The sequence below is a fragment of the Notolabrus celidotus genome, chromosome 21 (genome assembly GCF_009762535.1).
Source record: "Notolabrus celidotus isolate fNotCel1 chromosome 21, fNotCel1.pri, whole genome shotgun sequence".
Classification (NCBI taxonomy): Eukaryota; Metazoa; Chordata; class Actinopteri; order Labriformes; family Labridae; genus Notolabrus; species Notolabrus celidotus.
The window spans coordinates 2,187,573-2,300,385 of NC_048292.1; the positions used below are offsets into that span (position 1 = coordinate 2,187,573).

At 39.0% G+C, this 112,813-nt stretch overlaps 1 protein-coding gene across 4 annotated transcripts; it reads left to right on the forward strand.

Moving 5' to 3' along the window:
* The first annotated feature begins 8,195 nt into the window (after positions 1 to 8,195).
* sfmbt2 (Scm like with four mbt domains 2) lies at positions 8,196 to 81,812 on the forward strand. Of its 4 annotated transcripts, none has more exons than XM_034673969.1 (21): positions 8,196 to 8,469; positions 20,920 to 21,099; positions 23,983 to 24,077; positions 35,882 to 36,122; positions 41,611 to 41,631; positions 55,761 to 55,849; positions 57,379 to 57,628; positions 60,686 to 60,783; positions 63,096 to 63,197; positions 64,587 to 64,817; positions 65,045 to 65,171; positions 65,452 to 65,565; positions 65,685 to 65,727; positions 68,038 to 68,105; positions 74,216 to 74,355; positions 74,812 to 74,921; positions 77,436 to 77,611; positions 77,767 to 77,936; positions 79,199 to 79,468; positions 79,567 to 79,689; positions 80,838 to 81,812. In XM_034673969.1, the coding sequence occupies exons 2-21, from the start codon at positions 21,009 to 21,011 to the stop codon at positions 80,976 to 80,978; spliced, it is 2,700 nt and encodes an 899-aa protein (XP_034529860.1). In that variant the 5' UTR covers positions 8,196 to 8,469; positions 20,920 to 21,008; the 3' UTR covers positions 80,979 to 81,812. The 4 variants fall into 4 exon arrangements, with proteins under 4 accessions (XP_034529860.1, XP_034529863.1, XP_034529862.1 ...); XM_034673971.1 differs by having other exon boundaries at positions 8,322 to 8,478; XM_034673970.1 differs by lacking the exon at positions 8,196 to 8,469 and adding an exon at positions 8,652 to 8,729.
* Positions 81,813 to 112,813: the final 31,001 nt, after the last annotated feature.

A 112,813-nucleotide genomic window follows, 5' to 3' on the forward strand; every position in this document is an offset into this window, starting at 1 on the left:
TTTAAATATCTAAAATATATCATATCTTTGTCTCCATTTTTTTTTACTATTAAGGCTCATTTGTGGATGTGGACAAAATGTTGCACCACTACATGGGGGCAGTGTGGAGCAGTGCAACAGTTAAAGCAAAATCAGAACTGTCATATCATGTCCTTATGTAGCTTTTAGTCATTCTTAATCGTACGGTGCTATTTGTACTTTTCTTTTCTTTTTTATTTGTTTGTTTGTTTGTGTTTTGGTTTCTCCTCTACCTTCTTATTTTGATTTTATTTTACTCTATTTTATCTTTGTTTAATCTTGATCTTTTTAGGGAGCCTTTTTAAAATCTGGCAAGGGACTACGGATGTAAACTAGCCTTTTGGCTAACTCTGGCATATTTACAGAAGTGTTAATTAATATGCATGGTCCTTTTAAGTAATAATTAATAGTAAATAATAGAAGTCGTCAGTTTCTCTAATTGGTATTAACTGGGAGAACACTTCCCTGTTCATATGTCATGATATGTACTAAAGGCCTCACAGTCCACCGCCATGGCAACAAACAATGATTTATTCCTCCTCCACTGTTGCCAGAAACTTTTCTCCTCTTCTGTCTTGCAACGTTTGACCCTGAGTGACCCTGAGTTTATTTTTGTTAAACATAGAATGAGCATTTTATATCTACCTTCCACAGAGGCTGCCATCTTGCACTGCCATCTTTTCTACGGGAGCACAGAATGGACAAACTAGTAACATATGTGTTTATGTATTTAATGAGTGGCTTAGTGAAATGCATTGGTTTGAAGATGAAGAAGAAGAGAGTGGTTGTTGTTGTGTGCTAAATAATTAGTTTAGTAGATGTTTTTGATGGTGAAAAACTGGACAAATGGAGGATCACTGGAGTTTATGTCCACCAGTCGGAGGGGTGAGCAGGGGAGCGAGGTTCAATCTTGAATCTGACTGCTTATATTCCCATTTCTAAACCTTTAAATAAGAGTAGGATTGCCCTATATTCAGGGTTCAGTGATTAGATGTCAGTATTTATTACAATAGACTCACCACTCATCTGTAAAGCGAGTGTGGCTCTCATGAGTGGGGCCGTCACTCACTGCTGCATTGCCAGAGGGTGATAGATGGAGAGGCAGGCACTAAAGTAGGACAAGTTAACAAGCAACTGAGACGGAGTTATGATGCCTTTTTTTTAAAAAGAAAATGGTTATAAATGCAGCAGACACATTAAACGTCTGTCAAACAAACAAGAAAACTGTGTCACAGAGTTAAATATCCAAAGATAGCAAGCCCAAAAAGAATGTCTTAAAATGCTCTTGTGCCTATGTTACTGAAAAACAGACTAATTATGAAACAGGTCACCCATCCAACAGACTGCAGGTTATCTTATTTATAATGGTATTTAAACACTGATACCATAAGTGCTCTATTTAGATCACATTTTATTCAGTAATAAAAAGAAAGATTGGGATTTAAAAAGTCTTATTTTGGAGGGAATTAGTCTTGAAAAGTAGGAGTCGTCTTACAATCAGGGTCTTATATTCTAGCAAATACAGGATGTAGGAAGTTATATTTATATTATACTCATAAATATCTATTTTCATACTGAAAGAAATCATAAACAAGCCTTGAAAAGTAACAAACAGAGTGGAAACATGTTCGTCTTCAAGGTTTTATTTTTTTAGGGACTCAAAAAGAAGGTGTTCGTTTGTCCACAAGTCTTAATTTTAAGAACCAACAAAAGAAACGTTACAGTTCAAATCCATTATGTGTTTCAGTTTTTCTGCCTCTGTTAGGTCAAATAGCCAATTATAGTTAAAGGGTCAGGGGTGGCCTTTGTAAGTTCAGGACCAAGCCACCCCTGGTCACTGCTCTGGATCCACCTCTGGTAATCAAACATGCTCTGTTTGTAAAAATGACCAAATTCTGAACTAAGTTTGGTTTGAAATGTCACAAAGAGCCTACTTGATGAAATTTAGAAGGAAATATCAGGATTTATTACATTAGCTGATGACATTAAAACCCTCTGAAGGTCTCACATTCAACAAAAAGTATTTGATTATTGTCTGAAATAGAAATATTCTATCAAAACTAAGACTGATGAGTGTGATTCAGTTCTGAGGATTTCATTGATAATTTAAGGGTTCATTGAATCTTCAACAGATGCTTCTATTTTTGAAGCCTGCCGAATCTAAAACCGTTTACTTGTGTTGCCAAAACAAAATCACTGTCCTCTGCCTCGTGCAGGGAGGCTGCAGGCTCATGCACAGGTCGAGAGTGTGTGTGTGTGTGTGTGTGTGTGCACATTATAAAAGGGGGTGGAGAGGGAAGGGGGGGGGCCTAATCCCTTCTCCCGCACTCGGAAAGCCTCTTCTCTGGCAGATTAATGGGGCACAGCGCACGCTCCAACCATCTGTTCCTCCAGCGGTATCACACCGGCACGAGCGCCTCTTCATCTCCCGTCTACAGGAGTCCTTTGTGTCTTCATGAATCAGATCCGCCTCCGTAAAGACAACATGGAGCTCAACTTCCCGTTACAAGCTTCAGAATAAAACACTGCTCGCCGTTAACAAGCCAATAACTGTCACTTTGTCTTATTCATCGCCCGAGCTGATCCAGCAGACTCTTCACTTTTTGCGTGTGGAGCCCCAAATCTTCCTGATGTGAAGCCCCTCGAAGTAAATCAACTGTCCCAACAAAATAAAGCCTGGTTTATACTTCAGAGTTTGATTTAAAGGCTCTACTAGAGGCCTGAAGAGGGGACTGTTAGCATCCAGTTTTTTGGGGGTGGGGCTTATATTTTTGGGACTTCCTCAGACTGTGACTGTAGGCATCAAGTTTGGTCTTTTGGGGGTGGGGCTTATATTTTTGGGACTTCCTCGGGCTGTGACTGTTAGCATCCAGTTTTGGAAATTTCATTGGTTTGATTTTTGGGGGGTGGAGCTTATATTTTTGGGACTTCCTCAGACTGTGACTCTGGGCATCAAGTGTGGTCTTTTGGGGGTGGGGCTTATATTTTTGGGGCTTCCTTGGGCTGTGACTGTTAGCATCCAGTTTTGGAAATTTCATTGGTTTCGATTTTTGGGGGTGGGGCTTATATTTTTGGGACTTTCATTGGACTGTGACTGAGGGCATCAAGTGTGTTTTTTTTGGGGGTGGAGCTTATATTTTTGGGACTTCCTCGGGCTGTGACAGTTAGCATCCAAATGGTGATATTAGTTGGTTGTTTTTTTGTGGGTGGGGCTTATATTTTTGGGACTTTCATTGGACCGTGACTGTGGGCATCAGGTTTGTTTTTTTGGGGGGGTGGGGCTTATATTTTTGGGACTTCCTCAGACTAACAGTTGGCATCCAGTTTGTGATATTGTTTGGTCGTTTTTTGGGGGTGGAGCTTATATTTTTGGGACTTCCTGGGAAACATGATACTTTAACAACAATTGAATCAAAAATAAGTTACAGGGATCTATTTTTTTAATCTTCAGTTACTTTTTTAAAAGTCTCTATTTATTGTTTTTCTAGCAGACGTTGCAAGCTTTCCTTTTGTATGGATTTAGGGGAGACCAGGTATGGATGTAACATAGAGAGTTGTAACAGTTATTTATGTAGTTATATAATATTTGTTATGGGTATAAACTATTGAGAAAGTGTGTTCTTGTTGACTAATTTACATATACCTAACTGTTACTATGTATCCCAGCATGTGTTACAACCTTTCGCCAGGTATGAGGTAAGTTAAAGTGACATCATCATAAAGGTCGAATATTTTCAGAGGGTTGAATTGGTTTAATTTGCAGTAAACATATGTGGGTACTTTGTTTAAAAATTTGAGAACTCAAGTTAAAAAAATCTGCATGTTACAGGCGCTGCTAGTCTCCCCTACTTTGTCAAGAATCCTGTCATTGATTTTTACCACATATGACTAATGTAGCAAGGGGAAGCTATTGAGCATGTTTTATTTATTTTAAGCCACATTAGAGCCGAAATGAGCCATGCACCATTTTATTCAGATTATCAATATTTAGGTTAAGCTATTTAGACCGAGCAATGAGGGTTAGTTTCATAAATTTGGATTACAGAAGGGGGAACTTTCAGGGGATTTCCACCAGAATGTGCAACGCAACCAAGCATGTTCCAAAGTCCAACAGACAAACAGGGCTTTAAATTGTATTCCTTTTTTTTTTTTATGAGGGTGAACTTCCAGTAAGAGGCCACTTCAGTTTCTCTCCAGTCCCAGAAATTACACCAACAGACCTCGTGTTAGAGCGAGGGAGGTCACAGAGCAGTTTCACTTTCTGTCTAGGAGAAACAATTCTTCACACCCGGAGAGTTCAGTTTGGTTTAACGCCAAGACAGAGAAAACCACAGCTGAAAATACAATGCCTCTTTTTAAAGATGGGGTGTGAATAAAGGTCTTTATATATGCAGTATAAACCAACCTTTGAGCTGCATCTGCCTGCTTATTAAGAGTGGTGGAATACTCTGCGGCCACTAGAGGATACTGTTGACTTTAATAAGACAGGCCCGCTTCAGAACAACAGTCTCAGGCGGTTTCTCAAGAGCAATCTGAGGGGAGAGATTGCCAGAACTTGCCAAATAAAATTGCCCAATGTTGCAGAATGAGCTGCTCAAAGGGCAAATGCTTGGAAGAGTCATAAATTATTGACTTTTAGAGGAAAATTCATGCATGGAGAAGTGTAAGGACACAGTGTGGCTGTTTTTAATGTTATTTACACATGAAGTTTTAAATATTTACTCACTTTAATTGTTTTATTTGTGTTTATGAAAGTGATATTTTTAGTTTAGGTGATTAATTCAAATGTACATGTAACCGGTGGGACTCTGAGTTGTGTTTTTTTATGACTGACACCAGGATCTTGCTTTCTCTGCGTTTATTCTGCACTGATAAAAGCACATATCAGCTAGCTTAAACCTCAGTGCACGCAAACCAGCACCAAGCATGTGCACGTTCAGCTAGCCTGCTTAAACACGTCCAAAAATAACATTTTGGACATGACTTACAAAAGAAATAAAAGTAAAATCTGTTATATAAACACATTAAAACACAATACAGACAAAAGCACACTTCAAATAAATAAACAGATGGAAAAAGAAAAGTTAAGCAACAGACACAACCTCTCCCCCAGGGATAACATACAAAAGGGGAGAAGGAGGGGGGCAAACCAAACATAAAGGTCAAGAAACCAACGAAGAAGAAATTGACCGGAAGAAGAGGCTGCACATAAAAATGCTTAAAAAGGACAAAGAGATCTTCAATGTTATTCCTCATGAAAGGTTAAGTGCAGTACTTAGGACTAATGAAGGCTCATTCCTTAAGATCTGGGATCCTGTCCTGGATTATTTACCTTCAGATCTCAAACACACACCTAATGAAAGGCCAGGACCCTTCAGAGGGGGAGGAAACGGTGCCTAGAACATCAGAGATAACAAATCCAACTTCACTTTTCATGCATTCTTCATGGACGACTTATTATGTGCTACCACTGATTTTTGTCTGTTTGTTTGTTTGTTTTGTCTTTGCTAATCTTACTATCTGACATGTGTCATGTCTTTTTGAGTCAAAGGTCTGTTATTATTAGTTTAGGGGTGACAGTGCATATCATTATCTGAAAATCTTTGTACGCAACATGAGCCGTGAATTTTGTTGTTTTGTTCTGAGAATGATAAAATAATAAAAACATAATTTTTCCAACATTGTTTTTGTTGATTTTCAACAACTTTAGACATACATTTATAAACATTCATACACATATCCTCACATATATGTGCAGGAATACAATACAGAACACACACAAACATCTCAGGTGGACATAGAGGACTAAGCACATCTTACATCCACATATTTAAATAATAATAATAACAAAATGTATACATATTAAGTTGTGCTCATAAGTTTACATACCCTGGCATAATTTGTGATTTTTTTTGGCAATTTTTCAGAGAATATGAATGATAAGAGAATTTTTTTTTCCACTCATGGTTAGTGGTTGAGTGAAGCCATTTATGGTCAAACACCTGTGTTTACTCTTATTAAATTACAACAGAAACTACAGAAGAAACCATACATTTTGCCAGGGTATGTAAACTTATGAGCACAACTGTATATGTATACACACACGCGCACATATTATATACACACACATGTACACACAAACATAAATAAATACAAAGAGGCTCTACAACACACACAGGTATACTTTGTGTAATTATAAAATAATAATAATTAATAGTGTGTTTTTAACCCTGTTATATACAAAAAGGGAAATGATGTCCAATGTGTATAACTGTGTTAACTTTAAAAAAGGAGAAGAAGTCATTTTCTAAATTATATTCCCTCTCTTGAGGACTACTCTTGACCGACCTCCTCAAACGCCACTCCCCATCTCGCTGCCTCAGATCATCAGATGCCAACCTCCTGTCCCCCTATCACCAAGTCCAAGCACCACACTTTGGGGGACAGAGCCTTTGCAATCACTGCCCCCACTCTCTGGAACTCTCTCCCTCCACACATCAGCAATTCTGACTCACTTCAATCATTTTAAAACCACCACAAGACCTTACCTGTTCCAAAAAGACTACAACACATGACCTCTAACCCCTGCCCCACCTCTGTCCCTGGTTTGTTTTATTTATATGTTCTATTTTTACTCTTACCTTATGTAGAGCGACTTTGAGTACTTAGAAAAGCGCTTTATCAATTCTATTAATTATTATTATTATTACTAATTTAATATATGTCATTTTATGTATCATATCTTCTTTCTAATTCATGAGTCCTTCCTGTTTTCTTATGTTTAAGATAACTTATTTGAACACACCTTGGATTGGACTCTAGTGGTTGTCATTGTACGATGTGTTCTTGTTTGTGTGTAAAAATATAAAACTGGGTAACTGATGCACCTACAATCGGTGCTTGGATTAGAAATATGGCACAATGTATGTCAATGGAGAGAATAACATATACCTTAAAGAACAAATGAACAGTTTATGAGGGAATCTGGAAACCATTTACTGATTCTATTAAGAGTGGAGATATAGGAGGCTGAAAACTAAGACTGAGGTACTCATATGGACTTGTGGTAGATCCCAGAAAAAAAGACAAAGACACAGAGAACCGGTGTAACTTACATTTTTTGTATATGTGGATGTATTTTTTACTTTATTCAAGATACCTTTTAAAGGTAGTAGAGATTCTGTCTTGTGCGTTTAACAGACTTTGAGAGAGAGATGAATGTGGGTGGGACCGGGTGTTTTGTTTGTTTGTTTTTTTTGTTTGGGAGATGAGAGGAGGATGTTAGCCAAGCTGACATCCATCATGGACAATCACTCTCCCCCCCTGCATGAGACTGTGGGGTCCCTGAGCAGCTCCTTCAGCAGCAGACTGAGACTCCCACCCTGCAGGACGGAGCTCTACCGCAGGTCCTTCATCCCATCTGCAATCAGACTGTTTAACAGCAGCACTGCTGTGTCCCGTTAATCAGCTGCTCTCATCTTTCATTACACTACATGGAAGTTACTGTGTGACTTGGCACATTCACAAATAACTACTGTATCCATCTGAATCGCACTGTTCTTCATACTGTGTATGTTTGTTTTTAAATAACCTGGTGCCATTTTTATCATGCAATAACTTACCTTATCTATTTATCAGATAGAAGTGTACATAGTGTGTATATATCTGTAATAGTTGCCATATTTTATTTTAATTTTACTTTATTTAATTCTATTTTACCCTTGTCATTGTTATTATTACTGTTATTATATTTTTTAACTATGTTAGTACATTGTTGTATTCCTCTGTCCTGTGTTGTAAGCTGCTGTAACAAAAGAAATTTCCTCCAACAGTGGACAAATAAAGTATATCTTATCTTATCTTATAACAAAAAATGACTTTTGTATTGTACAAAATGTTTATGTAATATTTATGTCTGTGTAATGTACACTGTACATGGAAAAGTCAATAAAGATATTGTTAAAAAAGAAAAAAACATGCACTTTTTGATTGATGTGTACAGCAGAAAACCCTAATAAAAATATGTTATTATTAATAATCATGTGTAATATTTATATATATTGGTGTCAGAGAGCTGATTTTGGGGGTTTTACAGGATCTGAAATGTTAAAAAAACAATGTGTGGTTATGTAATCTGTATTTTTCAGTGTGGTGTGTTTGGTTTGGTAGGCGTCTTCAGTTCCCTATTTGTACCAGGCTGAAGGAAACACTTTTCTCTGCTGCACTAAAAGCTCCACTGAAGGAGTTGGCTCGACAAATATCTGTAGATGTTTTTTGGACATGCGCAGAAGCGAGATGCCATATTGGAACGGGGGCAGCAGCAGCAGCTGAAAGACGTCGCTCGGGCTCACGCGAACGAGGAGAAGAGAGAGAGAGGGAGAGAGAGCGCGAGGGAGAGAGAGAAAAACAGAGGGGGTCTCGTGAAGGAGAGGAGACCGAAAACTTGGACAGGTAAGACAGGTGAGGGGATCCGGCACGCTCGTGGGAGGCTTTTCCGGAGGTTGCTGCGTTTTGTCATTTTGGTTATGTCGACGGAATAAACACGGGGAGAGTTATCTCTCCGTCCTTTCCTCCCTCCTTTCCTCCCTCCTTTCCTCCCGAGGCGGTTTCTGTAGAAACGAGAAAATAGTCCAAGTTGTCCAAAGTGTCTCTGACGCTGCGTAATGACCAGCTCTCACCGGCGGAGGGGACGCTGGCTCATGGCACTCCTGGTAAATCGGTTATTTGTGTTGTTTTTCTCACTAATTCTGAATATTTTAATTGACATTCTTTATTTGTGTTATTGGATAGCAGTTTGTTAAACAGAGTAAGGACATATAAAAGAGAGAAAATGTTAATTCCTCTGTTTTTAAGAGTATTAGAATCTGGGGGAGACAGTATGTTTACATTAGGGTGAGTTCAGGGAGAGACAAGTGACAGGAATTTAAAAAAAAATATGAAATTAACTAAGAAAAATATCATCCATTAAATCTGTCTGTAAGGGTTTTCATAGTTAGTCCACTTGCTCCAGACTTTAATCATAAATCCATCCTTCTGGAGTCACTAATCCTCTCCATGGCATAAATATAATAACATTAAAGCTGCTGTGAGGAACTTTTGATTTATATTCATTTTGGCACCCCATTGTGGACAAAGTGACACCTCTTATCTCTTGTTCTGTACATGCAAAAGTAGTGTTTTCAACAAAAACCTCACCCTGCTGTCTTTTAACAGACAGATTTATCACTTAATGTGATTATTCGTCATGAAAACAGCAGAAAAAGGATGTTTCTAAAGCCAAATGTCAATCCTGTGGTCTGACACCTACCCCCTCTGAGTGCTTTAAGGCATTTAAAATGACAACAGAGAAGGTATGAGTGTTATTGTTTATGGGTGTGTTTGCTTTTGAAGATCATAAAGAGGCATCAGTGTTGGTTTCAGTGTGTTTCTCAGCTGGTGAAAAACTCCTTATAGTGCCTTTAAAAACAAATATCATCCATTGAATCTGTGTGTTGGGTTTTTCATAGTTTGTCCACTTGCTTCAGAGTTTAATAATGAACCCATCCTTCTGGAGTCAGTAATCCTCTCCATGACATATATATATATAATTACTATATTAAAGCACTCCTGTATGCTGGGAGGTTTTCAGGAAGCAACCAGCGCCTCGTAATGGATTTTTTTTTTTACAAGCACAACTCAAAATGGCGAACAGGTATTTATCAAGAGCGTGTAAATCTACATCCACTACAGCAGTGTGTGTTTTTAATTGTTCCATAATGAGGTTAATTGTATAAACAGGCACGCGGTGGTGTGAGCGGTATTTTAAAGGTGGTTAAATATTCAGTGTGACGCATTAGTTTGGATGTAAACTTGTCCCCCCTGCGCGAGCGCGTAAATCACTTGTTAGTGTGTGAGGCAGGAATGAGTCAAACCCTCTGTTTCACTCTGTTCCACTGTGTTCCACTCATGTCACACACTTTCAACATGGCGGGTTTCTGCTGCTCGAGGGGAGAAACTGCGCCTTCAAATCTTTGAGGGAGGAAAAAATAAAACGCGGGTCGGTCCCGGTCCCGGTCCGGTCTCTTTGGGTGCTGCGGGTCCAGGTTTACTGAATCAAATTAAGAGTCTGGGTTTAGCGGATCCGGGGGAGTTTTTTTCCGCTGCAGTTCTGAGTGTGCAAAGTACACGAGCGGAGTGCCAGCCTGCTGCCTGTCTGCCTGTCTGCCTGCTGCTCGGCTACACCCTCCTCCTCCTCCTCCTCTTCTTCTTCCTCCTCCTCCTCCTCCTCCTCCTCTTCCTCCTCACGCGCACTCTGCGTTTCCTCTTTCACTTTTATACAAAAAACGCACGCGCTCTCAGTGTGCGTTTATTTCACATTTAAAGGATCTCTCTCTCTGTGTCTTTCCACCTCTCTCTCTATCTCTTACCATCTTTCCATCTCTTTACTCTTTCTTTCTTTTCTCTCTCTCTCTCTCTCTCTCCATATCTGTCTCTATTGTCTCTTATTTTTTCTGTTTTTCCTCTTCTCTTTCTGTCCTTCCTCTCTTGTTTTCCATCTTTCTTTTTTGTCTATTTCTCTCTCTCTCTCTGTCTTTCTTTCTTTCCACCTCGCTCTCTCTTACCATCTTTCCATCTCTTTACTCTTTCTTTCTTTTCTCTCTCTCTCTCTTCTATCCATTCTTCGCTTGTCTCTTTTTTTGTTTTTCTCTCTCTTTCTTCTTCGTCTCTTGTTTTCCATTTTCTTTTTTGCTATTTCTCTCTTCTATATCTGTCTTTCTTTCTTTACTCTATCTCTATCTATCTATATCTATATCTATCTTTTTACATCTCTACTCTAACAATCTTCAAATCTCTTTCCCATCTCTTTCTTTTGTCTTTCACTTTCTCAGTCTCTATTTCTTCTTCTCTTTGTTTTCTCTTCTCTCTTCCCTTTGTTCTTGTTTCCATTTTCTTTTTTGTCTGTATTTCTCTCTTTTCTCTCACTTAGCATCTTTCCATCTCTTCCCCCTCTCTGTCTTTTTTGTCTTTCACTCTTTCTCTCTGTCTCTATTGTCTTTCTTATTCTTGTTTTTCTCTTCTCTTTCTTCCCTTCTGTCGCTTGGTTTCGATCTTTCTTTTTTCTTCCTCTGTTTTTTATAATAATCCCCTGGTTTTTGTCTTTCTTCTTTCTTCTTTCTTTCTTCTTTCTTTCTTTCTTCTTTCTTTCCTTACATTCATTTATTCTTTCTATTTTTCCATTTCTTCCCTCTTTACGTTCCATCTTTACTTACATTCCTTCCTTCTATTTTTCTCTTTGTTCCCTTCTTTCTTTCTTCACTTCATTCACTCCTTTTTATCTTTCTTTCTTTCCTTACATTTATTTATTCTTTCCGTCTATTTGTCTTCCCTTCTTTCTTTCTTTACTTCCTTACATTCCTTTCCTTCTGTCTCCTGGTTTCCATCTTTCTTTTTCTTCCTGTTTTTATTATAATCCCCTGTTTTTTGTCTTTCTTTCTTTCCTTACATTCATTTATTCTTTCTATTTTTCCATTTCTTCCCTCTTTATGTTCCACCTTTCCTAACATTCCTTCCCTTCTATTTTTCTCTCTTTGTTCCATTCTTTCTTTCTTCACTTCATTCACTCCTTTTTATCTTTCTTCCCTGCTTTCTTTCTTTCTTTCCTTACATTCCTTCATTCTATTTTCTCTCTTTGTTCCCTTCTTTCTTTCTTTATTTCTATCTTTCTTTCTTTCCTGACATTCATATTTTTCTTCCCTTCTTTCTTTCTTTACTTCCTTCATTCCTATCTTCTACTTTTCTCTCCTTCTTCCCTTCTTTCCGTAAATTCATTTTTCTATCCTTCTCTATTTTTTCCCTTCTCTCTTTCTTCAATTCCTTCACTCCTTCTTTCCTTACAATCCTTCTTTCTCTCTGTCTTCCCTTCTTTCTTTCTTTCCTTCTTTCCTTACATTCATTTTTTCTATCCTGCTCTATTTCTTCCCTTCTTCCTATCTTTCTTTAATTCCTTCACTCCTCTCTATCCTTTTTCCCTTCTTTCCTTACATTCCTTCTTTCTCTCTTTCTTCCGTTTCTGTCTTTCTTTACTTCCTTCTTTCTATCTTTCCTGTCAGCCTGCTGCTTGTCTTCACCCCTCTTCCTCGTGTGCACTCTTCTCTCTCTCTCTCTCTCTCTCTCTCTCTCTCTCTCTCTCTCTCTGTTTGTCCATTCTTGATCAGGTGTATTAAATGAACTCTCCATCTTCACCTCCACGGTTTGAAAGAGGGATGACTTCCCCCTCGGACTGGATGTGACTCTGGTGTATTGAGTCTCTCAGGGTGAATTCTGGATGATGGAGCAGATAATTGGATTAAAACACGCGTATCTCTTTAATTATTCCTCTTTCTGTGAGCGGACAGTAAATCCGGATTCTTCCTCCAGATTAAATTCGTCATCATAAAGAAATAATAAAGACGAATCGTTCCGCTGGCTCAGATAATAAATCCTGCTCTTGTTGCTCTGGAGAGATTTTTAGACGATGTGTTTGAATGATTCCAGTTCTTCTTCTTTCTGCTCCTTCTTCATGTTTGTTTCTCTTTGGAGGCGGCCATGTTTGTTTGTATCATTTAGCAGTTTGTGATAAGACGCTGTGAGTTAATCAATCAGAGAGACACACAGAGGAGGGATAATCAAATCAGGACTCTTTCCTTTCACTCTCTTTCTTTCTCTCTTTTCTGCTTTCTGTCCTTTCAAAGTTTGTCCATCTTTCCGTCCTTGTATCTCTTCCATCTTTTCTTTTTATGTCTTTTTTTCAGCTTTGACTTTCTTTCCATTTATCCATCTTTCTTTTAGTTTCTCTTTCTTTTTGTTTGTCTTTCTTTTGGTTTTTGTTTCTTTCTGGTGTTTTATCTTGTTCTCTCTCTCTTCTTCACTCAATCTTCATTCTTGTCATTCCATCTTTCAAACTATTTCGTCTCTATCTTTCTCTTCTATCTTTTAATTTAATTCTTTCCATATCTCTCTCCATCTTTCTCTCTTGTGTTTTTTGTCTTTCACTTTCTCTCCACCCTTCTGTCTGTCTCTTCTTTCTTTCTTATTCTTTCTGTATTTATCCTCTCTTTCTGTCCTTATGAATCTTGTTTTCTATCTTTCTTTTCTCTTCCTCGTTTTTTTGTCTTTTTCTTTCTTTATTGCCCTCCTTCCTTCCTTCTTTTCTTTTATTCTTTCTTTTTATCTTTTTTCCTTCTTTCCTGTCATTTATTCTTTCCTTCTCTCTCTCTTTCCATCCTTCATCCCTTCTTTCTATCTATCTTTATTTTTCCCTTCCTCCTTTATTTCATTCCTTACATTATTTTTATATCTTTATTTGCTTCTTTCCTTTCAAAATGTCTTTCTTTCTCTCTTTCTATCTTTCTTGCCTTCCTTCATTCCTTTTCTTTCATTCCTTCCTTGTATCTTTTTTCCTTCTTTCCTTTTATATCTTCCTTCCTCATCTCTATCTTTCTTTCCATCCTTCATTCTTTCTTTCAACCTTTCTCTCCTGTCTTTCTTTTTCCCTTTTTTATTTCCTTCCTTAATTATATCTTTCTCTCTTTCTTCCCTTCTTTCCCTCTCCCCTTCTTTATTTCTATTTCCCTTATTTCTTTCTTTCATTCCATACATTCTTTTTCTCTCTCTTTATTTGCTTTCTTTCATTCATTCATTCTCTCCTCTCTTTCTCTATTTCTCTCATTCCTTCTCTCCTCTTTCTTTCATTCCTTACATTCCTTTTTTCTATCTTTATTTCCTTCTTTTCTTTCAAACTTTCGGTCTGTCTTTCCCTCTCTCTTTCCTTACATCCTTCTTTCAGTCTCCTTTTCTCCCTTAATTTCTTTTTCTCTTTCTTTCCTTCCTTCTCTTTCTCTCTCTCTCTTTAGACAAAGTAACTCTCGGCCTGTATTTGAATGAGAGGAGGACTTAGTCAAATATCAGATTCGACCTCCTGTTTTCATAGAGGTGTGTGTGTGTGTCTCTCTCTCTCTCTCTGTGTGTTTTAAATGTGGTTTCCAGTCATTGATGTTGAAATAAGAAAACACAGTGCTGTGGGAGTTTCCCTCTCTCTCTCTCTCTCTCTCTCTCTCTCTCTCTCTCTCTCTCTCTCTCTCTCTCTCTCTCTCTCTCTGGCTGCTGCTGCTGCTGCTCTGTTTTCTTCTTCTGCTGTTTTTTTTTCTGCGGTCCTCTCGGGGCGTTCGCTGCTTGTGCTCCATCATTTGATAGTTAGCTGATTTCTGTTAGCATCACAAGCCGTCCTAATGGGGCGTGAAACACACAGGCGGCATTGTGTCCACATGTCAGAACGCTCTGCAGAGAAACAGAGGACAAATTGTCGGCTCGGCCGCCGCGTCGCCGGGAGGAAACAAACTCTTGGATGGGGCTAAAAGAGGAGAACCTAATAGGCAGTAATGCAATAAAACCCGAGCCCATGCAGTGGTAGTTAATCTCCTAAATCCCCCATTAAATCTTTGGCATGGATGGGTTTAGGGAAAGGCAGGGGGACAACATGTGGATGCTCAGCGCCCTACTCGGGGCTAATCAATAAAAAAACACTGCTCTCAATCCGCAGGGGCACAAATGTCCCGCGTCTGAGATTAACTCTCCCAGACCGCTTTAATCCCCGAGTGCCCAATCTGGGGCTGTTTCCTCAGCAAGCACGAAACTCCATCAGAGACATCGGGAGTCACCTACTGAACAAAGACTGGGAATGTTATTCGTCCCTGAGGGTTCAAAACTTGTTAAACCAGCGAGGGGGGCGATAAAGACACGACTCAAGATGATAAATTTAACTGTTTTGGTGTCAGAGTTGTTGAGAGATTAGTCCTCATAAAACCTGCTGAATACAAGTTTAAACCTCTCCCACCCACAGAGGATCTATTTAACAGACCCAACAACGTGACACACTCTCTTTATTTTAATGCCTTTGAAATGAGAGCATTCTCTGGGATCTCCGGGAGCTGCATTAACTTGATAAGAAGTGTAAAAATGTGTGACCTTTACTCTGGAAGTTTGCAAAGACAATAAATATGTTTCTGGGCAGTGACACACTTCCCGTTTTTTGTCTGCGGCCAGTCGGACTCAATAAATTTAAGGTTTTGTGTTGCGTAACAAACGCAGGACAAGAAGTCTCTTTTACTGCCTCCGATTTCTGCACAATGAGAGGGCTGCAGATTCTGTGTTTTGCATTTGATGTGGTTGTTAAAACCTTCAAATTAAAGGTCAAAGTCGACACTTTAAACATGGAAACAATGAGCTGCAGCGTAAAGCTGAAGCAGGGACTGAGAGTGTTTGGACTTTGGCACCAATTTGGCAGATTTATTGTTGGATTTTTGGGTCCAATATGCAATCATATAGTGTGTTAAATGTATTAAAATGTTAGATTCATGCAATTAAATGTGCAAAAAAATAATAATAATACATTTTATTTATATAGCGCTTTTCACAGAACTCAAAGACACCTCACAAATAGCACACAATAAAAGAAACACAGTGGATATAAATCATTAACAGGTAAAGCAGTTCTGAAGAGGGGAGTTTTGAGCCGGGGTTTGAATGTTTGGAGGTCAGTGGAGTTGCGTATGTGTTTGGGGAGGGAGTTCCAGAGGGTGGGGGCAGCAATGGAGTAAGCCCTGTGGCCCCAGGTTTGGTGCTTGGTCCTACAGGGTGGGGAGAGGAGGTTTTCATTGGAGGAGCGGAGAGCATGGGAGGGGTTGTGAGGGTGAAGCAGGTCAGTGAGATAGGATGGGGGCCAGGTGATGGAGGGCTTTGTAGGTCAGGAGGAGGAGTTTGAAGTGAATGCGTTGGGGGACAGGAAGCCAGTGGAAGTTTTGGAGGACAGGGGTGATGTGATCATGGGAACGGGAGTGACTGAGTAGACGGGCAGCTGAGTTCTGGATGTACTGGAGTTAATTGAGGACTTTGGATGATGAGCTGAAGAGGATGCTGTTACAGTATCAATTCTGGAGGTGATGAAAGCATGGATCAGGAGGAGAGTCTGCTGAGTCAGTGAGCTCTTTTAAATCTTCTTAAAACGTACTTTTATCGCAGAGCCTTCCCGGATTTTATCTGAATTTTATTTGACTTTATTTTATTTTAACCATCTTAAGAAATATATTTTGAAAGAATTTTATTCCTTTAGAGTTCTTTTAAGGGAATTTTATGTCTTTTAAAATATGTTTTATTTCTTTATCTTGACTTTTGTGTTTTTATGATCTGCCTGTTTTATTTTGCTGACAATGTAAAGCACTTTGTAACCTGGTTTTGAAAGGTGCTCTACAAATAAATTATTATTATTATTATTATTATTATTATTATTATAGAGTAGTGGGCGGAGTTGGGCGATGTTTTTTAGGTGAAAGAAGGCGGTTTTGTTGATGTGGGTGTTTTTCAAAGGTGAGGTTGGTGTCAAAAATTATACCAAGGTTTTGAATATGGGTTGATGGAGTCAGAGTGTTGTCAAATGTGAGGGAGAAGTTTTGGGTGGTTGTGGTGAGGGATTTGGAGCCGATGATGATGATATCTGATTTGTCGCAGTTTAGTTGAAGAAAGGTTTTTTTGCATCCAGGTTTTAATTTGGGTAAGACACTCAGTGAGTGTGCTGAGGGTTGCAGAGGTGATGGATTTGGTGGAGATGTAAATTTGGACGTCGTCGGCATAACTGTGAAAATGGAAACCGTGTTTGCGTGTGATCAAAGCTGCAAAAGCACAATTTAAAGTGCAATAAGACGTGCAATTTGTCACATTTTTAAAGCTGGCTGCAGCCACTCTTCTGCAGATTAAATCCAGATCTTGCATCTCTCTGCTCTCACATGCATTTGCGTGCAGAATCTTCATCTCCAACGCGGTGCTTTATCTTCAAACAGCTTCATAAAGTGTTGGAAAGAGCAGCAGCAGTGCATCTAAATGAGAAGTGAGAGAAAAAGAAGCCGCCTCTCAAAGGGACTCTAAAAACTGAAAAAACCAGCCCCCCCGATTGCTCCTGTGCGAACTCCTCCCTGCACTATTTGATACGGGGCGTTCAAGTGCACTTTAATGAGTTTTAATGAGCGCTGTAAGAGGGGCTGCATGCTGACGACAGCGATGTGTCAGTGCTGCTGCAGTCTGTGGGGCACTTAGGAGAGAAAACGCTGAGGAGCAAGGGGCGAGCGAGTGAAGAGCCGAGAGAGCGTCATGTGAGCCAAATTAGCTCAGCTTGTTGTTTACGCAATGGATGTTTGCCGGAGCCACTGTGGGACGTCAGGGGTCTGTGTGTGAGTGTGTTTGTGTGTGCATGGAGGAGGTGGGAGGTGGCACACACACTCACACACCCACATGCTGCCTCTGAAGACTCAGTTCTGTAAATACACTCGGCTCATGCAGCAGCTCCAGCGTTGTCCTCCTCCTGCTGTATTTTTCTGAAGCTGGAGTCGATCTCTCTCTCCTCACTGGATCGTCGGATTCTCACATTTTGATACCTCTTCCTTTTCCTCGGATCATCTCAGGATGCCGAATCACACTTTAAGGATATTTTCTTCTCTCTGGGATGTCAGAGTTGGAAGCGAGAAGCTGATCCTGGAGTTGTTTTCAGCTTGATCGAGGATCGATGTGTGACAGCGGCGTGCCTCCGTGTTAATTGCCGGGTTGATGGAAGTGGGTGGAAGTCGTGGAGTGAGTCAGTGGTGATGTGACTGGATGACCCACTGTGGGACGACCGCCAGGCGAGTGACACACGGGGCTGTTGTTGTTGTTGTTGTTGTGAGGGTGATTGTTTTCATGTGTAGTTGAGCTGCTCGTCTCCAGAAATAGATCTGTGATTGGTGAGTGATGAGTAGTGGCACATTAATATTTAAAATCAGTCGTTTATTTACCTTTTCAGAAAGCTACTTTTGAGTGTCAGGATCAGGATCAATCCTAAGAAACCTGCTCTAAGATATTCCTTCTTTATCATTTGATGTTATTATAAAGCTTGAATGTTGCAGCATTTGAAGTGTGTTGGGAATATACATGCGCCAGGTTACACAATGAGCTTAAAATGATAAATTGACCAACTATGATATCATGGATTTGCTTTTAAATTTGCAAATATTTAATGGTTGCTCCTGCAATGTGAGCGTTTTTTCAGTTTTCTGTGTTTCAGACGTTTAATATTTAGGTTTTGGAGGTGAGAACTGTACAAAAACAGCATTTGTCATCTTTTAAAAATGATAAATAAGGTATTTGGTGAATTAGTTTGCAGATTAATAGATGCATGTTTTGTTACTAGCCTTCATTCCCCTTCTCTTGGCTTTCTCAGCTGCACCTTAAATCCTCCACTGGATGTTCATTATGTCACTTAAATATCTGCGCTTTCATTTTGGGGATGCATCCCTAGATCTGTGCAGAAGAACTGTCTGTAACTGAACTGAACTAGTCTTAAAGTGACCGTCTAGAGGGTCCAGATCCTCCACAAACGTCTCCTCCTCTCCTAAAGAAACAGACGTGGTTTAAGGCTGTAAGGATAGTGGAGTAAACACTTTCAGTTTAAAAACCGTGTTTCTGAACGCTCAGTGGAGGAGCTGAGAGATGATTTTGCTCCGGATTGATTCTCTCATAACCTAACCTCAAGAAATCAGATGACTAAAATCCTCTGTCTAGTTAAATGGCGTTAAAATAAGTAGATTTATTTAGTGATGTGAAACAGCAGGAGAGTATGTTTTTTTAAAGCTTGCTGCAAAACTGTGACGATCATGCATCTCACATGTAAATATTAAATCATGCAGGCTTCAAATCTTTCTTCAAACATCCAAATCAGTTCAAGCGACAGAATTCAGACACCCGGATCTCTACGGTCCAGTTTTAGTTTAATAAAAAATACAGTTTGGTCCCTAAAGAGTTAAAACAAAATAACTACCTGTAGGGAAGCAGAGGAATATAAAGACAACATTTTCATCTTCACGTGACAGAGAAAACCATCTCAAAAATGTATTTCAGTTTGGATTTTATTCCCTGGCTTTCTTACTCATTACTCGGCTGTGTTAAATACCCTGAGTAAATACTGAACTAGGTCGATCAGCATTTTCCATTGATGCCCCTAAATCCTGGAATACCCTCCAACAGACTTTAAAGCTGACATCCATTCCATCTTTTGCAGAGTTTAAGACTTTGATCTCCGACCACTGTGTTTCAAACTGTATCTGTTTTAATTAATCTATTATTTTGTGTATGTTTGTTTGTTTGTTTGTTTGTTGTTTCTAATGTGCCTGTGATCTCGACGACATTGGAAATGAGGGAAACCTCAATGTCTTTTTGAGATTAAATAAAGGTTTTGAATTGAATTGAAAATACTTGATTCTGATTGGTCCAAACCATTCAACGATAGGGTTTAATTCTTAGCAACAAAGGCAATCTGATCACACATTGTATCAAATCAATGCACAGGAAAGCCGGATGTCGGAGCACGACGCATCAATCGATGGGATCTGATCGGTTTCTATTCTAGTCAATGTGTTAACTTCCACTGGATCCACTCCGACCTGCCGGCTACGTCTCTGATCCGGCAGGTCGGAGTCCTCCGGAACAGATACACAAGACTTCTATTTCTGCCGGATGTCGGAGCACGACGCATCAATCGATGGGATCTGATAGATTTCTATTCTAGTCAATGTGTTAACTTCCACTGGATCCACTCCGTTGCATGTTCGGCTGTGTCTCTGATCCGGTAGGTCTGAGTCCTCCGGATCAGATACACAAGACTTCTATTTGTTGCCGGATGCCGGAGCACGACGCATCAATCTCAACAGAGCAGATGGAGCGGGACAGGAAGTCAGGTTTCACCAAAACAAAATGAAAACATCCGGTTAATTTTCAGAATAAAACACTCTGTGTTATCACCAGATCGTATTTCAACTTAATTACAACAACAAACCAAAGTCATGATGAACGGAGCCAGGCCTGGAGTCAACAGGTCAGAGGTTTTCAGAGGACCAGAAAGACAACATGGATGAGGAGAGGAGGAGGAGGAGGAGAATCCTTGATTCAGTGATCGGATCAGAGACGGATCTGGTTGAAGTCCGATGTAATGAAACTGCCTGCATTGTCTGCAGACGTTCTTTATTTATTTACCTAATCGGCTTTGTTTGGCAGGAATTGTCTGTTAGTATTTCATAATTGGCGCTCTTCTAATTAGCATAACCACCCACTCACTATACATCATCACTTCCCTGTTGCTTCAAACCCAATTTGACAAAGATAAACGGACTAATCGTCACATTAATTAGCGTCACTAATGAACTCATTAGTGAAACAGCTTGTGTTTCATTCATCACGGTGTAACAGCTCCTGTATGAACACACTGTGGTCGTATTTCCTCTTTCACTCTCCGTGTTTAAGCTACATTACTCTCACACCTCCGTCCATCAACCCGTCCAGTTTTTCCTCTCTGTTTGGCTCTGTTTGGTTATCTGATGGAGTTTTGCTGTGGTATGCAAATACACGCAGCCTGCAGACAATATGCATAACCTGATATTACAGAGCGCAGCCTGAATGGGCAGAGAGGCTGGTCTGCAATTACACACAATAACAGGCTTTCTGCTGGTCTGTAATGAGGCTGAAAATTAGTTTGAGGGTTGAAAACTGAAGATTTGATTCTCTTACCCTGTGCTTTCTGCAGATCTCTGGAGTTGGTATTCTTCTGTTGTTTTGTGTTCAGCCTTTGATGACCGTCTCATTTCATGCAAACCGCCCACTTCCTCTGCTAATTCTAAAGAAGCTGAAATGGCAAAAGGCAGTATTTCCTGTCTGTGAGATTAATTTTCCTGGGAAGTTCTCTCTGAATAGCGGGGACTTTTTTTTTTTAAAGCCGAAACCTTTTACTTTAAATCTGAAAGTCAACAATTCCTCCTAAGAAAGGAGACGTTTCATGACCCTGAATAACTCTGTTTGTCGTTTGTGTCCCAGGGCTGTGGAGGAAAGTGAAAGATGCAGTGAAGGAGAGCTGACTCACCTGAGGTCAAAGGTTAACGCTGAGCTGGACGTGGAGGCGCAGGATGCAGACTCAGAGTCAGGATCAGCCGCTGGCCTTCACCGCCATGAAGCCTCACTACTCGACCAACGGGAAGGAAGAGGAGGTGAACACAGGTGAGGGGGACATGTTTCAGTGACACAACATTACACCTATGAGTACAGGTCAGTGAGTCAGCTGTGTGTGCTTCAACTTCAGAGTTCATTTAAATATGGGTGAGAGGAAATGTTGGAAAGTCTGAAGAAAAGGTCAAATTTATTTTCCTCCCCCAAGATATAAAAAAAATAAAAAAATGTATATATAAATTTCTCATTTATTATTATTATTATTGTTATTATTATTAATAATATATATGTTTTTTCCTTTCTGACCTTTAGTTACTTTCCTGTCTTGTTTTTTTTCACAGATATGTTTTTGACATTTTGTTAAATGTGACCAACACAAAGCCATGACAGCACACAGACAGTGACACACATAAACAACAACAACAACAACAACAACAACAACAACAACAATAGTACAGATTATATTAAAAATTAAATGATATAGAGAAGTGTTTACAAATTAATAAATGTATAAATAAATAGCAAAATAAATAAGTAAATAAATAATTTAGTAAATAAATAAATACAAAAATTAAATCAAATAGATAAAATTAAAATTAAAACTAATTAAAAATAAATAAATAAATAGTTATTGGTCAGTCTGCTGCCCTCAACATCCCTTTTGAAAATTGCCAAAATAGGTAATCACCTAATCAGGGATCTAAGCAGTCCCTCCAGGAAGTTGCGATTTCGCGATCGCAACTATCAACGCAAATTCAACCAATCAGCGCGATTTTTTCACGGCCCTGCAAATTTTTTACAATCACCACAACTTTCCCGCAAATTTGAACAATTACCTTAATCTCAGCCCCTGTACGTCATCGGTTTTGTCATCGATTTGACTTCCTTGGAACATAACCATAAGTCCTCACTTGATGAAAAAAGAATGGACAGCAGGCGGGACAAGTTACCACGACAACGTTGTTATTTATAGATTGAGGGGCTCAGTGTTAGCTTGGTCTCTACCTGCAGCAGGTGTGCTTTATGAACCAGCTCTCCTCACCTCCACGCATCTGTCTCATCTTCATTGAGGATTTTTACCCCCCGGTGTTCGTTAGTGACAAAAACACGTGTTCGACGTTGTTGCCGTGGTTACCGTAAAAAGCTCTGCATCTACAGCTTGATTTAATCCAGTTTGGTGAAACATCAGACACATTCAGTAAGTTTTGATCAACTCCTCGTCATCAAAAAATGCAGATTAATTTCAGAGTGCACTGCGAGGTGCATTCAGGGACCGTCGTAAATGTGCAATACAGTCCTTTCATGGCATTTTTCTGTGAATCAAGAGAATCAAAATACAGTCAGTGGCCACATCCAGAATGTTTTCTAAAAACAACTGTAATTTAGCATATTTACTTGCCCCTGAGATGTTATTGGGGGACAAAAATCCCCCCCAAAAATTGCAACTTTCACCGCAATTTTTTCAAAAAGCTGTCGCAAAATCAGGCTTTTTGGGGCCGCAACAATCACAAAAAAACCCAGCGAAATCCTGGAGGGAATGTCTAAGAGAGGTCCAGCTCCTGCAGATATTCAAAGAACGAGTCCCACATCCTATGAAACTCCCTCAGGGAGCCTCTATTCCGGTCTTGTTTTGTAGCCTTTCCAGGTGTTAGGTGGTTCGGGGGATTTTAAAATGATGAATAAGATATTTTGATGAGCTAGTTTGCAGATTAATCGATCCATGTTTTGATACCAGTCTTCATCGGACGTCATCCCCTCTTCCACCAACTAAAACACAGAGGTGGTGCTAGATCTGCTACCTCTAGATACACTCCTGCAGACTCTGTGATCTGGTGTTCAGATGTGTTGAATAAAATGTGCTCAATTCAAAGTTTTAAGTGTTTTCTAACCTTTAGATTAATTGGTTAGTCTAGATTTCAAAGTCAAAGTTCAAAGTCTTCTTTATTGTCAAATAAACTGCAGTATGCTCCAGACATACTGAGGATTTGATATTACGTTTCTCTCTCAGACCCTAGCAACGACAACGACAGATAAACAGGAAAGCTAGAAAAAGATAAGAAGCTAATAAAAATAATAAATACAGTTTGAAATGGTGCAAAAACTTTGCTATAGTGCAATTTAAAAATCAAAGTGAGTGTGCGTTTCAGTCCTGAGGATGACAGACCTCAGCGTTGATTGGAGGGGGGGTCAGTGACTGGGTTAAGTCTGTGAAGGGGGCACTATGGGAAGAGGGGGCAAAACAGGGAGAGAGTTCAGTTCAATTCCTGTTCAAACAAATAAAGAGTCGCCTTTTTCTGCATGTCACCTTCCTTCTCTATCTGCTGTTCTATCTTCTTAAAAATGACTTTAAAAGCACCAAAAATAAGCGTTAAAAACAAAGAAACTTGCATTTAACTCCTTTTGTAAATTCTCCAAGTACTGTCTGACAATCTTTGCATGCAGGAAGCTGTTAGATCTTTGTTTCTGTGGAGCTCTGTGTACATGTTTCACGCTCACTTTGCATGCACCAGAGTTTGAATCGAGCGCACAAACAAGTCATTTTAGAAAACACAATTGTGTGATTTTTGGCACTAAATGTGACAGTTAAGTGTGAAGGGTTAAGCTCTGTTTGTTCACAAGTGGGTTGGTATTGTGTGAAGAAATCAGCCTCCTCCTGCCCCCTCTCATTCAGACTTCATGCACTCGAACTGAAATAGTGACATGAACCAGTTTTCTAAAGTCATCAGTCCTCACCTTTGGAAACAAAACTGGCATCACATGAAACAACACAACCTGCTCGTTCTGCACATCAGCATCCCTCACATCGCTTTGACACTGACGACTTAATTGCCGCCTGCATCACATCCCATAAATTTAATCCTCCTGTTGGCGTGAAGACAAGGCGGCTCTATTAATTGCAGATGATTGACGTGCGATATTTTCTGCTGAATTCAGACGCAGGTTCAATGGAAGAGGAGGCGGAGTTTAACTGGGAGGAGTACATGGAGGAGACGGGGGCCGCCGCCGCCCCTCACACCACCTTCAAACACGTGAGTGACTGCGTGTGATCTCTTTCATCCTTTAAATACAGCCTCCAGATAAACAGCATCTGCAGAAATCCTTTAAAGACACGTCCCAGAGAGCGGTTATGCTGCTCGCTTTGGCTTCGCTCCCGTCTGACGCACGTCGTCAGGCTGGTTTTTAAATTTCAATTGAAGGTAATAACTGAAGCATGAGAGAAGTGAAAGACGGGATAATGAAGGACTTTAATGTGATTACTGCTTCTAGGAGGATAGTAGAAATATGTTCACCAAACAAACAGAAGCAGAAATATAAACACTGACTTTAATATTTCAGGTAATGCATCTTTTCTTTCATCGCTCTCTAACAGGGCGGGGTGATGTGGTTTAATTCATCGTTATAGTAACAAGATTATCCAGTTGTGTTACTCAGACTGAAGAGTAATTCTGTAATACAACATTTCTGATGAACTTCAGACTCTCACTCTTCATGCCCTCATTGTTGGATTATTATGTGAGCTTTGTAAATCACAGGCTAAATACAAAAGACAGACGTTGTGATTAGAGATGTCAACAATTAATCAAGTATAGATTAGTTGATTAAGAACTTACTTCAACACATTTCTTTGTTTCAGTTTTCTATCACATGGAACAAACATCATGTGGTCTCATATGTGGTTCAGCTATCAGGGAGGTGTTTGAAGTTTAAAGCATGTTTGGATGTGAATCAGCTGACTGAAGGTGTTGACGCTCAGCTGGGGGCTGCAGCTGAGTGACAGGTCTCCACGAGCGCTTTTTTTCCTCCGCCGCCGAACTGATTCTGACCCGGTTGCGCTCCCGGCTGACACCTGACCGCGTTCACATGATTATTGTTCTCAATAAGAACGAGTGGACAGAAAACTGGACTCCGAGAGTCTGAAACATGTTTCTGTTCAGTTCTCTTGTTGAAGTCTGAGCCTTCACTTTTATGACTGTGTGTTCGCAGAGATTATGAGCCTGCTCCACACGTTGATATTCAGCATGTTTAACATTTTGTACACCTCAATACGATCTGTAGATATTCAATACTGTCAGTTATATATAATGTGCCGTGAAGGAAAATTTGATTCAGGGGAAAGAACCAAGCAGCAACCTCCGGCCTAGAAATATGAGTTCAATGCAGAAGTGTTAAAAGCTGCAGTTCATCAAGGATCCGCTTGAGTCTGGCTCTGGAAGTACCGGAAACCACATACACATGAATGGGAAAAAGACGATCTTTGCAGCAGAAATAAACATGTTTACAGCCTGGTACAAAAGACCAGTGTAGTCTGGATAGCTCATTTCTTGATGTGCTCTCACTGTGAGGGGGGTGGATTTATTCATAACGTGGTCATTTCCAAGATATTGAGATTACCAGTCTTCCAATGAGAGACACAGCTGCCTGTGGGAACACTGCAGCTGTTGGCTAGGAGGCTCAAAGCCCGCCTCTTTACGTCACACTGGCTCGACAGAAGCAATATGGCTGCTGCTGCCGATTGGTCTCAAAACAGCATTCTGAAACAGATGGGTGACGTCACGGATACTACGTCCATATTTTTTACAGTCTATGGTAGGGATGTACATTTTAAGTATTTTCCATGATCGATTTTTGGAAATGTTAACGATCAATTATCGATTAATTGATAAGAAAAAACATTATTATTCTTACGTCAAAAACAATGCCAAATACGTTGTTTTCCCCCTAAATTTTATTTTTTACAGCAACAAAATGCAAATAACTGACGGGATTTAAACGAACAGGCTCATTAAAATATTCTCCGCGGACATAGTCTTATAAAGTGAAGGCTCATAATACTAACAGAAAAGTACTTCAGACTCACAGTGTCCAGTTTTCTGTCTACTCGTTCTTATTGAGAAAAATAATCATGTGTATTCGGTCAGGTGTCAGCCAGGAGCGCAACCGGGTCATTATCAGGAGAAAGCTCAGACGGCTCTGATGTTGCTGATCTGCAAACGTAGCGTACCTGAATTTCCCACCTGTCTGTTGCCTTCGTATCCAAAGGTGGGAAATCTCCTGTTTAAAGCTGTCAACCTTTGTATCTGTGTCGTTGTTGGCAGCAGTTTTGGATTGATCCTCTTTGAAAAAGCGTGCATGGAGACCTGACGCACAGCCGCAGCCGCCAGCTGAGCGTCTCCGCTGTGCGCAACATCTTTAACAGCTGATTCACATCCAAACATGCTTTAAACTTAAAACCCCTCCCTGATAGATGAGTGTAATATGAGACCACATGATGTTTGTTCCACGTGACGGAAAATTGAAAACAAAAATGTGTGTTTCGAGTAATTTCTTAACATTAATCGATAATCGATTAATTGTGGTCATCCCTAATCCATGGAAAAAACACATTTGGCATCGTTTTTGACACGGAAGACGTTTAAGTTTTTTTAAAAATGATTAATTGATAATTAATCGTTAACATTTCCAAAGATGGGGGCGCTGGTGGCCTAGCGGTCTAAGCGCCCCACGTACAGAGGCTACAGTCCTCACTGCAGGGGTCGCCGGTTTGATTCCCGGCCGGTCGACCACTTCCTGCATGTCTTCCCCCGCTCTCTACTCCCCACATTTCCTGTCTCCCTTCAGCTGTTCTATCAAATAAAGGCAAAAAAGCCAAAAAAATATAACTTCAAATAAATAAATAAATAAATAAAAAAACATTTCCAAAGGTCTATCATGGAAAATACTTCAAATTTACATCCCTAGTTGTGACTTTCTCCCCAAAAGTAAAGCCGAAAGGCCAGTGAGGCTCCTGCAGCAACATGTGCACCAGATTATCAGAGTAGGAGAGGAACAAGGAGAGGAAACTAAACGAACTCTAACAGAAGAGTCACGGAAATTATCATAACTGTGAGTGTCTGCTTCAAACCGACACAGGAGTCTGCTCTGGACTCACGAAACATGGGCGTAGTCTACGTTTTGAAACGTAGCGCTAGCAGCCGCCATATTGGAAATGCTGACTCAACCTAGAGGGGTAGGATTAGATAAGTTTTAACTTCTTCCTACTCCTTTTCGCACATGTAAAGTAAATTGTTTCACTGCTTGCTAATGTTAATTTTGTTTCTTTTGTATAACTGTTTCTTTTTTTTTCTTGTATGTTTGTATAACTCTTTCTTCTTTTCTACTTGTATGCTTTTGTTTTGTATTTTTACTTTTACATGTTCGAAATAAAGTCATCAAATCAAATCAAACCTAACTTTCGGTCGGCAAAGAGGACGAGTTGAGGCGAGCCCTTAAAGTCAGCCATGCTCCTCCACCACCAACAACAACAAGGTCAACTTTACAGTGACACCATGCTGTCCTGATAATCATCTCTACCTCACACTTTAAATCCATCAGTCTGACACAGAGGAGGAGACTGTCTGGTTGTTTGCAGACGCCTGTGTGCATGAAGCATCATTGATTTAGAATTTGTTGCATCTTGAACATCAAGAACTAATTTGAGTGACTGGCCTACAACCACACACTCTGATAATTTACGGCTCTGAAGGAATAGTTTGTGTGGTCGTGATGGAATCTACTCCTCGCTGCCTAATTGTTGGAAAAACCAAAAGTGATTAAAATCAGCAGTTTTTATGCCGACTCACAGAAAGTCTTTGTTCCTTTCTGCAGAGTGTGAGATGTGTTCGCTTATTCTGATCTGTATCTCGTTCTCAGGAAGCAGCTTCGACTCTCTGGAAATCTGACTCATCAGATTTGAGATTCGCTCTAACTTGTCTGAAAGTGATCCGCGGTTGTTGCAGCATCGTTTTTTGGGACTCCCCTCAAGGAGAGTGGGGATTTGTCCTGGAAGGTTAAGGTACATTTTTGGCAGTGGCTCTCTGCAGGCCGGCCGTGCTCTGCTCTGATTGGCTCAGACTTGTATCTGATACTGCAGTGAAGTGAAGCGCAGCCGGCTGAGTTATTTCGGACAGACAATCATAGTCCAGGTCAGCTGAGAGGTCACCTGAGCCGCATGTCGCCATCAGCGACTGAGCGGCCTGTTTAACATGTCAGACTCACCTGCTTAATCTGCTGCTGTGAGCGGGGGAGCGAAAACATCAGAGGGAGAGACTCTCTGCTTCTCCTCTTTTTAAGAATCAGAGAGCGGCTGCTGTGTTTTAAAAACACACACGGGTTCAGAGAAGCTAAATGATGCGTGTTTTTCATGAATCAGCTTTTGTTTTCCCGCTCAAAGTCGTTGCTCTTTATGCTAATGCTAAGCTCAGCAGAACAGCTGTGGTGCCACAACGATGATGAATCATCTTCAAAAGCAAAACTGAAGTGGATTGGATTTATTCAGAACGCCCGGATGTGACTTTGACTCTTCTTTATTGTACCACACACACGGAAAACAACAATAAAAAGAGATATCATCGGTCAGAGACGGTGTTATTTTGGTTTCGTTTTAAAGGTGACATATCATGCAAAATGGACTCTTTAATGGTTCTCTCCCTGAAATATGTGTCCCTGTCTACAAACCCCCTGAAAAGTAAAAGAATCCATCCTGCTCCTGTTCTGATTTCTCCACCTTTCTGTAAATGTGTGTGAAACGAGCCGTTTCAGTTTTCAGTGTTTTTCATACGTCACAACGCCATCCGGTCTGTAACAGGAAGTCAGAGCTTGGAGCTTGTTCAGCCCATAGACTGTATAAAATACAACTCAACCCCTCCTCCGTTTTTCATTCCCTGCACACGTGTGTGCTAACAAGGAGCTTAGGAGGGAGGCATGCTAGTTGTAGGCTGTCTTAATAAACACAAAGGTCGGTTTTACTCCCCACGTCTGCAGATTTGAAGATCTAGTGGATGATTTTTATTTTCCATGGAAAAGTGCTAGCGCTAGTTAGCATAGCCACATAGCCACATGTTGGTAGCTGTGCACCAAGACACACGTCGACATACTGACAAATAAAACAACAAGAAACACTAAATCTGTGACCAATGGTTCAGAAAGGTCCTGCTGCAGGCGCCTCTCCGTCAGGATCAGATTCTGGATCAGATTCAGAGGGTTGAAGTAACGCGGGTCTGTGAGCAGCCGTGTATATTCAGCCAACATGTAAACATTAGATCAACGTGCTGGACAGCCGAGGACACGCCCACTTCCGGAGGGGGCGTGGTCAGAGAGCTCATTCTCATTTAAAGGCACAGACACAGAAAACAGCCTGTTCTGAGCAGGGCTGAACAAGAGGGGTTTACAGGCAGACCAGAATCTGATTTCAAAGTGTTTTTATGAACAATAAACTTTAAAGACATGTTTTGGGGACCTCTTAGACCAATATATGTTAATAAAAAAAAAGCGGAATATGTCACCTTTAAAGGAACTTCCTGGTAAGCACCAAAATGTGAATTTTATGTCAAAGTAAGGCAGCACAAAATGTTAAATATCAACTAAAACTTCAATTTCAGTCTAAACTTAGAGGACCAGTGGATCTAGTTGCTCCAATGCCAAGTGAAGACATTGTAACGTAGTTGAAAACACGCGTACACAAACACAAACGTAGAAAAGATTTGTCTTTTTTTAAGTCATGTTTGGGGAGCATTTTGGGTTTAATTGGAGAGGACAGCTGAAGAGAGACAGGAAACATGGGGAGCAGAGAGCGGGGAAGACACACAGCAAGGGAATCAAAGCAGTGGCGCATTTTCTAACCTCTAAGCTACACTCGCATCCTCTAACTTACAAACTTCATGTGAAAGTCAGGAGGCATGAAAAACTGTATATCATCCTGAGTTTGGTGAGCCAGAGGGAGGGATGTTGTTTTTACACCAGGTGAAATATAGAAGAAGAGACGATGCACTCAGGTAGAGAAAAACATCCTGAAATACTTGAACACATAAATAAACCAACAGATAACAGAAACCTGGAGGAGTTTCAGAGATTCATTCCCTTTCTTTTAAAACCACTATCATCTCTCTCTCTTCATCTCCCTCTATCCCTCTCTCCAACACGGTCTCAGCAGATGTGTGTCTAACATGAGTCTGGTCCTGCTGGAGGTTTCTGCCTGTTAAAGGAAGTTTGTCCTTGCCACTGTAACTTGCTAAATGCTGCGAAATGCTCTGCTCATATTATCCCTCTAAAACGCTACACTCCCAGCATGCAGACCCCTCTCCTTTGGAATCATCTACCACTCAGGGTCCGGGAGGTAGAAACCCTCTCCACTTTAAAGAGTAGGCTTCAAACTTTCCTTTTTGATAAAGCTTATAGTTAGGGCTTGGACCAGCTTTTAGTTATGCTGCTATGGGCTTAGACTACAGAGGAACTGACACACTGGTATCCCCTCTCTTACTTTAACTCTTCCTGTCCCATTAAAGTTACTAACCATCAACCTTTCTGGAGTCCCTGAGCTCCCTTGTCTCGTAGGTTCCTCTGGATCTCTGCTGCTGTGGACGTGCCAGACTCCAGCTGCTACAACTACTACTATCCGTCTCTCCACTATCATCTCTCTCTCTCTCTTCATCTCCCTCTATCCCTCTCTCCAACACGTTCTCAGCAGATGTGTGTCTAACATGAGTCTGGTCCTGCTGGAGGTTTCTGCCTGTTAAAGGAAGTTTGTCCTTGCCACTGTAACTTGCTAAATGCTGCAAAGTGCTCTGCTCATGGTGGATTAAGATGAGATCAGACTGAGTCCTGTCTGTAAGATGGGACTGGATCTGATCCGGTCTTGATGTTGGGTCTTTGTTAATAATAGAACATAGAGGACGGTCTAGACCTGCTCTGTTTGGAAAGAGTCTGAGGAGAGTGTTTGTTGGGATTTGGTGCTTTATAAATATGATGGCACACAGTTAGTCCATTACAACAAGACTCCACAATCATTTTATGTTGTGCAACAGATGCATTGTTGGTCTACCGCTCACCCAAAGTGACTGACTTCTGTGTTATTTTGTTACATAAATATCATGCTGGATTTTTAGTCAGCATTTTGGACACCAAAGTCACCAAAAAGACTAAAACCTAACCAGTTAAAAAGCAGCTCTGTTAGATAAAATTGCTGTTTTTGTCAATGGAGTCCGATCTCTTTGATGCAGGCAACAACATCAGTGTTTGGGATTAAACTTTTTTTTGCATACTTAAAATTTTGGCTCTAAAATGTGTAAAGAAATGTCCTTAAAGTCGTGTTTTTCTTTAAATTTCTTTCAAGGGGTGAGTATTGGCAAGAACCTCACGATATGATACGCATCACGATATTTGGGTCACGATACGATATATCACGATATATCACGATATCATAATATTGTGATATATTGTGATATTCCTCACAGTTAATGAAGAAGAAATAGAGATGGTGTAAATGTAAATCACACAATATTACTCAAAATTGAAAGAACAAATTAAGTCCAAACTATTTCATTGAAAACAACTTTTCCACTTTATTGCTTTTGAAATACTGAAGTCATATTTTAGTACCAAGTCGGCTAAAATATGAATTTTTATTTTTATTTTTACAAAAAATCAATATTAAGAGTTAAAATATCAATATTATATCGGAGGTGAAAGTATCACGATATATTGCCGTATCGATATTTTTGCACACCTCTATTTCCTGCATGTGTTTCCAAAATTTTGCACTTTTAATCCCCAAATTTAGATATTTTAAAAGCTCAATACTCTCCCTGCGTCACATGTTACATCACAGCACAGGGCCAGATGGGTGTGCGTGGTGATCCTGGATGTGAGGTCTTTATCCATCACAGCTGACAGGGCGGCTGAGTCTCACAGCGCTCAGCTGCCGCGCTGCAAAGTTGGAGACGTGTCCGATTTAAGATTTAAAGAAGTGCATCGGCCTTTCAGTTTCTTACATCACCCGCTGCCATGAATCTAGATTAGAATATGTGTGGAGGGGGGTTTTCTGATGTTGGACAAACTGCGTGTGTGTGCTTGTTTGAGCGTCTGCGGTCTCTTGGGAGGCTAAATTGCCTTGTTGGTAAGTGGATTGAGTCGCCGGGAATCAGACCATGAATTCCCCAGAAAAATGTGATTCAGTAAAGAGCAGCCCTCATCTCTGCCTCTGTGTGTGCCTGGACAAATTGAAACAGTGATTTCTCTTGGGCCTACACACACACACACACACACACACTCACACACACACACACACACAGAGTCAGTGTTTGCCTGTAGCTCTCCGTTACGTAAGCTGAACAGAGTGATACAGCACGTTTGCATTGTTGTAGCAGGAAGTCACGGGGCCTTTGCATTGTGTTTGTTTCTAAGATGTTGGCTTTTTCCATTCACCCGTGAGTGTGTGCGTTTGTGCGACTGTTGAATGTGAACATCCTGTTGGGCTTGTAGTGTTCTCAAGGATTGTAAGGCAGCCTGTGGCTATTGGTGGAAATGCATTATGCTGTGCTGCATTCACTGCTGTGCAGATTTATCGCTCCTCTCTGCACAAGGACAGACGGAGGGGCTGTTGTTCAGAGCAGAGTCTCTGTTTGAAGCAGTTCTTTTTATTTAACATGGATGTGACCGAGCCTTGTCTGTTTTTTATCTTCTCTTTGCTTTTATTATTTAATTTAATGTCATTTCCAGGACGTTTGTTCCATGTGAAAGGAGATAATAATGCAGGAGTTTGGTCTTAGAATCTCACAGAAAATTGGGACTCTGCATCAAAAACTTCCAAATACAGTCTTTAAATTCCACCTGACTTTAAATATGGGACTACATCTTCCTGTTGAAGAAAGTAAAGCTAAGATATATCTCTATGACCCCACAGGGAAAGATTTAACGTACATTAGTCGGGGCACTTTAAGTTGAAATGTTGAGCAGTGTTTGATGACACAGACGTATTGCACCTCTTCATGTTCATCACGTGTTGTGATAAAATATTCGTCTTTTATTCACAACCGACACACAGAGTGAGACAGCAAGTGTTAGGCGAGAGAACAGTTTCATTCAAAGGTGTGACATCACCACTCAGAACCTGACGACAACATTCGAGAATCTTAATTTCATGGAATTGTTTTTTCAACTTTGTTCTTAAAATTTCAACTTTTTTCTCAGCATGTTAACTTTAAATTGTGAATCATTTTCAGCTTGATTCAAAATTTGGACTTTATATTCGACACTTCAGCTTTAGTCATGAAATGTTTGTTAAAAATATCAACTGTAATCTATACATTTTTTATTCTCAAAAAGCTGACTTTTCAACCTTATTCTTAAAATTTAAACTTTTTTCAACTTTTCAACCTTATTCTTAAAATTTAAACTTTTTTCAACTTTTCAACCTTATTCTTAAAATTTAAACTTTTTTCAACTTTTCAACTTTATTCTTAAAATTTTAACTTTTTTCAACTTTTCAACCTTATTCTTAAAATTTTAACTTTTTTCAACTTTTCAACCTTATCCTTAAAATTTTAACTTTTTTCAACTTTTCAACCTTATTCTTAAAATTTTAACTTTTTTCAACTTTTCAACCTTATTCTTAAAATTTTAACTTTTTTCAACTTTTCAACCTTATTCTTAAAATTTTAACTTTTTTCAACTTTTCAACCTTATTCTTAAAATTTTAACTTTTTTCAACTTTTCAACTTTATTCTTAAAATTTTAACTTTTTTCAAAATTTCAACCTTATTCTTAAAATTTTAACTTTTTTCAACATTTCAACCTTATTCTTAAGATTTAAACTTTTTTCAAAATTTCAACCTTATTCTTAAAATTTAAACTTTTCAGCCTTATTCTTAAAATTTTAACTTTTTTCAACTTTTCAACCTTATTCTTAAAATTTAAACTTTTTTCAAAATTTCAACCTTATTCTTAAAATTTAAACTTTTTTCAACTTTTCAACCTTATTCTTAAAATTTAAACTTTTTTCAACTTTTCAACTTTATTCTTAAAATTTAAACTTTTTTCAAAATTTCAACCTTATTCTTAAAATTTAAACTTTTTTCAACATTTCAACCTTATTCTTAAGATTTAAACTTTTTTCAAAATTTCAACCTTATTCTTAAAATTTAAACTTTTCAGCCTTATTCTTAAAATTTTAACTTTTTTCAACTTTTCAACCTTATTCTTAAATTTTAAACTTTTTTCAAAATTTCAACCTTATTCTTAAAATTTAAACTTTTTTCAAAATTTCAACCTTATTCTGAAAATTTAAACTTTTTTCAACTTTTCAGCCTTATTCTTAAAATTTTAACTTTTTTCAACTTTTCAACCTTATTCCTAAAATGTAAACGTTTTTCAACTTTTCAACCTTATTCTTAAAATTTAAACTTTTTTCAACATTTCAACTTTTGCTTCAATTCAATACTTTAGATTTTTTCTCAAAACCTCAACTTAAGTAAAAAAAATTGTTTTTCATATTTATTCCTAAAATTTTCACCACATTTACTTGGTAACACTTCAATTCTAACTTTATTCTCAACCTTTCAACTCAAATCTTAAATTCAACTTCATTCTTAAAATTTCAACTTTTATACAAATATTTTGACTTTTTTTCACATTGTTAACTTAAGACATAAAAAATGTTTTTCATATCTATTTCTAAAATGTCAACCATACTCTTAAATTTTAACTTTATTCTTAGAGTTTAAACTTTTTTTAACATTTCCACTTTATTTTGAAAATTATCATTCCTGGCTCTAAAACGATCCCAGAGTATTATAATGTTAAATTATAGTAAATCTACTTTATTTGGTTTGAATATTAAGTTTTCGCACTTTGAATTTTTAAGGATGTTGACAGTTGATCGCTTTGTATAATGCATTTAAATGGCACAATTTATAAGACTTTATCATACAACTTTAATTTTTTAAACTAAGACTTAATCCTCAAAATGTCTTGATTTTTCTTCCTCAATGTGGTCCTGTTTCTCTGTCATTAGAATGAGTGCATAAATAGTAAAATAAAGTTTATTATGTTGGAAGACTGGCTATCTTTAGTTTGTTTGTTTTTCAGTAAAAGGAGAAACGGTTCAGACTCTGAGAATCAATGATTGGATCTATGAATAGATTTTAACAGAACAGTCAGGCTGGAAAATAAAGAGAGAAAGAGAGTTACAGTATTTTACCCAAAGTCAGCGACGCCTGGCCACACACAAATGAGCATGCTCCGAGCTTAATGGACATCTCATTTGTGGAAAGCTTTTCAGAGGATTTCCCTAAAACCACCAGCATTAAAATGGAGTACGACCCCCCTTTGCAGAGTACCAGCAGCCACTCTTCTTGGAAGGCTTCGCAGACTTCAGAGTGAGTCTGTGGGAATTTGTGCTCATTGAGCCAAAAGAGCTTTAGTGAGATTGGTGATCTAATTCCTCCCAAAGGTGTTGGGCGTAGTGGAGGTCAGAGTTTGTATGGGCTGTTGACATAAAATTTAAACCCTGAAATGCTTCAAGTGTCTTTATATCCTGTGACATTTAGACAGGAATCTAGAAGGACTAAACCAGACCCTTAAAGACCAGCTGAGACCACGATCCTTTCTCTTTAAACTCGAGCAGAGTCACAGAGTCACCGAACTTTGACCCACTCTTAATCCTTGTTTTGGATTTTAGCACCTGTTAGCATCGACTGCGCCTGAGACAACAGCTGAGCTCAGTAATTAGAGGAAGTCTGCACTGACTTTGGGTTGAAACATTGGATCCAAGAGTTCCCACAATGCCCCAGAGTTTCCTCCATGCCTTTATTTTGAAAGTCAGACTTCCTGTTAATACAAAGCTCAGATTGCACAAAATTCCTCACTTTTCTAGCATGAAGACGTTTAACGAAAGCGCTGATAGCATCTTAAAGGTTTAGTTCCTGTATTGTGTTCCCTGAAGGAAGAACCACAGCTGATCCAGAGCTTTTAAAAAAAACTGCAGAATATTCCTTTAAATGTTGTGCTGTTTCCCCCTCAGGTGGAGATCAGTCTTCAGAGCAGCTTCCAGCCCGGTATGAAGCTGGAGGTGGCCAATAAAAACAGCCCGGACACGTACTGGGTGGCGACCATCATCACCACGTGCGGGCAGCTGCTGCTGCTGCGCTTCAGTGGATACGGGGACGACCGCAAGGCCGACTTCTGGTGTGATGTCATGACCGCCGAGCTGCACCCGGTGGGCTGGTGCACGCAGAATAACAAGACCCTCATGCCCCCTGAAGGTAGGACCAAACACTCGGATACATGCTCTCAATCTGTTGTTCACACATGCCAGGGTTAGATTCATATCAGGGAAGTCAGATATCAGAGAGGCGTGTCCGATCAGCAGCGGATTCTTCTACAATGTCAGGTGTGAACAAAGGCTGAAGCACTAAATTATACTTTTCTTCATGTTTGAAAAAAAATAAAGATGAACTATTGCTCCAAAATGATAAACTTATGATTGATTTTGCAAAAACTGCACGCTCAGTTGCAGTTTTCTTTCATAAAGGCTCATTATTTTCAGTTTTCTGGGGAATTAATCAGTTTATATTTACTTTTATATTCACCCTGGAAGCTGGTGAGGTTTATTAACACCTGTTGGCGTCATGTGAGAGAAGAACTCAAAGGTTGCAAGCAGAGAGAGTCAGGCTTCTATGCTGGAAGTTGCCTTAAGATTTGACTTTACGCTGATGACTTCAATGTATTCGTTTTAGCTGCAAAATATACTGGATGCAAGTTGAAAACCAGCGTATCAGTGGGATGCATCTTGAGATAATTGCAGATTTCCAAGAATCTAGTCTAAACATTGACGCTTAACCAATATCTTTAAATATAAGCTGAGAAAAGGTTCTCCTTCAAACCAGTTTTGGCGACTAACGGTGTCCCTAAGAGGAAAAATGGTCCCTGGGTAGGGTTGCAAAATTCCAGGAATTTTCAAAGTTGGAAACGTTCCATGGGAATAAACCAGGAATTTACTAAATTGAAGGTTGGCTCTTAATAGGGAACTTAAATATAGTTGGGGAAAATATATTTGAGCATAATCCTGACTAAAAAAATAAGATTTCATGCAAGTACAGTTGAATATCTATGCTATTCCTCAATCACATGCAGTGTTGCCAACTCCTCAGTGAGGAAAGTAGCTATTGGCTGACCTAAAAGTCGCTAGAAGTCGCTAAATGACGTCATTGCCTAATTTGCATAATCTGAATTGTAATAGACACTGTCAGAGAGACGTGAATAGATCCTAAATATGTTTATAACTACACTTAAGAGCCTAGGAAAATCTAAGTAAAACATTACATTTTTCAACAATATCATTTTCAAGATATTTATTGGATACAATCTACATTAACTATCTAAATGGATCAGCCAGCGGTGTCTTCGTACATGCGCGATTCATTTGCAGTCTGGACGCGGAGGGGTTAACATCTCTGCTCTGACTGCAGGTACGAGGGTCTGCTGCGCGACTCGGACTGAGCCGTCTGACATTTAGAACGATACATGCTTTCAATTCAGAGTCTCCAAAAGTCTCCAATAACACCAGAGAAAGTCGCTAGATTTGTTGCTAGTCGCTTTTTTGAAAAAGAGTCCCTTGAGGGGTCTGAAAAATCACTAAAAATAGCGACAAAGTCGATAAGTTGGCAACACTGATCACATGCACATAGCACACTGCTTACTGCAGGGCTGTTGAGACCACGCCCCCTACATGCACTGTGCATTCCTCCATCACATGCACACGTGATTTCTAGAATCCTGCGGAAGCTTCAGAAGTTTGAGGGAAGATGCTTTTTAATTTAACATTTTGAATGGGACTTTGTTGGGATTGTATTTTTGTTAATTTTTGAATGGGATGGGTCAGGGGGATGAGTAATATTTTACTCTGGGGTGCTGGTGGCCTAGCGGTCTAAGCGCCCCACATACAGAGGCTACAGTCCTCATCGCAGGGGTCGCCGGTTCGATTCCCGGCCGGTCGACCATTTCCTGCATGTCTTCCCTCGCTCTCTACTCCCCACATTTCCTGTCTGTCTTCAGCTGTCCTATAAAATAAAGGCAGAAAGGCCAAAAAATATAACATTCAAAAATATATATTTCACTCTACATTCATGTTTTTGTTCTTCAATTAAATAATTGATTGTTCAATAAAATATTTAACACTTGATAAAGTTCTACTTACAAGTAAATGTGTTTTAATTGTATTATTTGGGACGGATGTCTGCTTATAACAAAACATATTTATGCTTGATATGATACCTTTCCATTAAATTCCCATTCATTCTCATGGAAAGTTTCCAATTTTAATATTTCCAAAATTCCCCAGCTGAACTTCCCATGGAAATTTACCGGAAATGTTCCACTCCTTTGTAACCCTGTCACTGGGTTCCAGTTTACAGTTACTAAAACCTACAAAGAGCAGATTACAACAGACATGCACTGTGACTAGTTATTTTTAGGGAAACAATGGTGACTGCAAGAAAGAGGTCAAAGTTCTGTCAGTGTTGTAGTTGTAGTTCTGGTGAAACAAGCCTGTAAACTTTATTTGGTTTTGCACCTTGATGCATTAATATGAATGTACCTCGGCCTTGTAAAGTAAAGTTTCAGTCATTCATATTCTGAGAGTTTAATCTCATTCATGTGATGTGGAGGACTCCTTTTATTCAAGTTTCATGAGCTGATTTTTTAAACTGAAATAAATCTGACTCAGAGACTCTGAAATCCTTGGCATTAAAGGACACTTCAAGAATATGACATTAGCACAAAAGGTTGATTAATAGTTGAATCGCTATGTTTAGTCTGACCTCACACACACACACACACACACACACACACACACACACACACACACACACACACACTCGTCCCTTTCAAAGACAGCTTTATATAAACTGAGTGGAAGGACAGGCTGTCATTTATCTCCCCGACACATCACACTCAGTGTGTCTGAGATCCTCTCTTCCACCTGATCTCTACCTTAAAACCAAAACACAGCCCCGTTCTCTGACTCCTCCTCAGCTCCTCTCTCTCTCAAAGTCTCTCAGAACTAAAACTTTTCCTTTCCTTTAACAACGTCGACATTTCCACCCGCAGCGTCGGGTCCCCTCGCCCTCAGATAGATGACTCACCCTCCTCTTCCTCATCCAGACCATTTATTTTCCCCGACACTCCCCTGCTGATGGATGGCGTGTGCCTCCGTTGTTGTGGAGACGGCCTGGATACGTTTCCACCTGACTCGGGTGTCCTCGCCTTCACATTAGCTCTGAGTGTCCTTTTCAGGCGACCACTTCCTCTTTTGTCTTCGGAGGCAGACGTCTAAATTCATGAGCAATTTTTTCACCTTGAAGTAAATTTTTTATGAACAACACGTTGAATTTAAGCTCAGTGGAGTGAGGCTGATGGTGAGGCTGACCCAAAGACTTCAGTCAAAGGTCCCCTTCTCTACAAAACAAATACGCAGATTCATATTAAGCATCAGTATTTCTCTGATGATCTTCTGTGGATACAGTTTGTAAAGAAGGGCTGTGAGCTGAGCAGCTGTTTTTTACTCTTTTATTGTTACTTTGATGTTTTTATGGTGAATCAGTGGGAGACTAAACATCAGTGCTTTTCTATTGGTTTTTAGTGGACTTCATCCGTCAACAGGGGCTGAGAACCGAGCTGCTTTTAAATTTCATGATTTCTTTAGCTTTCATTGTTAACAAGGTTCTCTAGTGAGGGTGGAGTTACCTTTAGGGGTCTCATAAGCTCCAAAACAAACAGACACAGTGTTTAAAATTGATTCTAATAATTTTCAGTTAACACCAAGTGTCAGAGGGGCTGTGAGCTGAGCTGCTGCTAGCTTGTTTGGAGTTTTGTTTGGTGAAGAAGGTTTTTAGTTTGAGCCTGATCATCTGTGTTTCTATATTGCTCTTTGGTGGCCAAGATACATCGATAGGGGCTGAGCTCCAAAATAAAGAGGAATTAAACAAGTATACACTGGATTCTAATTTCTGGTAGACACTTAAGAGTCAGAGGGGCTGCGAGCTGAGCTGCTGCTAGCTTGTTTGTAGGTTTTTGCTCTGTAAATGTTAATTTTTGAAGTTTTTGTGGTTAGGAAGGGTTTTAGTTTGAGCCTAATCATGTGTGTTTCTCTATTGCTTATTGGTGGACGACTTACTGTACATCGTTGGGGGCTGAGAGCTGAGCTGCTGCATCTTTTATTTAGTTTTCATTAGTGACAAGGTTTTCTAGTGAGGGCTGAGTTTCCTTTAAGGGTCTCCTCAGCTCCATAAGAAACAGACACAGTGTTAAAAACAAGTATAAAATAGATTCTAATAATCTTCAGTGGACACTTAGTGTCGATGGGGCTGAGAGCTGAGCTGCTGCATTTTTATATCATGACTTCTTTAGTTTTCATTGTTTGCAAGGTTTTCTAGTGAGGACTGAGTTTCTCCTCAGCTCCAAATAAAACAAAGTGTTTACAATGGATTTGAATAAAGTCAGAGGGGGCTGCGAGCTGAGCTGCAGCTAGCTTGTTTGTAGGGTTTTGCTCTGGAAATGATCATTTTGATGTTCTTATGGTGGAGAAGGTTTTAAGTGGGAGCTTAATCATTGGTAAAAGTTTCCTCTTCTGCAAAACAAACACACCAGGAGATAAACACACTGATCAAGACAGATTAGAACAGTCAATGTTTCTCTTTTACAGATAACATATGTTGATAGGGGCTGAGAGCCGGGCTGCTGCTTTAAAAAACAAACAAACCTGACCTACTGATTAAAATGTGCAAACACAACTCTTATCTGATAGTGGACCTTAAAGGGGCTGCAAACCGAGCTGCTGCTTGTTTGTTCTCAGTTTTTCTTCAGTTTCCATCTTTTAAAAGGATTTAATGCCAAATCATCTCCTCTTCAAAACAAACAGACTAAATGTAGCAAGTGGAAATCATACATCAAGAAGGGCTGCAAGCTGAGCTGCTGCTCACTAAATCTTATCCATCCAGTGACGCGAGAAAATAAAGTTAAAAAACTACAGAGAAGTGACTTCAAAGTGTCATAATGTCGGAGCTTTCTTAGTGTTGCAGGTAAAATATGAGACTCATGTTGGCTGATAGAAGAGTTTGGTGAGTCCCTGAGCTCATTAACAAGAACAAGAAGTCGAATCTTATTGGACTGACATATTTCCCAAGTCTGTACTGCCCTGTTTCAGTTATTTTCATCCATTATAGTTGTATTTAAATACATACAGCAGCTTAAACTTGTCAAAAATGCATTTTTTAACAGTAAAAATTCAACAAGATTTTGTTTTCCTGATCAAAACAAGCTCAGCTACCTTCACTGTCTCCTCTCAGGACGCTCATACTTCTTTGTCTTTGTCTTTCCTTAATAATGAGAACGATTTAATAATGATAATAATGATTGACAGATGGCCTGTCTGCATGTTTAATGATGCAAACTGCAGCTTAAAACATGTAATGAAGGAAGTCTGTTCTCTCTGGAGGCTTCTGCAACTTACTGTCACTTTGTGAATCTGAACTTTGTAGCTTCATTTCATGGCTTTGCATCATGTTTTGCACATTCTGTGAGTGAGTGAGTGTGTGTGTGTGTGTGTGTGTGTGTGTGTGTGTGTGTGTGTGTGTGTGTGTGTGTGTGTGTGTGTGTTGTTGTTTTTGTCAGACAGCTTGAAGAACAGAGAACAAAGTGTGTGTATTTTTGCGTGCTTACACCTGTTTCATTTGTTTCCTTTTTGTTTCTCAGATAACATTTACCTAAGAAAAGGTAAGCAGCTCTAACAGAGCGTCTGACTAACTCGCCTGCTCCGGCTCACTTAGTGGCTAACACATGCTCACTACACACACACACACACACACACACACACACACACACACACACACACACACACACACACACACTCAGAGCTGCATGCACACTATGCTTCCTCCTCGTCCTCTTCCTCTTTTCTCCTCTCTACTGCAAGTGACCTCACAGCTCGGTCGTCATGGCTTGCCTCGTCTTGCATGTGACTTCTTTCTAGCTGAGTGTGTCTTGGCAGTGATAACACACACATGCACACACACATGCACACACACACTTGGACCGAACTGTGCTGGTCTGATAACTGGTGCAGCAGCTCAGTCAGAAATGTGATGCTTTGATAAACTCTGTGCCACAAACAAACTTCGGACTGAAACAGAAAGTCCCTCTCGGGTCGAAAGTTAAAGAAATGTTTCTGTAAAGTGTCGTTGGCAGATTAAATCAATGAGTGTCACCAGGCGGGCTGGAAACCTTTTACATACGCACATTTAACTGCTGGTGTTACCTCCCATCAGCGATGACCGGGCAGTAAAATTTCCACGTTGCATGACGCAGGATGTCTTGAGTTATCTGTAAAGTGTTGAAAATCAATGAAAGTTGTGACATGTGCAGGATAACTCTATATTAGTGTTTATGTCTAAGTGCAGATATTAACCTTCAGAGGTGGTGTCATTGTATAGTTTGTCCTCTCATTCACAGGTGTGAGAGTATACAATGTTATAAGATACAATATGATGAGTTATGATAAATTTGATTCAGGGGAAAAAACGTATTTGGCATTGTTTTTGACATGGAAATAATTGATAATTGATCGTTAACATTTCAAAAGATCGCTCACGGGGAATATTTGAAATATACATCCCTAGTAACGATACAATTTAATACATGATATGATATGTTGCTGTGTTTACACCGGTTTAGGTACATTTAATGCACTACTCACATGTAGTGCTAAAAACTGCAGTTCCTTGAGTGTCCACTAGAGGCTGACTCCAGAAGTACTGGAAACCCATTCAAAAAAGTTGATCTTTACAGCAGAAATAAACATGTTTACAGCCTGGTTCAAAAAATGGGTTTAGTCTGAAAAGCTCATTTCTCTATCGGCACACACTGTACGGGGGGAATTTCTTCATGACTCAGCAGTTTTGAAGCTATTAAGATTACGAGTTTTGCCCAAATAAGGGCGTGGCTGACTTGATTGACAGGCGGGAACACTGTAGCTGTTAGCGAGGAGGCTAAAAGCCCGCCTCTTTACGTCACACTAGCTTGACAGAAGTTAGGTTGAGTCAGCATTTCCAATATGGCTGCCGCCACCGACTGGCTTCAGAAACAGATGGGTGATGTCACGGGTACTTTTATATACAGTCTATTGGATCTGTAGCAAATCATTCATGGGCTATCAGCATGATGATCTTCCTGTGATGTGTGAAATGAAGACAAACCAGCAAAGGTTCAATCATCTGGACAATGGAGGACAAAATTGATAGGATTTGTGTGCGATTACCCCAAACTGTACAAAACCACCTAGCGTCTTTAATTCATCTTTAATTCAACGTTCAAATACGTGTGAAAAAAGCAAGCAAAGAATTGTATTTGTACCAAATGATACTAGTTACTTGGGCGTGGACTTGACCTAATGGTTAAGTTGCACCCACATGTAGAGGGTGGCCTGGGTTCGAATCCAGCCCAAGGCACCTTTCCCGCACGTCATTCCCCAATCTCTCCTAGTTTCCTACACTATCCACTGTCCTCTCCTCTATAAAGTAAAGGTTTAAAAGCCCCCAAAAAATAAAAAAATAAAAAAATGATACTATATACACTACCAGTCTAAAGTTTGGACACACCTTCTCATTCAATGGTTTTTATTCATTTTAATTATTTCAACATTGTAGATTAATACTGAAGACATCAAAACTATGAAATAATCTGGTTTTGCCATAATCTGGATTACAACAGTAGTCAAATAGGACTATCCATTGTGTACTAACCCTACCTCTGAACAACACAACTGATGGTCTCAAACACATTAAGAAGGCAAGTCATTCTACAAATGAACTCTTGACAAGGCTCATGTTCATTAGAAACCATTCCAGGAGACCACTTCATGAAGCAGACTGAGAGAATACCAAGAGTGTGCAAAGCTGTCATGAAGGAAAAAGGGGGCTACTTTACAGAATCTAAAATATAAAACATATTCTGCTTTGTTTAACACTTTTTTAAAAATTAAATAATTCCATATATGTTCTTTCATAGTTTTGATGCGTCAGTATTAATCTACAGTGTTTACAATCATTAAAATAAATACAACTTCTGACTGGTACTGTAACACGATGCAATATGACATGTTACTGTAGGATATGATGTAACAGGATGTGATGTCATCCTCTTGGGCAGCCTCAACAGTAGAAATGAAGAACTAGAAAGCATAAAAACGAACCACAGTCGACATGTGAACAGAGAGAGAAGTTAACTGTTGGTGTATAACTTCTTCTTTACAACCCTGTTTTTTAAAGGAAGCAGACTCTGGGTAGCTTTGCAGAGCGCTTTAAAAGTGAAATTTTCTCTATATTTAAAATTAAAACCTGTGTTGACCCATAAAAATCACATAGTCTGGCTTTAATTCTTGAAAGCTGCCACAGTATGTATTTCCCCGTTATTCCTTAATTCATGTCTGTGTAGTTTAAAGTTTCTCCTTCCTCTCTAGGAACGGCGCCATCGAAAAAAATGTTAAGTGTCTGGCTCGTGAAGCTGGACTGCTGGATCCTCACTATGGTTATATACTTCTCCAAGTTTAATAGAAGGTGAAAAACTTCTCCACAGATTGATTTTTAGAAAAGTTTGTGATTTGGAAGCAAACCACATTTCTACAACACGACTAACTCAAACCGGATGACTCAGTGCAGAACACACAGACACTCCGTTTCTTTGATAAGTGATGAGTTCAATAATTTGTCGAATCAATCCGCTTCTTTATTTGGAGGAATAGCGTGTAATTCACTCAGTTACAGATATTAAAGAAGTCAGTTTGAGAGCAGACTTTTCTTTCCTCTTACTGTTTGAAAATTCCCTCTTTAACTACTCTAATTTGTATTTAGAATTAAAAACAATAAAGTATTTAATCAGGAAAATGTGAGAAATTGTAGTGTGTTCTGTGTAGTAAGGATAGTAATTTTCCTCTCTCCTGTCAGGTGAGCCTGAAGGTTAAATTTACACACTAAGACCATAATTCAAAGCAGCGTATACATATTTATAGTATTTAGACAGTGTATGTATATGAAGCCTCAGGGTCAGGCTCCAGGGGGAGGGAGGGGAGGGGGGCCTGTTCAGACACAGTGGAGTTTCTGCTGTGAATTCCCACAGTCTCCCATGTGTGTGTGTGTGTGTGTGTGTGTCAGTTTGTGTGTGTGTGTGTGTGTGTGGGATGCATTCAGCCATTCACGTAAAGAGCTTTTTAAAGCGACATCACAAGTTTGGTCATGTGACACTAACAGATCCCTGACAGAGATGATTTGCATAATGAATTCACCACACTGCTTCCTGCCAGAGCCTGCTGCAGATGACGGTCCAAGATAGACCCATCTACTACTCTGTGTGTGTGTGTTTGTGTGTGTCTTTGTTTGTGTGTGTCTCTTTGTGTACTTGTATGGACCAAGTGTGATGGGCAGCCTTTCTTTTGGGGACACTCTCGCTCATTTGTACCATTCAAGCCACACTGGAAATGTCCACACAGAGAACTAACACAACCATGTCCTCACAAAGCGCTAAAGACATGTCCGTGTGTGAGCGTGTGTTTGTTTTCATGCTATTGTGAGGACTAATTACTAATTGAACACCCTTCTTTTGGGGACATCCTCACATATGTGGACGTTTGTTGCATTCTAGCAACCCTGGAAATGTTGGCCGCATAAAGAACTAACAGAACAATGTCCTCACAAAGCACTGAAAACATGCCCATGTGTGAGCATGTACTTGCTTTTATAGTCTCGTGAGGACTAACTGTTAATTCAAAACCCTTCTTCAGGGGACATCCTTGCATGTGTGGACATTTGTAACATTCAATCCACACTGGAAATGGCGGCCCAAAAAGAACTAACGGAAAATTGTCCTCACAAAGTACTAAAGACGTGTTCGTGTGTGAGCTTGCACTTGTTTTTATAGTCTCGTGAGGACTAACTACTGATAGAAAACCCTTCTTTTGGGGACTTTCGTGTGGACATTTTGCAGTGTCTTCACATATAACATGCTTGGATGAGCTGCCTCGGCCTTAGTGAATGTTCTGCACCCTGAAGTGACATTTTAACTCTTCCTCTTGGTGGTAGTTTAGCTAACAATAACAAAGAGGCTACTTTAAAGTGGTTCTGAACCTTGATTGCTTTCGCTTTTGTTAATCAATGTTAAGAGAGGATTCATGCTTTTGTATCACAGTGGGCAAAATAAGAAGAAAAGAAATGAGTGTTGAAATTAAATGTAATGCATGATTTATAAATCTGCATGTACATATCCTTCTCCCTAATAAGCATTTTAATGCATGTGCTTGAGTATCTACTTAGCTTAACATTTACATGAACAAAAAGCCAATCAGAGGCACGGTTTCAATGCTACTGCTTAGCTTTTTCTTCATGTACCACTGGAACAGATCTGAAGTAGGAGCTACTAAGTGTTGAGAAGCTTGGCAGTCAAGTCACCCTTGCTTAATGTTGAAGCCAACAGGCTGTAGTAGCTAGCATTAGCCAAATATTAACATGTCTGCTTAAGTTTTTCTGCAATTTTTAGAATAATACGTATCAAAGTTTGTGTTTAGTTTCTTATTTTTGGGGGGTATTACGACAGCACTGTGCAAACATTAAGTGAGATCTCTACAGGAGAATATATCAGGCTTTAGCTTGACAAAATCTTAATCTGGTATTTTTGTGCTGAGTTAGCATAATCGATGTTCTGTTGTGATTTGAAGCCTTTTGGGAGGAGTTGCATGCACTTCTAGTACAACTCTCTGAAAACATAATTTGCTGCTGCCCTTCAAATGAGAAAGTTTTGTCTTCTTGAGAGTTCCCACAGTCTGTAAAAACATCCTCTTTGTGTCAGAAGAGAGGAGAAGCTTGTTCACTGTTTATTTAAGGCTGCTTCAGATCACCTTCCTCACTCATTCACAGCTCATAGATTAACAATATTCACCTTTTTATTCCTCTTTTGAACCTTTAGTGAAGCTTCTCTGAAAGGCAGCAGAGCAGCAACTCTGTTTCTCAATGCTCAGCCATGCGCTCTGCAGTGTTTGTGTTCTTCATTCTTGCATTAATATAAGGAGATAATAGAAATGTTTGCATTGTCTCATGACTGAAAAGGACACTATTGTCATGAAACGGTTGCCATGAAACCCGAGCTCCGCTTTGTGTTTCTGTTACTGCGATAGAAACGCAGAAATAAAACACAAGCAGCACGATCACTATGCTTTGTCTCCACATGACGTCTCTGTCACTCTGTAATCACGGTGTCAGAGATACGAGGAGCGGAGAGCTGAGTGAAAGGAGCAGAAAGTTTTAAAGGAGATTCAGTTTTTTAATCATCCTGCAGTCGGTCTGAGCAATCTGCTGCAAGATGACGAGCCATCTGCTGATTCAAACGGAGTTAGGATCAACGTGTTTCTGACAGATGACTCGGCATGTTTGGCTTTTTTAAACAGACTTCTTCTGCAATTTCAACACAGACATAACTGCAGCCTGTTACCATCACCCTAATGTGACTCTGAATACAAAGCTCTGCTGTCATTACAAAGACGAGCAAACAATACGACAAGATTACAATGGCACACCCTGAGATTAATCTACAAGTGTCAACAGACGTTATGAAGTAATTAAAGACGTTAGAATGATTTCAATGTTATGAAACGGAACGACAGAAACTCTCAGGATACCTGAGAAAGATCGAGATTACTAGAGAGGGGAAAGAGAACAGGGGGATGAGAAGGGGGAGTGGGAGGTGGAGAGAGTGGTTAGAAGTTTCCAGACAACTCATGAGTTTTTTTTAGTTTGTTTTTATTTAGTTTCATTTTAACTGATTCATTTATTTGCCTTTAAGTAGTTTTTTTAATTTTAATTTACCTGATTATTTATTTGCTTTTTAGTTATTTATTTATTTTATTTACATTTTAACTGATTATTTGCCTTTTAATTTTTTTATTTCATTTTAACTGATTATTTATTTGCTTTTGAGTCATTTAGTTGTTTTATTTTTAATTTTAACTCATTATTTATTTGCTTTTTAGTCATTTATTTATTTTATTTACATTTTAACTGATAATTTGTCTTTTAGTCATTTATTTATTTTATTTTATCTGATTATTTATTTGCTTTTGAGTCATTTATTTATTTATTTTTGCTCTTATTTATGTTGCTTTTGTGCTATAATTTAATATAATATTATACAATATAATATAATATTATATACATTGATCAGTTATTGATTTACATTTGTTTTGAAGTACAATCATATTTGTTATGTATTTGTTAAATGTAACATAATTGCTCAATAAAGAGATACTTGAGAGAATATAATAATAATTCTAAAAAAAATAAATTAATAATAATAAAAACAATAATAAGAAGAATAATCTTAACTTAAATAGAAGTTTTCAAATAAGAAAGAAACAAAAGACAATAAAAGAGAAATGTGAGGAAGATAAATAAAGGAAATAAAAAAATGTTGGGAGAAAAAAAGAGATTAAAAAAAATAAAAAATCCGAAATATGAAAAAAATATAAAAACAAATTATAAAATCCTGCCAATGATACTGCCTAAAAAATAATAAAAACATCTGGATTAAAACACGCTCAGGTGAAATCTCCTGTAAAAGCATGTTGATAAAAATGTGTTTTTAAAGAGTGTAAATAAAAATTTTAACATTAAAAAACAAAAGAAGAAAAAAAGTCTCAAACTTCAATAAGTATTAGAAAGAAGCCATGCTGTATTTAAACAATAATAAGGGAGCTTTAAATTATCACAAGGATTTAAAAACAGTATTCTAACACACAGAGCTCAACCTCAACATTTGCATGAACTCACCACCCGAGTGTTTCTAGAAGCAGGAAGAGTGTGTGAACACGTTTCCTCTTTGTTTGCTTGATAAGACCTCGTTTACTCTTCATGAGTACTTCATTTGAGTATCTACTTTATGAATGGAGAAGGCAAACACCGCTCTGTTCCTGCAGGGCTCTTCATCACTTACCACAGACACATCACAGAGCTGATCCATGTTTACACAAACTGCTGTGATACCTCTGTCCTGTTACAAACATTACCACACCTGTGACGGTCCAGGTGTCGCTGAGCCAAACCTCCCTCATCAGCAAACACACGAGTGACACTGTGACACCTCACACGCTGCAGTTATTATTGTGCTTGTGGCCTATTTGGAAAGGCGGTGGGTAAAAATGGAGGAGGGTAATTGTTTGAATTGACTTGGCTTCTCCCCTCGTGTGCTGCTCGTCTCCGTGCCAGCGCGTAATGACTGGATAAGACGGAGGGAGAACCGGGCCTAATTTGCCCCCATTAACTCTGATTAGAATCTGTTGGCTAAAAACACACAGGCGATTCTTCTTCTTTAATTATTACACTGATTATCCAAAGTGAAGCTTCTGCACAGAGCAAGGATTGTTAGGGAGAGAAAAAGCAGCAAGCAGAATATGCAAATGTTAACTTTCATGCATGTAAATTCATATTTTTTTTCATGCTAGATATTTGCTTGCAGGCTTCAGCCAGGTTTTGTGCAGAGGAAGGGGGAGAAAGGAGGAAGAGGGGGGAGGAAGGGGGTGTTTGGAGGATCTCCTCCCTCAAGGTTAATTATGCATTTATTGTTATGTGAAATTCAGGCTTTCACCTCTACACGTCTGCTGCCTTTGGGATGGAAATGAAGAAAAATGGATCATTATTTATGTGCAAAAGAAGGAATACAGTATAATGGAAGTGCAAGGTGGGGGAGGGGAAGAAAAGGGGGAGAGAGGAGGGGGAGAGGGGAGAGAGAGAGGGGGGAAGTTTGCATGTTTTTGCTTCTGCTGAGCTCTAAATGGACTCCTGACTGATCTCAGCAGGATCTGTAAAAATAGTTTATCTATTTCTGCACAGAGAGATCAACACAGCAGAGTGTGTGTGTGTGTGTGTGTGTTTGTGCCTGTGTGTGTGTGTGCTTTCAAAGTCCAGCAGCAGCAGCAGCAGCAGTGAGGAAAGGAAACAGTCTCTCAGCAAAAACACGGTTATTAACGGGCGTACGGCGAGCGTCGAGGCCACGTTACCTTCGCAGGAAAAAAACAATTTGATTTATTCGCCGGCAAATTCCACCGTCGTTGATTTGATTCAGGCGGGACCGGAGCCATGAAAGGATTTATTGATTTGTTCTCTCATAAGTTAATTATGTATTTAAAACCCTGAGCGGCCTCTGTGGAGCAAACCGTCGGCTGTATTTACTCAAATCTCTGATTTAAAAAGGGATTATCGTAGTCAGGAAGTTTTACGTCCACGAAGCCGGTTCTTAAATAAACAAGAGACGGATGATGTCGACATTTAATGAGACTCCAGGACGATTCAGCTTCCATTTTTGGTGTTAGAGTACAAGTTTCATAGTTAAAGAGTTTTAGATTGGTCTCAGCAGATGTGTGTCTAACATGAGTCTGGTCCTGCTGGAGGTTTCTGCCTGTTAAAGGAAGTTTGTCCTTGCCACTGTAACTTGCTAAATGCTGCAAAGTGCTCTGCTCATGGTGGATTAAGATGAGATCAGACTGAGTCCTGTCTGTAAGATGGGTCTGGATCTGATCCTGTCTTGATGTTGGGTCTTTGTTGATAATAGAACATAGAGTACGGTCTAGACCGGCTCTGTTTGGAAAGAGTCTGAGGATAGGGTTTGTTGGGATTTGGCGCTTTATAAATAAAGATTGATTGATTGACCCCTCAGACCGTATTTTGTAAGGGCTGAACCTTTTAAAAAACAAACTCCAAGAATAATCAGGGAATATTGTAAATACTTGGGAATAAATTCAATCTTCACGACTGTGTTCATGAAAGTCTCTAATAACACATATAAAGATTTCGATTCAACTCCCGTAGGAAAACTGGTGACAGCTGGAAATTCAGAATTGATTGCCGGTATTTGTTTCGCACCAAAACTACTCCTTGGTGAAAAAATGGACACGCCTACTTTTACACAACATTTCTAAAGTAGCTTTATTTGTTTATCTCAATATCCAAGACATTTTTTGATAAGAAAGTTGTTCCCAGATTGTTCATGTATTGGATAATATTCCACGTCTAGAATGATTGGACATACTTTCAAGGAGCGGAGTGAACTACACGAGCTCTACAGGCAGCTGTTGTCATGTTACGTCCATAGACTGTATAATTAATGGACGTAGTATCCGTGACGTCACCCATCTGTTTCTGAGCGCTGTTTTGAGGCCAGGCGGCGGCGGCAGCCATAATGCTGCTGTTGAGCAATTGTGACGTAAAGAGGCGGGCTTTGAGCCTCCTCGCCAACAGCTACAGTGTTCTGCCTGTCAATCAGGTCAGCTGTGCCTCTCATTGGAAGACTTGTAGTCTCAATATCTTTGAAATTGCCATGTTGGAAAATAAAATTCACCCCCCGTACAGTGTGTGCCGATCGAGATATGATCTATTCAGACTACACTCATCTTTGTACCAGGCTGTAAACATGTTTATTTCTGCTGTAAAGATCGTCTTCTTTGAATGGGTGTGTATGTGGTTTTTGGTTCTTCGGGAGCCAGCCTCAAGCGGATCCTCAATGAACTGCAGTTTTTAACACTTCTGCATTGGGTTCAATTCTCGATGCTGGAGGTTGCCGCTTGGTTATGTCATGATACTTACTGGTTTGGGGGTTTTATACCTTTATTCAGTGAGGAGAGGACAGTGGATAGGGAAGGAAACCAGGAGAGAGTGGGGGAGTGACATGCAGGAAGGGGGTCACCTGCTGTATGGGTGCGCAATTCAACCAAATCGACACCCAAATCTTGCTGCTTTTGTAAAGAAAATGTGTGCATTAAATGCTTTTATTCTTCTCTAAATTAAGAAATGTCGTCCAGCTCTAACAGCTGCATCAACCCTGTTATTTACAAGCTTGCAGCCACTTTTCATTCACACCACAACTAAACACGAAGTTGCAGACCCACAGGGAACCGAGGTACAATTCAAAAGCACTCATATTTGCAATAACAGAAGCTATCTCTGGGTCTGTTGTGGGACCAGGTGAGCTAAAAACAATAACAGTACAAAGACAAAACATTAAACGACACCATCTCTTTGAGTTTTGGGTCATTCTGCAATAATTCGCAGGCGGACGGTGCAGAAAACTCAAAAACTCTTCTCCCTGTTTCTGTTTTATTTTGGTACGGAGAGCAAAAGCAAGTCGATAAATTCTGTCCAGCTCTTTTCTGTGTGATGAAAACAGAAACAGTGTGGAAGCAGAGGAAGATATGCTTTATAAATGAAGGTGTATCGATGGATCAGCCTACGGGGGGGCCAGAGATATACGGTGTCAGAGATGTATTGCTCGGGCAGTGACCATCGGCTGTGTGCTACCTTCACAAAGCATTGTGGGATATGATGAGTCCACCAAACAGGGTTTAATAACTCTCACTGAGAATTCAGGCAGCTCTAGAATCCTCTTATAAAGTACTGTAGGATGAGTGTGTGTGGTTTCGGACACTGAGGATGTTTTGTTGTTGTTTTTAGGAAGATGTTTGCAGAAGACCTAAAACTGTAAAAACTTCACCTCAGCTTGACGTTAATCGCTGCTGCAGGGAACGTCGGATCACACGCACGCTGTACTCATTCTGTAACCGTGACTCATCTGGCAGACGATCACACACTCTAACAAGTGTCTATGACTTAATGGAGGCTTCTTTATGTCTATGACTAACAGGGAAAACACGCAGGACGCTGAACACCTCGCAGCATCTTTCTGGATTCTGAGGAATGTGCTCTTTGTACGATTTAGGGGAGGAAGAGGAGGAGGAGGAGGAGGAGGAGGAGGAGGAGGAAGAGAGAGAGGGATAAACAGGAGGCTGGTATCGAGAGGGGAAAAAGCAAATAAAGAGCAAAGACACGCAAGTGCAGGAGTTATGTAACGCTGATGCACTGTGGGAAACAGGAAGTAGATGAAAACCACAAGTCCCCATGCAAATCTGATGGACGTGTAGAATACAGTCAGAGCTCGGGTCCAGTTTGCATTTATGATCTTAGATCTGAAGTTAATGATGAACAAATAACAAAACTGTGCAGCTTCAGAAACATGAGCAGTCTTCTTACTTTTACAAAGTGTTAATGAAGGATTATGGTGACACAAATACTGAATGCTTTGGATTATGATGATGTGTTTTTGTTTTTAGGATCCTGATTTGGTGCAAAGCAATCAAAACGCACCTTTTCCTCAAGGTGTTTCCCCATTAGATATCCCCACCTACCCCCCAGACCCCCTACCTGACCCTGTGAAGCCACCTTGGGTTTCTTGAAAGGAGCTTTATAAATATCAGTTATTATCATTATTATTAAAGTCGGTTTTAAAGCTGAAATCAAACAGAACAAAGATTAATCTCAGATTTCTTTAAGACATTTTGGACCACATGTTTAGTTCTTTGTATATCCAATGCTGCTTAATGTCTGTATTTATTTATGGCTTTATAATAAAATAAAATATTACAATTTCAGTAGAAATAAAATCAATTCAACAGTCCTACATAAGCACGAAATATGCAACCGGAAACTCTCCTGAGGTGTATTTATTAAGCATAGATTATAACTTTAAACCATCAAAAAGACATTAATCAGAGATTAAGTGCATCATGTGTTTAATTATATATGTTATCTATATCTTTTAGAATTTAAATATAAAGACAATATATGTTCTGACTTTTAGTTCTTTATGCCTTAACTAGATGATGGGACAGTGATTCACATTTTTCAACATACACTACCAGTCAAAAGTTTGGAAACACCTTCTCATTCAAGGGTTTGTATTTATTTGAATAATTGTAAACACTGTAGATTAATACTGAAGACATCAAAACTATGAAAGAAGATATATGGAATTATTTAATTTTTAAAAAAGTGTTAAACAAAGCAGAATATGTTTTATATTTTAGATTCTGTAAAGTAGCCCCCTTTTTCCTTCATGACAGCTTTGCACACTCTTGGTATTCTCTCAGTCTGCTTCATGAAGTGGTCTCCTGGAATGGTTTCTCTAAGTCCGCTTTATGAAGTGGTCTCCTGGAATGGTTTCTAATTAACATGAGCCTTGTCAAGAGTTCATTTGTAGAATGACTTGCCTTCTTAATGTGTTTGAGACCATCAGTTGTGTTGTTCAGAGGTAGGGTTAGTACACAATGGATAGCCCTATTTGACTACTGTTGTAATCCAGATTATGGCAAAACCAGATTATTTCATAGTTTTGATGTCTTCAGTATTAATCTACAATGTTGGAAATAATTAAGATAAATAAAAACATTGAATGAGAAGGTGTGTCCAAACTTTTGACTGGTAGTGTAGATATTAAAGCTCCTGTCTGGAACTTTCTGTTTGTGTTGATTGTGGCGCCCCCTGTGGACAAAGCTATGATTCACCACCTCTGAAATCTGATTGGTCACCCTCATCCACGTCATATTTTATCATGTTAAAGTCTGCCCTGAAGGGATCCTATTTCCCATAACTTCCTTCTAATCATACATTATCCAATTTATAACCTGGGTACTAGCTTGAAATACAAACATGTTGATTAAAGATTATTTTATTGATTTAAAATTATTTATGTTTAAAGTTTAAAAAAATAGTCCCAGTGATTCCATGGTGATGGATTCTTATCTGCCTGTTGTGTGATCAGTCTGCCTCTAGTGTTGCTCATGTCAGTTAAAGTTAATAACTGTAGTCAAAGGGTTTTGACCAATCAGAATCAAGCATCTTAGCATTATTGGATAACCCTCCTCACCCCCCTAAATATGAATGAGTCATTTTCTGGCAATATTGGTGTCATGTCTTATTTGCAGCATCTGTTTCTTAGTGTTGTCATACTCTCTGTATGTTATGTAATCAAGAAGTAGAAGTAGAGTTGAACACAGGGCTCGAGGCGTCTTGGTTAACAAAGGAAGTTACAGATGTTTTTCTGGTACTCTTAACTTCTGACACTGTTTTTTAAGGGGAGGGTTTGACGGAGAAAAAGCACCGCCATGTCAGCGTTATTCCCTCTGTCCTACTCAGTAACTAAACCTCTCTCTAGTGATGTTATGACTGATACAGATCATAACAAACTTGACCTGTGTTGCACATTTCACACAGAGGAAAGCGAGGCAGCAGAAAGAGTGTTTCTTTTCTCTGAATGTGACATTTTCTGTTCTGATTGTTGCTGCCTTCCTCTCTGCTCTCGAAGCTTCGACATTAAAACCTCATTTGTTGTAGCAGCGTGACCTCGCCCTCAACCGTCGTTCTGAATTCATGCACAGTTTACCGCTCGCTGAGGAAGTCAAACTTAACCCGGTGACCTTTTTGATGTCTGGAAATCTGAATGAAACACTTCCCGTTCCCACCCCTGAGCTCACGTCTCTGCACACAAACAGCCGCCACAGCTTCACAAAGAAACACCACGTACACGTCTGAGTTGTTTTGCAGCTACACATTAAAAGCACTCACTATGACACTGATCTGTTACTCCTTTGTATGAGTTTAACTCTGCACAAAAACTGCCAGATGTGATCCCTCTTCTTGATTCTCTGTTGCATGTGTGAACCTCAAAGTATCTGATTCATCCATTAATCAATGAAGGGTTAATGCTTGCAGTGTTTAAAGAGACAGAAACACTGAATACTCTTTTTATCACATCAAAAATGATCAAATTCATTGTTAAAATACTTCACATCTACAATTTCAATAAATAGAAACCTGCATCTGTCTTAAAAAGTGTGAGTCAGTGTGTTTGTGTTCAACGTACTCATGCATGCTGCTCTCTGGTGACACTTCATAATGCACGGCTAATAATTAATAATCCACCGGTCACTGTGATTCTAAATGTCTTTCTCAGTCTCTACTCTTTTTCTTCTTTCCTCTCTGCAGCCATCAAAGAGAAATACAACGACTGGACGGAGTTCCTGGTTCAGGATCTGACCGGCTCCAGGACAGCGCCTGCTAACCTGCTGGAGGGGGTGAGTGGACTGGATTAAGACTATCTCTCCAATTAGAGGAAGATATATCTGCATTTCCAACTCTCCTAACTTTTCTAATTCAGTGCAAATTAAAATGTACCTAACTGATGAACCACACAGGTCAAAACTTGGCAGGTAGTTCTGTGATCACGTTCACAAGAGCAGCTCTTTAAGTGGACGGGCTGTAAATATATCACAGACATTCCCATAACTTCAAAACTCTTTAAACCAAAATAGCACAAAGTTGAAATAACCATATTTTTTCACATTTTAATTTTTAATTTTTTTATTTTTTAACTGGCTCAAATTCATGCTACAAATTTGATTTATCTATTAATTGGATTTTTCAATGATTTATAATATATTTTTTATTTTTTTCTTACAATATTTTAAGATATACAGTATTTATTAATTTGATTTAGACTTTTCTATGATTTATGATTTATCTACTTATTAAATTTTTCAATGTTTCATAAAATATTTATTTACCTGATTTTTTTATATTTTATAATTTTTTAATTTTTCTGTTTTATAATACATCTATTTATTTAATTTTTCAATGTTTTATAATATATGTATTGATTTACTTGTTCAACTTTTTATAATATATTGATTTATTTTATTTAGATTTTTTATTTTTTAATACATTTATTTATTTAATTTTTCAATGTTTTAAAATAAATGTATTTATTTATTTATTAGATTTTTCATTGTTCATTATATTTTTGTTAAATATGATTTTAAGAAAAATGTCTGTTTTTTTGTATTTTTGCAGTTTATGACACGTTTTCAACACATGTATCATATATTTTTGTTAATGACGTGTGTAACCTTTAAGTTGAGGGTTTGCACCGTTTCAAGAAAGGGAAAAATTTTCAGATCCTTCGAGAAATGACATCATGTTACGGGAAAGTACCAAAAACTTTCATAGGAGGGACTTTTCTGTTTCACAGTTTTAACCGTTAAATGAATAAACTGAATTTTCCTGAATTGAGATTTATATCTCAGTTATCTATTTTAACATTTTAATACAAACAGTTATAATAAATGTTGTTTATATGGCACTTAGAACAGGGGTACAAGGTGCTTTATAAAGGAAAAAAAGAAGAGAAGATTAAACAAAAAGAAAAGAAAAGAAATACGAGGAATACTTAAAAAAAGTTAAAAATCTAAAAATTAAAACAGAACAGCAGAAAGTTAAAAACACAAGAGCTGCAATAAGACATAAAATGAGAAGTCGGTAAAGAGGTAGAAGAGGGAAGATAAAAAGAAATAAAACAAGTTAAAAAAAAGGAGCTAAAAGAGAAAAGATATAAAATATGAAATATAGACAGGTGCTGTCTAACTGAATAAATTCAGCGTCAGGAGGACTTTAAATATTGTTCATGTGCCACATGTTTAAGACCAGGTTGTAAGATTTAAACTTCCTCTCTTCTAAATGCTCACTGAGTTTAACTTCATCATAAACATTGAGATTATCTCTGTGTCTGTATCTTTAAATTAATAAAACCTCTCTCTGTCCCTCTCAGCCTCTGCGGGGTAAAAACACAGTGGATCTGATCCTGGAGGGCTCGGTCTTGGAGCTCCAGGACCTCTCAGACCCGTTCCTCTACTGGCCCGTCAGAGTCCTTCAGAACGTCGGAGGGAGGCTCCGCGTTCGCTACGCTGGCCTCTCTGAGGAGAACCAGTCACAGGACGCCTGGCTGTTCTACCTGGACGTGAGGCTCCGCCCCCTAGGCTGGGCTGAGGAGAACCGTCTGAAACTAGACCCGCCCACAGGTGATGACCTCACCTGTTTACACCTTCTCATTTAGCTTCTTCAGTGAACAGCTGGATGAATCTGCTTTGACAACAAGCTTTAAACACTTAATTACACTGTGTGAGACTTAATGAGTGTTTTTATTTTATTAACTCTGTTTAAACTGTTTATTTAAGACGTTGGCTCAGACTTTAATCTAACTGATGGGATGTTTCTTTAAAGTGAACGGCAGCTTTTCCAAAACAAAGACTTACCTGTTAGTGAGCGGGAATATAAACTTATGAGGGCTGCAACTCTATTTCTTTATTAACAGTGATTCTAAATTAATTTTGAATAGTTGACATATATTTTTAAAATGTTAGACTACAGAAAAGAAAAGGAGAATCAGCAGATGATCTGAAATATTTAACATTCTCCATCAGAAACAGTGAATAATCTCCTGTTTGAAGAATGGTACGGTACATTTTGACATATTTAACTCAAAGTATTTTACACATGATCAAACATTTAGTGAAATTTATGGGGACCTTTCCTGGACCACATTCAGAAACTCCCTTCATTTGAAACTATCACTCTCCTCTTCTAGTCTTTGTTCTTTTTGAATAATCATCTGTGATATATTATAATCATACATGTTGAATCCCTGTTGTCTTTCTTTCAAACTTTTTCCGTTACTCATCTACTTCTGTATCTTTCCCAACGCACAGTCGGCGACTTCATTTTATTTCCTTTTGTATTTTTTGTTTTTCTGTCATTCTCTTTATTTCAGGTGTTATGATGATACCTGAATTCCAGCTCTTATTTGTCCTTTAACTCCAGAAGATGACACTTAAACACAATGACATGAATATCCAGCAGTAGACAGGGATTTGAGGGAACAAGGGAGGGGGTTACTGTTTCTCTTTTCTATATCTTTCGCTCTTTCCAAGAGCTCACTGTATTAAGCTGTATAAAAAACTAATACAAATATTGTTGAGTAAAAAAACATTTGGCAAAATTGCTGCAGATAACTTCTCTGTCAATCCAAGTTTAATCCAAGTTAAAGATGAGGAACTGATTCCATAGAGTTGTTGATGCTCGTACTATGCACAAAGTTTCTTGCCTAAATATGAAGAGTTCATTTGCAAAAACAGAACTCCAACTATACATTTTCAAAAAACATATTTCTTCTTGATAAAGATTCCTAATAAAGTTACATTTTTAAGATACCTCTGATTAGTAAAGTCATTTTGACTTAGTCAAAGCCACCCAACCTCAGTTGATTGATAATAGAAAAAATGTGTTTTTTGAAGCAATTTTTTTAGTTTTTCAAAAGTGAGTTAACTGTTTTTGCAAATGAACTCTTCAAATCTATCCATTATCTTGACCGCTTATCCCGTTAGGGGTCACGGGGGGCTGGAGCCTATCCCAGCTGGCTTAGGGCGGAAGGCAGGGCACACCCTGGGCAGGTCGCCAACCTCTCACAGGGCGAACTCTTCATTTGTTTTTATCTTTATTTTAATTTTTTCTTTCAAGATGTTTGAAATAAGTAAAATAAAATCAAAAAATGTCTCTAAACTTTGAAAAACATGTGAGCCTGCATGTCATGAATCAGCAGTTTAAATTAAATTAATACGTAAGCAGCAGATTTGCAAGAAAATACGAAGCCTCTCTGGTGACATTTAGGAAAGAAATTATTCTTGGACAGGAAATAATCACGTCCGTACAGAGACTGTTCATTGTTGCATTAGTTGCTTTCAAAATGTGTAAGAATTGTTGTAGACTTCTGTTTATGAGAAACGTAGATGTAGAACACTCAAAGTTAATTTATGCTTTTCGTTAGATTCACTCACGCATACAGACGTTTTCTGTAAGCTTGCGTATACGAACCAAACGTTGTAGTACCACGGAAAGTCTTTGGTGCAGTGAAGCCAATAGTTATCAGTCCCTCCAGGATTTCGCGGGGTTTTTTTGTGATTGTTGCGTCCCAAAAAAAGCCTGAATTTGCGACAGCTTTTTGAAAAAATTGTGGTGAAAGTTGCGATTATTGTTTTTTGCTTTTTTCCCCATCTCAGGGGCAAGTAAATATGCTAAATTACAGTTGTTTTTAGAAAACATTCTTGATGTGGCCACTGACTGTATTTTGATTCTCTTAGACATTGAGTACCCCCATGATTTGAATGGAATGATCCACGTTTCATATGCAAATATTCGACTATGAGATTGGCAGTCGACTAAGACTCGTTAGAACGAATTGTCCAATATTCGACTATTTGGGGTCACCCCTAGTTGTTTTCATAAACTTTAGACTCTTTGAACGGAGCCCTGTAACAGATGTATCGTTTAACATCCATTCAAATGGAAAGGATTCGTGAAAGGAAGAATAAATAAGCCCTCACACATGACCGTTATTTAACTGGTAACATTTTAATACTCCCTCAACGATGCAACTCCAGCTTTTCCACCGTTGCACGAACGCTCACGCAAACAAAAGCACTCACACCTAAACAGCTAGATTTATCATAAACCTCAGGCATCGACCGCATGTATTAATAGATGCTTCCATTACGCATACACTAACAGGGATCATATAAGACCCTGTGTGACGGTGACAGACAGGAAACCAAACCAAGCAGCGTGTTCGCAAGAAGATACGAAACCTCTCTCGTGACAATTCAGGAAAAAATTATTCGTGGCCACGAAATACTCGCTATACGTTAGATGAGCATACGTACAGGAAACCAAAACAGGCTTCAATGTTTCGTGGCCACAAATCTTTTTTTTTGTCCTCAACTGTCACTAAAGGGACTCCGTGAGAGGATGCACCTATACTGGAAACACTTTAATTTCTGCCATATGTATGATTTGTTTCTGTAGCTGTGTTCAAAGCCCAGAGCAAGAAAACATGTCTACCTCTATCTAAAAAAGACAACCTGTTTTTGTGATATTTAAAGAGACTTAAGGAAAAACTGTTGGTTTGTAGAAGCTGCTAAATTTAAGTAACACTCTCTTTCTGTAAAATCTCTCAGGTGAAGTGTGTTGTTGGTGATATATTGTGACAGAGGATTATAAGAACCTTAAATCTCTCCTCTCTGCAGGCCTCCGCCCTCTGAAGAGCGCCCCCGACTGGCAGCGAGCTCTGGAGGACGCTCAACTGGACGGACAGAAAAACCCGCTGCCACTGGAGGTGTTCAAGGTGAGCCAGAAGACTCCACACACAAATCTGCTCTGTACTCTCTCTCTCTCTCTCTGTGTATGTGTGTGTGTGTGAGTGTGTGTAGCGTTGGCACAAAGCCAGGCTGCAGGTCTACCTGGATGAGGCAGGTTGTTTTGTTTCCATTGTCACCTCTATTGTCTGTTATGACAAATAATAAATGCTCGTGCAGATTTTCACGGCTCTTATTTAAAATGGTTTTCTGACACGTTTCTATGAAAACACATCTTGGTGATAATTACAGAGATAATAATAAGAGCGACCTTGAAAGAAAAGCTTCATTTAAACAAAAGAGAAAAATATTCCCTTATTGATAAAAATGTGACCATCAAATAACACGAATGCATCCCTGAAACTACCAATGACTTCATCAGGAACGTTTCAGAGATGGTGGAGCTGCAACATGAAGTGTTACAGGATACATTCTGATGGATTAATTCAAGTGAAATAAAGCCCCGCCCACAGGAGTCTAAATATTTAGAAGAAGAAGAAGAAGAACGTCCTTTATCAATCCCTAGGGAGAAAATTAGATTTTTTCACTGGTGTTATTTTTCGGTCATGCTACATGCACAGTTTTTGGTATATACATACAATGCACACACATACAGTGGACCTGCACTTAGGGAGAGATGTCAGAGTGAGGATGCTGCCATCAACCAGCTCACCCCAAGCAGTTTATGAAAACATAGTGTGTTTTAGTGTTTAACCCTTACGTCCACACCAAGCAGCAACCTCCGGTCTTCAAATATGAAGCTAATGCAGAAGTTCTAAAAACTGCAGTTCCTTGAGTGTCCACTAGAGGCTGGCTGCAGGAACACCACATACACACCCATTCAAAGAAGACGATCTTTACAAAAGAAATAAACATGTTTATACAGTCTGGTTCAAAAACAGTTTAGATCTGAAAAGCTCATTTCTCTCATTTCATAGCTCTTTAATTTTGGAAGATATTAAACGGACAAGTTTTTCCCAAATAAGGGCGTGGCTGACTTGATTGACAGGTGGGAACACTTTAGCTGTTAGCGAGGAGGCTAAAGGCCTCTTTACCTCACACTCGCTTGACAGAAGTTAGGTTGAGTTCAGGATTTCCAATATGGCTCCAGCCAATGATCGGCTTCAAAACAGCGCTCCAGAAACAGACGGGTGACATCACGGATACTACGTCCATTATTCATACAGTCTATGGTCCATATGTAAAATGAATTTTAAGTCGCTGAAGATAGAGGTTTTCAAAAACGCCTTCCAAGATGGACATATCTAAAAACTCTGTTTTCATGTAGACGGTAAAAACGAAAGTTTTGGAAACGTAAGACGTACCTGTGCATGTGCCAAAAAGGCAGGCCACCAGTTTGTTTACTTCTGCTCTGTACAGTTAGTTTTAATCACATATGTACAAGGATCATCATTATATAGCGGTGTGGTGGTGATTATATATTTCATGCTTCATAGTTTTCACTTCATACAATTTAAAACTTCGTACACAAATTAGAAAAAGCTGTTTACAGTTGATGCTCGCTCACGAAGACACACATTACACATGCTCAAGGTGTTCTTTGATTGTGTTTAATGCAACAAACTGATAACACAGTATTACCACCTACTAGCCTAGCATGCATGTGAGCATTTTCCACAACTTGTGCTTTGTTTTATGGACAGAAATATTCAAAATCATCTCCGGTGTAGACGAGATTTGTTTTGATTAATATCGTCCTTTTTAGGAAGCATAATTTAACATCTGGTAAGGGACTACAGATGGAAACTAGCCTTTGAGCTAACTCTGGCTTATTTACAGAAATGTTTAAAATAGTGTGTGTGGTTCTTTTAAATGAAAAATAAATAAATAAGATAAAAAATGAGAAAAAGAAAATCTGGTTTTAGAAATATGCGTGGACGTAGTTTAAGACTAAGATTTTTGGGAGAGTTCTCCTTTTCTCAAACATGGACTAAACTCTCTGTTATACTAGAAGTGATGCATTTCCTCCTCTTATATTAGAATGGCCCTGATTAAATATAAATTCACACTTTAATTCAGATTAAATTGTATGATAACAGATCTGTAGGCACAAGACAGGAAAATGTGGATGAAGTAATTGAAGCTGAATCAGTAAAATGAGCAGATATTCTCACTGATCATCCTCCATCCTGATTCTTCATCCACCCTCACAGTAAAACATTCTGCCTCATCCATCACAAACCCACCCAGCAGGGTTTTCCTGACCCACATCGTGTCACGCGTGCACGCCACCACAAAAGTGGAGCGCATTTGTCTAACACTTGTGACTTTACTGTGTCAGGACCACGAAGACCTGCCCAAACACTCCTTCAAGGCGGGGATGAAGCTGGAGATGGTTTCTCCGTGGGAGCAGCTCCAGATCTGCCCCGTTTCTGTCACCAAGGTGAGTCACATGCTGGAAACAGTCATTCCTTATCTGAGGAGAGAACACCGAGCTGACCCCTCCCTGCAGCATTCCTGGGCTGCCTGTATGATGCCGTGTTGCATTTTTCATGTTTTTGCGAGGTCGAAGCATTCCTCTGGTTTTGTCCCAATAATGCTGAGTCATGTGTTTTCATGAAGAGGCATCCCTTTATTTAAAGACTGGACTCTGTTTTTAAGTGTTCTGCAACGAAACTAAGCCTTCAAATTTAACTTCTGATCAAAAAACAAAATATATATCTTAATTGTATTCCTAAAGACTAAGATATGGGATCTAAGGATGTTTAATCTTTAAGAAAAACACACTTAGACTCATTGTGTGACATTAAAGGAGGGATGGGAGTCAATAGAATTTCACTGATACCAATCCTCTTATCAATTCCTCTGGATTTTCCACAGCTTGCATGCTCTGTGCTAATGTCTACTGAGACTGGGAAGCACTCATTGACCGGTGTTTCAGTTTAAAGAGTGACCCTGTTATCTGGCGACTTTCACACAAATGTGTCTTCGGTTGTCATACTTACTACAGCTATTAAAAACTCTCTCCATAATGCCTTTTGTCTTTTTTTATTAATTCAGATGCTTAAAATCAATATTTAGTGAAAGTATAATTATTTACACTTTCAAAATAAACTCAGTGTAGTTTAAATAATCAAATAAGACCCCTAAAAATAACGATTGAAAAAGGGAATGTGTTTTTTTTGTCTCATAAATGGAGTATGTTAATGTGAAAATAGTTCCCAAAAAAAAATTTCTTTAAAAGAAACATTTTAAAAACACACTTGTTAAGTTTACTTTAATTATTTCCAAGATTAAGAGAAGAAATCTGAATTTTCTTCATGATTGTTTTTAAAGCTCCTGTTAGGAACGTTTGGGTTGTGTTGTTTATGGCGCCCCCTCTGGACAAAGCCAGATCATGCTGTTAATCACATCGTCTGACAGCTACCCTAACAATCGTATAAATAAGTATATAAAACACAATCAGTCTTGTCCCTGGTGGTCTCGTGTGTTTTTGTCGGTCATAAAGAGACCTCAGTTTTAATTTCAGTCGGTTTCATAATCAGCTAAAAACTCCTCACTGGAGCTTTAAAGGTCAGAACATGAATACTCTAATTTTCTGAATATTTGCATCCAAAATTAAGTTCTACGTGTTGCTTAAAAAAACAAGTCTCAATTTATTTAAAAAAAAGTATATTTAGTATATTTATGAACTTCTTGCACCTGTACTCAACATAAAGGAGTCTGTAGTTTTGCAACTCCATGAAGTTAGGAGATCAAGGATAGGAGAAAGAAACACTGAGATCCTACATTTCCCATCATGCATCTCTTCCCTTTCCTTTCTCCCCTTCAGGTGTACGATGAGATCTACTTCCAGGTGTCTCTGGATGATCTCTCTGAGGACGTGAAGCCTCGCTCTGTGGTGTGTCACTCGGACTCACCTAGCATCCTGCCGGTCCAGTGGTGTCTGAAGAACGGCGTGAGTCTGGAGCGGCCCCGCGGCTTCGATGGCCAGGACTTCGACTGGGCAGACTACCTGAAGCAGGGCGGGACCGAAGCGGCTCCTGACGCCTGCTTCCCTGAGGTAAGACACGAGGAAGAGGATTTAAAATGACGACACTTTATACGAGTTTTAGAGTCTAAATCAGTGATCTGACTAAAGGTTACTACAGGTCAAAGCATCGCCCTAAAATTTAAATAAACTCTCTCTTTCTCTTTTATCTCCCCGTCTCCTCCTTTGTGTGTGTGTGTGTGTGTGTGTGTGTGTGTGTGTGTGTGTGTGTGTGTGTGTGTGTGTGTGTGCGCGCTCAGACATGGCAGAACAGAGACTTTGCCAAGGACATGTGGCTTGAGGCGGTGAACCCTCACAGGCCAGCGGAGGTGTGTGTGGCTCAGATCACACAGGTCAGAGGACGCCTGCTGTGGCTCCGACTGGAAGGTACAGACAAGTGTGTGGGTGTGTGTGTGTGTGTGTGTGTGTGTGTGTGAGTGTGCGTGTACATGCACTTGAGTGTGTGTGTAGGGGGGATTAAATGTTGGAGGATAACGAATCAGTGGCCTCCCGCTGTGCCTCAAAAGAAATGGCGTGTTTCTTTGTGTGTGTAAAAGTGCATATGAAGGTGTGTGTGTGTGTGTGTGACAGCCCCCTCACACCTCTCTCTCTCTCTCCCTCTTTCTTTCTCTCTCTCTCTCTCCCTCTCTTGTTTACCTGTCTCCAGGTGTGGCCAAGCCGCTGTCAGAGTGCATCGTAGACGTCGAGTCCATGGACATCTTCCCTGTCGGCTGGTGCGAGGCAAACGCTTACCCTCTGACCCCTCCACTCAAACCTGTCTGTGCGTAAACATGCACACACACACACACACACACACACACACACACACACACACACACACACACGCACATATTTAGCTTGGAGTGACAGCTGAATGCACACTCTCTTTTCTTCCTGCAGGCCAGAAGCAGAAGAAGATAGCGGTGGTGCAGCCAGAGAAACAGTAAGAGTCTTTAATCTCTCAGAGTGATCACAGGAGGAGTTTGATTGATGTGAAGGTTTGAAGGTGACTGAACGCTGATTTAGTTTAAAGCTGAACTTTAACCCCACATGATTATACTTAAAGTCATAAGCAATGAAGGGATGATGTAGCTACAGGCATGAACTCTGAGGTTAGAGTAACACTAACAAGACAACATTCAAAGAAAAGACATGCAGTGTGTGTTTGGAGTCCTTTCTGTCATCACAGTCATCAGCATTCAGAAACACAGAGAGCAATATCTGAAAGTTTTAATTAAAAAACTTTTGATATTTCAAAAACATCTTAAAGCAGAAAGAAATATTATATATATTATATCAGAATAATATTCTGAGGAAAAAGTTGCAAATTTGTGAGAAACAAACTTGTAAATGATATTAAGTTCTTTTCTCACACAAATTTGCTATTTTATAATTTCACCAAAAATGGGCACTTTGTAATCTCACATCTTTCAAAATTAGAACTTTAAAGTCAATATTTGGGACTTCAAAATCTCACAACTTTATTACTTAATCTCACAAATCTGGGATTTTGTAATCTCACAAATTTTGGACCCTAATCTCACAAATTTGGGACCTTGATCTCACAAATTTGGGACCTTGATCTCACAAATTTGGGACCTTGATCTCACAAATTTGAGACCTTAATCTCACAAATTTGGGACCTTGATCTCACAAATTTGGGACCTTGATCCCACAAATTTGGGACCTTGATCTCACAAATTTGGGACCTTGATCCCACAAATTTGGGACCTTGATCTCACAAATTTGGGACCTTGATCTCACAAATTTGGGACCCTATCTCACAAATTTGAGACCTTAATCTCACAAATTTGGGACCTTGATCTCACAAATTTGGGACCTTGATCTCACAAATTTTGGACCTTGATCTCACAAATTTGGGACCCTATCTCACAAATTTGAGACCTTAATCTCACAAATTTGGGACCTTGATCTCACAAATTTGGGACCTTGATCCCACAAATTTGGGACCTTGATCTCACAAATTTGGGACCTTGATCCCACAAATTTGGGACCTTGATCTCACAAATTTGGGACCTTGATCTCACAAATTTGGGACCCTAATCTCACAAATTTGAGACCTTAATCTCACAAATTTGGGACCTTGATCTCACAAATTTGGGACCTTGATCTCACAAATTTGGGACCCTGATCTCACAAATTTGAGACCTTGATCTCACAAATTTGGGACCTTGATCTCACAAATTTAAGACCTTGATCCCACAAATTTGGGACTTGAATCTCTCAAATCTGGGACTTTGTAATCTCATAAATTTGGGACCTTAATTGGATAATTTTGGACTTTAATCTCACAAATCTGAGATTTTGTAATCTCATAGATTTGGGACTTGAGTCTCACAAATTTGAGACCTTAATCTCAAAAATTTGGGACTTTCTGTAATCGCACACATTTGGGACTTTAATCTCATAATTTTGTCAGAATAATCTCAGAAAATGACTCTTCTTCTTTTTGTTTTTCTTCTAAATATCCCCATACATCGTTGAACTCATGGCTTAATCAAAAATCTAAAACTGATCTTCAGTTTGTTCTGCATGTTTCTGTCATTGCATGTATTATGAATGCAGCGTCACAGCTCTGAGCTTGTTTTATGAGCATCATTAAACGACCGTTAAGTGGAGATTTAACTGAAGTGTAAACCATCAGTGGATGTATGTCGTTGTAAACTAACCTCAGTCCTCGCCTGTTACACTTTAGTGCGTTTGGAAAAATTGTTTCCAATCCTTCTACCTTGGAGCTCAAACTCTGAACGTTTCTTTAAAACCCCTCGAGGCTTTCCTCCTCTCTCCCTCTCTCCCTCTCTCTGTCACTCTGAAGACATTAATTGAAACAGCAGCTTTTTAGAGCAGAAATTGCTTTCCAGGGGCGCTGATTGATTTCGTTGACAAATGACATGTTACACCGTTGGCTGGCGAACGCAGCCTGAGGAAAGGCGGTCAGAGAGCAGGAGAAAAATGAGGTCTTCAGCTGCACTCTGTCAGCTCTCTCACCTGAACTCTCACTCCATTCCTCACCTTCAGGGGGAATCCTTCCATCGATAACGCACCCTTTCTATCGCCGTGCTCCTAAACCCACGTGCCTCTAAATCTGACACGAGCTGTAGTCGCTGTGGAGAAGATTGATCGCTGAAATGAGCGATCGTTTGGTTGCTCTGTTGTTTCCTGCTTGATTACATCAGTCGGGATAATTTCATTGATTACTTTGACGTGGTATTGATTGCTTTTTCTCCTGCAGGTTGGCTCCGACCCAGCCGGTGGAGACGGCTCCTGTCAGCCTCTGCCAGCCTGTCACCGTGGATCCAGGTAATCAAGAGCTGCATGCACATGATTTATCTGCAGTAATTAATGCTAATCAGCTGCTGTGATGACAGGGAAGGGAAACCTGCGCTGGAGATGCTCCTCAGAAACATCACTGGGGTTTGGTTTCTTTGGCGTAGTTTATCCATTAAAGTCGTTCGTAAATGTTCCTCCAGTCTGCGGTCATCCTCAGATCTCACCGGCTGTCATATGATGAGATTGAAGGCAGATTGATCAGAGTTTCCTGTGCGATAAACATCCAGCCAAGGTTTTCTTCCCCATTCGCTGCATTGTTTACGATCCAAACAGCAACACGAGAAGCGACCGTGTGTCAGATCAAAAAGGAAACTCAACTTTATTCATATTTCACATTTCATACAGACGAGTATGCAGCCTGTGAAGTGCTTCACAGAGAGACAGAAAACAGCAGAGATGGGTAAAATAATAAAAGACATGATCATGATCATAAAAAAAACCCTTATGACTAAAATAAAATAAATACAGTTAAATTAATAAAGTGAAATTGATAGTCAAACTAATAAAATAAAATTAATACAGTCAAATTAACAGAAATACAGTAAAACTAGTTAAATACATAGATACAATAAAAATAATAAAATACAATTAATACAGAAATAATCCTAGAATAAAATAAATATGGTAAAATTAGTTTAATATAAATAAATACAGTTAAATGAATTTAAAGAATCAAAACGGTAAAATTAATACAATAAAATCAATTCAGCAGAATTAATACAATACAATTAATTCAGCAGAATTGATCAAATGAAATTAATACAGTAAAATTTATTGAAAATGTCAGTACAGTAAAGTTAATTAAAATAAAATCAATACAGTAGAATTCATAAATAAAAATCAATGCAGTAAAATTAATTTAATATGTAAGGCTAGAAAGCAAAATAAAAAATCAGATAAAGTTTAAAACATCAGATAAATACAAGAAATAAATAGATAACTAAATAAATCTGATAAATAAATGTTGTTAAAACAATGATTGTTATTATGAAAGCTGAATTCAGCCCTCCTGTTCGGCTTTGTCTGCCAATTAATGCAGTTTCTTGATTTGTTACAACACCAATGGAAGCGCCCATTCGTCTGTTTGTAGTGAGTCTCAGTTTCACTGTAAATTAGAGATGATACAGAGGCTTCACTCTGATCTAATGCAAGGTGTGGACCCAGGAGTGGAATGGAATTGCTTGTGATTTGGTCCCAAGTTTGCAGCAATAACTTCATGATGCAGATTTGTTTATAGTAAGAAGTCAAACTCTGTGAGGTCTGTCCTCAAGAGGAGACGAAACAATGGATTTTCTTTTGCCAGCAGTCTGTATCAGTGATCGTTTTTCAACCTATTTTTTTCATTTAAGGTGTCATTTACAACCACCGTGAACACGAGACTCTTAAATTTCTCCTCAGTGAGTTACCTGAGAATTTTCACTCGACTTCCTCGTTAATTTGAGGATTTGTTTCCTGTTTTGAAATGTGGGAAAAAGCACAAGAAATATATGAAGAGAGGGATGATGCTTCTGCAGCTCTACACCGAGCACACTCTGATAATCCTGAGAGACCGAAGCATGTCGTCTACATGTAGCTGATGACGTGATAAGGTTATCTCAGTGGAGGAAAAGTCACACTGGATACAAATTCCTGTAGTGTTTGTTCAGTTTGATCCAAAATGTGATTAAAAAACACAAACAGCAGCTCAAACAAGAAACAACCTGTCCTCTTACTCCTCACTACCTTCCTCTTAGCGTCTCACAAACAGAAATATACACACATTATTTTCTGTTTAACTGTGAGCTGCTGGAGAATGTTTCACTGATGCATAAAAGAGCAGAAACATTTTCCTGTTACCACACAGAACCTGCTGCGCTCTTTATTTGGCCAGTGTTCAGCTGGAACCAGAAAAACACCCACAGTCAACAACACAGAGAGGAATGCAGCCTCCTTTCTCAAACAATGATTCAAATGTTGGAGAAATGTTTGTTTTTGACAACTTGTTTGTACTTTTGTTTTTTTCTCAGAGTCGGTTTTATTTCCATGTTAAAATGCAACTTCACAGTCGAGGGCTGGAGGCAGCAACACAGAAATAATACTCAGGTTTAAGATTCATGGAGAGCTGATATCTGTAAATTACAAAGAAGGAGACTTAGACTGTGAGAGAGGGAGAGAGAGAGAGAGAGAGGGAGAGAGAGAGAGAGAGAGAGAGAGAGAGGGGGAGAGAGAGAGAGAGAGAGAGAGAGAGAGGGAGAGAGAGGGAGGGAGAGAGAGAGAGAGAGAGAGAGAGAGAGAGAGAGAGAGAGAGAGAGAGAGAGAGAGGAGGGAGGGAGAGAGAGAGAGGAGAGAGAGAGAGAGAGAGAGAGAGAGAGAGAGAGAGAGTGAGAGAGAGAGGGAGAGAGAGGAGGGAGAGAGAGGAGGTGAGGAGGGAGGGAGAGAGGGAGAGAGAGAGGAGGGAGAGAGAGGAGGTGAGGAGGGAGAGAGAGGAGGGAGGGAGAGAGAGAGAGAGTGAGAGAGAGAAGGAGGGAGGGAGAGAGAGAGAGAGGAGAGAGAGAGAGAGAGAGAGAGGGAGAAGGAGGGAGAGAGAGAGAGAGAGAAGGAGGGAGAGAGAGAATGAGGGAGAGAGAGAGAGGGAGAAGGAGGGAGAGAGAGAGAGAAGGAGGGAGAGAGAGAGAGTCAGAGTCAGAGAGTCATGTTAAAAAAGTATTTAAGTTATTATTTAAAAGTCAAAATTATGGAATAATACTACTTTTATACATCTCTTAATTTGGACTATTTATTTAATCATTTCTGACTTTTATTATTCTTATGACTTCCTTTCTCATTATTCTGACCTCTATTCTATAATTACTCAACATTCTTTTTTTACTTCCTTTCTCTTAATTATAACTTTTTTTAAATCTCATTATTCAAGATTTATAGCCCTTAATTATGACTATTAATCACATTATGACTTACTTTCTTAGATCCGACTTCCATCACATAATTGTCACATTTTTTATTCAATCATTTTCACATTTTTGTCTCATCATTATGACTTAATATTTGAAAATTGTGACTTTGTATCACATTTTTATTTACTGTCTGATATATTTGACTTTTATCACATAATTGTAACTTTAAATCTAATATTTCTAAAGTTTCATTTATTTTATCTAATAATATTAAATTTATATACAAAGTATATTTTATAAATGTTTTTTTTATATTACTCAGTTTTTTCCTTTTTATATTACTATTTAATTTAATTTTGTATTAATTAATTGATGTTATTTAACAGTACTTTTCAAATTAATTTAAATGTATATTACTTTATTCTTTTTTATTTATTTTATATTATCATTTAATTTCAGTAATTTCATTTATATTAATTAATTTAGTTCATTTTAAAGTACATTTGTATTTTATTTTATTTATATTACTGTGTTCCATTTTATTTATTCTATTTGATTTATTAATTTCAGTTTAATTTATTGTTTTGTTGACAGAAAATGGGCTTTAAATTCAAAATAAGACTAAAGCATTTATTTAGAACTAACAGAGGAACCTGTGCATAGACATTCACACACCTGAGTTGACCTTTAGCAGGTAACTCAGCGTGTTTTTACAGGTGTTACAATGCAAACTAAATCTAATCTAAATAAACGCCTGAGATAACAAGGTGTACCTGTTTTTATTTCCTCTTCCTGTGTGTTAAATCAGAAGCTCCTGATCCTGATATTTCATTAACAGTTAAAGATCTTATCAGGTGAGCTAACGGTTAATATGAAACAGATAAGGCAGGTGAGAGTCAGAGCAGATTCAGGTGTGTGTCTGGTTCGAAAGCAGCAGTGGAAGCTCCATTTGTAATGCATGTTTGTGATGCAGCCGTATGTAAACAACATTCAACATCTGAGCACAAACAGAGCAGGAGGTTAAGCGTTGTTTCCAGGAGACCCTTTGCCCTTTTTTCCAACTTTAAAAATCCTCCCACTCGCTCATGAATATTCATCCGTTTACACAATTACTATTCACCCTGCGCCGTGCAGCTCCAGGTGCCCGGGTACTCTGGGGCTGCAGCGAGGGCGGAGAGCAGTGTGGTGGAGTCAACTCTTATTTATCTCTGAGAGAGAACAGGATGGACTCTGGGTCCAGTTTGATTTCAGCCTCATGTAGAAGAATTTAACATTTAAGATAAATATACAATGAAACAGGATGAAGGGAGACTGAAGAACAAAGACTGAAGGGTTCAGTTCTTCATCTGTGTCTCACTTTGAGACAAAATATTTTTATTTTTATATATTTTATTTATTTATATATATATATATTTTTTTTTTTGTTATTCTTTCTTTTTAATTTCTTTCATTTTGTATTCTTGTTTTTATTAAAAAATTTTAATGTCTTTATTTTTCATTCTTTTTTATCCTTTTTTAAAATGTATTTATTCTTTATATTCTTATTTTTGTTTAAATATTTTCTTACTTTATTTCTTATTTTCTTATCTTATAAAATCAGTTTGATGAATTCTGATTAAAACATTAATTTAAATCTGCTCCTATGTGAAGCTCTGCATCCATTGTGCACTCATTTTTATCTCCTTTTATTTTATTTTTATATGTTTTATTTTTATGTGTGTATATATATATTTATTCATTCTTATTTTAAATAATTATATTTTTCTATTCTTATTTTTTATTCTTATTTTTATTGAACTATTTTCTTACTTTCTTTCTTATTTTCTTATCTTATAAAATCATTTTGATGAATTCTGATTCAAACATTGATTTAAATCTGTTCCTGTATGAAGCTCTGCATCCATTATTCACTCATTTCATATATTCTTTGCGTTCGCTCTTATTTTTATCTCTTCGTCTTTTATCTTCATTTTTATATTTGCAAAATCTGTGCGATCCTTTCGTGAATCAGACCTTTAAGTTGTTTTTTCTTACGATGGTTTCAGAGTAATTTGATGACTCTTGTAGCATCAACACTTTGTTTAGTTCTCTCCTTTGTTAGCTAACTTGGTTCTGTTAGGTTTTTTCCAAGGCCGTGTGGAACTCAGAGCAGTCAGAGTCTGTGCAGTTATTCCTTTGTGAATTCTTCTGAATGTCTTTAGATGAAGTCACTTTGCAGAGTGAAGTGAGTCTGTGTTTGGAGTGAAGTTGGGTTTTTACTGCAGAAGCTTTGGACTTATCAAACATACCAGGGATCACATGTTTGAGCTGAGACTAAATCTGAGGTCTAAAGAGTCAAATATATAGATTTCACTGGGATGGATCTTAAATCCTGCAGACTTTGGTGCCGTTTAATTCAGACGACTCCTTGGAGAGATGATGAATCCCCAGAGGATGGTTCTATGCTGGCGTGCAGCAGACGTGTAAATTCATCAGGGACTCGCCACCAAATTTGGTGACAAAAATCCCAAAGTGTCCCTCCTAACGATGTAACATGTTGGTTTAGAGTAGGGATGCATGGAATTGGATATTGGCCAGGTACCGGTTTATATATCGGTGACATATTTGTGTTATATGGACGTCTTTACTGCTGATTAATGTCGTCACAAGATCAGAGACAGAGAAGGGAAACAGGAAGGGCAAAGCTGGGCAGGGTAATAATGTATTCAATGTTTTTAACAGCCCTCCTCCCTGACACAGGTTCACTGTCATTCTGTGGGAAACACTATGAAAACACTACGTTGACTTTTTTAAAATGTTCTCATTTGAAGCCGTTTTTTATACAGAATATTGAATCCCTCTTATCCACTGCTGACGTTTAAGTTGAAGTGTAATATCTGTTGGTTATGAAGATGAACTGCTGGTACACATTTATAATCGCTTGAGTAATGATACTGTCAGTTTAAAAATGTTCATTTTATTTTGGTTTTAAAAGTCAGAAAAGCCTGAAGTTGCCAAAATCATGATTCTTGTTTTTTTTCCTCACATTAAGGATTAGAGATTGTTGAATCAATATCCAACCAAAGCTCAGGTGGATCAGTGCATCCCTAGTTTAGAGAAACTATAATAACATTTGTCTTATTTTAAAAGTATGGGTTGTTGATCTAACTCGTGTTAAAGTCTCATGATTTTAAACCTTCCTCTCTTTCCTCTCTCTCTGTGTCTCAGGCTCAGCGAACGGCAGATACTGCTGCTCCAAGATCTTTGTGAACCACCGCTGTTTCTCAGGACCCTACCTCAACAAAGGACGCATCGCTGAGCTGCCGCAGGCCGTCGGCCCCGGAAAATGCACGCTGGTCCTCAAAGAGGTGGGCTGATGGGGGGGGGAGACGGAGAGGAGCAGGTTTAATCAAAGAGTGGCTCACTTTCAAAGGGAGAGGAGGGGCGACAGAGATTGAAGGAGGAGGAGGTGAAAGATGGAGGGGGAGACAGGGATGTCTTGTTAACCACCTGCAGTTTCCCAGCAGAGCCTCCGTTTTAATGTGAGGAGCTGTCAGTCAAGTGTGTTTACACACACACACACACACACACACACAAACACACACACACACACCGCCCAGCAAAACAGACTCTTAATTTCTCCAGAGACTGAACATGCACACACACGAGTGCATCCTTTAAGAGTGTGTCCACAGTTTGTTAGAGCTGATCTGGGTTTTTGTTCCTTCGTAGAGATTCACTTCCTCTGATTCTTCATGGAAGTTTTCCTCCAAAGAACGATGAGTTGATTTATTTCACTTGTTAATCTCTGTTTCTGCCTCCAGCTGCTGAGCATGCTGATCAACGCCGCCTACAAGCCCGGACGAGTCCTGAAGGAGCTGCAGGAGCTGGAGGATCAGAGCTGGGACTGCCAGGAGGAGACCCTGAAAGCCAAGTGAGGAAACCAGAATACAAAGACCAGCAGGAGGGGGGGAAACGTTCCACTAAATACACTGATTTTATTTCACTTTAAATCTTTAAATTACACGATCTATCAGCTTCTTTATATGTCTTAATAAAGTTAGACATCATCACATCTCCCTCACTTTGAAAGTGTCAGGACATCAGCTTAATAACTCAGTCATAAATCCAGGCTTGACGTTGGTTGTTAACTTGTTTAGCGTTATCTTGAGGTGTATAACTTCAGATCTAACGTCATAAAACACCTGCTGCCATAAACACATCACAAACACCTTGAACTAAACTCTGCAGACCAGATAACGACCATGACGCTAACGTTGTTTATGACCGACACGCCCGGCTCAAACTCCACGTCAGAGAGACTCACAGAAACTACATACTTAGAGTTTGCATTGAAACTTGATTTAATACTCTTTAGATGTTATTATAATGTTTAGAGAAGAACAAATCTGAATAACTTCATGAGATAAATCAGATTCTTAGTCTCCCAGTCGTCTTAAACCTGAGTCCCTGCCTCCCATAAGATCCTCTCTGTCCCTGCGAGTACATTTCGCTGCCCCTCATTGAATTTTTGATGTGATTTTTTTGTTGCTGCAGAGGTTTTATATGAGGTCCACTTTATTTAGTTTTTTCCACTGCCGGTTGCACGCAGAGACCAAATTATTCCACAGCTCCAGGCTGCATGCTCTGTGTTCTCTAATCAAAAATGGACTCATTTTCCTCCGCGGTGAGGAACACTCATCCACTCGTCCACTCGGAGGTTGTAGTGACTCACCTGTGTGGCACAGCGATCACATTCACACACGGACGTTTAGAGAAGTTAACAAAAGAGTTAAGTCTTCATTTAGTGCTGCGTTCACTGCCCACAGAGCCGAGTCATGTCTGACTCTGTGTGAGGCTTCATACACAGCTCAGCTGAAAACAAAAACACAGTTCAGGATCAGTCTGATCTGGATTCTACAAGATGAAGAAATACCGCTTTACAAATCATCTTCACAGCTCTGAACAGATTTTAAAAATACGTTTGTATCCACTTTGAAGTTAGAGAGATGAAAGTATGATTGTGTTTTTGGGCCACTGTTAACAGAAAATCAGAGACAGAGAGGAAGAGTAATATTCTAAGATTAAAGCCAAATATTTGTGAGAAATAGTCCCACATATGAGAAAAAGGTCTTAAACTTGTGAGAGAAAAAAACAGTCTAGAATTTGAAAAAATAAAAAGTCCTACATTTTGGAGAAAAAGTCTAAAATTAGATTTTTAAAAAGTCCAAAATTAGATTTTTAAAAAGTCCAAAATTAGATTTTTAAAAGTCCAAAATTAGATTTTTTAAAAGTCCAAAATTTGTTAAAACAGTCGCATATTTGTAAGAAAAAGATTCTGGAAAAAAGTCCCAAATTTGGGAGGAAAGTGCTAAATCTGTGAGTGGAATAGTCCCAATTTTGAGAGAGAAAAAGGCCCACATTTGTGAGTAAAGAGTCCAAAATTTGTGGAGATAAAGGTCCAAATTTTTTTGGGAAAAAGTCCCAAATTCAAGAGGGAAAAAGTACCGAATTTTGAGAAAAAAATCCCAAATCTGTGCCAAAGAAGTCCCAAATTTGATAGAAAAAGTCCCAAATGCGTGCAGGTAAATAATCCCAAATTCGTGAGGGAAAAATGTCCCAAATTTGTGTGAAAAGTTTTATATTTTTATGAACAAGTCCCAAAATTGTGACAAAAAATGTCCCAAATTTGTGTGAAAAGTTGCATATTTTTATGAACAAGTCCCAAAATTGTGACAAAAAATGTCCCAAATTTGTGAAATAATAATAGATGCATGTTTCAAAATGATTAACTCAGACTTGATGCTTGATGCATGAACACGCATCTCTTTATTGGATCAGGTTAGTGAAAGAAATTGGCTCGAGTAACCGAAGCTACGAGGAGAGAGAGAGAGTACCTGATCTTAAAGTGAGAATGTTTCCTGTTTTTATCAACTTAGGGTCTGTTGTTTTTTTAAAGGCGAACTCTGAGATGAAGCACATCTTCTGAGCTCCTCCTCGTGGCGTTCGTTTTGCTGCATCCTCTCTTTCTTGTTTATTGATGATCAGAAACTAAAGCAGACTGATCTCTCAGATTGAAGATTAAGAGCTTTAATTTGTTTCTGTTTAAGATCTCTCTTCAGCTCAGGAGAGGTTTGATTCCTTACAGACTCTCCTCCAGTGTTACAAACAGATCCGCTCACCTCTCCTGACCTTTAACATTAAAGAGGCAGATTGCAGATTTGACCCTGCGCCACACTTCACCTTCATGTAGCAGACGATGTGATCCCCCTCCAGCTCTCCTAAAACAGACCATTTCACATCGTAACTCTGGAGGCAATCACCGCTCAGCGTCGAGCGGCGTGATGGATTAGAGAAACTTAAATTATGCATCGATCTCGTAAAAGAAAAGCGTTGGACAAAGTCATGACTCCTCTCCCTGCTCCCTTCTTTCTCCTCTTTCTTTCAGATACAAAGGGAAAACTTATCGCTCCACCATCCGGATCGTCCGCCTCGCAGACCAGATCCCAGACTTCTGCCGTAAGGTGTGTCTGAAGCTGCAGTGCTGCTCGAACCTCTTCAGCCCCGTCCTCGTCACCGACAAGTGCCCGGAGAACTGCTCCATCCAGACCAAAACCAAATACAGTGAGTGTGTGTCATTAAACGCATCACTTCCTGAGCCGCGGCCACGAGGAGCGGCCACATGTGCGGCTGTGACGGAGCTGTGTGTCATTTTCTCTGATGAGTAGGTGAAGTTTGTTCTGGGTCTATTGTTTCCAACACGTGTGGTGTGTCCTCAGCTTATTACTACGGGAAGAAGAGGAAGCTGTCCAAGCCGGCGGGAGGGGAGGAGGTGACGGAGGGGGAGCTGGCCAAGCCGACGCGCCGCAGGAAGAAGAGGAAAGCCATCTTTGTGCAGAAGAAGAGACGATCGTCCGCTGTGGACTACACTCCTGCTGGCTCACCACAGGTTGGACCACGCTGCTCTTTCTTTACTTCTTCTTCTTCTTCTTCTTCTGTGGTGTTGTGCTCACAGTCATGCAGACAGACAGGTTCTGATAAACTTCCCCTGATCCCTGATATGACAGGAGCAGGATGAAGAGGAGCTGAAGGAATGCAGCTCAGAGTTGACCTGCTCATCGTTTACTAGTCTGTTAGTTTGAAGCACCAAGAGTCACATTTAGTGATTCATCTGGGGACATTTTTTGAAACTGACCTCCTGATGTTCAAGTCCAAACTGTGCTGTGTGTTTTTGAAGGCTGTGATTGGTCCTCTTGGATTGAGGCCCACAGTTTGCTCCATCTGTGTCTGACAGAAGAAGTCTCCTGCTGTGAGGCGCTTTAGTAAAAGGAGTTCATGTTAAAGATGAGCTTCTGGTTTCTGTCCTTCAATCACCTGACATGAACTGTTTCAGTCTGAGAGCTGAGGCTGCTGGTGAGACTCAGTTTCATAGACTTTTAATGGATCTTTAAGAAAAGAGTCTGATTGGCTGAGACCATGAAGAGAATCGAATAATCACATCCTTTTGTTATTTATGGGATCAAATTGAATCGTTTCGTTTTGAATTGAATCAGATTGTTTTGTTTTGTATCGAATTGAATCGAAGCGCTTGTTTTATTGTTTTATTGAAACAAATTGAATCGAAGTGAATCGATTTGATTTGAATTGAATCACATTGTTTCGTATCCTTTTAAGGATGTGCGTTGTTAAAATAGTTAGGAACCATAAACTGAATTATTTGTCATTCAACTTTATAAATTCAAATGTTTCCTTAAAATAAAAAACCCTTAAGATGAATCAGCCATCTTTAAACTGTCTGTTTGATCTGAACCTGAGGGAACGACTCATCTAACTCGTCTCTTAACACCCAATCCCTGCTCTGAGGGGAAACATGAAACTTAGAGAACATGAGTCCGGCCTGACGTCACCGACAAGGAACTTCAGATTATCTCTCTGCTGTTTGTTCCCGGTTCAAATATCTCCTCCTGTGTTTCAGAGGAGCTGAAGAGTGGTCTGGTTTGACCTTCATTAGTCTCTTAGTTTAGTAAAAGTTTAAGATAAGAAGCTTCACAGATCTTGTCCAAAACATGACCGATTAATTCTGCCCTAAAGAGGAGTGACAGTTTGTGTTGCTTCTAAACGTATTCTTTAAGGATGAAAAGAGGGACTGTGATCCTCTGATACAACATGAGCTCCTCACCTCTCTGACTCATCCTCTCGTTTCTTCTTCAGGACAGCGATGAAGGAGAGGAGGACGAAGAGATGGCGATGCAGTCGGGTAGTGAAGGTACCAGTTCGGAGCCTCGTGAGGACCATACGGACGCCTCCTCCGTGGAGGTGACCAGCAGCCGTCCTCGCCGAGCCGCCACACTCCGCAGGGCGTTCAGCGCCGGGAACACGAGCAGCCAGGAAGCTCCCGAGATCCGCAGGAGGTCGACTCGCTCGCTGTCCACCTACAACCAGAACAGCAAATATCAGCCGGCTAAAGGACAAGACATGCAGGTACGTCACATGCTGAGAGGGGAGATGATTGACAGGCCTGTGATTATGTCTTTCACAGTGGATCTTCATGTGTGTGTGTGTGTGTGTGTGTGTTTCAGGTGGAGGAGGAGGAGGGTCAGCTGGTTTTAGACAGAAACCCTTTGGAGTGGAGCGTAGACGAAGTCGTTCAATTCATCAACTCTACTGACTGTGCGTCACTGGCCAACATCTTCCAGGAACAGGTACACACCCACTCACACACAGCTTAAGAACACACACACATTCACACACAGCTTAAGAACACACACACATTCACACACTTACTTAGTTGTAAAAACATTTGGAGACGTCATACACGCCTCAGTGTCCTAAACTCAAGTTTGATCCACTCTTCTTTAAGAAAGATGAAAAACATGATGAAATATTTTTGCCATTATACACAAAAAAACTGAGATGAAGTGGAAAGTATTATTTCACTTAAAGATTAAAGTCAGAGATTTGTGAGAGAAAAAAGTCCCAAATTTGTGGATGAAAAAAAACTAAATTTGAGGGGAAAAAAGTCCCAAATTTGGGAGGAAATTTCCAGAATTTAGGGGGTAAAATGTCCAGAATTTGGGAGGAAATAAGTCCAGAATTTGGGAGGAAATAAGTCCAGAATTTCTGACACATAATCCCAAATTTGGGAGGAAAAAAATTCTGAATTTGTGAGGGAAAAAAGTCCCAAATTTGGGAGGAAATAAGTCCAAAATGTATGCCATAAAAAGTCACAAATTTTGAAGGAAATAAGTCCCAAATTTCAGACAAAAAAGTCACAAATTTTGAAGGAAATAAGTCCCAAATTTCTCACACAAAAAAAGTCACAAATGTGTGAGAGAAAAAAGTCCCATATTTTGAGGAAAAAGTCCAAAATTTGTGACACAAAAAAGTCCGGAATTTGGCAGGGACAAAAGTCCATATTTTTTTAGGAAAAAGTCCAGAATTTTTTGTTAGAATAAAAGATAAAGTTACTCAGACAGCCTCTTTGCCTCTCCCTTTAAAATGTAACTACTTTATTAATTTAACTTTAAGCAAACTTTATTGATGATCCCATGTTTCTACTGTTACACCTTTACTTTGTGAGCTTGTTTACTGGCTGTGTCCGTGTCCTAACCAGGATGTTCGAAAGTAAAACATTGTAGTTTCTATAAATACTATTTTCCAAATCTTCATCTTTAATCCATCCTTTACATTTAAAGAAAAAAGAGAAAAATATTTTGAGGTAAGACACACAAATCACAAACTAGGAGGAAGTTAGTTCAAGAAACATTCATTAAAAAGCTTTAAAAAAAAAGCCACCTAACTTCTGTAATCTGACCTGCTTTGATAAAAACGTGTCTCTCCTTTCATGCAGGATATTGACGGTCAGGCTCTCCTGCTCCTGACTCTGCCCACAGTCCAGGAGTGTATGGACCTGAAGCTCGGCCCCGCCATCAAGCTGTGTCACCAGATAGAGCGAGTGAAGGTGGCCTTTTACAAACAGTACGCCAACTGATGAAGAGGCGGCACTAAAAACAAAACACCTGCTGAAAAATGAAATGTGGACGACCGGGAGCGTCTGGATGATGAGGAGGAACATTTTGGAAGTTTCATCAATGTTGAGTTTTTGTAAGAAGACGATTATTTTCGGAGCGGTCGCTTTGGAAAGACACAAACTGAGTTTGAAGAGAAGCTGAAGGATTAATTTCTGGATTATCGTTGGAGTAAAAAATGTGATGCAGTATCCATTCAAACAGATCCAGACTGAACAAAACACATGGGAGTGGATCTGTGTGCTGAATATCTGTGAAGAAGTTATTTTGAGAAGCTGTGGACTCGTTCTGAAGACTTTGTGTTCATTTCTTGCTTTTATTTACATTTCGTTTGTGATAGAGGAGATTATAGCATTTAAGTTTAAATAATTAGCGATATGAAGAGTTTCCCTTTTTGTGTGTGATATATAATTGGTCCCAAAAAAAGTATATTCAAGAATTATTTAACAAACCAAGAATTAATATATTTGGAGTATTTATTGTTATCCTAATTTATGAGGAGGATTTATTTGGATGGAGAGGAAAGAATTGAAGAAACAAACTCCTTTAAGAAAGTTTTTCTCAAACAGAATCCAGGATATGAATTTATTAAGATTTACATTTCAGTTAGTCTTTGCAGAGGAATAAAACCTGTCCCCCTTTGTTAAATAACCCTGATAGAAGTTCTTTAAACCTGATGATGCTCACTCCTCAATGTTACAATGTCATGGAACAATCATGTAAGCTTTTTCGTCAATCTATGCAAATGTGTGGCAGATATTTTTATAAGTAAGAAAATAAATTTCTATTGATTTGTATCTGTTGTTCAGAACTTTCTTTCAGAGTGATGTCACCGTCATTCATCCTGAGACAGCCAGAGGGTCACCAAACCTGAAATACTTCTGGTTCGGGTTTGGATCGCACGTCTGATGGCGTTAAATAATTATTATAAGCATGAAAACCTCAGTGTAGAATCCTCTACTAGCATGCAGGCCTGCTCATTGTACCTCAAGTCTCTAAAAGTAGTATGGGAGGTAGAACATTCAGTTATCAGGCCCCTCTTCTTTGGAATCATCTACCAGTCAGGGTCCGGGAGGCAGACACCCTCTCTACTTTTAAGAGTAGGCTTCAAACTTTCCTTTTTGATAAAGCTTATAGTTAGAGCTGGATCAGGCTTGGACCAGCTCTTAGTTATGCTGCTATAGACTCAGACTACTATAGGTCTAGACTGCTATAGGCTCAGACTGCTACAGGCTCAGACTATTATAGGCTTAGACTACTATAGGTTCATACTGCTATAGGCTTAGACTGCTACAGGCTCAGAATATTATAGGCTTAGACTACTATAGGATCAGACTGCTATAGGCTTAGACTGCTATAGGCTCAGACTGCTACAGGCTCAGACTATTATAGGCTTAGACTACTATAGGTTCATACTGCTATAGGCTTAGACTGCTACAGGCTCAGACTATTATAGGCTTAGACTACTATAGGATCAGACTGCTACAGGCTCAGACTATTATAGGCTCAGACTGCTACAGGCTCAGACTACTATAGGCCTAGACTGCTATAGGTTCAGACTACTATAGGCTCAGACTGCTATGGGCTGACACACTGGGATCCTGTCTTTCCCTCTCTCTCCTCTCTCTGCCTGTCTCTCACTTTAACTCTCCCTGTCTCATTAAAGTTACTAACCATAGACCTTTCTGGAGTCCCTGAGCTCCCTTGTCTCGTGGGTTCCTCTGGATCTCTGCTGCATCATCTCTCTCTCTCTCTTCATCTCCATCTATCCCTCTCTCCAACACAGTTTGTGTGTCTAACATGAGTCTGGTCCTGCTGGAGGTTTCTGCCTGTTAAAGGAGATGAAACTGAGATTTTACCTCCAACAGTTATCATATATTCTGTTCTCCTTTAAAGGCAGCATGTCTGACTGTCACTGACAAATGTATGAAACAAAAAGAAACTAAATCCTCAATCATAACATTTTTAATTAAATCATCGAGTTTATGAGACAAATATTTTCCTGTTTTAAATTGTGAACAGCAGCAGAATAATGATAGGATGTCAAACAATGTCAGTGTCTTTTGTTTCTAAAGTTACTTTTCTAACCTTAATCTGAGGTAGGAATAAAAACAGACAGCCTTGACAGACACTAATGTATTCCACAGAACCCGACAGAGCAATTACACATGAAGTGTGACGCTTTTTCCAAAGCAAAACAAAGCGAAATGTCACGCAGAGTAAAAATAGAAAATGAAGTGCGTAAACAAGAGCTGCAATTTGTTTCTCCTGCTGGGGATAAAATGTGTTTTAATACAAAGGGAATTAATGCACGCGCTCAGACACACATTCCTCTCTTTCTTTATGTTCACAAGCTACAAACACGTACAGCCAGATTTAGTTTATTTAAGCTTTATTTGAAGAGGGAACGTCGGCTGAGCAGACCGGGTTCTAAAACAACACCCTGTTAAATACACAGAGTAATAAGACTGGAACAAACAGGGATGAATGTTAAAAAAGAAATCTGGTTTAGTTACAGAGACAAGTTTGTTTGGATTCCTCGAGTACATTAAAATTCTCTAACTTTTGATTTTATATTTTTTTAAAGCAAGAAATAATAACTAGAAACAAGCATTTAATGTTCCTCACACTGTATGTCGTCCAGTAGATGTAATAAGCTGTTGGCATCTGTTACGATACAAATCATTTACAACATTAAAGCTCCTGTGAGGATTTTTTAGCTAGTTATGAAACAGACTTAAATTAACACTGATGTCTCTTTATGACCAACAAAAGCAAACAGAACCATCAGGCTAACGTTTGTTTATTTCTGTTTACTTATTTTTGATGTCTGTAACCTCCGCAGCAGGGTAGGTGTCAAGACTGCAAAAACAGCCTTACCCTTTTCTATGGCAACATCTTACAGAGAGAAATGTAGTACATTATTGAAATGCAGTATGATATTTTCTAACAGAAGAGAGTCCTCCAAGATATAAGAGGTGCTGCTTTGACCGCAGGGGGCGCCAAAATCAACAAGAAATACAGGTTTCTCCCAGGAAGCTTGAACAACTAGCTTAAACAGGTTGTACCAGCTACACACAAGTTCTAATTGAAGTAAGGGTTCAAAGTTGATGCTAGATATGTTGAACTATTTTTTTTTTATTATGTACGGAGATAGAGATTGTGGGGAGTAGAGAGCGGGTGAAGGGCTGGAGCTGCGCTTAAACTGCTAGCTTAACCAGCATCCCTAATTTGAATGCTTTAAAAAACTATGTTGATGTTTATTTTACCACAAAGATAAAGTCCATGTTAGCTAGCCTGGCAAACCACTGTTGCAAAAGTATTGTCCCAGAAAATGATTTGTTTTACTTCCTGTAACTCTGTTATTTAACATTGTTGTCTTTTAGCAACTTTAATATTGTGTAGTCGAGTACAGCTTATCGCTAAAAATAGTTTCTGAACAATTTGCTACTGTTTAGATTTTACCGTTAGCTTAGCTTAGCTTAAATGGTTATGAAACAGGAGGACATTTCTAGCGATGTTTCTTTATGATCTACAAAAGCTAACCAGCATTGATTATTTAGGTATGTGTCACGAAACTAAAGTTCCTTACAGGAGCTTTAATTTTGTGATTAAAGCTCCTGTAAGAAACTTTCATTTTATGTTGATTTTGGCGCCCCCCTGTGGAGAAAAAGGGAAATGAATTAACTTTACAGATCTCGTCTTGTTCCTGTGAAAGTTGTATTTTCTGACAGAATTAGCTTAATTGCTACCTTTTAACACTTAAACACGTCACTCAAAATGTAAACAAAGGCTGTTTTTGGCAGCGTGCTGTTAGTTGCTTCGTCTTGAGTTTAAAATAACCTTATAGAAATAATCGATCTCAATCGAATCCTGCTTCATAACCAGCTAAAATCTCTCCACATGAGCTTCTACAGCTTGAGGACAATAACAACACTGATATTCAGTGTAAAAATGTTAAATTATTCCTAATAAATGAGGCCAAAAAAAGAACCAAAGTGTTCAAACACAACAGTGACATTTTATGATAAAAACTACTTTGTGCTGTTACTCTGGGTTATCTTTTGGGGAGTAATCTGGAGGCTATATTCACAAAATAAAATCATATTACAGAAGGAGGTTTAATGGAATATTTTATCAAACAGGGTAAAATGGAAACACAGTCAGCAGCATCGTTAGAGCTCCAGAAACGAGGCGATGGAGCCATTAGGAGAGCGTGTTTCCTGATGGCGGAATAAAAGAAATTACCCCCATGTAGCGGTGATAGCTGTTTCATGTAGCAACATAATTGGAGGTAATGCTGCGTTAGTCATGCATGCAACACACGGACCGATGTGCTGAATCATTTTCACTCTTCTCCGCGAAACCTCAGCCAATCAAAACTCTCACAGGCTCACAGATTCACATTCAGATGTGTCGTGCCTCAGCAGCGCTCCGTACGGGCGCAGCTGATTTCATTTAATAGCTTTCTCTGTCTCTCTCTCTCACACACACTCACACACACAGAGAGACACACAAAGACACACTCCCCTAACTCAGACACTTTGTATTGAGTCACTCTGAAAAGCTGCTACCTTATACTGTTGCCTGGCAACCACATATCAAACGGCCCCCTTTGCATGATTTTCCTCGGGTGTTGTGAGTGAATCCAGACAAAGTCATGACAGCAGAGGAGTAAACACACATTTGATTTAAAGAGGAGCTCTGAATGGAGGCAGACAGGAGGTTAATGTTTCAGATTCAGGTGTTTTGGTGTCGGTTAGAGGCGACGACAGGTGTAACTTTAATAATACTGAGAGGAGGGATGATGTTTTTGATTGAATATTGTGTTTGTTAGAAAACAAACCCTGCAGGACGAATCAGTTCAGATGTTTTCGATCTATCTTGCTACAAAGACAGCTTTTCATAAAGTCCAGATATTTTTAACTTGATGTGTCTAACATGAGTCTGGTCCTGCTGGAGGTTTCTGCCTGTTACAGGAAGTTTGTCCTTGCCACTGTAACTTGCTAAAGACTGCTATAGGCTTAGACTGCTGGAGGAACTGACATATTGAGATCCTGTCTTTCCCTCTCTCTCCTCTCTCTGCCTGTCTCTCACTTTAACTCTTCCTGTCCCATTAAAGTTACTAACCATAGACCTTTCTGGAGTCCCTGAGCTCCCTTGTCTCGTAGGTTCCTCTGGATCTCTGCTGTAGATTCCTTTTTTGGGGTCTGTTATTCATCCCTTCTTTCTTTATTTCTTTCATTCTTTCTTTCATTCCTTCCTTCTTTCTCTCTATCATTCATTCTTTCCTGCTGTCCTTCCTTTATTCCTTTCTGCTTTCCTCCTTTCCTTCTGTCTTTCTTTCCTTCTTTCTTTATTCCATACCTTCCTTCTTTCTTTCTCTCTATCATTCCTTCTGTCACTCTTTCCTTCTTTCATTTCTTTCTGCTTCATTTCTCTCTTTGTTCTTTCCATGTTTCTTCATCCTTTATGTCTCCTTTTCTCACCCCGTCCTTTCCTTCTGTCATTCCTTCACCATTTATTCTCCTCTTTTTCTTTCTTCTGGTCTCCCTCTCTATTCTCTCTTTTCTTAGACCTTTCCGGAGTCCCTGAGCTCCCTTGTCTCGTAGGTTCCTCTGGATCTCTGCTGCTGTGGACGTGTCAGACTCCAGCTGCTACAACTACTACTATCCGTCTCCCCACTATCATCTCTCTCTCTCTTCATCTCCCTCTATCCCTCTCTCCAACACGGTCTCAGCAGATGTGTGTCTAACATGAGTCTGGTCCTGCTGGAGGTTTCTGCCTGTTAAAGGAAGTTTGTCCTTGCCACTGTAACTTGCTAAAGACTGCTATAGGCTTAGACTGCCGGGGGAACTGACACACTGGGATCCCACCTCTCTCCTCTACTTTAACTCTTCCTGTCGAGGCTCATCTCAGAACAACATGTGGTTCAATATGTGGAGAGCTGATAACCCTGTCTCTGTTCAAAGGTCATATTCAGGCAACAATGACAACTGAGATATTACTTGTGTAGAAAGTCCCAGTAAAAAAAGTACTTTAGCAGAAGTTGCCACATTTGGAAGAGAGAGGAGTGAAGTGGATGATGGAGGGGTTGGATACTGCTGCTAACGCATGAGCTAGCTTGTTTAGAAAGAAGCATTTGGAGCTCATTCTTAAAATTCCTCATATCCTGCTTGGAATCCTACCAATAAATCAATAAAATATTGAACTGATTTTACAGCAAACACTAGGAATGTGCTGGTTTAGTCACTCCTTGGTGGATTTTAGTACAACTGAACTCTGAACTACATCTTTAGGCCATCACGGTCAATACAAGGAGGCCACACAGTTTTAAACACCTTAATTCATTAATTTTTTTTGCCTCTAAATGTGATCAAAACTTAAAAATTAACACCATGCTACATTTAAAAACACTTGGAAGTAGCAAGTGAGGCCATAAAGTTATGTTAAAATGTAGCCTGAGGTAAAGATCAGGTGAGAAGTTGACCAATTTCCTCATTGACATTACCAGTAGACATGCCCCCTGCTGGCCATTAGAGGAAATGCAGGTTAAAGGTTATAGGCATTCAGACTGATGAAGAACAGCATGTTTTATCCAGAAGTGTAAATATATCTAATAAAAGTTGAGGCTAAATTAGAGATAAAACCCCTGAGGATGTTTTTCTGCTTCTATTTTTTTTAAATACAAAGACATGTGTGTGTTTTGTGATAAGTGTAAGGAAGAAAAGTGCTGCATAACTTCAGGTTATTATGTCTAGAACTATAATGCAGTGAGAGCATTGTCGGAATCTGTGGTATGTATGACCCCGTTGTTTTTTATCGACTGGAAAATATTTGGTATTTCTCTCTCCTCCTACAGACTGAACCTCGGCTGAATGGAAAAAGCTCGTGCCCCCTCTCTCGCTCTCTCTCTCTCTGGGCTGTGAGAGTCCCTCTGTGTAAAGCAGGAAATCACAGACTGAATATGCTAATGCTAATATGAAATATCAAGTGGTTGTTGAAATAAAGCATCGTCTTCTTTAAAATCACAAACTAGCATTAACAGCATCGAGTTTCTCTCCGGCTGAGCGTTGAACTACACGGAGGAGACATCGGGTTATTACCCTGGAGCTGCTCAGAAGAAGAACTTCAAGGACTCGGCCGTGGGTGATGGAGAGGAAGAAGGTGGGAGGCGGAGGTTGGAGAAGGAGAGGAGGAGTGAGGGGGAGGGAGAGCAGGCGAGCGGAGGTCTGGTGGTTGGAAAGGAGAGAGATGTTTACAGAGTTTGAAGATGCTCTTCTTCACTTTCACTTCTTCTTCTTCTACTCTTTAAACGTGATAAAACACACAAACACTTTCCTGGAATAAAAATCTGCTATTTTAAGTGTTTGTAAAAGATGAGGAGAAAATCAGCTTCAAGATTCCTCCCACACACGAGTCCTGAAATACTCCACGCTGTTTGATGAATGCACGTTGAAATTATGCAGCTCTACAACCAATTTTATGCTTAATTAAATAAAGAAGTCGTGTTGTTTTTAGGTAAACATATCTCCATGAACGGCAGTAAACAGACGCAGCTGTTCTGTGAAATCTGAGTATCTGCAACAAAACCTTATAAATGTAAACAACTCATCAGAATCAGGATTATTCATAAGAAGGAGAAAACAGGAATTTGTTTTTGTGTTGGGATGAATATAAAAATGAATCCTTAACAAGTTTAAAAAAATGTTTTCTATGGCTTTCATGTAATTTGTAAATCAGTTGATGCTTTGCCAAAACTGTGCATGCACAATCATGCCATTAAAACTTATTAAATTCAATTGAGAAGACAACAAATAACACGGGACTTCCACCAGATCTGATGTCGGAGCACGACTCATCAATCTCAACAGAGCAGATGGAGCGGGACAGGAAGTCAGGTTTCACCAAAACAAAATGAAAACATCCGGTTAATTTTCAGAATAAAACACTCTGTGTTATCACCAGATCGTATTTCACTTAACTACAACAACAAACCAAAGACATGATGAGCGGAGCCAGGCCTGGAGTCAACAGCTCAGAGGTTTTCAGAGGACCAGAAAGACAACATGGAGGAGGAGAGGAGGAGGAGGAGGAGGAGAATCCTTGATTCAGTGATTACCGCGGGGAAAACCTCGGTCACATGACTCCAGCTGTCCGGAGGTCCTGCTCCGTGCTTTGTTTTCGAATATGCAACCGGTTCATAGATCCCCTCACAATCACTGTACACACCCGTCTGTCACACACACATCTATGACGGCACCTGCTTCTACTGTAGTTGGGATGGGAGTTGTAATCCGAGGTGCCTGCCATGACTTGACTTACAGTATCTCACAAAAGTGAGTACACCCCTCACATTTCTTCTAAAGATGATGCACAAGAAAGTCTGCAAACAATCTGCTAAAGACAGCAGACTAAGGACATGGATTACTGGTAAAGGTGATGGAGTGGCCAAGCATGTCTCCAGACCTAAACCCTATTGAGCATCTGTAGTGCCTCCTCAGCTGGAAGGTGGAGGAGCACAAGGTCTCTAACATCCACCAGCTCCGTGATGTCGTCATGGAGGAGTGGAAGAGGATTCCAGTGGCAACCTGTGAAGCTCTGATGAACTCCATGCCCAAGAGGGTTCAGGCAGTGCTGGAAAATAATGATGGCCACAGAAAATATTGACACTTTGGGCCCAATTTGGACATTTACACTTAGAGGTGTACTCACTTTTGTTGCCGGTGGTTTAGACATTAATGGCTGTGTTGAGTTATTTTGAGGGGACAGTAAATTTACACTGTTATACAAGCTGTACACTGACTACTTTACATTATATCAACGTGTCATTTCTGCAGTGTTGTCCCATGAAAAGATATAATTAAATATGTGCAGAAATGTGAGGGGTGTACTCACTTTTGTGAGATGCTGTACCTGTAGATTGTCTTTTTGGGGGGTCTAGTTTGAACATTCAGGGCACTGTAAATCTTACTGAGATTAGTTATATCTAAAAAAGCTTCTGCTGAGTTCTTTGTGGGACCGGTCTGTTTGTGCCTTTTTTGATAGTCTTGATATCCAAGATATTTGATGTGCAGCTTTCGTTTGGTCGGGAATCCATTGTAAAAATGAACATAATCAAGTCTGTGGGTTTAGGGGCGGGATGGCGGGCGGGTCTTCTTTCTGTTCTCTCAGTTAATGTACATTTTAAAGAGATTTGTTGCCGCAGCTGTGTGATTTGTGACTGTATTGAAAAGATGAAAAGCAAACATTTATATTTTTTGCGTTACCCTTTTTCCTTGAGCCAAAGACGTAGCTCACAAACTGAGAGTTCAAGAATGAGTTTGTTTTATTGGACTGTTTCAGCTCCGTCCAGTTAGCTCGCTGTGCAGCTTTCATCCATATCACATGGTCTTTAATGCTCCTCTCAGACCCGCCCCCCTTCTGATTAATCTGATAGAAATGTAAAACTTTGTTCTCATGACTGAATAATACCCGAGTCACTTTACTGTATTTAATCAACACATTCTGACCTGCTCTGGTTACAATAAGTAAACAAGGTTACACACATCTTTATTTTGGATCATGTCGGTGTTAACCTTTTAAAAAGCTGCATTGAGGTCAAAACAAAATCTACAGTAAAAAAAAACAGAGTGTGTGACAGGACACAGCTGTGTGAAGGTAATTTCTGTGCGTGTGTGTGTGTGTGTGTGTGTGTGTGTGCGTGTGTGTGTGAAGGTATGAATGTGGGGGAAGGCAAGGTGTATGGTTAACCAAAGACTGAGCTCTCTGTCTCTTTCACACACACTCTCAAACACAAACCAACACTTGCATTGCACTGCAGGCTTGAAATCTAGGTCAACACACACACACACACACACACACACACACACACACACACACACACACACACACACACACACACACACACACACACACACACACACACACACACACACACCACAGGCACACACACACACAAAAACGCACACAGTAAAAGCTCGGCTGAGAGAGAAAGAGAGGGAGAGAGAGAGAGAGAGGGAGAACAATCAGATGTGATGAAGAGGAGGCTCGATCTGTCAGCTCACCACAAAACTACTTCAGACTCTCTCCAAACCCTTAAAGCAGAAAACCTCCCTCTCTAAAAAAATCTCACTGTAAGATCTAATCTGTGTTTCGGTGTTCGCAGCCTCTAACATCTTGTTTTTTGATGAGGTGTTGCAATGTTCCGCTCGGTTGTTGGCTTTCAAACTGCCGTGTTTCAACACAGAGATGTGTGAACTTGTTGCAGTCAGCGGTGTGAGAGCAGAAAAAGGAAGGAGAGACGCTTTTCTAAACAAAGAAACAACCTGTTAAGAGGAAGTCGTATTTCTCTTTACGCTGATGATGTAGTGGTTTATATTGCATTTTAAAATAACAGCTGTAACAGGCAAGTTTTACTAACAGAGAGTCAACTCCTGACTACGTGTTATATAGAAACCAACTATCTCTTTACGCAGATGATATAGTGATCTATCTATAAATTCAAAATGACATGGAAGGAAAACAAACTGGGGCGAGTTTCAAAAGAAGGAGAGTTATTTAATGTCTCGTTCCTCTATATCAGGAACAACTTTTCATTTCTAACAGTGACATATGAAAAAAGTGAAAGTATTATTATGGTAATTATTATTGTTAATATTCTATGATATACAGTAACAATAATACAGACACTTTTTGTTAAGGGAACGCTTATGTCATTTGAAACACTACAAAAAATATACAATATTCCCAAAACTCTTTTTTTTTCAGATTTCTACAAACCCGAAGCTTTGCTAGTCAACACTTTAGATCTCCACATCCACCGACTGAAAATGTTACTGATGGCATACTGGCCCTAAACCCCTACACAAAAGGCTACCTTACACAATGAGTCAGGGTATTAACCCAAAAAAACTGGCATGGGAACAGAACAGGACCTAAACATTGAACTTCCTGGGAAGTCTTGGCTTCTGTTTTTATTAGACAATGCCTGATTCAATTTAAAGTACTACATAGCCTTCATTATTCAAATGACAGACTTGCCAAAATATACCTTAATGTCAGTCCAGCATGTTTAAGATGTCATCAAAGTCCAGCCACTACATCGTCGATCTTTATAGAGTATGTAAGATATATGTGTGGTGTAACAATAAAACCTTCCCCACACATTTCCATTTTAGGGTTCCCTCCTCCAGAGATCCCTATCCCAAAGGTACAAGCTAAGGCTTTAGCTTTTGCCTCATTAATAGCACAGAGATTCTTCTACAGTGGGAATCTGATAAACCTCCCTCATTCAGCAGCTGGATTGGGGAAATGCTCTCAATGTTGCAACTAGAAAAACTAAGATACAATCGAGCCGACTGTCCTGAACAATATAATGCCATTTGTTCACCTTTCATTGAATATGTAAAGAACCTGAGTCCATCATGAAACTCTCTTTTTGATTTGGTAATGTAAATATTTATGTTTCATTGTCATGTCTATGAATGTAAAGGAGAATTTGTTATTCTATATATTCATTTATTTATTGTTTACAATGTTTGTTTCTTAGGTATTTGCTTGTTAATCTACATATTTATTTACTTTTTAATTAGCTTTTATTGTTACTGCCTTTACTTTTACTATCATTGTTTTATTTTTATGTTTTTTATTTTCTATTTTTTTCATTCTTGTCACTCGTCTCTAAGTTTAGGGTGGTGTAGGGAATAAATGTTTTTGCTTGTAAAATGAAAAACTATAAATAAAGCTTTTTTTAAAAATTAATACAGAAAACTGGATTTTGCTAGTTGTGAGGCCTCCTAAAGATAGTGGTTCCTTATGAAATGTAGGCTATAGGGATGTCAATTTTAACTGTACTCCATGATCAATCTTTGGAAATGTTAACGATCAATTTTTCTATTCACTGTAAAAAAAACCTTAGATGTTTTCCATGTCAAAAAAATACCAAATGCCTTTTTCCTCTAGATCAAATTTTCCTTAGAGACACAATTTATATAACTGACAGTATTGAATAGCTATGGATCATATTGAGGCGTACAAAATGTTAAATATGCTAAATATCAACATGTGGAGCAGGCTTATAAAAATATGAGCCCACGTGATGACCTCCAATCTACTAAAAAGCCCTGAAAAATTAAAGAATAACGATAGCGAGGTTGTTTCAGTGTTGGATAAATATAATAATCCTCAATATTAAATGTAAATTTGTTTGATAGAAACATGAAGTGATTCCTGTTGATCTCTCCACACATTTGAGAAATCTGCTCAAAGCTGGCAAAAGATTTGGAAAAGTAAACAACGTTCTTCTTCTTTCAAAGGACATGGAGAACAAACTGCATAATTCAGGAGCTGCAATGGAAAGCTGAGTTTGGCCGGCGTCCACACAAATATCAAAAACACACACCAACAACAACTAATGTCCACGGACGTTCAACCTGCCTCTTCCTCCAGCAGCGTTTAGGAAACCCTGCTCGGGCTAATTTCCACTCCTGCAGGCTGAGTCCAAACTTGTCCACGTCCGTCCCCTGTGGGAATAATCTGTCTTCATTTCTAATGAATTGCACTGAGAGATACTTGTATCCCTTGCATCAACAGATCGCAATCTGAATCCAGCACGGCATGTCTCATAAATTATGCGCTGCCTGGGCTTTTGATAAGCTAATAGACGTCTGAGTGGAGGCAAATTGATGCCGTGCTCGCGCGATTCAGACGCAGAGACACGTTTCACTATTGATTAATGTTTAGCGGGGGCTGAACGGTGGCCTATCTTGAACATCACACCTCTGTTTATACGACAGAGCACTTTCCTCTCTATTGTTCATTATTCATTAGTCATCTGGACTGCCTGTGGGACTCCCGCCCATCTGCTGCGGCTCCATTTCCATACGCTTGGGTCGGCCGAGCAAGGCATACATCTGATATGTAGGAGAGAGGGAGGGAGAGAGAGAGAGAGGGTATAAATCCATCCCTTTCTGCTTCCCTTCATCTCTCTTTCAAAAGGTAATGCATTCGTTGATGCTATCGTTTGGGGAATGGATGAAATGATAAAACTGGAGATAAATTGCAGCTTTGAACGGAGACAGCAGAGGACTGGGACACAACAGGGCTGGTGTGGGAAGAAAGAGGAGCGTTTGAGTTCTGCGGGTGGGCGGCAGCAGAGGGAATTTAAAAAAAGAAAGAAAAATAGAAATGTAAAATTAAGGCTCGGCCAACAGTCTGCCTTCATGGAAATCAAATTCAATACTGTGACGCAGGACATTCTCAGAAAAGGTTCACAGAGACTTTTTTAAATTTGAAACTCTGTGTTGGTTCAATACTTCATTAACAGCTTCATCCTGGCTGAGTCAGGTGCACACAAAATGTAAGTTACACTTAATAATTCAAAATAATTGGAGCAAAGGAAGCACAAATACTGGATTACAAGCAGTGATTGAGTTTCAGGTTCCCTGCAGAGTTTGATACTGTCGTTAATTTAACACAGAAGTGTCTCATCACAGAGCTATCGGATACAAAGCTGTTATTTCACTTTTTGGTTCAATTTGATTAAAAAGAAGATTTTATATCCTCCCTTTGCTTCATGCTCTGAAAAGTGAAAAATTTAAAGGTACAGTGCGAATATTTAGCGGTCAGATTCTAGATTGAAACGCTACCTTGCTCACTCCTCCTGTAACGGTGGCCTTGGAGGTCAAAACATCAAACCCTCAAACCATCAAACCATGAAAATCTATCAATAAAAATGCTTTTACACTTTTTTCTTCTTCTTCAAATTGGTGCATTTTCAGCGGATACTCACGAAATACGAAAACACAAAAGACCGTTACAAGTTTGTCCATCCTGTGCTAATGTAAAAAGATTGCGATGCAAGATGGCGGCCTCCATGGAAGGGGACCTGCTAAATGCCACCACATCCTACACACTACCTTTACAGGTTTAAATAAAGGAGGGAAAAAGTGTTATTGCTGAGAAAATAAAAACTAATGAAAGAAAGAGAAATCAAGTGAATCACAGATGGAAAAAACAATGACTATGAATGGTTTTTGGAAAAAATGAAAAAAAAAAATTTGGAAAAAAAAAATTTGGAAAAAAAAATTGGAAAGAAAAATTGAAAATAAAAAAATGAAAAAAAAAATTAAATGTTTTTTTTTTTAAAAAAGAAATTTTTTTTTTTTTTTTTTTTGAAAAAATAAAATTTTGATAAAAAAATTTTACAAAACAAATTTGACCCAGAGCCAGCCTGTCGTAAAAATAAATTTTCCTCAAATTTGAAATTGTGCTCCAAAAGCAGAAAAACAAGAAAAAAAGCGTAAATTTTGCACCTGCCGTTAAAAACATGGAAAAAGCAATGACTGAATCAACACGTGAGAGGAGATAAGCGCAAGTAGCAAAGACGTTTCAACACGGCTTTAAAATCCTTCTGAACTCAAAAAGCTGTGGCAGAGATCGGCCGGTGTTTTGGTTTAAACAGCGACCCTGTTAACTGGAGACTCTCAGCCAGATGCATCCCTCATAAATGTCTTTAGACCATCATTAAATATCTGATGAGGATATTTTGAAATCTTAATAAATACTAAACTAGTTTGCATTCCCAGGAACTCCCTCTGTGTTTCAACAGCTGTGTAAACTCCACAAACACTGACACGTTCAGCTGAAGGTCTCCAGTTTACAGGGTCACTTTTAAAAGCGGAACACCGGGAGGAGAGATGCATTCACGGTGGGCTGAGAAGACTACTGTTACAAGCTGCTGAATCAAGAGAATCACAGCTTCTTCTTTTGAAAAGTACACACACATACAAAAAAGATAGAACAAATAAAAACTAATGAAAGAAAGAGAAATCAAGTGAATCACAGATGGAAAAAACAATGACTATGAATGTTTTTTGGAAAAAATGAAAAAAAAAAAAATGGAAAAAAAAAATTGGAAGTAAAAATTGAAAATAAAAAAATTTAAAAAAAAAAAAATTTTTTTGAAAAAAAAAAAGACAAATTTTTGATTTTTTTTTTTTTTTTTTTTGAAAAAATAAAATGTTGATAAAAAAATTTTGACAAAAAAAATTGACAACAATTTTTTAACCCAGAGCCTGTCGAAAAAATTTATTTTCCTCAAATTTGAAATTGTGCTCCAAAAGCATAAAAACAAGAAAAAAAGTGAAAATTTTGCACCTGCCGTTAAAAACATGGAAAAAGCAAAGACTGAATCAACACGAGAGGAGATAAGCGCGAGTAGCAAAGACGTTTCAACACAGCTTTAAAATCCTTTTGAACTCAAAAAGCACCATCATTAAATATCTGATGAGGATATTTTGAAATCTTAATAAAAACTAAACTAGTTTGCATTCCCAGGAACTCCCTCTGTGTTTCAACAGCTGTGTAAACTCCACAAACACTGACAGGTTCAGCTGAAGGTCTCCAGTTTACAGGGTCACTTTTAAAACTGTAACACCGGGAGCTGACAGAGACACATTCGCACTATCAGGCTCAGAGAAGACCGATGTTCAGGAGTTATTAAACCAAGTGAATCACAGGGTGTGTGTGATGTTATTGTGGATGGTGGGGGAAATAAAAACACTTAGGGTACTCTACCAATCAGAAGCGTTCAGCATTGCAGGCCCTGCCCCCCTAAGTTTAACCCCCCAAGCAGGGGCTTTTCAGGGGGGAGAATAACTACCCCAGAACTAAATTTAGACCCTGGTTCCTGCAGTTGAAAAGCACATAATTCCTGGGGAAAGTCCCTAGCTCCGGGGTAAAGTTCTTTTGTGGTCAAAAAGCACATACCTAGACCTTCTAATATGGAGGGAACCTTTATGATATTGCTTTTTTATACAAAAGGTATGTCGGTGGCGCCGATTTCCAGCCTTAAGAAGAAGATATCACATAAAAATAAACCCACAACATTTTGTGACTCATTTCTTTTGTCTCTTCTTCATTCTTGTCCTTTTTAAAATTCAGTTACAGTGTCTGTTGTTTCATGTGCTATGCGTCTATATGGAAATTTCCTGTTATGTTCAATTTTTGCCAACACTAGATAAAGAGAGACAAACATGCTTTGGCAGCTCGAGTCATCAGAGGAACCTTGTGGTTTTACACCTTATTATCTGAAATGAACAGCTGTAGATCTGTTACTTAGACAAGGTGTCAGCACATGAATCAGCAAAGACATTTAAAGGACATTATTGTGAATGTATGAAGTTAGCTTGACAGCTAATGTCGGCCTGTAATAGTCTGTTTTAAAGCACCTTTACTTTATTTAAAGCTCCTGTGAGGAGATTTTTAGGAGTCATGAAACAGGCTGGAATTAGCAGTGATGCCTCTTTATGAGCTACAAACACAAACTAGACCATCAGCAAAGTATTTATCATTTCTGTTCATTTTTGACGCCTGAAACCGCTGCGAGGGGGTAGGTGTCAGATGAGGTGATTGACAGCATGCTAATCAAAAGCCCTTAATAAGTGATATGTTTGAGTGTTAGCTTAAAAAAGGAGGGGTATCTTTTGTTAGAAAACTCAAGATTCAGCAGTTATAGAGGTACCACTTTGTCCACAGGGGGGGCGCCAAATTCGACACAAACAGAAAGCTCCTCACAGGAGCTTTAAGGTTACTTCAGCTAACCCCCATAGACAATAACAATCTTGTCACTGATGGTTTTGTTGGTTTTTCAGGCCACATAGAGTCATCAGAATTCATTTCAGTCTGTTTCAAAACCAGCTAAGAAATCCTCACAGGAGCTTTAATGCTATAAATTAAATACTGAAGATTCAAGAGTACATGTATCGTCTCTCTCAGCCTATGAACGAGTGAAATACTGTTCTCCACAGATCAGTCACACTTAATAACAGAGACACAGAACCATAATTATGTCATAATAAGGTTATGGAAGAAAGTATGAAGTGCCTGGACACTAAACTCCAGTCACCAGAGCTGCTCTGAGTAACTGTACTTACAGTCACCTCTCAGCAATCAGTCTGACCTCATTTCACACCACCTGAACTCACTCCATCAGTTTGTAAATATCCTGTCACGGTGATCTGCAGTAACTTGAGACTTGGCCAGTGTCTATGGTGGTGGTGGGTGGTGTGTGGTGGGTTGGGGGGAAGGTCGATGAAACACATCCCTCCTCTTCTTCGCTGCGTCAGGGAAATTTAAAACCTCACAGAAGTCAGACGACACACTAACTCCTTTTACACGCTCAGACTGAGCTGATACATCCGATTGATCCTGGAGGTTTGTTCACGGTCAGATATCATCAGAATCATCAACTTCTGGTGTCCAGAAAGTTTCTATGCAAAAATAATCATCCAGTTTTCTGTCTTTCACTTTGACCACAGTCTTTAAATGTGTCTGTGAACGATGTTGAGTTAAGTGCATCAAACACAGCTTATAGGGCGACACACGAATATTAAAAACAATGTATTATATCTGCTCTACATGATGTTCTCTGTACTACGCTCTCATTTCAGAACTAGTCATATTGTTTGGATTAACTAGCTACAGCTTAATTCCATAATGCTCTACTACCTGGATGTAAACAAGCACAGATGACAGACGGCTCGCACGGCATGGTTGGTGGAGATAAAGTTGTATGACGGCTGTGTTTGTCTACCCAACAGGACAATAACCTGAAAGTACTGGAGGCTGGTGGTGCTAACTCTGCTAATGTTAGCCACAAGCGATGACCTGCAGTGCTGAAAAATGAAGCTGTTGTAGAAGTGCAAAAAATGCAGTTCCTTGAGTAAGGCTGAGTGCAAAGCCAAGGAATCCCCATTAACACCCAAAACGTCCATTTTTACATGATTACAGCCCGGTTCAAGGACACCGTGCAGGGTGTAAATATTGTTTTATAACTCATCCGCTTAGTTCATTGAGGTTGAGACTTGTTCATACATTTGCACAATAATTGGTGGCTGCGTCATAGATGTTTGTCAGGAGGACATAAGCTAATCTCTACTTCTATGGCTGAGTCAGCATTTCCAATATGGTGACCACCATTGTTGGACTTCAAAATTTCCAATGGTCTACGTCCATGTTTTACAGTCTCTGGTTAGACACACTCTCTATAATCACGTATTTAGCTTTGTTAAAGCCTTTTAGAGCATGACTTAAAATATTAAAAAATTCATATAGAAATCCAAAATTCAATACGTTTATACGCATGAACGAATGCTTACAAAATGCATTTATTATTATTACAACGTAGTCTCCATGTTCAGGACGACAGGAATGAGTGAGGCCAAAAAAACATGGCCCATTTTTAACAGCCTAGAAGGAAGATTTAGCAATGATGGAGGGAGTTTGTTTCACATTTGGGCGTGACGTGTATTTTTTATTTTTGGTTATGCATATTTAACCAAATATTATATATATGATATATATATATATATATGTATATATAAGTATATTCATAATATATATCCAAGTATTTTCTTTCCAAGTATCAGAAAAAAAAAAAATCGACTTGTAACATTAAAAAATGAAAAAAATAATGGTAATACAAATAATAACAAAATAATAATAATAATAAATAAGATAACAAATTAATAAATATAAAAAAATTAAATATAACATTTTTAGATATTTAATAATGTGTATATTTTAATATAAATTTCATGGTTAGAAAATGTTTCAGATTAATGTTACCAGAGGCTTAAAATAAATCCTGTTTTCTAACCTTTAGTCTAGTCCATTAGTCAGAATTCAAATTTCCGTTTAAACTCGGAAATTCGTCACTTTGGAAAATCCCTGATACAGATATGTGATTTTTGCCTCGAGTAATAAGTTATTTATATTCCTCCAATCTTTCTTTTTTTCTTCTGAGAACTCCTCTCCACCCCTCTCCACCCCTCTCCACCCCTCCTCTCTCCACCAGTTGTTCTAATGTACTGTACTTCATCACACTGCTCCACACAGCAAACACTGTCCAGATGTTAAACACGCAGCATTGCAATTATCATGCTCTATTTGTGTGCTCACATGTGGTACATACACTCAGTGTGTATTACTGCAAACATGCCTCTTTTTTCAGTCTCCTCTCTCCACCTGCTAAATGTGAAATCAAACTTCTGCTCCTGGCAGCTGCATTAAATTTAACACATTATCTTTAAAGCTGTGGTTTTGTTCTTTTACTCTGAAACAACTGACTCATTTCCTGTCTTGTTTCACTTTGAATCATCAGCGGAGCATGCTGCACAGCAAAGTCACAGTTTGCATCAGTTTCTGCACAACAAGTGTTCCTGCAGAGGTGTGAGAGTGTGTGTTGTCGTCAGGTAGAAAGTGTTATTGTTGTTTATTTATTTACCCTTCCTGTGTGAACACTCATTGGCCGGCTGATTGTGATGGTATGTGAGAGAGGACGGGGGGTCGTGTGTGTAAAAACATGGCTGTGTGGAGGAAAAGGAGGAGGAGGAGGAGGGGAAGTGAAGGAGGAGGAGGGGGGGGTCCTCTGGATTGTTGCAGCAGCTGGTTGGCTGCTGGGCTGGTTTCCATGGCAATGTGTGTTTAAAAAAAAGAGAGAGAAAGAGTGCACGCTCCGTCCCTCAGTCCCGTATTGATGCTCGCTACAAAAGAATAACGTTTTCCATCTTCGTCTGTCTGTCATTAATCCTCCTCCTAACTCAAACTGAGAGCTGCTTTATTTTTGGCTGCTTCTTTTTTTTAAACATCAAATTTGATCAGAAAAATGAGCTTTATATAAAAAACACACTGCAGATTTTCTCTGTCACTTAAATCAGATTGTTTTCTCCCTCAAAGATCTCCATATTCAAATCCACCGTCTTCTCAGAGAGGAGCCTGATTAGAGAGAAATAAAAAGGCTCTTCTGGATTTGCTGCAGCTCGGACTCGGCTCTTGCAGGAGGATTAATTTAGAGTAATGCACGGGGAAACCCAGAGGAGGACTTTTGTAGTTCAGTACACCTACAGAGGACCTCTACAAGGATCGATACTGAGCCAGCCCTTAATTTCCAAGCCAGATCTCTTCAGCATGAATTCAGAGCCAGAGAGCTGCAAAAAAACTGAGCATGAATATTTACTCTCTCTCTCTCTTTCTCTGCAAAGCTGTGCAGGAATATTATCTAGTTTTCATATTTTCTGACATCAAATATGATTTTCTGCACCATAACTGCAGTTTGCATGACTGATGCAGACTATAGAAGGAAGTTTCTGAGCCAGATTGAGGTTCAAAGTTCAACAGTTAACAGGGCGTGGTCCATGTTGTGCACATTAGTCAGCACTTTGAGGAGGAGGAGGGTTATTAGCTGTAAATTTGAGACCAAACTGCGAAAACAAAAAGGTGCTGATGTTTGCAACAGCTTCTGCAAACACCTGCGATCATTCTGCACCAAGATGTTCAGATTTAGAAACAGGGGGATGGATTTAGGGATGCATGGTGGTACGGTGGGGAGCGCTGTTGCCTTCACAGTGAGAAGGTTCCTGGTTTGAGTCCCAGGTGCCTCTCTGTGTGGAGTTGCATGTTCTCTCCTTGCATGCGTGGGTTCTCTCCGGGTTCTCCAGCTCACTCCCACAGTCCAAAACCATGCTTTCCAGGTTAATTGGTCACTCTAAATTGCCCGTAGGTGTGAGTGTGTGTGTGTGTGTGTGTGTGTGTGTGCATGAATGGTTGTCTGTCTCTCCATGTTTGCCCTGTGATAGGTTGGCGTTCTGTCCACGGTGTACCCTGCCTTCCACCCAAAGTCAGCTGGGATTGGCTCCAGCCCCCTGTGACCCCGAAACAGGATAAGCGTTCAAGATAATGGATGGATGGATGGAATGGATTTAAATGCTGCAAGTCTAAATATTACTGGTTTGGATTTCTGCGAATGAGAATAATGTTTGGTAAGTTAATTGTTTTGTGTCTCAGTGGATTGATTTAGTGTCTTTTTCATGTTTGTGACAATGTTTTCTGCAGCGCCGTGTGGGCTTTTATGTTGTATTTTCTTAATTTAAGCATAAAATATTGAAACAGGATTTAAATAAAGAAGAATGACTTCTATCAGTGTTATTGTCTTCATAAACTCATGAAAGAAAGATCTAGAGTGGCTTTAATTGTAAAAAATAACACATCATAGGCACAGCAGCGATTAATGCAGATGTTTTTTCACAACTGTGAGGAGAAATTTAACTATGAAGGCCTGTAAAGTTACTCAAAACCAAAATATTCATGTTGTATAGTAGAAATCTGTGCAAGTATTATATACATGGATCTATAAAATTCAACATAATACGGCTAAACTGACAAGAAACATTCTACTTTATTGATCCCTGAGGAGAAATATGTTTTTTGCAGCATCACAGACATCGTACTAAAAATATTACATAAATATGAGCACAAATAGATTAAATAAATAAATAAAATAAGAATAGAAATGTTACACATGGTGTAAATAGTTGAATATATAGGGTAACTCCAGGGTGAAATAAAAAAGACTAAATGTAAATAATAAATATATATGGATATATAAATGTGTCTGTATACAGAGATAAAGAATATTAAATGTATATAATAATATAATCAGTTGTAATAATATAATATAATGTTTGTAAATTAAAGGCCGTGTTAAAGTATCTGTGACATGACGGCCTGCAGGGAGCGAGTGATATTAGTAATATTGCTGCTCTAAGCTCTCCGTACAGAGCAGCAGGAGGCAGAGGAGGACCTTATAGGACATTAAAGTTCACTACAGACGGCAGTACAGAACAGTTATGAGGAAGATGATATATGACATAAAAGGATGTTACAAGAAGAGCAGAGGACAGGAGAGGAAGCTAAACGCAGGAAGAAGCAGCTATGGATGTAGGACAGTGGAGATAATAAGAGCGTGAAGAGCAGAGGAGAGAAGAAGACTGTTTAAGACTCTAAAGGACAGAAGAAGAAACACAGGTCCTTTATTATGATACTAGAGTTCAGAAGCAAATACTTAACCCAGTTCTAACTCTGGCACTAGTTTGGTTTGCAAGATTAAACTGTAATCCTCATTTGGTTTGCAAATTCTACTACTGTTACTTCAAAAGGTGAATCATTATTGAGTCTAAGTTCAGGTGATTGAAGCATTTTCAGGTTATCATCAACTCGTCAAACTGAAGGTGGGTACAGCATGAAGTGTAACATTTACAGGGTTGTTTCCTACTTTTTAAAATCAAATGTTTAAGGTTTTTTAGACATTTTAAAGACTCAAACATGGAAAAAATACTAAAAAAGTTGCACAGCAGAACAAACAGGAAGTTATAGAGACACAACGGCCAGGTTTGAAATCTGATTGGTCCCTCCAGTGGCCACCCTGAAATCCTAAATGTCTATGTGCCTTGTCAGAGGTGGTTCTTATATTGAAGGCTGCTAGAAGCTTCTTTGCATTTCAGTGTAGAACATTCTCTTTAAACATGACCTTAGACAAGCATTGTCTTCCTGAGTCCTCAAAGAATTAAGTTCAGCTTTTTAAATTCAAATTATAAACAAGAATTTAACATTTTTGGATTCTTTTATATAAGAAGTTAAAGTAGATGCAATGTTGGGAGATAAGCCTTGTAGGTTTGGGGTGAGCTGATGTTTACTATAGAAGTCTGTGCCCAAGTTTGGTCCCCCCCCTCAGTCAATTAAGTCTGGCTCTGCCCCCGCATAAATGTGACACATTTAACATTGTACCCCAAGTTTAAAGCTTTTTTAAATCTTGAAAGTCACTCCATAATATTTGGGAATTCTAACCATTCATCCCCATTTTTTCATCCTGAAGCCAAATTTCCATGAACTGAAATTCTCTTCCATTAGCCATGAGGGCTGACAAATAACCTCAAAGCTTTTCAATAATTGAGTTAGGAAGTTATTCGAGGAATCGTTTAAGGCTTTTCCAGGATCTGCGGGAACCCTTCAGAATATAAATCTAAAAAACATGATCTGTATTAAAGAGGATTTGAAGCTACAGTAATCAAGAACAGAAGCTCATGAGGAAAAGGGTTAAAGAGGAAATATACGATCATTTTCTCATTGACTTCTATTGCAGCCGGTGGAGACGCCCCCTGCTGGCCATCTAAAGAAAGCAGGTTTGAACTACTTTCCATTGACTTCACTTCTAAGTCTCTAAGTCTTCATCCATCTACTTCTTTCTTTACGTTTCTGCTTTGTTGATATAAAGTTCATCATATTCTCTCTCTGTGGGACTCATGTTTGGGGGTCATGACTGTTCCCTCATGCTCTCTCTCGATCACACTCACTGGAAAAAAAAAAAAGGTGTTAAATTCTCAGCTGTTATAGGAAGAGGAAATGTGACCTCATACGCACAGAAACATACAAAGACTCTGCAGTCTGCTGTGGATGTGAATTAAAAACTCTAGAGTTTAGAGTTTAACATTTGGATGGAGGGGGTCGTCAGTTTGCTGATTTGTGATTGGCCGAAGAGACGGACGTCTTAATCCGATCAGGATGGATGGATGAATAAATGAATGAAGGTTTTTAGTGGATAAATGAATTCTGAGAAATGTTTAATCATGCTTAAGATAACGACGATGAGTCATAGGATCAACAAAAACAATACTTAAATTATTGATTTTATTTTTAACTACATTTCAATCTGAGATATTTAATCTTGATCAGCAGATATTACTCTTTCCTGGGATTTCTTTCAGCTTCCCTGAAAACAATAATCCATCTATAAAAAACCTGCATGCTCCAAAGATACAGAGCATGGTATTACATGAACACTGGCACCTCCTGGTGGACAGAACAGGAAATGTTAATGTCTTATGTAAAGACTGTCTGGATGTGTTCCCTTCAGTGTTAATGTTGGAGAGTAGATTTATTCTTGTGGTCTTGTTTTTTGGATATGAGGGAATAATACAGCCAGGGTGTAAATCTGGATCTGTTTTTAATCCAAATCAAACAATTCCAGGAATAAAAATGTAATTTTCTTGCACTCAGAGTTGAAATTTGCTTTATTATTTTAGGATCTAGATAAATATTTTACTTCTAGTTTGTAAGACTGAAAATTGGCTGGCACCATTACACTTGTCTGAATTGTTGCGCTGACATTCTCCAGTCAAGGCGCTGAGGTTAACACACCTGATGCTCCAAGAACCAGAGATGATCAAGTCTTTTTGGAATGGCTGCTCCCAAACTGAGACACGTTACCTGGCAACATATGAACTGCTCTGTCCGTTTAAAGCTGGGGTTGGTAATCAGATTTAGATACACTTTTTGTTATACTGGTTAAAATGATCTTTATGTCCTGATGATAATCAATACATAATGTGTTCTTAAAAAAGAGGTAAAAAAGCGGCTATCTACAGCCAGAGTAAACCTGGGAAAACACCAACCAACCCCTGCCATCAGGAGCCAAATGATGAAACCAATCAAATCCTGTTCTGCCATCATATGGTCGCCAATCAGTGGCGCTCGTGTATGTGAGCGGGGCCGTTGTTTTAGAGGAGCTCTGAGGGGAGGGGGGGAGGGGTTAGACGGAGTCCTGAGGGAATGCTACATTTAAATTCATGCTAGTTTTCCATGACTACTGACCCAAGCTTGACATTTTTAAACTAATGCTTATGCGCACCATTTTGCAAAATTTCAATATTGACATGTTATTATGCAACAGTTTTTGCTCTTATTTATTGTGTTTTTATTCCTCATTTCACTCATTCTTCTTTAATCTGATCTTTGTGTTTTAGAGCTTGCACAGCACTGTGGTGAACCGTGTTTGTTTAAAATGTGCAATAGAAATCGACTTTGTTTTGATGTGACTTTAATCCTGTTCTGGGATGCTAAATCTCATCTCAACAAGACTTGTTCAAACATATTTTCGTATCATTTGGTGCAGGTATGTTCAAGCTGCAGAAAAAATAAAGGCATGCTTCTCTGCTCTGAGAATTCCCAGAATGAATCAAATAAAGTGTCGAGTCACAGTTTTGTTTATAAAGTACTGATTCAGCATTTTCAAAGCTGCACTTCGGACAATTAAATCATATATTGGCATCGCGGAAAAAATAATAAATCCGATTCGACTGGTGATCAAATTTAAATCCTAAATCGTACACGTTGTCTGCTTTTTTTGTACAGATAAATAAAGTTTTTTGCTCCCTCTGGCCTGTTTAGTTTTGCTCTTCCTCTTATGTTGATGTTGCATGACATTTGTAGGCGTGGCTGTTCAATCAGTAATGACAGGAAGCATCTGGGCATAGTGCCCCCAAAAGCTGCCGCCCAGGTCCCGACAGGAGGACTCATTTCATTGGGATTTAAACTGGAGTTTTATTTCAGTGTCTCTGCCTTTATTTGCTTTCTTTACACGAGTAAATAATGAGTGTTTACTTATGCATATTTCACCCATAAAATATGAAGAACTGAGATCATGTCCTGTATGATTCAGCAAACTTTTCAATGAGCACTAACAAGTAAACTGTGACGGTGACAGACACTAAAACTTTCCCATGACGACATGCAAAAGCAGAACTTATCCATTTCATCACCTCTATGTGTTGTTACTGTGTCCCTTAAAGGACCTCTTCTCCACGGGGTCAACTATCAGCATCCAGGGGGATAATTCATATTATTTCTAATATTTTATGTCATATTAATAAAGAGATTTATTAACAATCCAGCTCTGCAAAAATATAAAGAAATCTAAATAATGATTTGTTCACATCGCTCACTATCCTTCTCAGCTTACTGGACAGATAAAAACAGGCAAACTAACTCTGAAACTTAAATTATTATAAGTATAAAAAATAATTTTCACTTATGTTATTTTTTATTTTTTATATTTAACCAAGTATTGTATCAAAAACACTTAAACTATTATGTTTTCCCATCGACACTCACTGCCCGAGTCCTGTAAGTTTCTCTTCTTTGTTTGAAGTTTCACTTTGTGTTAGTGGGTGGATAGATCAATGTGGCGTTCACTGACCCCTCAGAATTTCCAACATCTTTGTTATAGATATGCTTCTGCACTAAAAAAAATCCCTCTTTGGGCCATTTAAATTATTTCTACTTACATTTTAGAATTAAATGGCACAGGGGTGTAGCAGCAACAGCCATAAATGAGTTGTTGTGCTTAGTACTGAGTTGTTGTGCTGTAAATTATGGTTTACTTTATGTATTAATGATCTGATGCTACACTGGTCTTTTAATTTATGTTTTATTCCTCAAAATTCATGATAATACAAACAATATACCCACTTCTTTTGAGTTATTTTGTTTGTATTTAGTGCCTTCTGTTAAAAATGTCAGGTAGTGTTGATATTCCTGACTGTCAGTGAACGCATCGTGGTTTAAATGCAGCGCCTCCGCTCCCTCCACTCTGTCAGAGCAATGCTCGGATGGAGAACAGCTTCTGCCTGCGGATACTGAACTTCAGTGCTCTCTTACTGGTTAGTTGTTTCTACTTTCTTTTTTTTTTTACTGTTTATTTAAAATTATAACCACTAAAAATGAAACTTACCCGCTTTTTTAAACCGCATTAAACGCCTTCTGAGTTTGGGAACTGTCCAATACAGCATTAACAACACAACAGAGGCGGCTGCATGTGTGTTTGACATTTCCACTGTGGTTTATTAGAGGCTCGGTGGTTTCTATTGAGTGCTAGGTTTGTAAATATCAGCTTGTTATTGTTATTAGCTTGTTTGGCTACATTACAGAGTAGCTTTTAAAACATGAAGCTGTAATTAAGGAACAATTGTTGGCTATGAAGCGTGATGTCTGGATCTTTGAATGACTGTCTGCTTCTGATACTACAATACAAAAACCTTGACTACATGTGCAATGCTTTAAAAATCCTATGGTGGCTTTAAATTGTATGTATGAAACCTTAGAGGACACATTGTGCAGCAGGGATGTTAGCTTATGATGCTTTAATATGCACATGATCTAACCTGCTTTGGTTGCATGCATGCTTTAATCCATAGTAAGAGGTCTGGTATCTTCTTTATGAATTATATGTTGAATGTAGTGCAGTGCAATGGCTGAATTGAAGTTAAAGCAGCATAAAAATGGAAATATCCAAGTGTACTACCGTTACTGTTGACCCTGTGGTAAAACTTAGCATGTTAGCAGCATTTATCTCACTGGGAGGACTAATATTCGCCATTTTTTAAACATTTTTGAGGTGGTATGTTTCCTTATTTGGCCACTTTTATGCGTTTAATCTGTCTGGGTAAAATGCAAGAGAAAGATATGTTAAATATTGAATTAAAAATGACTAAACAAATAGAAATATTAAAGTACATGTCAGCTGCAAGTTGTTTGGTGATGCGTTAAAGCTTCTTGGCGTTAGCTGCAACATAAATATGGTGCTTAAATTGGTGTTTCCCATTAAAAGGAGTTTATCTGAGAGATGCATGGATAAATTGAAGTTTTTCCTTCATCTAAGATTTGTAAGTTGTTGAATAAGTTGAGTAACATGAAAGAGAAGTGTGTAAAAATGGAGCTCATATGTGTCATGCTGTTCTATGAGTCAGATCAACCTGTTGAAGTTGGTGATGCAGCATGGGAACAATGAGATTTTTACATGTTCCTGTTTCGAGGGAAAGACCGTCGTCACTGCAGTTAACCAAAGTTAAAGCAGTTTGCATCATGCTGTGCTTTGCTGCAGAGTTCACCTTGAGTCCTCCGATCAGAATAATCCATTCATGTGAGCAGTGGAGGGTGATCTCTCTTTGAATGAGAGCCCACTTAAAGTGTCTGAGCAGCCAGAGTCAAAGGCTTCTGTCACACACATGGACCTCCTGTCAATAACAACAAAGATCTCTCCTCTTTGGGCCACTTCAAAAAGCTTTACACACACACACACACACACACACACACACACACACACACACACACACACACACACACACACACACACACACACACACACACACACACACACACACACACACACACACACACGTTTGACGACACACAGTTGGCTTTGATGGAGCTCGGCACAGAGGGTCAGGTGGGATGAAAGGTTCCAGAAAGGTCTGCCGTTGGCACACGGGTACTTGACCTTCCCTGTGACTCCGTCTGTGCGTTTGAGGACGGGTGGGGGTGGCATTTGAGCGCCCATGGGTGGTGTCAATAAAGTGAATCTGTCGCCTCAGATGGCACCCTGATGCCTGCTCACATAAAAGCGTGAGCTGGCGATGAAGCGTGTTTGCTCTGCTGGAGGAGATGAGGAGATTTGACGGCTCCGTGTTGAAAAGAACACAGAAGTCGGTGTTTACGTCCTCATGTGTAGAAAAGCACATAAGACCCACATCAGCAGCCGGTTTACAGCCGGTAATCCTCTGCATTGGTTATGAGTAGTTATCACAGGTTTAAGAGTAGAAAGTTCAGCAGCTTGTTTTAACAATGACCGCTGTGTTGGTCATGTTTAAATCCTCTTACGCTCACCGTGTTGTTCTTGCATGAAAATGAAAGAGGGCATACACCGAGGAATTCCATACAGACGTCACAGGCTTCATACTTTACATAACACACACTCCAAAACTGTACTGCTGCTCTTTGGAGCCAAATTATGCACGTAAGGCATAAACTGTAGAAAACATGGACGTGGGCATGTTTGTTTCTGAAGAGGCGTTACCAAAAGATGGTCACCATATTGGAAATGCTGACTCCAACGAACTCCCAGTTAAGCTGGAAATTGGCAAAAAGGTACAGTTGAGCTCATAGACTTTATAAAACATGGATGTAGTCTCTGTGTCACACATTGGGTTCCAAAGAGATGTTTTGAACCCTGAAGATGGTGGTAGCCATCTTGGAAGTGCATCCTTACTTTTCATCAATCTAGACACAGGCGAAGAAATGGAGCTGAAGCAGGCTTTTTCGGCCCCTAATTCTGCAGATTTATGTTGAACTTGTAGCCTTAATATAATCTTAAGGGATGCGTTATAAAATGTATAACCCCCAGTTTAGTGTGTAGCAAGAATTAAAAGTGCTACATACCCAAAACTAGCTTTTGAATCAGGCTGTAAACATGTTAAATTCTGTTGTATAAACTGACTTTTTAACATGGAACCTAATGGGGGTTTTCTTGGCTTTTGCAGCCAGCCTCAAGTGGTCACTTTAGGAACTGCAGTTCTTTGCATCTCCAAACTTCTAGACACTGGATTGCCACTTGTTTGAGCCTGTGCAATGCTCTCTGCATCTGTCAATCATAGAGAACTTTTCCTACCAGGCTGTAAACTTGTTAAATTTAGTTGTAACATTGGGCAGTATGGGGATTGAACCCTTTTGGAGTCATCTCCTAGAGGACAGTTTCTGAACTGCAGTTTTCAACACATTTTAGTAGCATTATTTGCAGTAACATCTGTCAATAACTGTCTTTCTATTTTAATCCCATGCAGTGTGCATCATCAAATATTTTAGCTCTATGATATTCTTGCTATAGACTTATATAAAACTAAAGAGTAACGCTCCTCCCTTCCACCCCTCACTGCACGCCTCTTATCGCTCTGAGTAACTCGGGCTGAGTGGGTATGATCTCCAGAGAGAAGTGCTTTAAGGCACAGCTTTCTGGCAGAGAGTCTTGAAGGCAAACTTCTCCTGTTACCATTATTAGCTTGTTTGTTTTTCGGTGCAGAAATCACGGCAGAGACAGAAGAGGACGTTTACAGAGAAGGAAACGACGAAGAAACATCACTCTGATGTCAAACTGGCATTTAATCGTTGGTTGGAGAGTTTGGTGAAACTGCAGGGCACCAATTTATGGAAATAACATAACTCTTTGCATAATGTTCACAATTTTTTTAGTTAAAGCCACTGTGGGGTGTTATAACTGGTAATAAACCCACTGAAACTAACAGAGATGGCTCTGTTTGACCGACATAGCAAACCACTGTGATGGGTTGGGTGTCAGATGGGAGGTTTAACAGTATGCTGATGATACACTCTTTTATATTGGAAAACACCAAATTCAGTTGGTCCACAGATTGCCAAATTAACACCACCAATTCGCACTTTTATTGACTTTCATGTAATTCACTTGCAGGAGTTAATTTATTTGCACTTGGTGCTTGTGTCTTGGGTGTAGCATAACTAATATACGTTACCTACAATCGTTACCTCCCATGCTTAGCCTAAGTACTTACTTAAATTACTTTACTTTTTACCTTGTAAAGCACTTTGGCCAACACTGGTTGTTTTTAAATGTGCTATATAAATAAAGTTGACTTGACTTGACTTAAATCCAACCATCATCTCTTCTTAGACCTTACCAAGTCTCCCAGAACTTCACATCTGCGACCTTTAACTATGTGTTTTAAATGTTTTCTTTCCTAGCTCTCTCTAGCGTTCATATGTCTCGTTTTAGGAGTCCATATGTTCTGTCACTGAAGTGTGAGGATGTGTTAGTTTGAATCATCTTGCTGCATCCACAGTTGCAGAAATAAAAAGACGATTGAAGTTGAATTAATAACTCAAAGTTATGTGGTTAACAGTTAAAGCAAAGTTAAGTGTATTGTAATCATGCCTCAGTCGATAATCTTTGAAATTGACCTGGGACAGATTTAACTTTAAAACTAGGTTGCCCCTTTCATCACTCAAAAACTTTTATTCCATCCATCATCAAAGCTTCACCTTGAATATACGTTCCTGTTCTTCTTCTCAGCTCTCCCCCCACCTTCTAAAAACTTTACAGCCGTCCTGTTTTGAGTTTATCTCTGTTTTTCACCTGTGAAACTTCAAATGAAAAATAACACAGCTAGAAACAGGAAGTGTGGTTACATCGACGTAACTTAAGCTCCGGAAGTGTTACTCCCACCGGCCCTGCGTGAAGGCAGCAGCTTCACAGGTTCAGACTGCACGGGGAGGGAGGCTGCAGCTCTGCAGGGTTTAAATGTTCGAATCTGTGCTTTGGTGGAGGATGGAGTGGGTGAGAATCTGAAATTATGCACAATTATGTGCGTATTTATATGCAGATGAAGACATTTATGGGATTTATTGGGAAAAGGAATTTGAATATGAACAAAATAATTTAAGCAACATGATTTTTTGACAGTAAAGAAAGCAGAGGAGGGAGGAGTCAAGGTTAACCCTTTAATTTAGTAATAGAAAGCGCTCTTTTAATGACTACTTTGGTATTTTTGCTTATTTTAAGGCCTCTTTTAGGAGTATTTTAAAATGTTGCATCCACTTATAATCTGTTTAACTTAATTTAAGTGGTTATATAAGTAACAAAAAACATTATAATTAAAGAAATAATCAGAATTGGGCTATAGTAGCAGGCGGCATGGGTTTGAATCCAGGCTGTGGCCTCGTTCCCAGATGTCATTCCCCCACTCTCTCCCAGTTTCCTACTCTATCCACTGTCCTCTCCTCTATGAAAAAAATTATTAATTAAAGGTGTAAAACCCCCAAAAATATAAATATTTTTTTAAATTGGGCCATAAATTAAAAAACTCAGAAAAAATTGCTGTTTTTTTCATCAAATTCTAAGAAAATAACACCAAAATATTCAAATCTAGCACATCTTTTAATTGAGGAACAATAATATAATATTTAATAACACTTAAAAAGTTAAATGAACTCTGCAGCTTTTTAAATTTCCAAGCTGTGCTCATTTCTGTGAGCAGCATGCTCGAGCATTGTAAGGTTACATCTGCATCAGGAACACTGCGCCTACATTGCAGTTCTTCCTTATTGAGAGATAATTTCTCAGAGTGTCTTTGAGTGTTTTGTTTCCTTAAATCCTTAATGCACAACCTACAGGTTATTTAAAGTTACATAAGTCATTCATTTAGATGAATCTAAACAGGATTATGCAAACAAGGACCACCTACGGTCAGATTGCAGCCGCCCCCCCTGCTGCCCGTGTGTTTCGCACCGCCACGTTTCCCTGAACACAAAGCGCCGG

Coding starts and splice junctions, on each gene's coding strand:
- sfmbt2 (XM_034673969.1), top strand. CDS start 21,009: ATGCAGACTCAGAGTCAGGATCAGCCGCTGGCCTTCACCGCCATGAAG. Junction 36,123..41,610: donor GACCCTCATGCCCCCTGAAG/GTAGGACCAAAC, acceptor TTTGTTTCTCAG/ATAACATTTACCTAAGAAAA. Junction 74,356..74,811: donor GCACGCTGGTCCTCAAAGAG/GTGGGCTGATGG, acceptor TTCTGCCTCCAG/CTGCTGAGCATGCTGATCAA.